This window comes from Tachysurus fulvidraco, chromosome 7 (assembly GCF_022655615.1).
Source record: "Tachysurus fulvidraco isolate hzauxx_2018 chromosome 7, HZAU_PFXX_2.0, whole genome shotgun sequence".
Classification (NCBI taxonomy): Eukaryota; Metazoa; Chordata; class Actinopteri; order Siluriformes; family Bagridae; genus Tachysurus; species Tachysurus fulvidraco.
In genome coordinates this window covers 22,289,555-22,392,054 of record NC_062524.1, presented here as the reverse complement: position 1 = coordinate 22,392,054, position 102,500 = coordinate 22,289,555, and the positions used below count along the sequence as shown (strand labels likewise).

General features: G+C 36.5%; 5 protein-coding genes and 1 long non-coding RNA gene across 8 annotated transcripts in view; 2 read left to right on the top strand and 4 right to left on the bottom strand.

The window, feature by feature from the left end:
• LOC125145205 overlaps positions 1-6,110 on the bottom strand; it is a 28,718-nt gene extending 22,608 nt beyond the window's left edge. The window contains exon 1 of the long non-coding RNA XR_007143531.1: positions 4,637-6,110. This is a non-coding gene — a long non-coding RNA (uncharacterized LOC125145205). The remainder of the gene's footprint in view (positions 1-4,636) is intronic.
• Positions 6,111-19,422: 13,312 nt separating this feature from the next.
• On the top strand, positions 19,423-49,406 carry casq1b (calsequestrin 1b). Of its 2 annotated transcripts, XM_047816343.1 has the most exons (12): positions 19,427-19,824; positions 33,594-33,626; positions 35,121-35,214; positions 37,675-37,775; positions 39,288-39,399; positions 39,533-39,606; positions 40,999-41,129; positions 41,761-41,806; positions 41,983-42,037; positions 44,898-44,998; positions 47,579-47,653; positions 48,239-49,406. In XM_047816343.1, the coding sequence occupies exons 1-12, from the start codon at positions 19,588-19,590 to the stop codon at positions 48,716-48,718; spliced, it is 1,539 nt and encodes a 512-aa protein (XP_047672299.1). In that variant the 5' UTR covers positions 19,427-19,587; the 3' UTR covers positions 48,719-49,406. The 2 variants fall into 2 exon arrangements, with proteins under 2 accessions (XP_047672300.1, XP_047672299.1); XM_047816344.1 differs by lacking the exon at positions 33,594-33,626 and having other exon boundaries at positions 19,423-19,824.
• A 1,191-nt stretch (positions 49,407-50,597) lies between these two features.
• LOC113635445 (trichohyalin-like) lies at positions 50,598-55,087 on the top strand. Its single transcript, XM_027134880.2, has 5 exons — positions 50,598-50,705; positions 51,826-51,864; positions 53,452-53,694; positions 54,050-54,301; positions 54,428-55,087. Exons 2-5 carry the CDS (start codon positions 51,831-51,833, stop codon positions 54,796-54,798), a joined length of 900 nt encoding a protein of 299 aa, XP_026990681.2. The 5' UTR covers positions 50,598-50,705; positions 51,826-51,830; the 3' UTR covers positions 54,799-55,087.
• Positions 55,088-56,153: 1,066 nt separating this feature from the next.
• Positions 56,154-57,818, bottom strand: wu:fd46g04 (endonuclease domain-containing 1 protein). Its single transcript, XM_027134856.2, has 2 exons — positions 57,473-57,818; positions 56,154-57,360 (listed from the first exon to the last, which is right to left on the bottom strand). The coding sequence occupies exons 1-2, from the start codon at positions 57,773-57,775 to the stop codon at positions 56,857-56,859; spliced, it is 807 nt and encodes a 268-aa protein (XP_026990657.1). The 5' UTR covers positions 57,776-57,818; the 3' UTR covers positions 56,154-56,856.
• A 4,724-nt stretch (positions 57,819-62,542) lies between these two features.
• Positions 62,543-69,353, bottom strand: LOC113635432 (E3 ubiquitin-protein ligase TRIM39-like). Of its 2 annotated transcripts, XM_027134841.2 has the most exons (7): positions 69,258-69,353; positions 67,934-68,636; positions 67,387-67,482; positions 66,229-66,462; positions 65,574-65,721; positions 65,333-65,359; positions 62,543-64,438 (listed from the first exon to the last, which is right to left on the bottom strand). In XM_027134841.2, the coding sequence occupies exons 2-7, from the start codon at positions 68,522-68,524 to the stop codon at positions 63,891-63,893; spliced, it is 1,644 nt and encodes a 547-aa protein (XP_026990642.2). In that variant the 5' UTR covers positions 68,525-68,636; positions 69,258-69,353; the 3' UTR covers positions 62,543-63,890. The 2 variants fall into 2 exon arrangements, with proteins under 2 accessions (XP_026990642.2, XP_026990643.2); XM_027134842.2 differs by lacking the exon at positions 66,229-66,462.
• Positions 69,354-70,762: 1,409 nt separating this feature from the next.
• On the bottom strand, positions 70,763-85,176 carry LOC113635460. Its single transcript, XM_027134905.2, has 13 exons — positions 84,829-85,176; positions 83,320-83,948; positions 83,019-83,114; positions 79,617-79,850; positions 78,608-78,755; positions 78,474-78,500; positions 77,312-77,851; positions 73,464-74,116; positions 72,630-72,725; positions 72,259-72,492; positions 71,914-72,061; positions 71,660-71,686; positions 70,763-71,578 (listed from the first exon to the last, which is right to left on the bottom strand). Exons 1-13 carry the CDS (start codon positions 84,833-84,835, stop codon positions 71,025-71,027), a joined length of 3,393 nt encoding a protein of 1,130 aa, XP_026990706.2. The 5' UTR covers positions 84,836-85,176; the 3' UTR covers positions 70,763-71,024.
• Between the last annotated feature and the right edge of the window lie 17,324 nt (positions 85,177-102,500).

The window sequence follows — 102,500 nt, the reverse complement described above, 5'->3', positions numbered from 1 at the left end:
AAAATGTGACACCTTGCATTTCAGGTGCTAACAAGATCCTGAGAGAAAGGAAGTCTCACGTTGCTCTGCTTTTCATAGCTTTCATTTCCTATTCCCTCATTTTTCTCATCCTCCACTCTCTTTCACTTCAGTTCTGCGGTATCTAACTGAATGTTTAGTCAAACTACTCTAACACACTGAAACATCGACACAAACTTGTGTGTGTGTGTGTATATGGAGTGTGAGGGGAAGAGAGAAAGAGAGATAGACAGAGAGAGAGTGAGGAAGGAGGAACTGGGAACAGGATGACTTAACCTCAGTGTTCAGCTAGGGTCACAGCTGCAGTCTGGACACACACAAAACAAACACAGTGATCTAAATTCTGATCACTCTCTCTCTTTTACTCTCTTACTCTCTCAAAGATACACACAAAGACTCAGTGACAGTGGTATTGTGTAAAAGTTTCGCCATCTGCCACCTTTTTTTTCTTTTGAAATAATCAATATCTCTGCGGTACAAAATAATTATTGGCCAATTTTCAGGAGCATCAGTACAATAAATGCATTCACCCATTTTACCCAGTCTGCCTCTGCACCAAAAAAACAACAAACAGGATAATGGTGCTGAGTCATGCCTGAAATCAGTGATTTGATTCTTTTGATCTACTTTAATTAAATCTACTTTTGTGTCGTATTTATATATGATTCATTCCCCACTCTACTCGTTCTGTCCTCCACACTACACAATTTCTTTGTCGACATGACACACGGTCTCATAAAAGGCCGTGTGTCATGTCTAAAAAAACAAAAACTTACATCATTCATTGCACTTCACAGTCCAGTTTAATTACTAATTACATGCGTTAGTAAATATAAGTGAACACAAGTGGCACCATCATGATTAATCATATGATGTCATATAAGATTTTACATTTGATGCCTGAATGGTTACAGAATCCTCAATGTGAGCTAGCCTCATGAGTCAGAAAGACTGGTGCTGGTTCAAGTGCCGTCTAATCTGAAATCTGTCCGGATTTCTGCTACAACAAAAACTGGTTCACATGATATTTTAATGACAAACTATGAAAATAAAAACTAACCAACAAACAAACAAACAAACAAACAAACAACAACAACAACAATAATAATAATACAAGACTGAATCTCAGCAAGTGAAAATCTACTTATCTTACTTCCTATTCCTAAAATTACAATTATCCAAATAATAAAGTGTTAAACCAATTTCTAGACAATTTTCCTAATTCCAAATGCTACATTTTAGCTTCTGTTGTCATTATTTTGCATCTTTTTAGAAATAAATTATACAAATTATCAGAATTTGTCAACCTGCCAACAGAACAGGTCGACTTGTCAAGCTTGTAGTTGGAATTACAAGAAATGTCTAATATTGCATTAATTATCTTATTTTTAGTTCAAGATAATTCAAGATATTTTCACTTGCATAAATGCCATTTTTTTTTGCAGGGAAGGAATTATTGGTTAAGACATCAAAAGAACTTTATACTTACTACAAACCGGGAAGCTGAGGAAGGAATAACCATGTTTTATGAGTTAATAAGCAATAAAAATATCGGTATCTGTTTAGTAGTCCAAATATTCATATCTACAGTTTTTGATTCAGATTTATACCTGAAGTGGGTGTGGTTTATCAGGTGTCTTATTGTTTATTTGTCTTATTGTATAAGCATTCCACCACCTGTACATACTGTATAGTTTGAACTAACAATATTAGATGTAAATTTGAACAAATATGACACATTTTATGCCAAGTTTTCCGCACTGAGTTTACAACCGCAAGGTAAATAAATAAAATAAATGTTGAGTAGAGAAACTTAATAAAAAAACAGCTATCAGCATAACGATAAAAAAAAAAAAAAAATCACATTTCCAAATAGACTATAGCAGAGATGACAGATACACAAACTAAAAGATCCGTTTTAAAGTTCACTGCTTTCACTCCCACTTTAAACAGATGCTTATGGATAAACTTATATAACAGCATACTGTTATATATGTAAAGAATAAAGCACAGTTTGTACTCTTATTTATATGGAGATAACCAGTGACCACCCTGGAGGGTTGTATTCTTCTTATATTACAGTTTGCAACTGACTGACTATTATGCAGTTATACAACAGAGTAGTGTAACAGCTGTTCCCTCTCTCTCTCTCTCTCTCTCTCTCTCTCTCTCTCTCTCTCTCTCTCTCTCTCTCTCTCTCTCTCTAGGGTGTGTTTTCTTGTCACTGTCTCCTCTGGCTTGCTTATCAGGTATAGATTTAAAGATAAAATGCATGATTTATATCTTGAATTGATATATTCCTGTAAATTTATATACTCCTGTGACTATTTGCACTGTTAAAAGTGCAATACAAATACAATTAAAATTGAATTGAAATGGAATTGAATAGTTCTGACATCGGTGACTCCTTGCTAAAATGCTAATAAAGATCTCTTTATAGAAAACATCATCATATTAAAATTTCTACTTGTATACTAAGTTTTGGTCTAAGTCATGGGCAGAATATAAACCCTTGCAGCTGGATCTACTCTGCAGCTGCTGATATAGGATCTGAATCAAGCAGAATCAAACATTCATCAGCACTCTGCTATAAATATTATTCATACCGTGTTTGAAGTATATCTACACACATTATAATGTCATGAACAGGAACGTCTGCTAAAAGCTTTCTGGGCTTTTGACTGCTCCTAATTGCTCTGCATGAATTCTGATGCTTTAAATTGTTTCTAACAGGCTTTGGACACTAGGCAGATCCCCAGAGAGGGCACACCTGTTTGTCCGAATGGCGTTGCCACCAGTCAGGGGGGTCGTGGGTAATGGAGTTTGTGTGGTGGAGTCTAGATAAATCAGATGGTCTGTGGGTTGATGGCTTCACACTGGTTATATTATGACTATGATTATGAGCAAATATCAAGATGTTATGTTCTCTATGTCCTCATTCATCTGTGTTTATATTCCCGCTCAAGTTTATGTGCACGTGCATGACTCACACAACGACTAGTTAAACTGTCATTATTATATTCTTACAGTCAGCTCAGAAAAGTGTAGCTTTATTCACAGCTCTCATTTGATCCAGAGTTCTAACAGGCCTTATTGACTTGGGCCTATTAGAAATTATGTAGAATTTATTTAAATCTACAGAACTTATCCTGTTACATCCCCATGCCTGGGACATATGCTAAAAAACTCTGTAGTGGTGCAAAACAAATATGTTCGCCCTATAATCCTGATTGTAAATTTGAATCCTTATGATGCCACAGCTTAAATTTAAGAGCAAAATTGTTTTTGGTCTCAGGAAGGAAAGGGTCTCAGCAACACTAACCATGATGGTGAATAAGCAGCAGTTTAAAAAGATACGAATGGTTGGTTTATATGCATGTGTTGCTAGCTGGAAGATCTGCCTGATGTGTGGGAAGTGTTTATAACTAAGTGAGGAAGAGTGAGCAAGAAAGTCACCCCAGTCAGAGTGTTTTGGGTAAAAAGAAGGACTAATGTGAGCAGATATCAAAATCTGATTGATACTTTGCTAGATCTGACATCTCCAATCCCGACAGTTTCAGCCAGCACAAATCTGGCAAACAAAAGTTAGCTATCTTTCAACTGAAAAACACATCACTGTTTTGTTTATTGCTTTGAAATAAAATTCATCACAGCACAACTGGCTAAATAAATTCACTGATACAATTGGTATATTATTTGATACAAATTTCTACCATGTGATTTGCACAACAACGTTGATCCGAATGTGCTCTTGTCAAGTATCTTTGTCCATAGAGCGCCACACAAAAACTGATTAGCAAAAAGCTAACCTAAAACTAAACAAAAGAATGGCAGCACACGTTGGCCTCAAACTGATTGAAAGTATGACGTACAACAAGCTAGACAATCAGCTGAGGAAAAAAAAACAGACGGGAATTTAACACGTCCACTTTCATTTCCATTGCATTTTTATTTTTAATTGCTATTTTGTAATAACCGGCATTTTAATAAACTGGCAACCAACATTACTACCATTTACAAATGTTTCAAAAATTATTATGTTGAAAACTCTGCTACTTGATTTTTTTCTTCATCGTCTGTATGTTTCCACTTCAGTGAACATCCTGAGCTTTCATGTGGAATATTGATGCTGGATAGAAAAGAAAAAAAGAAAAAAAAAAACGCTCTCCTTCAAAGGTTCTCATTTTAAAACCTTTGATGCTGATTTCATGTAGAGTGTGAAAGTCAATGAAAATCAATACTGATTCTTAAAATGGCAGCACGATCACTGAGCGGGACAAGCAAGGACACAAACCGTTGAGGGTTTATAAGCTAAAAAACTCTCAATTCTCAAACATACACCTTTAACTTTCATAACGTTAACATGATAACACCACTTATAATATCAATGTCCAAATATACATTTACCTAATGTTATGAGTCTCACAGAAAGTGGAAAACTTTGTTTCCCACAGCAGAGGACTGTTTGATATGTGATCTCATTTTGGACACCAACTTTTCCAAAATCTGTGGCCTCATGAGACCTGCAATTTGGCACCAATATTTTAATAGAACAAGTCTAGAAAGGAAGTCCAGACTACACACACACACACATACACACACACACACACACACACACCACACACACACACACACACACACACACACACACACACCACACACACACACACACAGCCAAAATCCAGGACAAAAGCACTGCCCCAAAAGAATTCTTACGTAACATCTTGAAAGCATAGCATGTTTTTAGATTATATTTCCTTACCTATTATATCAAATGCTATCGTTCCACGTTGTCACAGCACACACACAAACAGAAGACATCTGTTGCTGTTGCACTGAGAAATTCTGCTGCTATTTGATACATAATGAAGGATTCACAATGTGAATGACAGACCAGCGGAAATTACATTGTGCAGGAGGGGGAAGCTCACTGAGCAGCAACAAAGAGCAGGGTTAGGACAGGCAGGCAGGGTTTAAAGATCTGACAAAGTAGAAAATGCAATGAAAATATATGACAAGCAACAGAAGAAGAACAACAACATCATCAGGATCTAAGAGTTGGAAAATGCAGATTTTCCACTTTGACAAGCTGTTGTCAAAATAAAAAAAAAAGAGCTGTGGAAAGACTTTTTTGGTTTTGAGCAACTGCTTGAATCATTGCCTGAAACCACACACACACTCTCACACACACACACAAACACAAACTGAGCCAGGAAGTGGATGAAGAGAAGCAAATTGTGCTCTTCTGCCTTTTGTTCTATAGAAGCAAAACAAAATCACTGGAATAAACAAAAGCTCTTGAAACACACACTTATATACCTTCCATTTCGATCAAGTCTTAATTCTGGCTGTTTTTTATATTCCATACTAGCCTAACTTATGGCCAGCATTTTGGGAAGCTTGAGTCAGAATGCTTTTTGCAGAACCTTGTTTCTTGTCACTCTCTTAGTCAGCTCAGCTGATATGGAAAAATCTGGACAGGGCAATTATACACATGACTGTGCTTTACTTTAGATACAATTCCTTCTTGATTCTATATTCTGGTACTTACCTGCTTCTACTGGGGTTCATCGTATAAATATTATCAAGTGTGTGTTTTCACCTGGCATTCGTCTTAAGTGTCGGATGAACGGAACAGAAACTAGTACAGTGTTACAGTACATTTGGATAGACGTGGACAGTGTAAGTGGCAATGCAACACGGTTGATGTTAATTCAACTCCATGGATATTAATGTAATATCTCACGTGTCAAGTCCGAGCTATTTCATGACATATAACAACAAGATCCATATGACTATTAACCTTTCCACCCGACCAATGGCGCTTCCCAGATGGTGACACTAAAATATCATGATAATTCTATGCAAACTGAAAACGCCTTCACGTCAGGTTTAATCGAGAAATAAAATCATCTGAATCGAGCGCCTCTAATCATGACTGTTTGGTTTTGTCATATATTAATGCTTACCTTTGTTCCTAATGGTAATAAATCTATACATATTTTATTGATGGTGTTCACACTGAATACGTCTTTATCAGAAATGTTTTAAGAAAACAGAACTTTCATTGTTACTGAGACCCTGGTGGCATTAATTCATCTCTCTAGATATCAATTCATAAAGCCAGGTGTCAAGTTCAAGCTACTTTGATTATATATATATATATATATACCAGCACACCCTGCTCGTGACACAAGTTATGTTTAATTCTAAAGTGTAATCAAACACTGAAATGAAATGAAAGACATCAGGCATCCTGTACTTACTCAGGGTGTAGCAGTGAGTCACTGAGAGAGACTGGATGAGGATGATCGCTCTCCTCTCACTTATTTACTGCTGTAACAGAAGGTAAAGCTTTGAATTATTGGCAACTGCCAAAGTCCAAATAATTACAATAACCCTCCGGAGCAAAGCATGAAAAAAAGATCGATTAAAGCGGCTAACAGCGAAAATATAGGCGCGTTTTTTTCAGGGCCGGCGAAGTTACTGCGTCCGCGTGCGTGCGTGTATCCGCTGTCTCGCCGGTTTGAGAATGGAATCCGCCTCTCTCTCTCTCTCTCTCTCTCTCTCTCTCTCTCTCTCTCTCTCACATACACTCTCTCTCTCTCTCTCTCTCTCTCTCTCTCTCTCTCTCTCTCTCTCTCACATACACACACTCTCTCTCTCTCTCTCTCTCTCTCTCTCTCTCTCTCTCTCTCACATACACTCTCTCTCTCTCTCTCTCTCTCTCTCTCATACACACATTTTTTCGGGTCTGATGTCACCGCGCTATCCGGTCTCGTAATTCCTCCTTCTTTCTTTTCTGTCCTCGCCATTTCCGGCATGCCGTATCCGCACCGTTGTGCGTGCAAAAATACATAATAGACGTGCTTATCAATAATAAAGGAAATTATTTTCAGAAGGTATTAGTGAACCATGCATTTTTAGAATACAGTTAAATATATCCTTTGAAGATTAGGATGGAGTGAAGCGGATGTTGGGAGGAGAATGGAATGTTCTCTGTGGGAACTCTGGAGTGTTGCAGTACCGCCTTTGGACACAGGGGGCAGTACAATAGAGTGTGGGGTGTAGCAATTTTTAATGTGTATATTTGTTCAAAGTATGGTTCCATCTATCCATAATGTGAAAGGTTTTGTTGATTACACCCGTATGTGTTGACCATCTGTTCCCAATTTAGTCAATGTTTTTTGTTATAACTTCAGCTAATTGTTTGGATTTTGGAACATGGCTGTCAGGATTTACAAAATGAACCTTGCTTTGTGTACAATGACCATAAGGCATGCCTCATCAAGAAAAAATGTACCATGACATTCATTCATTTTTTGCACTCACTGATAGAGATAATAAAAATATTTCTCAAAAGCTTGACACTGACAAACAAGGTTTAATCTCTGGAATAAAAATGTATTTGCAAGCCACAATTTGTGCAGTTTGTGGAGCAACATTAAAAGATAAACAGCTCTATTCATTATTGGTAATGTTTCTAGTGAATTTGTAATGGTCTACTGGGTTTGTGCCATGTTTCCAAAAGAATACCATCAAAAGTAAACACTTTGTCATTTGACTCTTTTGTGTAAATTGTACTTTGATTGGATAATGTGTTCATATATTTCATATTATTACTCTCTACTCCTAAAGCATCTTGGGGAAAACAGAATGATAAGAGAATATAATCCAATTCATTTTTGTTCATTACACCTAACTTTAATTTACATGCACCTTCTCAATCGCTGCTGCTGATGTGTTACGGGTGTGTCAGTGACTTGTGTTAAAAATATGCCAAAAATGAAACCTTAGATGGATGTATTTTTGTTGTTGAAAGCTTATTTATACAAGCTGTCTGTCTGCAGTGCTATAGAAATATACGACATGTTTGAGTAGAAGAATCACAGAGGTCCTCTTATCAAATAAATGATGGTTTGACAACCTGTCCATCCTCACAACTGGTGCTCCCTGGTCCAACACCATTCTGATCAAGATAAAACAGTTACTAATGAAAAATAAACGAATGAATGAATGAATGAATGAATGGATGACACAACTAAGACTCTTTGTCTGGAGGACCTCCAGTGAAAAAATATGTAATTAGACTTGCTGTAGATGTTTTGAAAATTGTATCTTAACCTTCTGGATGCTGACATTCTGACATACAGTACTATATCCTGCATTAGTATCCTATTAGTATGTAGCCGTAGGCATTGTGGCTTGCAAATGTAGTTTGAAATTTCACAAGTATCACATTTCTATTCCAATTTTCAAAATGATCGAACGTGGATATTCAAAATGAACACAGAAATTTAACTCCCAGCTTGCCGACAATCTTGGGATGATATGTTCAGCAATACTACTACAACACCAACATTTATAAAAATACCACATAGAACAGTGTGGCTTGGATCAAAACATTCAATACATCATAAGCGCATGGTTCTGCCATATGCTCCACATGATGTAATGTTTTCAAGCAAGTTCACAGTGCAGCAGTTGTACTCCGAGGATCTGAGTGGCTTGAATTGGACTTTTCATGCACCACTTTTCAATCTCAGATTATTGTATTACAGATGATAATCGAGTATACTTTTACAGTGGTGCCAAAAGTGATGAGGACAATAGTTTATTCAGTGAGCACGTTTCCTTCCGGGTTCCATGCAGATTTCATGGAAAATTTGACACCAACACTCTAATCTGTCTCGCTTAATCCTTAGCATGGTCTCTTATTAGACTGGAGCTACAGTGCTACAGAACCACAGTATTACTAGCTATAATTTCTTTGGTTGTACAAGAGTTCATGCTTTGGGTGAAAGCTATTTCTGAAACAGAATTTATTTGACCATTTTGCTTATATACAGTACATAACATAATATACTTGTTTATTTTAAGGTTAGTATGGATGCTAGGTCCAAAGCTAGACAGGACTGGAGTATTCTGTAGCTTTGAATATTTATTTGCTAAAATAGAAAATCAAGTAAGCTAGCAAAATTTTGACAGGAATTTCTTAATCACATTTCTGTAATGATATTGTATTTAGATCATTTGCTGACAGGCACAATTGAGTTGACTGTGAGGTTTAGTGTTTTAATGTTAGGGAAACCGACCCAGCCACCAAGGGGTTAAGTCTCAGTTCTGGTTCCCAAGGCTGAATGAAATGGGAGGTTTGCTTGTAGAAGGGCATCCGGCATAAAAAATAAAAACAAAACCTGTGCTAAATCAAATATATACGAACCGGATGATCTGCTGTGTTGACTCCAAACAGGGAGCAGCTGAAGGTCAATACCACTAACAACAACACATTTAGTATTGTGCGGTAGTATTGTGTAATGTACTATAGTGTGGGCAAAATGTCTACCTTGTACCTTACACTTACAACTGAATAAATTTAGAGCTCACATATGATTGTAGGCATCATTTAGCTAATTTATATAAGCAAATGGATTTGTATATAAGAGAAAAAAGGTCCTTGTGAGATCAAACAAAATGTAGTTATTTAGTAAAGTGTGTATTTCGACAGCAAAATAACTCCATTATAAAAGGAGCTCATCTCTTTTTTTTGCATAGATAAGACATGCATCTTGAATACAAGCAAGATCCATCATTCTGTTCAGTCCATTTATTTTCCAGCCCTCATCTCATAGCTATGAGAATGTAAGGGGATATTTGTTAACATACACATGCCTCAGGAAATTGAAGCCTTTTTTGAAAGCTCTTCACACTTTATATGATCTGCACAGACAAGGAGAGAAAGCCAGGGAGATTCACAGGAAATGTAGAGACAGGTAGAAAGTGAAATAGGGATAGCTTTGCATTATAATCTTAATATCAGTGATTTGAATACTGTTATGGTAGTTATATGCAAATAATAAAATCAGATTTAAAACAGAACTGCTAACTGTTGTTTCTCTATCTGACCAGAGTGAGCGATGGACTGAGATTTGTCTATGCTTGAGTTTGTGTTTCTCTGTGTTGCATCTAATGAAGTGTAGCTCTCAGGAAAGGTGAAGGGATTTGACTGTTGTAATACTGATTAATTGAAAGCCTGTGAGGCACTCAGCAAATGAGAGCTGCTGCAGCTCTCGTGCAACTATATCAAATACAAAGCCACAGGCTTTGACCGTGTGTCTTGTTAAGTGTGTAGTGCAGGTTTTTCAGCCATTAGTGGTTGGTTATAGAACACGCATACACACACACACACACACACACACACGCACATGCTCAGACATACACATACACACACACATGCACACGCACACACACACATGCTCAGACACACACACACACACACACACACGCTCAGACATACACATACACACACACATGCACACGCACACGCACACACACACACATGCTCAGACATACACACACACACACACACACACACACACACACACACACACACACACACACACACACACACACACACACACACACAGAAAGTTAAATTCTCTGTTTGACTCATTTGAATGTAACTTGCAGAAATTGAACCTATACAGTATATATAGATTTTTATTACATATATTAGTAGATTTTTTTATGCCATGAAGTTAAAAAGGCTGTCAAGAATGCTGTTGTTCTTTTAGAATCAAATGTCATTACTATTACTAATAATATTAATAGTGTTATGTAATGTTCTTATAACATGTAATGTTATAATTAATATTTATATAAAGTGGCTGGTAGTTATGAGCATTTTTTTAAACAATATAGCAGTTGTTATACATGATAATATAATAAATCCCAACAGTTCTAGAGGGTCCTTATCATTAACGCATTCAATAAAACATGTTTAAATCTTTAAGGACATGATATTATGTGATGTGTAAAACCTATAAAATAAATAATACTCTCCCTGCTCTCTGAAACATAGATTAAGCATTACTCATCCATTTATTAATCCCAGATAGGCTGTTTATACAGTCTAAAATCAATAAGCAGATTAAAAATCTGGTATAGACTCATATTATGTGGGAATTCTTGAATATTATGAACAGCATGTTGGGGTTAAATAAAACATAGCTTCTAAGAAAGGTTAGGTAAAACACTGAGTGTAATGTACAATTTTAGAAAATTTGAACTATTAAGTGTCATTATGGCACAATGCTGTTAGAGGCTCACTTCTGATTGGTCAGAAGTGGTGTTATTTATTTTCTATAACAGCAGCTCTGACAGTAGTTCTGCCTAATTCACATGTTCTATATAATAACCAATATTCTTAGAGACTTGTAGGATGATGTTTCACACAAACTGATTAAAAATGTGTTGACCTGGTCTTCTGTGATAGGACATTTTCTGTATGTAGCACTTTTGGAAGGAGCCTTCAGTGTTAGTGATTTGCAGTCGGCAGTTAATCTGTAGCTTTAGGTTTTGCAGCACAGGGAAGTCTTCAGGACAGATTAAATAAAATTAAGTTAGCCTTTTTCTTGGTAACATTAAAAGCTTGAGAGTGCTAGACTAAAAGGGATAATGAATCTTTGAGAATGTTCTACAGCATAAAAACGTTACTATTTGTACGTACAAGACCATAAAAGAGTTAAGGCCAAGAATATGTCCACATCAAATGTTTGCCTACCTCAAAATTAAGAACCCTCCTGCAAGAAAACAAGAGATGAGAATTTCAAAAGAGATCATGAGAGTTTATAATGGGGGAGATCATTTCCTCTCCATCACAAGATCATTTAATTAGCAGAAAGTAGAAGAAAAAAGCTGGACAGGAGATAAACCATGAGAAAGTGCATTCATATTCCTGGTTGAGAAAGAAAGATACATTTTCAAAGGTCAAAGATAAATAGTGATTTGATCTTTTTGTTGGTTTATTCACAATTTATAAGAAAAAGGAAAAAGAAACTGAGATGGGGCAAATGAGAGAGAGAGAGGGAGACAGAGAGAGAGAGTGTGAGCACATGCCTGTGTGTCATCTGATGTGCTGGAATGTTCCTCTGCCTTGCACAAGCTCTGCGATATCTCTTTATCTCTATCTCTGAAAGAAGTGCTTGTTGTTGTGTGCAGTCATGAATCTCTCTCTCTCTCTCTCTCTCTCTCTCTCTCTCTCTCTCTCTCTCTCTCTCTCTCCCTCTCTCTCGTTCGCTCTCTCTCTTTATAAACATGTGTTCATGTTGAAATTTGTTGGACATTGGGACAATTTCAAAACAGCAAGCTGAATGACTGAATATTTCAAGTAGAGATATCTAATATCAAATTTCCCCAATCTATTAAAAAAAAAAATTATCTTTTGGCTACAGAGGTTAAGGTTAGGCACAGTGTTAATTAACTGCCTTTTCACTGCAGCAAACAGTAACAGTTACATATTCACATGTAGAGTTAGACAAGTGTGTGTGTGTGTGTGTGTGTGTGTGTGTGTGTGTGTGTGTGTGAGAGAATGAGCAGTGATTCAACTGAAAAAGCAACAAAGAAAGTGCAGAGTCATTTCAAATCCTCTTTGTTTGCTGCAAGTGCGGCTTTCTCTTCCTGACACCCAAAGGAGTGACGCAAAAAGCAGGCTCACATGATGAATGTGATTTAGCAGCATGTTTGCCTTCACAATTTTAGGTGTTTGCTACAATGCAAATCTTTTTAAATACCGAGAGCTCATAAAAACCTCTACTGATACATTAATTACTATTTTATATGTAAAATACGGAACAATTGTCTCATGGTAACATATAAATGTAATTAGAACTGTTAGGGAGAAACATATGCATGTTGATTGCGTTCAACGGTCACCATTTCCTGAATTCTAGTCATTTCCTGGTTCCTACTTCATTTACAGTTCCCTCTAAAAAATCATTTCATTGTTTTCGCTGTACAGTGATGACATTTTGGTTTAAAATCAAAAGATGAATAATACTTGACAGAGCAGAATTTCATCTTTCGTTCCCTAATATTTGCAAAGAATGTGTCAAACAATTTAGAATGAGGCACATGCCAAGTATCCTTTCTCTAATAAATCTCTGCACATCCTTATGATGCCTGGTTTGTAGCATTCATATCTTCTATATACAAAATGTGTGTATAAATAATTATAAATAAGCTTTTGAGGCATGTACTCCACACCTTGAAGCAAGCAAACAGGTCATCTTGTGCCATCTTGCCTTGCTAATAGACTAATCAGCAGCCTTTACCAACCTCTTGATAATTACAGCTTCTGTGGATTTAAGTCAAACCATAATTAGCAAGCTAGTTTCATTGTAAAGCCATGAAGCTTTTCTCTGGTATGCTGCTCAAAGGCTCACTGAGCTACAGTACATGGACCATGAGCAAAATGGCAGGCATTACAGTGGTTAATCACATTTAATTTTAAAAACAACTGTATTAGGTATACTAACAATTTTTTCAAATCTCACACCATAGTGATAGGGCTATAAGTAAGCCCAAGACTGAAGCTTGCAAAATGGGAAAGACAAAGTAGGACAGACTTCAGGTACTTATTTGAAGTAGCTATACAAATCTATAAAACATAAGCATGTAAAAAATGCTCCACATTGATTCATCTCCCATGGACTGCCATCTATTAGGGCTGCAGTTGCTCGGCAACGGGATTATTCCTGAAATACAGACAAAGAATTATAAGCAGAACCAAGCACTCTTATCTTAGATTAAATATGCATTGCAAAACCTTCTAAAAGCTTTTTCCTTGCTGTTTTTTAGCCCACATCCCTCTTATCCTGGCACCAAAGCTTGTCAACAGCTTGTCTAGGCCCCAAACACTGAGCACCCCAGACATCTCTTAGCGCCTGTTTGGCTCTCATAAGGCCAGTGGGCGGTGGTGTGTGTCTCCACAATGATCCCACAGCCTGGCAGAGGGTGAGCAAGGATGAACGCCAGGTACCATGAGACATATCAGGCATCAACAAGCCCCAACATGTAGCGCTGCCATGTGCAGTTGCTTCTTCCCCCCTGCAGCTTGGTTCAGAGCAGAAGCGTACCAAAGAGTGAAGTAAGAGTAGCAAGTGACATGCATTCATGTTTTTGGCTGGGCATTTATTGGTAGTAATGGCTTTTACTTGAGTAAAACATTGAAGCTACAACTTGGCAGCCTAGCTGAGTGGCTGCAGCTATCATCTTTCCTCCTTAGTAATAAACCTGATAATATGAATAATTTCTATATAAATATAATTGATATACATCTCAATCAGGTTTAGATCTGATGCATCAGACTTGGCAGAAATTAGGAAGAAAAAAATGTATGATTTTGGAGATGTATGATTCAATCAAGCCCACAAAAATGATGCTTTGCAAGTTTGCTGATGATGACGCTAGAAGACTCAGAGAATAAACACCGCAAGAGCTAAATTTAGTATCCTGTGAACCTGAGTGCAAAACATCACACATTAGGTTGTTTAACTCAGAACTTGCTACAGACCCAGAAACAACATTCCCAGGATGAATAACAGAATTGTTTATCTTCAAGTGTTTGTACTAGGGAATAAACTTGCTTTACTGCCCACATCAAGGTCTAAATTAGTCACCAAGTTGCAAGTGCCTTTGATTTTAAACTGAAAGTTGACTATAAAGCACAATAAACAGATAGATGAAGCACACTCCAAATATACAATATACTGTATGGCCAAAAATTTGTGGACACTAATCATGAGCCCTATATGTAAGTCTTTCTCAAACTGTTGCTACAAACTTGCATTCACACTATTGTCTCAAATGTCTAGCTTTGCAATTACCCTTGGAAATAAGGCCAAATCTTTTCCAGCATTGCTGGAAAAGGGTGGTTTGCCCCTTTAGGTTGGCAGAGAGCTCCTGCCTCAAGTGGAGGAGTTTAAGTATCTTGGAGTCTTGTTCACGAGTGAGGGAAGGATGGAGCGGGAGATTGGCGGATCCGTGTATCTTCTGCAGTGATGCGGTCGATATACCGGTCTGTTGTGGTGAAGAAAGAGCTGAGACGCAAGGCGAAGCTCTCTATTTACCAGTCGATCTACAGTATGTTCCTACCCTCACCTATGGTCATGAGCTTTGGGTCATGACCGAAAGGACAAGATCCCGGATACAGGTGGCCAAAATGAGTTTCCTCCGTAGGGTGGCTGGGCGCTTTCTTAGAGATAGGGTGAGGAGATCGGTCACTCCGGAGGAGCTCAGAGTAGAGCCGCTGCTCCTCCACATTGAGAGGGGTCAGCTGAGGTGGCTCGGGCATCTGTTTCGGATGACTCCTGGACGCCTCCCTGGGGAGGTGTTCCGGGCGTGTCCAACCGGGAGGAGGCCCCGGGGAAGACCTAGGACACGCTGGAGGGACTATGTCTCTCGGCTGGCCCGGGAACGCCTCGGTATTCCCCCAGAAGAGCTGGAGGAAATGTCTGGGGAGAGGGAAGTCTGGGCATCCCTGCTTAGTCTGCTGACCCCGTGACCCGGCCCCGGATAAGCGGTAGAAGATGGATGGATGCATGTTCCAGCATAATAATGTCCCATAGTATGATGCACTTCCTTAAAAACATAGTTTGATATAGTTTAAGTGAAATAACTCAATTAGCCCTGATTTCAGCACCACACCTTTGGTGTGAATTGGAAAAAAATTTTTTTTTCCACATTTTAGTGAAAAGCCTTTCCAGGGAGATGTGGTGGTCAGTTATCCACATGCTTTTGACCATGTCATGTAAAGCCCATTAGAGAAGCCATGTAAAGCCCATTAGAGAAGCCTTGTAAAGCCCATTAGAGAAACACTTAGGACAGCTTGGTAAGTATAAAGTAAGTACAGTAAGTCCCCAAATACTCCATACTCCTGTGGAGACTACCACTCACCATCAAACAAAGCTTTCCAGTATTTTTTTCTACCTGATTTCACTATCTACATAGAAGTTCACATTGAAATGCAAAAAATATCTATACTGTATATATATTTTCCATTTTTCTATAATGGAGGTAATTGATTAGTTTCATATATAAAGAGTGGAGCAGCCCTGTGGTAATTGTTTCCAAGGTGATCTGGACTGGAGGACTGGCAGATTTGTAAACCAAATACCAATAGTTAAGGTTTACCACATTTCTGGGAAATTTAAGGGAAATCTCCTGAATAGGTTCCTAATAGGAAAGCTTAAAATAAATGTATAGTAGGTATGTCATTACAATAGTATTTATTATTTATTCCTTGTAAGCATTTTAATGTAGCTATACATTTTATATTTCAGAAAAGCAAAGAGAACATTCTGGTACAAAGAGAAACTTTCTCCCAGCGGCTCAAATGCACTATCATGGTCACGACTATTGATTCTCTTAATAAGCTTCTTGGATTCTAGGTGTGCGATTTATTATCTCTCTCTTACCCTTCCTCTTCCTCTGTTCATCTGCACCTAAAATCATTTCATCTAGAATGATTTTCATTGCTTTGGTGCTATTTGGCTTAGTCCACAGTTTACGATCTAAATGCAGCTTCAGACAAGTGCTGGTTTCAAGCATAAACAGAGACTAAGAGTTGAAAATCCCCCCCGATAAAAAAAAAAACAACACCCACATAACCACCTACTTACAAACATGTGCAAGCGAACGCACACACACAAACAAACACACATATGCACACACACACACACACACACACACACACACACACACACACACACACACACACACACACACACACACACACACACACACACACAATCAGACACACTTTGGATGGTGGTTTGTTTTTGACTCTACCATGTGAGGGCGCTGTAGTGTGGGCCTGCTTTTTTCCAGAGAATTACTGAATTATACTGTAGTTACTTCTGATTTTCTTTCATGTGCAGAATAGAGATGATTTATACCCAAACCTTGCTTTTTTGCTTCCATAACCCCTACATATTTTTTTATTTTAACTTATGTTGACTCAGGGTGCTTATCCTTGCCACCATTGCCTCTAATTTGCTCTTTTGGAATAAATTTAAATGTTATAATTTATAATCTGGCGTTCCCTGATAGTCCAGTGGCTGGATCCTGTGTTCTTACTGCTGTGGCCTGGGATAGATTCCCTGGCAAGGAAACAAACCCAGTGACTGTGGGGTCCAAAGGCTGGATAAAATGGGAGGGTTGTGTCAGGAAGAGCATCCAGCATAAAATCTGCACCATAATCAGATTTGTGGATCAGATGATATGCAGTTGCGATCCTGAATGGGGAGGAGCTGAGTGCAACAATATTATTTATATGTTCTTATAAAGATGCTTTCTAACAATGCTTTAATGTTGTTAAAAGCACTATACAGTACAAACAAAAAACAACAACACCACTTAATTGAATATAATTGTATTTATACAGCTAGAAAACACCCTCATTCTCACTTCTTTATATTATTTGTGTATTTTTTTAAATTAACATTGGTGATGCTTCTGTGCTGGTGTTAGTACTTAGTTTCATAAGAATACAACGTGAACCAGTGACAAAGTCATGGGTTCCCAGTGCTCACTGATGTGCTTGAGGCTAAACGATCTGGTAGCATCAAACAGTGCATCACAGCTTAGTCTCAGAATGCATAGTCTCAGTCTGGTCAGAGTGCCCATGCTCACCGCTGTGTCAAAAACACCTACAACGGACAAGTGAACATTAGAACCGGACCATGTAGCAATGGAAGAAGATGGTTTGGTTTAATGAATAATGTTTTGTTTTAACTTGCTTACCTGAATAAGAGATGACACCTGGACGAAATATTGGAAGAGGGCAAGCTGGAATAGGCTCTGGGCAATGTTCTGCTTGGAAACCTTAGCATTTACAGTATATGGATGAAATTTTACCTACTTAAACATTGTTACAGATCAAGTATTATCCTACATGACAACCTAATGGATGTCTCTTTCAACAGGTAAATGTGCCCTGCTACTCTGCAATAATTGCTGAGAAATGGTTTTGTGGAACATGAAAAAGAGTTCAAGGTGTTGACTCGGCCTTCAAATTCTACCGATTTAATCGGATTGAGCATTTGTTGGATGTGCTGTATCTACATCTCAGATCCATGGAGACTCCACCTTGGTACTTATAGGGCTTAAATAATCTGCTGCTAATATCTTGGTGACTGAAGCTACAGCATACTTTCTTTGGTCTTGTGTAGTCCACGAATGGCCTCAATGATTTAGAGCTGTTTTACATAATATTAGGCAGTTGGCATTAATGTTACAGCTCATCAATATATGTTTGCCACAGCCTTTTTAAAGCTACTGCTATGTCTAGAAATCCATGTGCCTATGAATGCCTTCTAAATGAGGAACTGTTAAGGCCAAAAAGATTCTACAGACCACCTAAGAACACTATATCAATTTTTTTGATTTTATTAAAATTATTCAAAGGTCGATAAAAGAACATTAGATCCAAGTTTGACATTGTTTAAATTTTACATCATTTACATTGTTTATAACTTCAGAAATTATAACACATCAATTCATCACGTTCAATTTCATGACATTTTTAAGATAGTAAATTATGTATTAAAAAATAAATAAAAAATATATTTAGAAAATGCAGCTCCTCTGGCTATGCTTCATGGACCCCAAACTGAGAACCACTTCTCTATTTAACATTTGAAAGAAATACGTCTGCTAAGGAGTCATAGCTTCTCATGCTCTGTTGTTATGGCTTTTTCATATCTTTAATAGAGAATGCGAGTACATGTACACTGAGCTCAGAAATGCATGCAGTACTATTTTTTAGGTCTCGGAATCTTTTTTAAAGTGAATAAGGTAACTTTTTTGGTGACTTTAGTTACCTTTGGCTACACTCTACCTCTTTTCCTGCATGACCTCTCCAAATGCTATGATCTGTTTGAGTCAACAGAATAAAAGAACAGAGGTCATATGTCAAACTTATTTATAACTCTTATCTCCAGTTACACTCTGCAAATTTGACACTGCCTGATCTAACTCTCTGAGTCTGTGTCTACATTTTTGTATGGCTATGGCTCACACACAAATACGCTACATGGGTAAGCTTTGGATTAGTAAACATAATTTAAATTTTGCATACTCAAATTTTTGAACAAGGTCTAATGTTTTTGTAAGGCAAATGAATGGATGATCAGCACAAGAAGGAGAGCCACCAGACTTCCCTGTTTTCACCATCCAAGCAAGCTCTTATTTTTAGTGAGGGTTGAAGCCCTCATCAAAACTTAATATGGAAATGGAATCTTATTGCCTTGCTCTCTGGCTCAACTGTACCTAACTCCCTTTGAGGGACCATATCAGTGTCCATCTCAGTACCCCACCACCCATCTACTGGTTAAAACAGGTGCTCAGATTTGGCTCCACCTGCTTTGACATATCCCACCCCCTCCCTGTTCAAGTTATCCAATCACATCTGGGTCTGATTTTATGCTGCTAATACCTTCTTCCACTTCTACCATGATGTCTCCTATGCAGGTCCAACTTCACTCCAACAAATTTGCCCCAATGCTACCCCCCTCCCCACCATCACCCCTCCCATAGTCATGATTTGTGTGTATGTGTGTCTTTAAAAGGACACTTGAATTATCAGTCCTGCTCTTTTCAGGGCGGCACACACGGACTGGACCTTGTTCCTAACTGTTTATTTGATCTGCCGTTAGGAACAAAGCTAAAATTAAGAAAGAAATAGGGAAACTCTTTTTATTTTTTATTACTGATTGAAGTGTCGGGAACATGAAGTGGGGCGTGTGGCTTGGAGTTGCTCTCCTCACCTGTGGAATTCTCTGTTGGGGAGTAAAGATCCTGGAGATCCCTGAATATGATGGCAAAGATCGAGTCCATGATCTCACCAACAAAAACTACAGGGCTGTGATGAAGAAGTACGACGTCATGGTGATCTACTATCACAAAGCTGTTGGAGAAAACCGCATGGCCAAGAAGCAGTTTGAAGTGGAAGAGCTTGCTTTGGAGGTGCGTTCAATGGCTACAATATATTTGGTAGAAAGAAAGTAAAGGAATCATGTAAAACAAACAGGCAGATTTTTTAAAAGAACATTTAGTCAAAAATAAATTTCTAGGTTTGACTAGATTGACCCTTAAAAGGTAAGAAAGCATCATGTTTCAGCAAAGAGAAGATCAAGATGTTAGTAGTTCATGTTACAGTTGATGACCAATATGGTAGAATAGTGGAATCCATCCAGTGATCCGTTTCACATTTCCATGCCATACCCTGACAAGGCTGAAATAAGATCCAAGTGGTTTTAAGAGGAACTTTTTGTCTATGTATGAAGTATCTTTACCAGATGGCTATCTAGTAGTTTGCGATGGCTTTCATTGCTAGCCTGTCAGCAGAAAGTCCTGCCTAACCTTTAAATTCAACCAGATAGGCTGTCACTCAAATAAGCCTCTTAACTTGCAAGGTAAGTGTTTAGTGATGATAGAGAAGTGAAGACAGATTTTCCAGTGAATGTTTTAATGGATAATAAAGATTTCACTGCAGCCTGTCTTATAGTTTCCTGGTTTGTCCTCAATTTGCTACCTTTGCTAACTTTTACCTAGCCATATATAAGTTCACAGTATAATTTTGATATTCTGGGATTAGATTTTTTTTGTAACCAAGTAGTTGTAATGTCATGTTCAATACACCCACATATGAATAAAAATGCTAGGTAATATCAGCTCAAGTGAATTTTTTTTTCAGGTAATATGACAGGCCAGCTAAGGTAACCTCTGCAGACAATCCCAGACAGTAGTGTAGAAAGAAAACTCTGAGGATAGGAGCTGTAACTCATCTTGCATTTAATGCAGGAATCGATGTCATAAATCACCAGCATTTATGTCTGCCTTTTTGATTTAAATCAATTTTGTTGTTTTTAGACATTATTGATTTAACTCACTTCCAATTTGAGCTCCAGGCTCATAGCAACAGCACTCTTGCCATTTATAAATTGATGGCTTTGCGAAAAGCTAGTATTTCCTTCTCTCACATTAATGGGCTGAAACAAATATTCATAGAAGCTATTTAGCTATGATTTTTGACAAAAGAAATATGTATTCCTCTTGGTAGAGGAATCTAAAGGTCATCAACTGAATGCGGACCCTGCAAGACCAAATATTTGCATAAAATCTTGGTAGCATGTTTGATAAATCTATGAAAACCTGGCTGAAGTTCATGACTCCAGTTTTCTAAATTTGAACCAGCTTTGAGGCTGGAGTAGAACTTCTGTTGAGGTTCATCTAATAGCAAAGGTTTATACAAAATATTTAGCTGAAGTCTGTTCTGCAGACCAGTGACTAGCTAAACATTAGGTCAGAAAGGATATAGACTTTTACAGAGTTCTCACTGTATTTACCTTCTCTGTTCAGCAAGATGGGCTTTTAAAAAAGTCAACAGAAAAATTTCAAAATAGATCTCTTAGCTGTTCAGACTCCATGACCCTTGTAACCTTACTAACTAACCACCTCAACCTTACTAGCACTAATTTCTAACAATTAAGCATTAGAAAGTAAATTGTTGTCACCATTTTTGGCTTTTGTAAGCAAGAAAGTATATTAAGCTGTACTAAATATATATACTAAATATAGACTACATACTGCATCTCAAGGGATTTGCTTATTTAATAAGAAAAAATTAACACAAAGATCACTGTTAGCATAGTTAGATTGGTAACTGGTTACCAAGGATTGGTTTGTGGTGGTCTTACAATTACAATACTGGGGTCACACTATTAATAAAACAGCTAATCTAATGGTCTACTGGATTTTTCTGACATCTGGTAGCCACTCTGACATGACTGGAATTTTGTGGAACATTGTAAGTTATCCATGTATCTACAGTATATACATTATTTTAAACAAGCGTCATTTAGTAGCTTGTCTTGATCTATTGACCAAAGTTGAATAGCTGAAGCATTAACTGTTATTCCATTCAACACAGAAATTGAATGGTTAAAACTTTGCTGAGCAAATCTTTCAGTGTAATTGCATGTGAAAGTGCTCAACAGATGGCTCATACAGTATCTTAGTCTCACAAATCTCTTTAATCATTTGTCTCCTGCCTATTGGCAAGGGCATTATCTTCTGAATACTGAGTGAAATAGTGATACGTGCTGACATCTTCAGAATAACTACACCTCAGCTGAAAGTCAAACATGTGAGAAACTTAGAGCATGCTATGTGCAGTTGCTAATAATAACAATGTTAGACCAAGGTTACAAAACCTCCCTGTTAAGTGTCAGCATCTTGAAGTGCAGTTACACACTATTTGAGAATCAACTCAATGTTATTTGAGGATCAAAATGGCAATTACCTTTTTATTATCAAGGTTATTTATTTCACAAACATTTTCATGTCACATATTCAGTTTATAATGATTTATTCACTTGCTTTATTATTTATTTATTTATTTCTGAATTAATTCCATGCAGAGTTACAGTGAGAATCATAATTCATTGGAAAACCAAAATATAAGAAAAATTATATATATATATATATATATATATATATATATATATATATATATATATATATATATATATATATATATATATATAAGAAATATTAAGATAAATAAAATTTTTGAGCAAGATAAATAAAGGTTTGAGCAAGAATGCCAGGATAGTAAAAATTAAAAATATCAGTAAGATATTTCACCTACCTATAAATTTTGTCATCTCTATAATGTGTTTCCTGCTGTCTTAAGGTATATGATTGGCAGAAAAACTCCAGACATCCTATAGATTTTCCAAGACATCCACACTAATTGAGCCCCCATAGCCATTTTTAGTTTTATCATAGCTATTTGGAAACATAACATAATTTGTTGTTCAAATTGGATACAAAAATACATAATTATTCTAGTTAAACTTAAGATTATAGTTTTCTAAAGAAATCTCAAAATCAGTTTCTCTAAATCGGCTTGTGACTTGCATTCATAATTTCATAACTCTTACTAGACTTTCAATTCAGCTAACAAGAAGCTAGTTAACTCATCTCATGCTATATTGTACCACAGCGCAATGTAATTTAGACCAACTCTCAAAAGACGTTATCTGTGTGCTTGCTGCCTCTCATTGCTGGTATTACAGCAAGGCTTGGGTTGCTAATCTCATCTATTTGATTAGCCTTCTCATTAGTTGTGTTCAAAAGTCCAATAAAGAAAGTCCCTTAAGCTATTGGAAACCTGTCATAGTAACCACAACATGATTATATGGTAGTGCTATGCTAATGTTCTCGCTCTAAAAGGCACCAGAGATATCACTTTCTGACAGACACTTATTAGCTGCCATTAAGCACAAGGGCACAGAGAAATTGCATTAAAGATAACTTTTTTAAATTTGTTTTTATTAAAAAAAAAAAAGGATCAGAAAACCTTATCAGAATATATGGAGTCACCCAAACGGAAATAATGCCCGTTCCAAAAGATGTACTTTTTAATCAAAATGGTTGGCCTAGCATTGCTGCAAAGACAGGAATCCTTTTCAAAGTCCATTGCAGGGATCAGAAAACAGGTAAACAGCAGGAAACTATAATAGTCCATATCCATTATATGGTGGAAACAGGGATATGGTTCAAAACCAGGAAGTACTAGGTTCTGCACAACCTACTACATATGCATAATGTTTCTGTCCATTAATAAAACATTTTGCTAGCAATAACTATGGATTTGTGTAAATTCTTAAGCAAATAAATAATTTGGATGCCAAATTAGCATAAATGAAGCATAAAATCTTAGGCACACAAGAGACAATAAAAGACAAAAGATAATGTATCAGAATAAGAGTATTAAAACTTTAAATTACAAACATACACAAAATTGCATACATATATACAAATTTTGCAGTTTGTGAAAAAATGTCTAAACCTGTACATTTTTATACATAAATATATGCTTGTATACATATATATTTCTGCAAGATTAGGTATAATATCATCAGTTGTACTGTTATGTGTAATTTATAACAGCACTGAAGAAAACATGGAATTCTTTGCAGGTAAGAAACAAACAGAAGAACTAACTAGATGATTTGAGGATGCCACATATATGCAGGTTAATAGCTGCTGCAAAGACGGACCTGTGTGAATATTCACTCTTGAGGCAAATGGAGACTGCTGGTCAATGTACTCTACTGAGCAGACATTTCAGCATGGAATGGCCAATTGGGTTTGGTTCTGATGACTGAGAGTTTGTCTAACATTCCGCTCTGAGCCATCCAAGCTTCAGGACTGAACCCAATAACACTATTGAGTCTGGTGATATCTTTAACATTTAAGCTGCTTCCCCAGCTCGCAGCTGCATATATGATAATGCTTGACAACACTGACTCATAAGAGGTAGTAGACCTCATACAACAAAGGACATCAGACTCAGATATAAGAGTTTGCTCTGCTCTTTTGTTAAAGACTTTGTATGTTTTTCCCAATATGCTCACCAAGCATTTTTGTAGGTCAGAAGCATCTCAATGTCTTTATCCTTACCTGGAGATGATTTCATCCTGCAGAAGTCCACCACAAAATCTTGTTTTCTTCTTGTGTTCTGCTGAATATGATAAAGCTGACATCACTCCACAAGGGTGTTGATCACACTCCAATATCCCTCCTCCTTCCACACTTTAATACATCACTGACATGTCATCTGGAAACTTTTTTCAAATGGCACAGCTCAGAGTTGTACCTAAAATGTTTGGTGTAAAAAGTGAATAGGAAGGGAGCCAAAACAGTCCCCTGAGGAACACCAGTGCTGCTAATAATCTGCTCTGAGAAACAGTCCTGTAGCTATACATATTGAATCCTTGATTCACTGTACCAAAGGACTGTACATTTGGGTATCCCTCTGCTTGTCCTGTAGGAGTGTGGGCTGGATGGTGTTTAACACACTTAAAAAGAGTATGATTCTCACATGTTCTAGAATGAGAAAGCTCTGAGTAGATGAAAAATTCCAGCATTCTCCACCCCATTTAAGGCCAATAGTGAATCCATTGTTGTGGCTGTCTGCCTGCTTTCCTTTTCATGTCTACAATTCTGTAGTCTCTGAATTCATTTTCATAGGCACCAACACAAAGCAGAAAGTAGTCCCTTGGGACCATTTAGAATCTCAGCCTCAAGATGTATATGTTCTGTACCACACTTGAGCACACTTGCAGGTCTTCAGCACTTTACAGCTGACACTTTCAGGCTCTGATGCCTTCTCATTTGGCTCTTCAGCTCTCTCCTGATCTGGTGCATTGACTATACATGGGGAAGGACGAGAGGGAGGAGCAGTGAAGGTATCTTATCGCCATGTGATAGTTATGATGATAATGGACAAAGGAAGTACTGTAGTGGTGAGGTTCTGACCTGGGGAATGGGTAGATATGGAAGCAGCTGTAGGCCAGTTGTTCAGTGCACAGCAGAAGACGATGACGATGGACAAAAGTCAGGTGCAAGGGGCAAATCTAATCTATTAAAGAAATGCTTTAGCTCATTTCCCTTTCTAAGCACATCTCTCTTTTTTAGTCAGACTTCAATTTGAAACCTTATATTTTCCTTGACCATTCCACACAAATTGGCTTCTAATTCTGTTGCTTCTTAACTTTCTCTGATTTTAAGCTTTACCTCTTATTGCTCACACTCTGATTCCTGTGTACTGTAGAATGAGAAAGCTCTGAGTAGATATCTTCTATTTGACTAATATTCTTCTTATTTTCAAATTTGTTGAGCAGGTGATTGGCTCAGTGTAAATCTAGCAAGGGTTTTGGTGCACACTGTATATAGCTAGAGGTTTGTGGAGAAATTCGGCTGTTAAAATCATGCATCTTACAGTATTTATTCCACAAGACATGTTAGCAGCTAATTTTAGCCTCCACAGAACTGTGTTACCATAAAAAGATTTAGAGCTTACCTCTGTATCCATCAGTTCATGTTGTTCCTTCAAGTGATGTTAATCATTGAAAATAAATAATTCAGCATGAATAGAAGGTGCAATTATGGAACCTCTGTGAGAAATGATGATGCACATATATTATGTAACCTCATATAATTTAATACATTAGTACAGTGGTGTCAGACCCCCAGACACGCATACAGCATTGCACAGTTTATCTACCCTATTTAGCACAACCGATTTACTCATTAGCTGATTACCAAGGCTTTTAAAAGAGGGAACACACAGATCTCAGCAGGGTTATGGCTAAACTCCAAGATCTGAGTTTAAAAATCTGACGTTAGTGACCCAGTGGAATCACCTGAAACATCCAGAGACTTCCAGAGAAATCACAAACAACCATTGGATTAAAGTGTCATGATGAATGTGCTTTTCCTCTCATAATCCTGTAGTGCTTATTGGAGACAAACTGTAGCTTGTTGTGTATGTCAGCAGGTTTTAAGAGGTGACAAAATACTTCAACTTACCAGAATAGCTCTTGCTGGACATAGCCTGGTGACTGTCTGTTAGCCGATAATTTTAGCCTCTATTACTACCTCTCCAAAGCCCCTGACATTCCTCCACCTTCTACTGTGAAGAATTATGTCTTTAGTAAAGTCCATAGTCTTTTTTAACCCTTTTCCAGCACATCTTACAGTATATACAAATAGTGGGACTATGCTGGCTTTCTGTTAGCCTGAGTTTGCTATAACTTTACAACCAAGAAGAGTGTATTGTAAGTAAAATATTAATTGGCTGAGCTAGGATTAAACACAAAATGGTATTTGTTAAAAAAATCATTAGTGGGAATCTAGGCGTAAAGATGCAGCACAGAGTGAAGATGAGTTACTGATAACACCACGCAGTTGATTAATTTCTTGTGACAGCAGGTAAAAAGAGATTTATTTGTCTTATGTCACAGCAATTTGCCAGAGGTGATATTTTATGAATCTATTACTGAATAAAGCAATTTGCCATTTTTAGCCATTTAAAGTTACATTTAATATCATGGAATGTCTGTCTGAGAGAAATTACATTTGGTCGCTTCTTTTTCTTTCTCATGAAGTTAAAGTTCATAGAAAATGATTTTTCAAATTCCATGCAAGTAGACTCAGTGCTGTATTTAGCAGTTTTTATTGTCTGTAAGATATTTCCTGATTACCATGACAATAGATTAACTAGTGAAGTCTGAGTGTGTGTGTGTGTGTGTGTGTGTGTGTGTGTGTGTGTGTGTGTGTGTGTGTGTGTGTGTGTGTAGCTATTTAGTATTGCACTAGAATTTTCCCAGGAGAAAACATTTTTCCATTTAATATAGAGGTTGCATTATGTAAACAGGAAAAGATTCCATCAAAATGAGATATTTTTTATATATATAAAACTTGAATTCTAAATATTAATATTGAAATTATTACATCCTAACTTTGTAACATAGTACCACTAAATAACTAATTGTAGTCCTTGCTATTCACCACTAAGTAACCATTTTAAACAGTGCTAATAATTAACATTATAATCACTCTGTTTTATGAAATTAGTGTGATTAACTTTTTTCTTCTGCTGTAAATATGTAAGTCTACATGATTATGCTGTTCATTTTAATGAACATGGCTTATTGCATCTAAAATGTAATTACGCAGTGCTTGACGTAAAGGAAACTGTTGCTGATAATGACTCTTTTAGATATATGTAGCTGTAAATGATGTACAAAGTTTTCTTTACAGTATTTCTGCTCATAGCCAAATGTAAAAACATCACATTTTTCATCAGGGGACATAAGTAGGGACATTTCCCTGTTGGAAGAAAATTGAGTTTCAAAGATGTTTTATTATAAATTGTCTTTAGTTTTATAGAAACACTCCTTTGCTTCTCAGTGCATCAAGCAACATAACTTTAATTGTAAAACCCCGTTTTTTTGAATACTGAAGACATTGGGACTATATATAAAGAACTTTTTTAAAAATATAAACTATACAAAAATCATGTGCAAAACACATCAGGTTATACTTCAGATGAAGTACAATATTTGTTTTAATATTAGACTGTTATGTCATAACCCATAAATTCACTCAAATACCTTGGTTAGGGCTGTAATAGAGATGGTGAAGCCATTTAAAAGACAACAACAAATAAACATAATTGTGAACACTTTATAGTATAATGGAGGTAAGTTTCATCCTATGAAAGGAACCCATTTGACTTGATGCTTGTGGCAGTGACTCCTTAGAAATGTCCCCAGCTACTGACAACAAACAGCGACAATTATTTCGAGTAAACAACAATGTAGGAAAACATTCTCAAAGGCAATTTTGTATTGAGCAGCATTTCTAATGATTTATAGTTGTATGCAAAAGCTTGGGTACCCATGAGCAATTACATATTTAATTGATTTTTCTTAGAGAACACAACTACAGAAAATAGTTTTTTTTTTATAATAAGGTAATAAATACTGTAGTAATTTAACATAAGGTTGACCTTTAAAGATCCTTCAAGTCCACTCTTACGTCTCAGAACTTAAACACTAAATTGGGGTTTAATTAGCTCTTTTGAGCTAATTAAGCTTCTGAGCTTCTGTTAGGCAGGTCAAGGATTGACATTAAGAATATTAATTCTAAACTGATGACTACAACGCAGAAGACATCTATAGGAAGATAACAAAGTAGTTTTTGCTTACTATTACTACTACTGTACAAAATATAATTAAAATGGCAGTTAAAGGCAGCTGTTAATGGAAAAACAGATAGAACTGTAGATATGCTGGCCAGAAATGCAAAACAAAATCTTCAAATGATAGTATGGACCTGCAGGAATTTTAGCTGACACAAGAGTAAAGGTGCCCCATTCTACAGTGAAGCTTTTTTGTAGCACACATTCTACAGTGAAGCTTTTTTGAATCATTTCATGGGAGGAATCTGAAACCCACAAGAGAATGGAGAAACTAGGAATGCTGATTGGAATGCGTAGGCATCTTCCTCTGCCAGACGCGGACCAAGAAACAATGACTTTGTACATACAATCTAGAGTGGGATTGTGCTATTGCAACTAGGGTAAACCAATGATAATCTGATATGTTGTGGAATTATTGAGGACAAATTGTCGGTGGAACCTTCCACTATTTCTGAAACTGGTTAGAAGCCCTCTCCAGTGTGCGTGCATCTATCAAGGTTTTCGGCTCCATCAGTAGCTCTGCCTTTATGAAATTCCCCACTTCATCTATGTTTAGAATGAAATGGTAATAATCACGATCATGGCAGTGAATAGTTACTGGTATATTAGAATTTATTATCTAGAGAGTGAAAATGGGGAAGAGCTTATCACTGTTTTGAACACCTTTGAAAGGGAGCATTTAGGTCATTCCTTACAAAAGGACCAGCCAATAAGTGTAAATGGCTAGTCATTTCTTTCTTATTTATCATTTGTTAAGGAGCAAATGTGGCGAGTAACTACCTTGGAAATCTTTCTTCATGGTCTTAAACTACAGGACACAGAAAGCCAGATAATTCCATTCACGTAAGGTTGCAATGCTGCAGAAAATGTAAGTACGTAAGTAATCAGTGGCTGGATTCGTGCCATGGGAAAATGCAGTAGCTTCTTACTTAAGTCATTCCCTTCTGCTGGATGGTCAAACATGGATCTAAAAGATATCTAGAAGGATTCTTAATTAAAGGAGGTGGAAACAGTTGGATATACAGTAAATGTGAACACTGCAAAAAAATGTAAAAAGGCTTCAGCTATTGAAGGTGAAGTTCTTCAATAGAATTCTAGTGACACATAGTGATGACTTTTTTTTTCATAGCTGAGTTGAACAGGCTTATTGTTATACTGCACTTTAAAGCTTAGAATCTCAACATTTGACGTGCACAATGAAGTTTTAATTTGGCAAGGGAATGTTATTAACAATAGCCGTTACATAAAATTACCTTCAAAAAATAAAGTATTAATTAACTGTATTACTGATGTTTAAGGACCTTGAGCAGAATTCTCAGTGGCTTCTAATACTCTCAATGTACAGTATTTTATCTCTGAAATATTATTTTGAAAGACAGTAATGGGGAAACATCAGGATGAGAACAATGAATTTCAGGGTTACCCTGGTCCTTCTAGTCAGATAGAGATAGCATCAAGCTGTTGCAGTGATGATGCCGGAGAAAGATGATTCATGTGTGTTCCTGGATGGTGGTGGGGTTAATGAAAACATGAAGGAAATGTGTTCCAGTAATGAAAGCTTGATAAACGTCTGTAATCAAAACAAGAAAATATTTACACTTATGTTTTATTCATTGACAGACACTTACAAGCAAGACAGCAGAAAATCTAAGCATTTGGCCAATTCAGAGTGCAATGTGATGCAGTGCAGTGTGTCATTTTACCTATACTACCCAACATCCGATGCACATCACATGACCCCCTTGGTTATAAACATCTCAACACATTCAAGTTTGCACCTAATGAGAACTGTGTTCAAGTCTGTACATTTCTTTGTTCTTTGTTACTTGCTGTCTGTATGTTGCATGCATCGTTTTCCTAGTTTATGTTTCATATCCATGACATGTTTAGACTACTAGTTTTGCAATTCTTCGTGTTTGTGATTCACTTGCACTTGCATCCAACTCTGAATTCCTTGACAGTGCACCAGACCAAACATTGGATGCAGCAAGTATGCTGGAACATGTAAAGGCCATGAACCACTTATTCATGAAAAACAATAGTTCTGGAAAGTGAATTAACTTCACTTTCCGTCTTGGGACCAACTCTGGACCATCTCCTGGACCAACTCCTAGAATGGTTCCCCCAGGATTCTTTTAGGGTGAAGTGGGCTTCCTCCTTTTTACCTCAGAGGTTGTATCTCTCTTTCTCTACCCAGCAGACTGTCAAAGACATTGCTACATCCATGCTGAGAACATTACTTCTCCTCACAACTCTATTGAGGATAGGAATCTTCCATCTCTCCTTCCCCTTGCTTTATGGTGTATATCTATCTACCTTTTTCAGAGAATGTTGATATCCCCCTCTGGCATCACTGAGTGCAGGGATCCTCCCTCTAGCTTTGACCCCTCAAGCAACACTTTCAAAGATAATCACGGCCATTGCACCAGCTGTTAGCTCTGTTGAGGACTTGGCTAAACATCAATATTCATCTGAGGACACCACCTTCTGGTGTGCTCAGTTAGGGGTATCACTCATCTTGTACTTTGTTGGCCACTGAGCCTCCATAAGGGATTGACATTTTCATCTGATGGACCAGGAACATCATGTGACTATAGGTAGGGGAATGGTTTCATCATGGGAGTGTTGAAATTGGCACTGTCATTCCCTGTACATCACCCTGGCACCTGATAGTACCTCTTGAGCACTCTATTTAAGCCATGTATGTGTGCATGTTCCTTTGCCTATCATTTGTTCTGTGTTACCTGCTGTTTGCTTGCCTTGTTTTCATAGTTTATATTTCATATCCATACCTCATGTTTAGACTCCTAGGTTCTGTATTGTTTATGCTTTTCATTTGTAAATTAACCACATGCACATGCATCTGACTCCAAATTCACTGACACAGAGATACAAGTATTACAAGACTAAGCTTCCATCAAGGGACCAGCAATATCTGCACTCACATAGTTGTATGAAGAACAGGGAGAGTCATGACTAAACATGAGGTGCTAGTACTCAAGTGCTAAACAAATGAATCACAGTTCTAAATAAAAAAAGATGTGTAATGTAAAGCAGTGTTGAGAACAGTGGATCTTGTTTGCTCATGTGTGAATCATACATCTACTTAAGCACTAACAGTGGGTTTCAAGGGCTGCCAGCTTCTTATAAACTCTTACAGCTTTTTAAGGACACTGACAGGAAACTATAATGTCAAGGACTACCTGGAGTGCATAAATGTAAGGTGTAAATTGTAAATATGTCAAATATAATTAAGTCATACCCCTTACAATGACAATGACCATGTACGGTGGGTTGACAACATAAAAGCATTGCCCACTTCAAACCATTGAGGTCTAAAACAGCTCTGACCTTTTGGATGCTTTCAAGCACATAATAAATGTCCTTTATTGCAGACCTTTAAGGGTTTTAATTTTTCTTCTCCACTAACCTATTCAATTGGATGTTCTCAATTAAAATGAATTTATTTTTAAAATCTGTCCCTGCCAAAAGGCCTTTTATAGTGAGATCAGGCTAGGGTCATAAGTGATTCATCCTTACACATTCATCCAAAGGCAACGCGACATTCATTTTCTTTTTGACATTCATTTCATTTCCTTTTTTGTGGGAGGCAGTGAACAGAAAAATACCACTATTACTAAACTTTTAGACAGGCAAGTGCTGTTTTCCCATTTTGTGGGCGGTGTCTAAAACAGATGGTCTGTGTTTCTCTGTTGCTTGCTGAATACATGCTGGTGGCTGTTGCTCATGTCTGAGTCATTTCATCTGTCTATTTTTTCTTGTGCCATACTGTACAAAGTGAATCTAACTTCAAACCAACAACCAGTTGATTTGTTCAGAACTGTTTAGAAATAAACTTCAAGATAGACTCTAAAAATCATACAGATAATCATCATTCAAAAACATCTTCATGCACAACATACTGTCTGCTTTATATGGCAGTATAGTTGTACTGTACCTCTGTGATTTATTTTTTTTTACATTCAGCATGAATTGGAATGAATTCAAATGCAGCATTAATTAATAAAGCTGCAGTACTTTGCACAAATCCTTAGACAGAAATGGAAACTTTCCATTTAAAAGTTAAGCTTAAATCAATAACACTGTTTCATCATTAGTCTTTGCCTCAGATGCTCCATAAGTAGAGCTGTAATCATTTCTGGACACAAGCTTTCATTAGCTTTCATTTCTTAAGCTTGTAATGTAATGCCTGTATGGACTTCTGTGTATATGCACCAACAACTAGGTAAACAAACTTTTTAAAACTGTCATCTAATAAGCTTTTTGCAAACAGATGTAATCAATGGGCTGAAAAAAATATATAAAAATGTTAGTAATGAGCAAACAATATACTTGTTTGGATGGATCCAATAAACCATGCTTACAGCACCAAAATTTCCACCTAGTGAGAAATCAGTGCTAGATGCTTTTCTAAACATAAAACTCAGCTTAGGAACCAATGCCTATTTGGGGGAACATTTAAACATGTTCCAAGACATACTTAAATGACAAAACACAAACAAAATATTGCGATATATGATACCAATTTGATTCTTATTAATTATTAAAATTTCCTTTGGGGTTAGAAGACAGGCTCTAGGAATTGAGTACTCAATTACATACATTAAATCTAGAAAGGAGAAACAGAAGAGAAAGAGATTTTTCAGCAGCGAGTTCATTATTTCTGTCTGTGAAATTTTATTACTTAAATTGTTGTTGCACATATACTCAGATTAAGGACAGAGGATGATTGTGCTGTTGATACAATTTGCCCTAAATCTTTCATGTGCTTTCCTTCGGAAAAAAATCTTATATGTTGAATGATTATCTCTTGCTTTGTTAACTGGCCATAGTTTATTTTGTATCCAAACTGTATGACAAGGCTCATGGATGTAGGCTGCATATATTGTACTTGCATAGGTGTTTGTGAAGTATTATTCTCAAATTGCATATCTACAGTAACAGTGTGCGTTTTTGCTTCAACAATCCTGCTTTTTCTTGGCCGCATTGTGAGCCATGTTCGCAGTCTCACTTGGTTATCTTGAGCTGCGGTGTTCTGAATTAAATAATTATGTGTTATGCTGGCTACACCTGTCTGTTCTATGTAGCTGCTGGAGTTGTCTACTTGTCTTGTTGGTTGTCCTACTCTAAAGAGTCCCCTAACTTCTCTCTGCAGTTGCTAACAAGCCCTGCTGCCCTCACCTACCAGGTATGTCCAGGCCTACATCCTGTTCTCCTTTTCCTTGTTCCAAATTTCTGATTTTTTTCAAATTTATTTTTTAAAGCCTGGCCAATTACTAAAGCCTGATCTGAAAGATGATTTAATTAAAGCCTGAGCTAAAAGATAATTTTCTTAAAGCTTGGCCAATTACTAAAGCTTGATCTGAGAAAAAAAATCTAAATGGCATCCTTCCTTTCTGACTAGGAATGCTTTATTTGGACTACTATCATCTTCTCAGGCAATTTCTGATGCATTATGTAGGAAATATGGAAGGAAACGGAGAGCGATGCTATTGTAGATTTTTTGGACATGGCTTCCGGAAAGAAGCGAAAATATGTTTCTGTTAACCAATAAAGCCATCCATCCATCCATCCATCCATCCATCCATCCATCCATCCATCCATCCATCCATTCATCCACCCATTTGTTTATGCCTTTCAACTTCTACTGTCCCAATAACACTAGGATATATTGGTAGCAGTTGCTGTAATTCTGGCTGCAGGACAAATCACATATTTATATTAGTGTGCTACTGTATATCTGATATGATATCATATCTATAGTGACAACTTACACAAGGAATTTTATGTTAGATGCCCCATATAAATAGACTTAAAACATGGAAAATTGTTGATATATTGAGGTTTGATTAACTTTTTTGGAAGGACTTTCCAGTGTCAGTGCAGCATTGACATTTATCTTCAGTGGAATGATTTATGTCCAGAAACAAGACAAAATCACTATTACATGAATACAGTCTTCTGTATTATGAGAAAAAAAAGTTCTTTGCCAGCAGCATGTTCAGTCCATATGATTGATAGGTTTGTTTGTATCTACATACATGCCTATATACCTATTTTGCACAAGATACACATATCCCTTTTCCACCGATCTCTATGCCTCAAGCTTTCAACACTGTCAAACAAGTCTCACTTCCAACCTTGTGAACAGCCCAAGAACCTTTGGCATTGGTCAGATTGGTACTTTCCCTCAGTGATGGTAATTTCACAGTGCAGGCAGGCATTATTTGCCTCATTGTCCTACACTGGAGTAATTATGTAAAACGCATTTTACTGGTATAAGTGTTGAGCTTATTATAGCATGGTGTCACTCTGGCTTTTAGGAAGACAGCATGTCATTACATATAAGAAGTGTTGTGTGCCGTGGTCTGTATGGTGATCACAGGGCATGTGTGATCATCACAGAATGCTACGATCGGGCTGTGTGTATAAGTATTGTGTGAAAATGGCTGTTTGCTCAAAAGGTGCTTGTTATTCTAGAAGGAAAAAAAACATAATTTTCACTTTCTGCAGTGAAATATTTCAGGAGAAACTTTCAAAAACGTACATAACCACAGTCTTGTGTGATTAGTCAATATTAAGATGTCTCTCCTATTAATCAGTTTCTGCATATTAGATAATGGTGGTGTGTTTCTCTTTGTCTGTGTGAGAGTCTACCCATGTGACATTGTTTTTTGTGCAGCTTTCCGCCCAAGTGCTTGATGACTTTGATGATGAGGACATTGGATTTGGGCTGGTGGATGCGAAGAAGGATGCTGCTGTTGCCAGGAAGTTAGGTAATGTTTTCCCAACAGATCCACTAAACCGCAGCACAATTATATCATTACCCATTTGATTTCCTTTTCGTCTCAGAGTGGACATAAAACGATAACAACGATATTAAAAGAATCACTCTTCAACCTTTGAACATTTCCAGACAGTAAAGTGCTGATATACATTGTTAATATTTGCTACCTTGATATTTTTTGCTTTTAATGTAGTGTTACAACTAGAAACTGAGCTATTTGTTATTTGGAATTGTACTACAGTGTCATTTGGGATTGCACTGTTTTCAATCTTAAAATAACATAAAGGAAATTGAATTTTAATATTGAAGCTATTAAGAGATTGTAAAGATGAAGAAGGCATTATTTAAATGTATGCAAATTTGTGCTTCTGACTGTTAACCTCTTTTGAACAATATATATTTTTTTCCTTGAGTCTTTTTTTGCCAAGTGTTAATCCCAGATCACCAGGCCTTACACATACAACTGGAGTCCCTTTTGTGTCAAATAATGACGTTCAAGGGGAATAAATATTTATGCAAGCTACTGTATGTATAGGGCTGTATAATTTGCATATTCAGTGTATACTGCCATCTAGTGGCAGAGTGACTCACTGCATGTCTACAGTTTAACCTGGAGCAGGACAGCACTGTCCTATTAGACAACTATGTGACTAGTTGTCTAATATAGAAGTCAAAAATCATTACATATCATGCATACATTAAAAATATGATGACAGATCTTTGATATGTACTATTATTAGACAGGCATAGAAAAATTATTTGGAAAGACTGTGGGGCCAGATTGAGAACCAGTGCTGTAGAACACAATGTAAAATGTAATCCACTCAGCTATATTGCATTTGACCATGTGCTGCCTCAAGTGAGACAAAACTAAATGTCAAGTACCTTAATGCAGTTTTCCAAATGTCATTATATTCTTATCCTTATCTCCAGGGCAGGACAAGCACATTCAGTCATGTCATTCAAAATAAGACAATCCTCAAAAGAAAAGCTTGTTCTCTATTATACAGTAATTAAACAGCCACATGTTCGAATTGATTTTTCCTACATCGTTCATTAAAGAGAAGTACAATGTATTCAGCTAATATCTGGTGAGATGTATTCAGTTCTGACACAATTTCCTTGTTTCACTCTTTAAAAATAGTTTGATTCATTATTTCCAGCACTGGTGTAATTTTTTTTTTTAAGTAAGGTTGCATGTTAATGTTAGTGTAAGCTAAAATGATGTCAACTGATTTTCTTCATACTCATGTACATATGTTGATGCACAGCTGATTGGTATTTGATGACAACCAAAAAAGCCCTATAAAAGGTAAAGCTGACAGTTCTGAAGTTACAAGTAAATGCCATAAGCAACGTTCTCAGGAGGAAGATGTGGAAAATGTATAGTTCTGATGCTCACATGTGCATTGTATACTCATTTGGCAGTAGACAGGGTTCAGCATGTGGTCTCTGACTGGTCTGTGACAACACAGCACTTCTGACACCTTTCTATCATAGCCAGCATTACTTTTTGCATCAATTTGTTACAGTAGCTCTTCTGTAGGATCACACCAGACAAGCTAACCTTCACTCTCCAAACGTATCACTTTCTGCCATGATCTTTCATTAGGTGAGCTTAAAGATGCCTAACATATGGAGACTGAGCTCTTGTTATGTATTCTCAGTTGGCTTGAGGTCTGATTTTGATATCGTGTAATGTTTTTACATTTATGGCAGACACCCTTATCTAGCGACTTACATATATCTCATTTGTACAGTTCAGGGTTAAAGGGCAGCATCTTGGTGGTCCTGGGATTCGACATTCTCAAGACCTTCTGATCTAACCAGTTCAATACCTTAATTTAGACCACTTCCATATACAACATACAGTGTTATTATACAACTCTTAGGTACTTGGTTTTGATCCTCTTGAGTTTAGCGTTGGAACTTTGTTCTAAAAAGAGTATTTTATCATATTTTACAACCAAACCTAGACTTATACATTCAAAGAACTGTACTGGACATAATTGTTTTATTCTGGGCTTTGATTATGATTTGGCATGAGCTTGGATGCACCATATTTCACATTTTTCATTGTAATTATTGTATTTACTGTAAATGTGGGACATGTCCTTCAATGTGAAAAAGGGGAAAAAAGTGCAGTGCTTAGTCCTGGAATAAATGTAACTTTTATGTAAATGTATAACTTTTTTAACAATTTTTTTTTACATTTACATTCATAGCATTTTGTAGATTATTTAGGTCCTTACCCTAAAACCTAATTACAAAAGTGCACTGAAAACTCTATTAAAGAATCGAACATGATGACTGGCTCAAAAGATCACAGACTAAAGATACCATAAGTAACATTTCAAAACAAGCACAAAGACAAGACGTTTTTTGTTTGTTTGTATGTTTTTGACTGTATTAAATCATACATACTAAGTATGCCCCTGATTTTGAACAGGTTTGGATGAAGTCGACAGCATTTATATTTTTGCTGATGACGAGATCATTGAGTACGATGGAGAGATGGCTGCAGAAACGCTGGTGGAATTCCTCTATGATGTGAGTCATTCTGATCATAGATTGTACCAAAATACTTATATTGTATGGCCAAAACAATACATGTGCTTTTAAACCATAGCATAGTTCTTGATTCTAATTAGTAAGGAAAATTTTCAGGACATTGCACTTTGCAGTTTCATCAAAAACTGTCTTATCAACTTAAAAAAAATGAGAGATTGAGGCCATCCTTAAAAATATTCTTGTTTGCCGTAACCCAACCGACCCTGTCAATTTAGGACCGACTCAAATTTTGTATTTTTTTTTTGCTTTAAGTCCGACCGACTTGCCGGTTGTAAATTTGCGTTAAGACCAACCAATTTTTTTACTTTTCAAACAACTAATACAAAAGCAATAAAATAATAATAATTATATTTTAGTAAGTATTAAATATATAAATTGCCGAGGCCTACATACAAACAAAGGCTACGTTCTTTCTTTTAAGTAAAAACCCGTGACGTCATCTATGTTTTCATTATTGGTTAACGGATGTCACACTATGGCCTGTGCGTTCGCTTCATCTCATTCTCTCATGGTAATGATGGCTGCGGCTGCAGTAAACAAAATGTTTGCGGTCACCGTTCAAAGTCATACGAGTTTGGGCACCATAATACATCTAAAATAAATAATTAAAACAGCTAGACAGGGTATTAACTTGGCACGAAGTTCTGGGAAAACTGTGCCCAGCATCAAAATGAGGGTTGAAGACCCAGTCAGTGACGTCACGATATGCTAATTTACTTAAAGTCTTACCTACGTAATCACCATCACCAAAATTGTACCTTTTTAACATTGAAACTTGAAAAAATATATAGAACTACCTACCGACCTTTTTTTTTCTACTCTTACTGCAAACCAAAATATTTTTAAGGATGGCCTGATGGAGAATTTTTTTTTTTTTTTTTACAACTGCTGTTTTCTAGAAACTATAAAAGGACATATGTATGATGTGGATTTGGTGCTCAAACACACCACAGAGTACATTCCATTCATTCCACTTTATTCCCGTATTCTTTAATACCCATTATTCACAATTGTGTCTAAAAGGTGCTCTAAAATCATAATACATAACGCAACATCTACACTGTATGTATGTCACGTTTTCCCATTGAACTTCACAGACCAGTCCCAAATGCAGGGCATTCTTAACACTTTTTATTCACTTAAGCATAATAAAACAAAACCATTTCGCTAGCTAGCTAGAAAAATAGGTATTAAGGATTTGCTGTTATTAAGCAGACATTATACTTATATGGCAAAAAAACTGAAACTCATATATCATAACCCCATATAAACAAAAGGTTTGTACATTTCAACTGAACAATGCACTTCTTGATAAACCCCATTTCACATCCAAGTTACAATAAGTAATTTCATGCTTAAAGAGTGTACATTAATACCTGCCACAAAGCAATGTTAAGACCATTAGATAAAACCATTAACAAGCTAGACAGAAGTAAATTTCTTTACATCCCTGATTACTGATAAATCTGATATTGTTTTCCATCCTCTTAGGTTATCGAGGATCCTGTGGAGATCATTGACAACGAAGGGGAACTAAGAGGCTTTTTTAACCTTGATGAGGATATCAAGTTGGTGGGATATTTTAAGAATGAGAAGTCCCGACGTAAGTATTGCAAAGTAGCCTGTTTATACTTTGTAGGTCTATTTTGCTTAGTCTTCTGTCTGCTGGTTGATTAGATAAGTAATTGAGACAGTATGTAGTCATCCATATAACTCAAATATTATTCATGTTGCAGACTTTATTGAATATGATGATGCCGCTGAAGAGTTCCATCCGTTCATCAAGTTCTTTGCCACTTTCAGTTCAAAAGTAAGCGAAACCCAGACATTACATTGTATTCCTATTTTTGTCTTTTTTATTTTAGCTAATACTGAACCTTTACAGATGAATTGCATATAATGTATTGTAAGATAAACATTTTATAACTTCTACAGTATAAATTTCTATACTAATATATCTGTATACACAATAGATACCTGGCATTATTTAGATGGTGGATCAATTTTGATCACAGCATCTTTAGTGATATGAGACAAGTCAAGAAGCTTTTATTTATAATGTACATTGCTTTTGCAGTACATGGTAAAATAAAATATGGTGAAATAAAATCATGTTCCTCTGTGACCCTGCTGCTACATAACAATACAGAGCTACAGAGAGAAAGAAGTAGTGCAACCTTGTGTGAATAGTGCAGGACAAGAGACAGTGCAAACAGACAATACAATACAATACAATACAGTACAATACAATACAATACAGTACAATACAATACAATACAATACAATACAATACAATACAAGAGAGATACAAACAAATAGCACCAACCAATGTACAGCCTGTATGAATAAGGATTGTATTGTAAACATATGTAGAAGTGTGACAGCAGCGGTTTATATCAGCGGCAGTTTATAGGAGTTTATAGCAGCAGTAGTGCTGTTGAGGTTTTTAAATCCCTAAATCATTGCTGAGGTATTTTACTCAATATACCCAATTTTTGAAAGGACATCCTTACCTCAGTAAAGATGTGTTTAGTGCCTGATTTCTGCTACCGTACCTTACTCTGGAGGAATGCTGGTTAAATACTGATAAACATATTCTAAAAATATAAATATTTTACTTTAGATTTATTTAAGTGTATGCGTAATCTTTAGGTCAGTAACATTACATAGCATCATTCTACTTCCTTTTGAAAGAAGTGCACAATAACCTTCCTGATGGTACTACCATGTCAATGTCACTTCAGCTGTCATGGCGGTATGCTATTTTGTTCATTATCCACTGGGAGGCAGTAGAGTTGCAGACAAATTTTGTAGAGTGGCAGACAGGCAATATCCTGGAAAGTTCCTCTTCCTATCTTTCAATGATGATCATTGTTGCTAATTAAATCACTGCCTAAAAACCTTTCCTGCTGGATCCAACACAAGAGTCCAGAATTGTGTCCAGATTTTGCCCAAATAAGACAAATCTTTTTTGTTTGTGATTGTAACACTTACAACAGGAAAATGACATTGAAATTGGTAAACAACACAAAATTCATACATGTTGTTCTATGGACCACAGTATCAACAAAGCCAGAGAAACATGCCAAGTCAAGAAAGTCAGGTTCTAAATAGTCAGGTTCTACTGGATCTGGACTGTCTGTAGTACCTCAATCTGAATTCTGAGTGTTTCCTTACTGTCCTGACTATTGCATCTGTGCAGATTGCCCATAAACTAAAACTGGAAATGAATGAGGTGGATTTTTATGAACCCTTCATGAAAGATCCTATCCCAATCCCAAGCAAACCTTACAGTGAGGATGAGATAGTTGACTTCATCGAGGAGCATGAAAGGTAAGTCATAAAAATTGGAAAGTAGATTTATATAACAGAACCATATAACAATATTATTATTATTGTAAGAACTAGTTACTTATTTTGGGGTAACTACAGACCTGGAGACCTTTTTTATTAGGAGCAGTTTTCAAGCAATATGACTGTACAGATTAATGTTTATCTTATTTTAATGACTAGTCAAGTCATGAAACTATACCATCAAGTTGACTGGCTCCCTAGATGCCGGTGCTGCCGTCTATCCGCTGTGCTTCCCTGTTTACATAACTCTTTGATATCTCGGCTAAACTCCCGCCTTGTCCTCAGCATGCAACTAGAGTCCACCTCTCCAGCACTACTTGTGTATCTCCTGCCTTACCTTGCAGCAGCAGCTTGTTCATAATATCTCAATTATTTTGCAGGTTCAATAGCAAGTTTCCATACTAAGACCAAACCTACAAACAGTCCATTCCCATCCACAGAAGCTTAATACATTAATTCCAACAGTTGCCATGACTAAAATATGATTTATTCAGCTGAGAACGACATAAGAATGTTTTTTATTTTGATCCATTAACGTTAATTAATTTGTCTCTTTTTAATTTACTATTTAAACTGCCTGTAAATGGAAAACTGCTTCTCTTTCCTTCAGACCAACTCTAAGAAAACTTGAACCCCACAACATGTATGAGACCTGGGTAAGCCTTCTTAGGCAGAAAAAATGCACATATATTACTTTATTAAGTCTCAAGAATTTTAGATTAATTTACATCTTTTAGATTAATACGAGCTATTCAGATTACCAAAATAAATAAATTCTGGACTATTTATTTATTCATTTGTTTGTTTGTTTGTTTGTTTGTTTGTTTGTCAGGAGGATGACATTAACGGGCAACACATCGTAGCTTTTGCTGAAGAATCCGACCCTGGTAAGTTGAATGCATTAAAGAAGATAAGATACAAAGACATTTCTTTTTCCACTGTAAAACATGATCGCCCCATTAAGTTATGCAAAATAATTTCTTCTCTTTAACTTCAGATGTCATATTTTGAATGATGAACTCAAATTCAATTTGAGGGAACTTGACACTGCATCACGGCTGACGCTATGGGAAACGCTTCTTTGAGGAAGTGTCTGAAGCTCTGTGTGCACACACGCCAATTTAATGACTCATAAAGGACATGTGACGAAATGATTACATGCCAGCAAGTCCATATAATAGAAATACTCCAGCGTCTTTGTCTTCAGGAAGCACTCTGTGTAAATTTGTGTTGATTGTCTGTCCCTCCTCTGATCTGCCACCGCAATCAGTGGCGATTGAGGAGCTCCTCAAGTGGGTGACACGCGTCTAAATTTAATTTAGATTTGCCTGAAGACTAAGTTAGTGCTGTCCATTCTAAGCTAGATGACCACTTTCTGACTTCAGGCCACAGACCACCTCTGCGCAGGCCGCTGCAGTTTTTCCCAGACCTCCATGCCGAGGTGTCAAGATCTTGGGGGAATCCATTTTCAGTGCATCTTTTAACCCCGGCCATGGACGACTTTTCAGCCATTATAAGGCTTGAAATTCATGGGTATGGGGTGATGCCTGAGATTGAAGATACGCTTGCAAGCTATCTCTGTAATACATTGCCAGCTATATCAAAGCCTTGTAGAGCTACTTCAGCCTTTGTTGGGTAACGCCAAGCTGGTGCGGCCCTGCACACCAGTTTTGCAGGCCTATCATTCTGACCTGCAGAAAGAGCTCAATGGTGGTTGAGGGATTGGAACCTCTGGCGGTAACTGAGCTCTGCTGAGCCACGGATGTCAGCTTCATGCCACGAAGTAGATGGCCAACTCCATAGGCGTACAATGGCTGCCACAGTGAGGCTCTGTGTGGCTCAATTTAACAATATAATAATTTAATAATAGATTAAAGACAAGGATAAGTCCTTTCTCCTGGACACCCTGATTTCACCTCAGGGCTTGTTAGGTGACACAATGAGTACTGTCATTCAGGGAGTTTATACCTTGCTGCTGCAAGTAGCCTGGGCTATCTTCCAGCCACACCCAACCCCCTCCTAGCTCACTCAGAGTGGTGGCCTGTGCCCCCCGTCTAAGACTAGGTAGGCCGGTCAGCGTGCCCAAGTCCAGTAACATCAGGCAAGAGTGGACATTAGGTCTGTTTATTGGAGCATCCTTTTCAGGAACGCTTCCCCAACTTCTTGCCCCGCTGCTTCCGGCACTTTGGGGAACAGTGGTCTTTGTGCCCGCTACTCCTCTTTGCACAGATCTGCACAGATCTATACTCTGGGTACCTGCCAGTGAGGTGTTTTAGGGCTCCCAGGAGATCTGTGCGGGGTTAACACCACTCTTTCTCCTTCTCAGAGAACCACCTTTCTGGGGGTAGTTTGGCACTCCACCACAATGCGGGCACGTTTGTCCCCCGCACGTGTGGCTTCCATCTTGTCATCAGTGAAAGCTATTTGGCTAGGCTGAAGGGTGCTTGGCCTCATTTCAGCAGCAGCCAACGTTGTGCTTTTGGGTCTTTTGGAGATGAGGGCCGTGCTTCTAGCTTTGAAACACTTTCTCCTACACCTTAGGGACTATCATGTCTTAGTGTGCACAGACAGCACTGCAGTGGTGTCCTATATCAATCATCAGGATGGTCTGCATTCGCGCCCCCTGTTCAGGTTGGTGACGCAGATTCTGCACTGGGCAGAGACCAGGCATCTTTTGCTGAGAGGGATTTTCATCCCTCTGATTTACATCCCAGGGCATGTAAATCAGGAGCCATACTTCCTGTTGAGACATGTGCTGAGGCCTGGTAGGTGGCGTCTCCACCCCCACGTGGTTTAGTGAATTTGGCAGATTTTCGTCCGGGCGGAAGTGGATCCGTTTGCCTCCAAGGAGTTGACTCACTGCTTGCTGTGGTTTTCCTTTTCTCAACCGGGCTCTCATCTGAGGTGACAGAGACTCTATTGAGCGCTAGAGCTCCCTCCTAGGAAGCTGTATGCTCTGGTGCTATGAACACTGCCCGGTCGGTACAGTGCTGGAGTTCCTGCAGTCTTGCTTTTCTTGGGGCCTGTCCCTGTCTACTATAAAAGTGTATGTGGCTGCCATCGCTTGTGACCAACAAAAATGTCCTCTGGTCCTTTTTGGGTAGGCACCCTCTGGTCCCTTGCTTTCTGCACGGTGTCAGGTGGCTGAGACCTTCCTGTGCATTCCTTTCTGGGACCGCTCTGTGGTCCTGGAGGGGCTGGTGGATGCCCCTTTAAGCCCATGAATTATTCAGCCTCTGAGAAGTTTTGGACCCTAAAGATGGCATCCGTCTGCCTAGAATTTTAAATAAACTCCTGTAAAAACGAAACTTAAACAGAAATTGAAACTCAATGTGTTGACACTTCAAAAATGTACAATTTGGTCTGTTCATGAGTTGTTTGTGCATGAAAATCTTTTCACAGACTCCAGTTACGTTTATTATCTGAGCTTTGGGTGTACTAAATTGTGTATGCAGTAGCTATTCTCAAAGTGACATTCAGGCTTAAAAAATAACATCAGCCATAATTATGTTGATAAAAAAAATAAAAAAAAACCTGTGTTCCATAGACCTGGATATTAAATCAGCTTACATGCTTTACTTGTGGGTGTTAGCATGGTTCACATGTGTTTTTCCACACAAAAATGTTAAGTTAATAAGTATACTTTAACAATTTATAACAATTTTTAGATGTTAAAAGCAAGGGAGCAAGCATATATTTTCATTTTTTTATATATTGTCTTGTGATTAATATTTAACTTCTAATTAGATGGTTTTGAATTCCTGGAGATTCTGAAGGAAGTAGCCCGTGAAAACACGGAAAACCCTAATCTGAGCATCATTTGGATCGACCCAGATGACTTCCCCCTGGTGAGTGTTTTCATAACACTAACACTGACCCGAATCCCTGATCTCTTATCCTTGACACTGACCATAAACTAAATTACAGTTCTCTGAAGTTCAAGAGTTAGCTTCTTGCATCTACTTCTTAGCTTATAACTATTATAATAAAATAAATAAAATAATTTATGGGGTGCTGTCAAAATGACAAGTGATCACTATATGAATAGAGGCTGCTTGTATAAGGATTATAAATCTTCAAATTTTTTAGAAAAGATGGTGAGGAAAAACTCCCTTAAATGGAAGAGGATTAAACATTGAAAGGAACCAGACTCAAAGGGGAACCTTATCCTGATTTGGGTGACACTGAAGGGTGTGATTATAAATTATTATAAACACAGGCAGGGTCGTAGCTAGAGCATTCGGGGCCCCCTGAAAAAATATTGATGTGGGCCCCCACACCCCTCCACTAATATAATTTATTGTACAATATATGAGAATGGAGGCCCACATGTAATCTAATAAGGGTTTCTTAAAATATAACGTAAATAAAGGTTTTTACTGAACATCAGTTAAAGCAAAATATTCAAATATAACATTATAGATAAAAACAAATGGAGAGCAAACAATAAACAAATTTCAATCAGTAATAAACTTTGAAACAACTATAATATTATATGAATGATTATTATATGTATATCGGTTTGATCATTAACCCTTCATGACCTTTTACGTCACTTCACCTAAGATGAACCAAAATCCCATTGTCTGACCTTTTTGTTGGCAAAGTCACTTATGATGTCTTTGAAGTCCAGCTGTCTGCTTAGTTGGCTTTGAATTGAAAGTCGGGCAAGGCTATTAAACCTTTTTTGTGTTTGCATAGACCTGAGATAGGTTTTGACAAGCTTCAACTTGCTGAAAGCTCTTTCTGCATCAGAAACAGAGACAGGTAGAGTACAGAAGATGCGCACTGCAACATACACCTCTCCAAAAATGCTCTGGAGCTGCATCCTGTAGATTGAATTCAGCAGGTCAAGAGGAGACTGACTGAATTAATTAAATAAAACCACTATAATTACTCATTGTCATAATTTTTAATAAAGGTAATTTGGTACTGCATAATATATTTTAAATATATCCATCCTAGAGCAGTGTCGGATGTGTGTTTTCTCTAATATGATTAAATGCAGACAGTTGTGTGACATAATGTTTCTTTTATATGTATAAGAGCTTTATACAATATAATGCTTGCGACATGCGTCATGTGACTCTTATCCAGTTTTTCTTTTGTGCACCGGTAATAAAAAAAACCCAAAAAACTGACAGTACCCGCCTGGCAGCAGTTTTCCCACAATGACAACCCTAACCTGTCGTAAAGAATGTCTTGATCGACTAGGATACAGCAGCTCTTTTGGCCTCCCTCTCCTTCTTTTCATGGCGCTTCTGGTACCCTGATTTATGTTTTCGTATCATTTTCAAATGGTCAGTCAGTCTCCGTCTCTTCCACCAAGTTCATCTCTAACTTCAGCTGCCGCGTCAACACTGGTTCGTCCTTTTCACAAGCTAGGATGGGACTTATGATTTATTGGGTCCCTCAGATGTTTGTCATTGACTGAATAATTAACAAATACCTTGTATCGGACTAAACCATTTTTAGGGAGGGGAGACAAGCAGATATTTGGAAGACTTATTATATTTTCATTAAGATCTGTGGCATACGACTATTATTACTATTAGAATTATTCACAGAACAGGTGTCTAAATAGTATAGCTGCTGGATTTTGTTGGGCCCCCTGGCAGTGGGGCCCCTGTAATCGTCACGACCTTTAACCCCACTAGCGAAGGCCCTGAACACAGGAATGTGGTATCCTGAATATTTTGATGAGATATATAACTAGGTATTGTCAGCATAAAAATTAATCCCATGCCTTCTAATGATGTTTCCTGAGGGGAAACATGTATAATGAGAAAAGCTGAGGTCCTAAAACTGATCCTTGAGGGACCCATAGTTAACTGACATTAAAGTGCATAGTTCTCCATTTGAATACCTGTGTGATTTTGAAAACAAACTAGGAGAATGTCATGGTATATAGTGTCAAATGCAGCACTAAGATCAAGTAGAACTAATAGTGAGATGCAGTTCGTTCGAAACCAAGAACAAGTTGTTTGTGATTTAACAAGTGCACTTTCTGTGCTACAACTGGAACAACTGAAGGATAGGATGAATAGCATTTCCAAGATTCCACAGGGAAAGTGAAGGGAAGAGGAGGATGTGAGAGAGGATGCGAGGCATATGATTTAAGGAAAGGCTATTTCCAGACATATCTACTGAGGCAAAATTTTACTGGTGGTTGTGCCCCAGTAAAAAGGTTCTAGCAATTTATCAATACAAATTTCTACATATATAACTACATGTTCCTATTCCTATATAGTTACAAAGTATTTCATATTAGTTATAGAAAAATAGTCTTGAATATACATAACTGCATATATCAACCTATCCAATATTCTTCAATACTTCTGTTCTCTGAACATTTTATAGCCTGAATATATATAAGTCTCACAAATGCCTAAAGATCCTAACATTTTTTCTGTGTCTGTTTCATTCAGTTGGTGCCCTACTGGGAAAACACCTTTGGCATTGACCTTTCCTCTCCACAAATTGGTGTGGTGGATGTGAAGGATGTAAGAACATTGCCTATGTTAACAAGCCTGTCTGTTGCCTGAAGGGCTGTGATAAGATGCCTGTCCAATGCCTGAAATGCTCAGCTGTGTTCTGTAAGAGTTTGTGAGTGCTGTCTCAAAATTGATTACCTGAGTCTTAAACACTGAGTTTATCTCCTAGCCTGCTTGCCTGCTTGTCTGAATTTCTCTCTCTCTGGCTTTCCATTTTTCTGTCATTCTATTTTAGCTTTTACCTTTACATTTTTTTTCTAAAAAAAAATCATCTAACTTTCTATACACATTTCTATTAACCATTTTTGCTTGGGTTTTAATGCTTCTAAAGATGATATTATCTGAAATCTCAGCATGCCATTTCTAAAAAGGTGTTCTTATCTCCAGTCCTCAGAACCCCTGCCCTGCACAGTGTGAAGTTTTCTCAATCTCTAATACCTTCTAACATACCTTCTCAATAAACTGTACAGGTCAGGGAGTCTCAAGGACTGGAGTTGAGACTTGAGTAGTATGTGCTTCATACTAAACAGGACCAGTTTTTCTCCCCATTTTGAATTTCTTTCCTAAAAATGATTTTTTTTGTGTATTGTACAGGCTGACAGTGTATGGATGGATATAGATGATGAGGAGGACATGCCCACTTCATATGAGCTGGACACTTGGATTGAGGACGTGCTGGCGGGCAAAATGGACCTTGATGACGATGATGATGATGACGACGACGACGATGATGATGATGATGACGATGATGACGACGACGATGATGACGACGACGATGATGACGACGACGATGACGACGACGACGATGACGACGATGACGACGACGACGATGACGACGACGACGATGACGACGATGATGATGACGACGATGATGATGATGATGACGATGATGATGACGACGATGATGATGACGACGATGATGATGATGATGATGACGATGATGACGATGATGACGACGATGACGACGACGATGACGATGACGACGACGACGACGACGACGATGATGACGATGATGATGACGACGACGATGATGATGATGATGATGATGACGACGACGATGACGATGATGAATAAATTCCTTTTATCAACTCAGGATTTTCACCATGTTGACTGGCACTAGCCCATATACTTTAATGACCATGAATGTGAAGTTCAAAGTTCATCCATCTTCATTGTCCACACATCACGGTCATCACTTCCTGGTTCTGGAAGCTTTTTGCCTTTCTAAGGCAGGAATCCATCTGAATCCCTTGACACTTCAGGGGCACATCAGCATTATTTGACTGGTCTTTTTATAATGCCCTTTTAGTGTTCTCTAACTTTGTAAATGTTTTTCTTGTCCAACTTCAAATTCTTAATGTTGCTTGTTAATGCTTATTTAAGAGCATTCTCTGAAATTAAAAGGGGGACAAGGCTGGGGATATTCAGCCATCTTTCAGCTAAGTTTTACAAAGTATTAATAATATTATGTGTATATGAATTGTCTTTTTATATGTGTTCCCTTATGAGAGGAATATTTCTTTGCCATTGTGGGATTTCATACCATGCCATTTTTAATAAGTAACTATTTTGATTAGGTGAAATTTACAACTTTCAACAAAAAGCACATTATTTTTGTTATATGTTCAGGATACTGTATTCACAAAAATGTCTTAATTTGACCATTACTTGTGGAAAAAAAATGTACAACCGGAGTAAAAAAGAGCAGATTTTGTCCAATGTTGGACACGTGAAGACAAGAAGAACAAGAAACAAAAACTGTTTTCTGTGGTCTTTATTTCAATGTATGAGCATGTTCAAGAAATGTAACCACACATAAGTGAGGCTTATGAATTTAAAATAAGTAAATAATATTCAAACTTCACTTAAAGTATATATAATAATATAATAATATAAGTAAATATATTTACAGCAAATGTTAATACAAAGTTAGTTTTTATTTGATTAAAGTAAAAAAAAAAGATAATTAATTTTAAATTAAAAGATAGGTTTGGACAACATTCCACTTATAATGGCTTAAATTATAATTAACTTTTTAGGCCATATTTTCCAGTGAATAATACATTCTCTGACACTCAACAGCACTCAATAACAACTCCTCTACACAGCTGACTGAGAAGCTAAAAGTAAAACTAATTAGTCTACAAAGTCTAAATTAAGAACTTCCACCAAGAGGTTTTCCACTGTCTGAATTATCATTAAAATAGCAGTTAGGAAAAAAATAGACAACCAAGGAAACTTGCATTCCATTCAACATATAAATAAGCCCGATGCATTTCGGAAATGCTGTGGAATAATTAACTACATGGATTAACATCATTCCGAAGGTATGTATGAGAAAAAAGGAGCAGCATTTGATGAAAAGAACAGCTTGGCAATTGTTATGCATGGGACAGATGTTTTATTCCTTATGGTTGTGTTGCAGCCGGTGGCACAGGTAGATGGCAGATGGTAGCTGGCCTTCAGTAAATATCAGCAATTTCTGAAAACCACTGTGACACAAATTGAAGGTGAAAAGAGTCTGGATTCTACTACGATCTGTGTCAAGAATGGCCTGACTTCATTGAAAATCTGTGACGAACTAGGTCCATCTCTCAGGAAGATTCTGCAAGGATAGTGACTGAACCTAGTGAATAAACTAGAAGCTAGAAACAAAGTCTTACATTTTTTTATTTTTTAGAAAGTCTCCAGCTGGCAATCACAATTATAAGATGTGATATCTGCTGAAGAAAAATAACATTTTCAAATATAAAAGTTGTTTTTGACTTTTTTTTTTTTAATCTTAGTGAATCATGCCAAAACAAGTGCAACTAATGCACCTGAACATAAGTAATGTGAAACAGGAAGATCAAGTCTTGCCACAGTCAGTACATGATGTCACGGAGGTGATGAGGTGTGGGAAAATTCAGACTAAATGAGTCTATGCTAAAATATGCAGATTGTCTGAGTATAAAAGACGACACACTGCAGATAAAACATTAGCAGACATACAGACACACAGCAAGAGCTTACAGTGCCACAACCTATTCAAGCATAACGGATAAAGAGAAAAAGCTTACAGGTATGAAATTTTCTATGAATTCTCCATTTTAATCTTCTTCAAAAAGCTTATAAGCTTATTTGATAACTGTACATAAAATCTGTTTTTAATAAAGTTAGATATTAATTTGTATTGTATGTCATTTTTAGGTTTAATTTAATTTTATGCAGGAGTGTTGTAAATGTTGATATTAGAAATGTGGGCTTCATAAGAATAATGAATTCAAAGAAAATCATTTAATGAAGCAATTAACTAACTAAAGAATTTTAATAATTAATACATTTATTTAATGAACGGTTTAGTTCCGTTCATGTACTTATTCATACATTTTATAATGAATAAATACATTATTTAATTCATTAAGCTCTTGATTAATTAAAAATATAAGTTTGATTCATTTACCACACATTATTCACTCATTAGTTAACCCAGTTTCTCATGTACTATAAGTTGAAAATAAGCTGTACATTTACATTATTTTGTTTTATTGTGCTCCGAGTGAAGAGGCAGAACATGAAATCCATAGTGGGATATCAAATATTTTTGTCATGGGTGGGAATTATATATATTCTCCTTAAATTGACCTTTAACTTTCTTTGCTGGGCAATAAATGCTGTTTTATTAATTCAATATCAGTTGTGGTTCAGTGATTACGGTTGCGAGTTAGAGATCACTTGCAAATCACCTTCACTGCATTTTAACTGTTTAAACTTGTGTTTTTCATCAGCCACATGAGAAAATGTACCATTCTGTGCTTTACTTACTTTATAAAAATGTATAATAAATGACTGGAAACATATAGCAATATACTCAAAAAAGTATAGAGATATAGACTGTAGAGATATTAACAGCACTTTACTGAAAATGTTTTACAGTTATTTACTGTAAATACAAGATATATTTCTGGCAACTTGACTAGAAATTAGTAAAAAAGTTATATAATAATAAATAAGTTCTATATTTTTTTTACTTCATAATTTCTGGTAATTGAAAGTCAAAATGACAGTGTATGATTTGTGTGTCTGTAAGAAGGGGGGTGGGTGGGGCAGAGTTGTTTTACTATGTCACATACTGTAATTACTGTCTGTTTTGCATATAAGAGCATACAAAGAGTATACAAAGTCTTCTTTGTGTCCAACAGACATCATGTATCCAGAAATGAACATGGCAAGAGATCACGGTAAGATGATCAGAATAGCACAATAATTTTATGCTCATTAAACAATAATATTTATCTAGGATGTTTAGTTAGCCAAAAAAATTGACTATCTATTCATTGTATATTTTGTGTTGTGTGATATGTGATGATATGTGAATGTTGATTTCGGGGAAATTTTCTACAAAATTCCAGGTGATTTTTATTTTTTTTTAGAATTTTAAATTTAATTTTTTTTACTTATTTGATTTAATAAAAATATCTTCATTATATATATTTTTTAAACTTATGTAAACATACCATGACACTGTGCCCCAAAATGGAAATCTGCTCTAGGTTCATTAGATAAAGATTTCTTAATACAAATCCATTCCTACATATTCTTATATATTCTTACTCTAATGAGCAAAGCTGAATATGAAATAAAAAAACACCCTAGGTCATGTAACAGTATGTACAAAATGTACAACAGTGTTCTGGAATGACATGGACGCACAAACATGATTGACAGTATACAGTACTTGCCTAACAACACAAAAGAGGCATTCATGCAAAATACACACAACTTCAGTCAACCAGCACGTTTTCTTTAGACGATCATTCCACAGAAAAATACAGTACATTTTGAACTGAACATTCTGCACATACTTCACATATTATTACTTGCTATACTGGAATATTATTTGATCACAGAGATTACACACAGTTATTTCAATTTGTAATAGTTCATGAAGTACATGTGAACTTCTGTGATTCTGTTATTCGATTAATGATTTATGTGGTTTTATGACTTAAGAATAACTGTAGCTCATGAATGTGGAGATTTAAGTACAGTTTTATTTGGAACTAAACCAAACCTATGGTGTTCAATTGTCAGAAAGTCAGAAAAATCTTCATAACACGACCCAGTTTTTACATATACTTTACAACAAAAGGCAATAGACACACTTCCATATAACACTTTATACACGTTTATGCAAATTTGTGTCAATTATGGTTAGGTTTAATCTACCCTGAGGAAAACACTGCCCTACTGTAAAATAATAGCAGGGTGTGAACGGTAATGAAGAAGTATGTCAAGCTTATATAAAACAGCAGGTAAATCGATAGCTGACAAACACAAACAAAAGATAAATGACAAAAGATATACTCTATTTTATATTCTTTCTTACCCAAAAGTAGGATGGACTGCAGATGAATTTTCCAGTACCAGTTACTGACAGCTCTGTTCTAGCAAATTCCCATTGCTTATTGACAAACCTAGAACCTAGGAGATCTAGAAATCCTATAAGTACTCATTACTTCTTGGCTGTGGAAGCAATCGATAACCATTTATTATTAAGTGCTCCTGTGTTACAATCATTTAAAAATACTCAAAGCATAAATGCCTAAAATTTCTTGAAATGCTGTAACATTAAAAAAATCCTTTCAATAGAAAACAAATTTGAAATTCTGCTCAACTTTCTCATGTTCATCTCTGAAAATGAAACCCCGAAAAAAAAACAAATGAGATCTGAAACTGAATCCTTTCTTGAGAAATTCAAGATTAAGTTATACTGTTTGTGTACATTACTCCGCTCATAAGGTGTTATCTTATCTTTGTGTGTGCAGATTTGTTATTGAGCTGTATGGACGAGCTGGTTGAGCGAGTGAATGAAACCCGGCGGATATGTAAAGCTTTGCTTAACCGGGGTCTGCTGAATGAGGACAAATACAGGACCATTGTAGCATTTCCAAGGCCTCAGGATAGAATGAAACAGATCTTGAATGCTCTGTCTAGCAAAGGACAACAGGGAAGAGAAGCCCTTTACAGATTACTACAAGAACATGAGCCCGAGCTTACTCTGCAAATGGGTGTGTTGCATTCGAAGCATTTTGTATTTGTTTGTTGTTTTTTTTTATTCTGCCTTCATTCTTTCATACACACTCACACACACACCTAAAAATCCAATTTGGGAATTATAACAGCATTATTTAAATGGTATTTTTGTATTTGATAAAACTTTCTGTCATCACTTACATACATTTACATTTTGCAGATGCCTTTTCCCAAAGCGAGTTTTTAATACAACTTAGCACTTAAGGGTTGTAGTGCCTGGCAGGGGACACTTGGTGGACCTGGGAGATATATTTATATATATATATGTCCACTCAGTTTTAACTGAAAATCACTAACACACTTTTTCTTCACACTATTTCTTCCTTTCAGAGCATGCTGTTTATGTGCATACGGTTAGGCACAGGCTCATTCAGTCAGTGAAGCAGGTGGAGCCAGTGGGCAACCGAATGCTTAATCACGGCCTGATCACAGAAGAAGAGTACTTCCAGGTGTGTGAAGAGGAAGGAAGTGAGGCAAGGATGAACGCCATGTTCAGAGTTTTGGAGCAGCATGGGATGAAACAGAGCGATGGTTTCTACAATGCACTGTTCTACTGTGAGCCTTTACTCTACCGCGAGCTAGGTCAGTCAATCCTCTAACCACTAGCCTTTGTTGAACTTGCTCATTCATGTATATCAGCAAATAATTGTTAAATATTTGTTACATGAAGAAACTAATTAGGCTCTCTCTCATATGTTTCTTTATTAGAAAAAAACAGAGTGCTTCAGAGCTGTAAACTAGACAACGGAAGCAACCAATCAATGCACCTTGTTTATGAGGACAAGCTAGAAGAGCGGCTGAGAGAGGTGGAACGCAAAGAAAAGCAAGTGGAAAACGAGAAGCAGGAGCTGAGGAGAAAGTGGGACCTGTTAGAACAACGGCAAGCAGAGATGGATGAGGAGAGGAAACGGGTCTTTGAAATGAAACAGGAACTTGAACAACTCCAGAGAAAGTGGGATGAGACAAAGGAGAATATGAACTCTTCCTTTCTCACTGAAAGAGAAGAGCAGAGAATCACAGGACAACGGGAACAAATGAATATCAATGGGTTCACCATGCCAGTAAACGCAAACAACTAATTGTCAAATTAATCAACACAAAATCATGTCAATTACATATCTATATGATATCATAAGCCCATTCAGACTGTTAATATAAAATTATACTGTGATTATATATTTGTAAGTATGAAAATGCTTTTTCATGCTTCTGTTATATAAACACTGTTCTGTTTATATTTATTGAAGAGATTGCAGCTTAAAAAGCTATTATTTTCAATAATTTGTCTCTTCACATAGAAAATACCTCATGCAAATATGATGAAACATTTTATTGTAAATTTCACCTGAAAAATCTTACTGAATTAAGATTATTAATTGTAGTCAGTTGTAAAATATTATGTAAAAACTTCTTTATATTATAACATCAATCATTGGAAACAGTGATTCTTAGTCTGTACTATGTACAGTTTTTGATTAGATGTTATTACTGTAATAATCATTCTAATTATATTTGTAAAACTAAGCCTTTCTTCATTAGATTTCTTTGAAGTAGTTTCTAATAAAATACATTTTCTGATTTCTGCTTTTTTTATGCCTTTTTTTTTATATACAAAGCTGCACTATAGATAAAAAAAATGAGTATTAACTGTAAAGTACTATAATATATTAATAGAACCCATAACCCATAATAGGTATATAAGTATTTGGCTGATGCTTTTTAAGATGAGATCACAACCAGAGCAGCTTAGGGTTGCCAGAATATGACCACACGATCCTCTGCTCTGTAAGTCAAAACTTACAGAAAAAAAGTCAAAAAAATCTCACATACAATCATTTAACCACTCACTAAAAAGCTGTGTATTAAAAAAATGACTAAGAACTTATTTTACAGAAGACTAAACAAATTACAGTGCCTTGTTGTCATTCCTTTGCCAGTAAATTACTGCAAATTACAGCCCATCATTCTTTACAGTGTGGGCTAAAACATAATGCAGACAAGATAACTGCAACCAATTAATAGGCAGTTGAAGGTTAAGCCATACAACCTACAGTATATCAGTTTTTTAGATTTAGACTTAACTTTCTTCAAGGTTACTGTCACGTCTTCCTGATGAACTTCACAGAACAGACATAATTGCAGGACATTTATTTTCCCCCATACTTTTTATTCACATACTCATAAAAAATTAAACCATAAATGTTACATAACATAATCCGAGACAAATAACACACAGAAACAATGCGTGACATGCAACAATGATGAATAAGGACTAATACAACAGGGCAGGTATAAATAGTGATAACAAATCACAGGTGGGAAAACACATGACCTGAGTGATAATACACCCAGTCTATAATATACTATTAGTCCCAAAAGGTCCTAACAGTAAAAAAGCTTTTTAGAGCTTTTACTTTGTGTGGTAGCTTATATCGTGTGTGTGTGTGTGTGTGTGTGTGTGTGTGTGTGTGTGTGTGTGTGTGTGTGTGTGTGTGTGTGTGTGTGTGATTTAGCCCAGTTAGCATGTAACTGTATAATGTGGGTGTGGGTTGCGATCTGTGGTTACCAGATCCGGTGCTGACATGACAATAGGCTGATGCAAACAAATGGAATGTTCTCTTTTATACACAGTTTATTATTGTCAACATTGTTTACAGTGTAGAATTACAGAACACCAAGTCTTTGCCAAGACTATGTGACAAAGAAACAAGAAAGCTGGGAACAATTAAAAGGTCAGTACAAATGTGTCATCATGTGTGAATAACATGTGCATAGCAGGTTAATCGTTTTTTTTTTCTGTAGTGATGACAAGAAACATATTCACTTTACACTTATAAACTTGCTGAAATTAATTTGATAGTGTAATGAAATGAATATCCATTTTGATCAGCAATGTGTCCGATTCCAATCAGGAATGTGCAATGTGTCTGATTCCAATCTGTTATGATTCCTGTCATTCAATGAATTGTTCTGTTTTTTGCTAACTAATTGCCACAGTTGAGCCCATAGGATCCTACTCCAATAGCAAAACCCACAAAGTATTTAATAGCTTTAAACATATCAGTTGCATGATAGGTCTCAAAATCAAAATCATTTTAATTAATATTTTTAAGCTATACTTGTGGTTTGAATTATTATTAGCATAAGCCCTGGAAGACACGGAAGACCTGTCTATAATTTGTTTTCAGGTCTTTTTCCAGGTCATTCACAGTGTACTTCTGTACATTGCCATTGTTATCAGGGCCCATGTAGCCTGCTGAGCTTATACCATTCAACTCAAAGCAGCAGTAAGCATTCCAGTAATACTTAGCCACTCTTACATTTTTCCCAATGGCTTGATTGCCAGGAATTACCCCGGTGACAATGTAAGCCTTTTTGCATTTCTTCATTAGTATTGTGGCCAGGTCATTCTCATGTTTTTTCCACTGACCACGGTTGAAGCTAGGATCTTGTGGAGCTGCGTTTGTCAACGTGGAAGTGGCCAGCATGGTCTCTTCATTGTGTGTGTGATAAACTGGGAATAGGTGGCCCTTGTCATAGCCTGAGCCTTCGTAATCACTGTTAAGAGCTTGTCGCCACCCCTGATTGGCCGAAGGGATGTTGCTCTGAGTTGCCATACAGATAATGTTTCCTTCATCCAGCTTCAAAAATAAAGAGAAATAGTAGTGTAGATTTATAAGTTGTAGTAGGTAAAAAAAATAAAATAATTGTACCACCCAGGACTTCTGGAGAAGATAAAATCAAAGTTCTTACCTGTGGCTCCACATACCAGCGATCTATCCTGTTAACAGTTGCATGGTTGAATTCATAGGCAGAATAAACTGGAATTTTGTTTTTCGTGTCATAAAGAGTGGCGTAGAAATATTTCGGTCCATTTTGATCCAGAAGACACTGACATATCTGTTCGTAACGATACATGTCAGACGGGTCATGCAATATTGTGGGAATACTTGGAATTCCTCCAACAAAGAACTGTGAACAATGTGAAAAAGTGGTCACTTCAGACAGAGATAAAGCAGGCAGGAGGAAAAGGAGATAAAATGTGCTGGTAGTCATTGTTTTTATAAAAGTGACAGAGGGACAGGAGAAATGAGCAGCACAAGAACACAGCTTTTTAAATACACACAGGTACACACGCACACACGCACACACACACACACACACACACACACACACACACACACACACACACACACACACACACACACACACACACACACACACACACACACACACACAGGTACACACACACACACCAACCTACCCACTGCCATGTGTTACTTATTGACCACTCTGGCAACATGGCTATGGGTTTGTATGGGAAAAACACAGCTTGTAAATAAAGATATTTTTCAAGTTCATGGAATTAAATCAGATTTTCTGATACTCTTTGGAAAATGTTTATGAACTCGAGAAAGAGGAAAGAGGTCTCGACTAAACAAATTGGTGTCTGAAGCATGTCTATTGAAACACATAGAAGAATAATTCTGTAAAACGATTTATACAGCCAGGTTTGTGCCTTACAAAAAATCTAAATGTTTATAAAGACTACAAACAGTGAGTTACTTATGCACATTTTTTTAATGCACTTAATTCAGTTGCCTGCAGTCTTTATGATAATAGAGGAAAATTTATGCATAATTTAAAGACGTAAAAAAGAAACCTGTGAGCTGTTTGTGGAGGGAGGACAGCTGTGTGATTGTGATGTGCCCACACTTTGGCATTGAAGGTATAGCAAGCAGGTGTTTTTCTTCTTTTTTTTTGCTTAAAAAGGTTAGAAGGTTCTGATTAGAAACCTCGCTTTGCCAATGAAAAACAGCATATGCTGACTTATTTATAGACATGAATAATTTGGCAAAAATTTAAGGCAAAATTCCACTTTTATCACTTTTCTTAATTACCAATGATTATTCAAATAATCCAGGTCATCTCTTCTATATGTATTTATAGAAACAGACAAACAAAATGCTTTTACGGACTAACCTTGCAATTGCAACTAGCAATGTTTTCAAAATATAATTTTACCTTACCAGTTAAGATCTCTAAAAACAATATAAAGTAGAAACACCCATGCACACATTTTTCTAGCAGACACAGCTGGAAAAAAATCACAAAGTAATAATAATGTGCTAACTAAGAAAGAGAAACTGAAGCATATGCAGTTAGGGGAAATGAAAACTGAGACACTTTTGTTTTTGTTATTTCATATACTTCCATTGCATACACTTTATCCGGGCTATTTAACTGGAGGCAAGCTAATTTGTTTTGGCCCTTCAAGTAGCCTAGTGTGAAAACGACATCTGTAGAATAAATTTAGTTCAGTTGGAATTCAGAACGAGCCACAGAGCGGAAGTCACATGATAGGTTATAGGTGGGTGTGAGCAGCCTCTCCTGTCAGATACGATGACTGACAGGACGATGGCAGATGAGAACTTTTGCTTGTCATTATCACACATGAATGCCACTGTATGTGTATTGCACTGACAACATATATTAACTCGAATTCACTGCTCTTGTGAAATCTAAAAATGTCATTTATCTCATTAGAAAGCAGCCTAAATGTTTGCCAATTATTGAGATGTATTTATTTGGACCATAAAACAATGTTAATTTTCATATTGTGAACTTTTTTTATGTGTATTTAAATCTCAGTTAAATTCTAGATGACGTGGGTGTGTTATGATGCAAAATACAACATATGGGTTCATTTATTGTTGTTGTGTCATCACTACATATCTCTCCGGCCTCTCATTTGTGATGCCCCCATAACAAACTAATTGAACAACCTGCACTATATGGTCAAAAAGATGTGGATAGACACCCCCTGATAACAACTATTTGAATGTCAAAGTCATCACATACAGCCAGAATAACTCAAGAAGACCTTGTAGCTTCCAACTTGTGTGATAGGTGTTAGGTCTCACCAGAAGTCACCAGAACAGGTTCATAACAACATTCTTCCAAAAGATGTTCCTCATTTAGTGTGTGGTGGTACTGTTGTGATAAACAGTGCTGTCACAACACTCACTCATTTTCTACCACTTATCCGAACTACCTCAGGTCACGGGGAGCCTGTGCCTATCCCAGGCGTCATCGGGCATCAAGGTAGGATACACCCTGGACGGAGTGCAAACCCATCGCAGGGCACACACACTATGGATAATTTTTCCGTAGTGTGTAAATCAACCTACCATGCATGCCCCCGCTATCACAACAAAATCTTGCATAGAGTAGGTGTTGGAGTGAATGTTATTAGTAATCGTATAGCATTATTAGGCATGAGTGAATGAGTGTGTGTGCCCTGCGATGGGTTGGCACTCCGTCCAGGATGTATCCTGCCTTGATGCCCGATGACACCTGAGATAGGCAGAGGCTCCCCGTGACCCGAGGTAGTTCGGATAAAGCGGTAGAATATGAGTGAGTGAGTGAGATAGCATTATTAGACTTATGAGCCATTCAGTGAGACCAGAGGACAGAAATCATCCTGGAACAGACCACCAGACTTAACCAGAGAAAGAGGTTTTTATCATAAGTTCATTTTAATGTTCTCAATGTTTCCTCTGAGAGTAAAAGTGGAGCCCTTTATGCATGGCAACAAAAATAACATTACAAAGCCATAACAGATAATATTGCCCCTATATTGCTCTCAATTAGACACTTTTTTAATTTGATGAATCTCTGGAACCTTCTACTGTCTTTTACTGTACACGGACCATATTATAGTTTCACACATTCACAAAAACACTATAAACCACAAAGGGAATTTCAAACATCTTGCAGGTGCTTTTTTGAAGACCTGATTCCAAACACATCTTCAAAAGGTGTGGTGCCACGTGTGATCCAGTAAATACAGAAAGGTGATTCATATTGGCTTAGACATGATTACTGAAAGCCTTGGCAAAAGTTTTGCACTTAGAAGTAACACCTTTTACTGGCACGTTTTACTATTTATAGGTTGGGTTGAATAAGTCTTCTGTGGGCAGGGCAAATAGAATGAAATATTGTTTTCCATGTGGAAATAGAGTTTTACAAGTGGTTGTGATACATACAAAAAGGAAAACAATTTTTACATTTAGTGTTCAGAACTCTATATAGTAAAAATGGTCAGAATTTCGCCATGTGAAGGGTAACATATTAGGGCAGGATTTTTCTCCTCACCCGCCACCACTGTAAGAGAAATGGTACACCATGAAGAAAACACTGTGCCATTTTTTCACATTCAAATCAAAATCCTTATTTATTGAATTAAAATAATTGAATTCAATCCAATTCAATTTATATGTATAGCACTTTTAACAATTCTTTTTGTCTCAAAGCTGCTTTGCATAAGTATAGAAACAGAACAAACAAGTTTAAAGATTAAAATAAAGTCTATTTATATTTATATAAGTCTATATAGATGATATGAGGAAAAAACCTTGAGGGGAACCGGGGTCAGAAGGGAACCCATCCTCATTTGGGTGATAAATAATGTTCCTGAGGAACTAACAGGTCAGTGCAATTTCCGAGATCACCACAGACCCAGCACTAATGTTTTCCTGCCGAAGTCTTTAAATGATTGCTGATGTAGACTCGACCACAAAGCGACTGAAGTAACTGTTGTAACCAGACGGCCCCGTCCACAGCAATCCCATGAGTCACAGGCTGTCAATTATTCATGTGCAATCTGACAGATCTTTAACATTGCCCATTAAGCCACAGTCACAATGGATTTTCAGTAGTGGAAAAAAGTAGGTGAATATGGTAGATTCATGTGGTTTCTTACGAGAAGGTTCATTTAATTCAGTTCAATTCAGATTTATTTGTATTGTGCTCTTAACAGTGAACATTGTCACAAAGCAGCTTTACAGAAATATATACTATAAATTCAGGACATAAATTATAAATACTGTAGATACCGATTGAGCAAACCAGAGTTTACACTGACAGGGAAAAAGTGACTCAAAAGGGAACTATGTTAGAAGATACAGTATGTGCTAACTGCGTATGAACAATATTGTAGTCATTTACAAATATTCCTTCAATAAAGGATGTTATCAGGAATAATAGCTCGTCCCACCTGTTCTAATTTCTAGGATGATTATGTAAGACTTTCTGGAGCATGATTCATGAAGCAGGTTTAAGAAATTGTTCTCTGATAAATTCCTTCGGTAAACTTAATTGTAAGGATAAAGTGAACTTCCGCAACCACGGAAGTCAGTACTCCGGTAAGAACATCATCACAAGACATTATTATTCCTTGTGCATGTATGCAAATCAGTGTGAGGTGTTGGCCTGCTTAGCCAATAATGTGAAGTGTATTTGCCCACCCAATGTGTTCCAAAGTGCAACTAACTTTTGCTACCTAAAAATTAAAGGATGGTTCTGTTATATCGTGTGTGGCATATTGTTGTTATGTATTATGTTTGCTTAGAAGGAAACATTATTCTACGAGGATGAAAACTCCTCTATCCAGCAGGATATGCTTGAGAATGACACAGCTGATTGTCAGACACAAACATAACTTTCCATGAGCTGCCTTGATTGTAGAACAGTTGCTCTCAGTATGGCTAAAGATAAGCCATGTAACATGTTTGTGGTTGTGATCATGGGGATTTATATTTCTGGCTTTAGGAGTGACAAATGATCCAGTGACTAAGGATCTTACACTTTCACCCCTTAAAAAAGAGACAGTTAAAAAAGACATGCAGATCGGATGGTCCACTGTGATGATCCAGAACAGAGACAAATTTAAATTCATGACTTTATGACTGTGATAACTCAAATCCACTTTAACAGATTCCTTATGAATGAATTCAGAAGACACTTCAGTTTTGACTGTGATAAGTTTTTTTTAAGACAATTTATTATACAGAGATATTTTGTGGTCATGAAACTAACTTAGAAAAGAGGACATTCTGAAGTTCAGGAGAAAAATAAACAAAACAAGATAGATAGATGCCAAGAAGGCCTTGTTTTTGGCTCCTTCATGAAGAATCATCTGTAGCGTTGAAGGAAAAAACAGTGAAATAACTTACAAGTCCTTTATATAGCTAGAGTGCCCTCTAGTGGTATTCATTAAAAAAACATTCAATAAACAACGCCAAGATTCTGAAATTCTGATTTGATGTTTTAGTTTCTATTTTGTTCATCTACATACTGTATTCACTTTGGTTTCCTACATTACCCACAATGCAATTTGTGGATGTACATTGGATGTACATTGTTTCATTATTATTAAATTTTTTAAATCTTATTTTATTTCTAAATTCTATTTTAAAACATAAAACTTTAAAACTTGTTCATCTTTATCCTAATTTCTTTTTATTCACAGACAGTTGTGAAAAGCTATTCGTACTGCATTTAGTTCTGTGTATGATTGTGTACGTTACAAATAAAGTAAGAATCTGAAATTAAATTTTGGTTGTTTGCTGCAAAATATTCAGCGGTTATCAGAAAGCCGAATGTGTGTTTGAATGTTTTGGTAAGAAAAACATCCCATTTGTTTGTTTAACCTTATTACATCCTGACCATGCTGTTCAAATAGATAAGGTTTCAAATCTGTAGCTTTCATGCTAATTGTCTGTCTACTACATCATTAACTCTTTGAGGCTTTGTACTACTACAATTATAATGTACACTGCAGTATGTTGGATCCCTTATTAACATGAACCTGATTATCCCTTAATTATTGAGTGAGAAAATAATCTCATGCTGCTTTGTTACTAACAAAAGCCAACCACAAGCCAATCACCATCCAAGGATGAACACAGATTGAATGGGTCATAGACGGCCTTGATCAGTCAATATCAACATTCCATTAACAGAATGACAAAAAAAGAAGCCTAAATAAAATTTTTTTTATATAGAAATATATTTCCTAGAAAAAACATTCTGTTTAGTAGCAACTTGCACTCTTTTGGATTTATACAAATAAATGTGCTTTAAATTTATGTTTAATTTTTTTTTTTTTTTTTTTTTACAATTGCTTAACAAATCAGCAAAAATTCAGATCCACTGTTGCATATTTGCAAATTTACAATAAAAAATCCTAAAAAAAAAACCTAAAATCTAAAAACTCCAGATGGATTGCATTTAAATTTAAATAATGGCAGGACAATCACAATATTACATGAAATTAAAGTTCATTCTGTAAAGTTCATTCATAGTTGCTTAAAAATCCCCTTCCCCATTAAATCGGGATATTATTTTTGGTATTTACAGGACAAATAACCAATGGCTCCTCCTGTTTAATGTGAGGGCTAAAGTAGGGTCTAATTACTTCTCCGAACGCACAGTCAGTAAATGAGTAAATATGAGTTTCTGCTTCCATATTATAAAAGGAGACCAACTTCTCGCTATAATCAACGAACACTCCTACTTTACAGGGTATATTTGAAAGAGATAAAACAATGGGAGTGTCTTCCAGAGCTATGTAACTGTTGCCGTCATAATGCACAATGACCCAGTATCCTTTGCTTGGTTTGATGGAGAGCAACCCTTTTCTGTTGGCCTCCTCTCTTGCCACACCAATATCCCAACCTTGTTTGTTTCCAACCTTTACTACCCAGAATGCCCTGCAGTCAGTCAGCCGGTTCTGTCCCAAAACGCTTCCGAACGTATTGAACCTCTCAGGGCAATCAGGTGCATCCCTTTCCTCCTCAGAGCTTCGCACCTGCCTCATGTCATAAGAAATTTGGAGCTGTTTGTTAGCTGTGTCTGTATCCAGAGTCACATTCACTGAAAGATAAGAGATGTAAATTAGATAGACAGACATACAGACAGACGGACAGACAGACAGACAGACAGATAGATAGATAGATAGATAGATAGATAGATAGATAGATAGATAGATAGATAGATAGATACTGTATTGATTCTGGAGGAAATTCAAGACTATTTATGAAATTTTCAATAATAATTTAAGATTTATTATTTTATTTTCATAATTAAAGAAAGATTAATTATGAAACAAAAGAATCTTTGAACCTAATTGTTCCAGATTATAGCTATCAACTGCTTATTTATTTATTTATTTATTTATTTATTTATTTATTTATTTATTTATTTATTTATTTGTGTGTTTGTTTGTTTGTTTGTTTGTTTGTTTGTTTGTTTGTTTGTTTGTTTGCTATGGAATCAGCCAACACAAAGTTAAAGATGTGCTTAACGGCAGCTCTAAAACAACTCATGGCGGATTACAATTGTTAAATTAAACAGCAACAATGTACAGAGCATACAAAACTCTCACAAATTATTTGTCTTCTGTTCCACAAACTGTGGCAATGTACGCCCTCTAGTGACTCCGACTATCATTTATCTACAAGTTATCTGACCTCTTATATCTAATTCTATTCCAATCCTTAACAGAAATGTTAACAATTACAGATTAATTGAGATAAAAATAAACTGAGTTAGATATTTCAAGCCTTGTCATATCTTGTCATATAGCACAGGACATATATCTGAATCTATCATGACAGACTCATTTTATTTCATCAATCATCATAAAAATGCAATAATTTTTGAAAAACAAAAAACAAAACCCTTTTAATACTTTTAATAAGGCTTTTTTAATCTTTCTAATATGCCAGTTTTGGGTATTTTATTGATAATATAATATCTTATTCTTACCTCCAAATTTCTTAATCCTCGAAATTTCTACAAAATGAAAATATGAGAAAAAAATAAAATAAATGCTAAAATAGTGTGCTAACACACACACACACACACACACACACACACACACACACACACACACACACACACACACACACACACACACACACACACACACAAGCACAAACACACACACATAAAGTGACGAAACATGCAAAAGAAGATGACTGACAACAAGGAAAAAGATTTCCCTCACCAATTCTGGAGAGTTTTTCAAACTCGTCCTTAATATCGTCCATCATGGTCACCATTGAGCTCCTTATTGTGCCAAAACTCAAATCAGTATCCAAGGAATCAGAAGTCCAGTTACTGCCATCATCTACTGCGGTAGTTGAGGGATAACTCTACAAAAATAAAAAAGATATGAAAAAAGTATGTTAAATTGTATGTAAGTCCTGTCAGATAGTGTTTCTCCAGGACCAACAACACAGAGCTAAAGGACTATAATGTAAGTTGTCTTAGCCATATAAAGTGTGCAAGACAAGAGACAGCTCAGGCAGACAAGACGCTACAGGACATAAAATAGTCCCGACCATTATGCAGTCTGTACCTGACCGTTGTGTTAATAAGGAGATGTACACAATAAAAGAATTCTTATAAACATATGTACACATACAATAGCACCAGTTAATGGCAGCAATTAAAGGTTAATTAAACCAATGTCATTTCTGACATGAGGATTTCTCATCCTAAGTAATGTTAAATTTTTCACTGTTAATCTAAACAATAAAAGATTTGTAGTATTTCCTGATGGTGTAGTAAATCCTGACTTTAGGATTTAAGTCTAGCCTACTCAGCTATCTGCATCCGATGAAGAAAGCTTTATTAAGTGATTGTGATTATTTTCTGACCTGTAGAAAGAAAACAGGGTCTTCTTCGTTTCTCAGTGTTTGTAGGTCTGAGATGGTTTTACTCAAAGCGTTGATATTTTCAGTCAAATAACATTGCAGGTCATTTGCACTCTCCTCCACTTGCTTCCTTCTGTCTTTTAAAGGCATTAGTGCCTTATCCTCTGCCTTCTGTATTACCTTCTTTATGGCATTGAAAACTTTTTTAATTTCCTTTGTTTCCTGGTCAATCAGGTTCTGTAAGGATTTAAGCAGTGAAGGGCATCATAAATGTTTGTTAAAAAATGCATGCAAACTGTAGCTTTATTTCACGTTTCATTCACTGTTGATTATTCTCTGTTTCACTAATCACTGGTGTGATTAGTCTGATTAGTCAAAGGTTGATTTGTTTGTTTACAGAAAAATGTTTCTATCTTCAGAATAAATGATGCTATCAAATGATGAACTCCTCTCTATGAGATGCCCCAAAATATTGTTAAAAAAAATCTGAAGGCGTTATCTTCATCCACTAAAATTCTATGCACGTTTATACAAACAGAGGATTAGACAACATCTCACACAGAAAGCTTGTGAAGTGTCCAAAGTGTCCTGGCTAATTTTATAGCAGAAATTCTATAGAAAAAATAACTAATTTGTTTATACTGATATAATGAAAAAGTTCTTCAGTGGAATTGACCACTAGTCATGTTAAAGTCATGTTACTACAAATGTTAAAAAAGGTTAATACACTGATCGCTAGTATTTTACATAATCCACATAATCTAAGACTAATAATAAATGAGGTGTTATATATAGAGCTTATACAGTATGTTTGTGTTTAACCTCTTTAGGTTTACAGCATTTGGCAGACTCCTTTATCTAAGGCAACTTACTTTTTTTTTTTACACAACTGAGCAATGTTGTTGAATGTTAAGGGCTTTGCTCAGGGACCCAGCAATGGCAGCTTGGAGGACCTGGGATTCAAACTCATGTCCTTCTGATCAGTTGTCCAACACCTTAACCACTAGGCTACCACATGCTTAATGGTATTTCTCCTTTAAGTAATAAACTTAAAAACTGTTTATATTAATACCAAATTGTAATTTGTTAATTCATTTAAAAGTTTATGAGTAATATGAGTTCACATAAGCTGTTTTGTCGAGTTGTTAGCCAGAGACCCACTAAGCAGTTTGATGCAGAATTGTCCAACTTCTTCGCATTCTCCATTCTCTGCTGTCTTCCCTGTTCAATCCTGTTGATAAGAGTCTCCAGCTCTGCCTGTGAGGAAAACATAGCTGTACACGTCAACATTCTTTTAGAGTTCATGCTGCTGATACAAACAACAATGCATAATTACTTTAAGAAACATTCATATAAACCTTATAGAAAATTACTACAATCCTGCCAACCAATCAGAATGAAATAACCGTCAGTGCTATGATATACAGTAAACACATGTAATGTTGTGATGCTTGTAAAAGGTAATGCACTTAGTGTCATCTTAATTTTATATTAATTTGAATTAATATTAATATTGCATTTATACTACACTAAAGCTACATTTCTCAACATTAGCTCCAATTGTGCTTTATTACATTATATTATTCTAATACTTATTAAATGTTTACATTTATTAAACAAAGGTAAACACCAAAACAAAAGTCAAAGACCTAACCATATTTTACTATGAAATTTATAGTGAGAATTCTAGGCTTTTATTTTCTTTTACCTTCTTTCTGTCGCTTTCTTCTTCCACATACACCACATTTGTTCCTCCTTGCACACAGCGACTGCAGATTAACTTCCCCTCACTGACTAAATAGAGCTCTAGAGGCATGCAGTGGACCAAGCATGCCCATTGGTTCAGGTCATTCATTGGTGCTACTAGCTTATGCCCTTTGGCATGCAATTTGGTATGCCCCTTAAGATGTATTTTACAAAATGACAGCAAACATAACAAACAGGATTTTACTGCCTTATGCTTGAGATCCTCATTGCAGACGTCGCAGGGCACCTCCCCCGGTTGTCCAGTAAACTCATCTGGACTTCGTGCCATGGGTTTTTGGATCTCCTTTAGGATTTCTTTTAAGACAATATTCACCTTTAATTCAGGCAGCTGACTCTTACATAATGGGCAGACTCGGTTATTAGTGCTCATGTGGCGATTGAGGCAGGGCTTGCAGAAGGTGTGACCACAGTTGGTAGTGACAGGCTCCTTCAGGACATCCATACAAATGGAACATTTGAGGTACTGCATGATGGATTCAGGAGCATTCTGTTTAGAAGTGCAGGGCGGTGAGCGGGAAGTGAAGTCAGTCATGGTATGACGGTGCTGAGTGACGCTCTTGACTGATGACTGGCGTAATCTGTGGTGGTGACTGACGTAATCTCGGCTGGTGGCTGTTGTAATCTTGAGTGGTGCCTGACGTAATCTGTTGGCACAGACTAATAATTTAGTTTTGTTTTTGAAAAACAAAACTTTGCATTTTTTAAAACAACTGAAAATATTGGGCAACAAATAACTACTGTTAGTACAAAGTCATCAAAATGAGTGATAATAAGAAATAGTCAGTTAAATTCACTATGAAACACAAGCAGCCTGTACTGTAGCTGTGACGAAACTTGTAATCACGGTGCTGCACTGTCACAAGGTGCATTTTAAAGAAATTTGCTTGCAAGTGAGAAAAAAAACTGCAGAAGAGGAAACGGGCGTAATTGGGAACACATTTTGTATTTATAACATTTTAGTTCCTACTATTATGATTTAATTTCAAACTTAGATGTGAGCTTTCCCACTACTTGGTTTGTTGTTTGGTTTTTAGTTTTAACCGTTTAGGGACATTCTTAAACTCTAGCCAGCACGTTCTCTAAGATTGTTTTATTTTGTTTGTTTGTTTGCAGTTAATATATCATATGGATGATTGTTTGATTTTTTCTTTTATTGTTCTATCAGTTTTAACATGAATACACAAACATTTAAACTATAACACCTTTTTTATTGAGTTTTATTGAGAGTCATATTGAACATTAAAAAAAAACAGAAAGAGATTTACCTTGGTGAAGTTCTGATCCCTTACACTTCTCTGACTGGCTGTCTATGGTGTTATTCTGACCATCATATGTGTTACAGTACTAGAGTATCCTAGTTTCATTTTACCTACAATACACGCCCCTTTGTCTGAGGGTTTCCTTAGCCGTGTGTGTGTGTGTGTGTGTGTGTGTGTGTGTGTGTGTGTGTGTGTGTGTGTGTGTGTGTGTGTGTGTGTGTGTGTGTGTGTGTGTGTGTGTTTGTTTGCATGTGTTTACATGAGTTTCTAGTCTAGTTTCGTTTCTGGGTCAAACTCAGTTTTGGTGCAGCTAGATTTACATTGTCAGTGCCAACTTCCTCATGGAAAAGCTGCCATATAGAATCAGTTGTCTTTCAATCTGTCGTATTTTATTGTGTCAGAGTAGGGCAAAATGTCCAGTGTTTTTATACAAAGTAATAACTAGTCTGCACATTTGTTGAATTTGCAATCATCTATGAGCATCACATTCGTATAAACAACATTCCACTGGTTCTACATGGTTTTAAATGGTTTACAAATGTTATCTTTATTGGCTTTAACCACAGCAATGATGTTCCTGGTTTGATATTACAGATGCCACAAAATATTGTTCTGGTGACACTGAGAAACGTTTTAGTGATTGTGTTGGGGAACAGTTTGTGTGTGGGCAGAAAGCACAGTGCCTCCATGCACATCAAAAATATGAGAGTAAATAAGTAGCTAAGGGAATATAAATAAGACAGCAGCAATAATACATGGATTTATATAATCATGAACCTCATAACCCACATATTTACATTTCAGAAAAATGTAAAGATAAATAATTCATAATACACTGATTACATTACATTGTATAGATTTATATTGGTGTATTGTGGAATATTTATATTATTCTTATAATAACCCTTTGTTCTACTTATGTTTATGTTCTGTAAAGCTGCTTTGAGACAAAGTCAATTGTAAAAAGCGCTATACAAATAAACATGAATTGAATTGAACTGAATATTAATAAATGGAATATGGCATGAACACAAACATGATGCAAATGTTGCCATATCACAAATCTAGACAATTGTTCAACCTCATAGCCTTTATGGCTTTCCCCAACTGTGTTTGTTCAGCATTATAAAATTATTTGCATTTATATTTAAACGTGGTGTGTTTTTGTTATGTTGTTTCAAACAGACGGATCATGAAAAAATGCTGTAAACCTTTTCAGTGTGTCAGTTTTCAGTAGTACAACTTATTTTGTAGCCTTGAAGTGGCCACACCTTTTTATGTTTGTTTTTATTTAAACAAATGTCTAGAGTTTAGTTTGATAGTGTAGTCAATCCTTGACCTGTTTGTATTAGCATTAGAACAATTTTTAAATGGACAATCAAAACACTTCAAAACACTTCTTATTGTCACTCTTTATAAAGCACAAATGTTTGATATTGTAATTCAACTATGTAAACAGTTTTGTTAAATATTTTTTTTTCTAACTATTCCAATTTATAACACCAAACCAGTTACACTTTTTTTTATTTAAGACATTTTATTAGTATAATATTTAAAACCTGATACCAACAGCCATGTCAGTTACTCAATGACACTTCGAAGCACAGCAATTCCATCTGCATAAAAGCAGGGTTGATATTGACACTACATTTCAGCCACTAGATGTCACTTTAAAGCACCAAAATATCATGTACACTGTTTCATAACACAAAAAAAGACAATCGTTTAAAAAAATCCAAATTAAACTTCTTCCGATTGTCCTTGACTTAGTTTTCAGCACTGTTTGTTATGTGTTATATCCATCACTGGACAGATGCTCAATATGTCTGAGGCTTTATCACAGCAGTAAAGATAAAAGAACGGGTAAAGTTTCTCCTGGAACGAGTCCACGAAGGTATAGATGTGACTTCTTGATATTGTATCATAAAATGACAGATGTCCTTCTTCAAAGTCCACATACACACCCACTCTCTTCAGCTTGGGGTTGACAGGAAGAATAATAGGTGGTGATGAGGAGACTCTGTACTCTTGCCCTTTCTTCATAGCCAATGCCCAATAGCCATGAGAAGTGCTTATTGCAATGCGCCCTTTCCTGTTGACAGACTCTTTGGCCACACCGAGGTACCAGTCATCCTTTTCACCCACTTGGACCTCCCAGTAATGGCGACCAGAAGTGAAGCCTTCACAACCCAGGGTGATGACCACTGTGTTAAAGCGATCTGGTGTGTCAGGAAGGTCTTGCCATGCCCCAAGGTGGCGCAACTGTCTTCTATCCTCAGACAGTTGCAACCAAGGATTGGCTGTGTCCGGATCAAGGGTCACGTCCACTTTACAAAAGAGAAGAATAAGACATTGTAATATTTTGCTAAAACATTTCATTTGTATGCAAAATCACACACAAACCGTACTTGAGTACTTCTGAGCAGTCTTCAGCTCTGAAAGAAAAAAAATAAATTATACATTATACTATTCCTCATACTTTCAAAAGAGTTTTTTAAAGAGTTTTCAGTGATGTGTGTCCTTCATTCAAAATATTTGTAGCTTGTAGGTTTTTTAATTAGATGAAGTGTGACAGCAAACGAAACCAAATGAAAGAGAATCAATCACCAAAGAAACTAATAGAAAAGAAAGTAGCTGAGGAGTAGAATATTCATTTACTCACCACTCTCTGCAAGTTTTTCTATCTCTTCTGCCAGGCTTTCCTCCAGCTTGGAAACAGCTCTCCTAATTGTACCCAAGCACTGATTTGTGGGCACATGGGCCTCAGACCAGTCTTTAGTTTGTGGATGAGTGATTAGAGATGGAAGTTTCTGCAGATGATTTAGATTAGAGACATTGAGATTAAATGTCAAATGTCAAATGTCTAATCGTTTAAGAGTTAAAGGTCATGGAAACAGACCGAATGACTATGAACATCGAACACAAACTATGACTACAAGAAAAACAATCAAATATCTTCTTTTTTAAATTTCATTGTCTACCATTATTACGCTTTACAAGTCTTTACCTGAAGAAAGTAAATGTGGTCATCGGTGCGAGCAAGATGATCTATCTCACTGTTCCTCTTCTTCAACTGGACAATCTCCCGTTCTAGTTCCTCGATAAGTCCCTGAGCCCATTGTGCTGTTTTCCTCTGTTTCTCTTCTATGGCGATAACCAGCTCCGCTTGGGCTTTTTGAACCTTTCGGACCAAGTTTGAGAACACCTGCACACTGTCCTCAATCTCTCTAAGAGCACTGTGCTGAAGAGAACGAGAGAGGAAGAAAAGAACATGTGTGTTTGCTAGGTTATTAATCAGGTTGTCTAGACTTCTATCCAGCATTAGAGGACGATTATCAATGCTAGCTAATAATACATAATCAGACAATTTAAACTTACTTTATTCAGTTCAATACAGTGTTTGATGTCCTCCACCTTCTGAAGTCGTTCTTGAATCATCTGCTGAACCTCAGCCTCTGTTTTTCTTAGCAGAGCCTGTTAATTATTATGTAACACATGATAATGAACTTTCATCAACTTTCATCAATTTCTAATTTTCCATGTCTTACACTGCACATTTTAGAGCTTTCTTTGCCCAATAGCTAGCTTTACACTATACATGGTTATGGCCCAATTTTGCTCATGCAGACAACAACTGTACATCATAAAAATGTTGGATAAAACTGGTCTCATCATGTGACATGTTCTTTGGTAGCTGAATGAATATCATTGTGATCAAAGGTTCTGGGGCATTCGTGGGACAGCTATAAATACGAAAGTGGAAATGGCAAAATGTAAACAAAAACATACTAATGGACAGAAAAATGTCTTTATTACCTCAAGCTTCCATAAAGAATGTTTATGCAACCCCATTTTCTGCATGAGCTCTAATCACACTGATTATGCAAAATGTAGTCATTTGCTTTAATCAAAGTAAAAGTCTGTCATTTGAGGATCACCACTGTTTAATCTGACATGGAAAACATTATTGTGCAGCCTGTCAAGGAATTTGGACAATGGATTGTGTCTCACTGGGTGACAAGTAATAATCTTAAACTGCTTAGGATGGATCTGGCTTTACACAGCTAATGCATTTTGAAAAGAAGTTGCAAATTAGTTTGTCAGATTGAGTCAGTCTACTTCAACAGGGAAAAAATAAAATATGCAAATAACGTACTGTATACACTCAGACAAGGACTGGCAAATCTTTATTAGTTTTTTTTTTTTTTTTACCTTTTTGTCACTCCATTCTCTTTCGACCGGTACAGTGTAGTGCGCCCGGTGGTCCATCTCTGTACAGAGCACACACACCATGATCTGATCTTTCTTGCAAAACAGCTCCAGCAGCCTCTCATGCTTCTTACACATCCGGTCTTCCAGATTCTGCACCGGCTCGATCAATTTGTGTTTAGTGAATCTTGCCGTGTGAGTCTTTAGATGTTCCTCACAGTATGAAGTGAGGCAAACAAGGCATGATTTCACAGCCTGTTGTTGAGGCCCAGTACAGACATCACAACACACTCTCTCAATTAAAGACCCACTCGGTGGAATCAATTCTGGTATTTCCCAGTCCAGATCTTTCAGGAGTTTCTCTGGCTCATGTTGTTGCTGGGGCTGCTGTTCCTTCAGGACAGGCTTGATTTTCATGTCCTTGAACTGCTCTGCAATCTCACGCAGCACTGTGTTGATGCTAATATCTGGCTTCTTGAAAAAGGTTTTCTTGCACATGGGACACATGAAGAGCGAACTGGTCTTCCAGTAGCCACCAATGCAGGCCATGCAGAAGTTGTGGCCACATGGGATGGACACTGGATTGGTGAACACATCTAAGCAGATGGAACAATGGACCTGCTCCTCTGCTAGCATGTTTGTAGGTGAAGCCATTCCTGGAGAATTGTCAAAAATGTCATCTTTAAGTTCCTGTTTTTGACATTGATTATTGCTTGGTCCTCATTTTATAAGTGCATAATGATAAAGCTTCCTTTGAAATAATTCCAGTAACTGAGTAGCAATTTAAAAATGTTCCATTACAAATGAATTATGTAATGTCCCTACTTTATATTAAATGTATTCAATACCTATGTAATGTCAATGACACTCTATGGTCAAAAGATTGGACACCTGACCATATCATTCATAGACAGCGTTACAGTAAACAGTCAACAGTCGGCATTCCAGTTAATCCCAAAATTTTCAATGGGTTTGAGTTCAGTATTCTGTACAGGCCACTCGAATTCTTCCACTTCAACCTTGGTGTCTACATGGACCTTGCTTAGTGAATGCTGGAACAGGTTTGTGACTCATAGATAAAGTAAAGGAAATCTGTAATAGCATACAAAGACCAACTTTATTGGAAAGATAATATACAGTATAGATGTAATGCCCAGGAGTCCATATACTTTTGACCATATAGTTTAAACAATACAGATAACTTTCTATTTTATCCTGTGTAAACTATTACAGCAGAACATCATATATCAATACAACCTATAAAATTCAAGTAGCTTTCAAATATTAAAGTCTCCTTTTCCCTTATTACACCGTACTTTTGTTATAACATGCAAGAACAGTGGAAACATTTTTTATTTTCTCTTCTCACCTACTACACTACTTCTGTATTGGGTTTCTGTGTAGTCAGTATGCAGGTATGATCATAATTAGAGCTGATTGTAAAATCAGCAGATTACACAAATGTTATTCCCCTCCATCCTGTAACACATGAGGGATACCTGATACTGAGATGTGTACACAGCCAAGACAAAACTGCTGATATATGTGTATTAACAAAAGATGTTCTGCTCTAATTCATCTGTAGCAGTACACATATACATGTGTTGGTAGTGGAGTATGGAGAACAGTGCTTTGCCTTAGTATTAGCCTCCAACATGTGGACATGTAGTAAGAAAATATTTTTAGTTGATTAAAATACTGGCCTGGGTATCCTTGTTGGTTCGATTTTTTTTCTAACCAAACCCTATTTTTTTTATTCAAGACTTTTCCAGAACATGTACCAGTTCTTGCACATCCTTCTCCTTGGTCTTCACATATCTACTGCTATTTGTGTAGATATGTTCGCTAACAAACTCTGTCCTTAACAAACAAGCTATATTTATTGAGAACACGTGACACTAATTCACAGACCATTTTCCTTTCAACCAGTTAAGTGACCTTTGATAGTGACTAGATGGTGACTAATAAATGAATTTTATAGCAAAAGAGTGAATACCTTTCACCACCATATTAATATTATGGGCTAGATTAATCACATCCTGATGAATGGCATGACATATACCAAATTATACCAATTTGTTCGAGGTTATAACACTACAAAAATGGTCGAAGGGGCACCATACTATAATGTAGGACTTGTGCAAGTACTTGTGCATTAGTTGATTAGCGGTCCTGCAGTTGTGACTCTTGGCATATGTTCTTAGCAGCATACCACAGCTTTAGAGGCAGAGCAGAAAGGCAAGGCCTGTCTATTCATAGATTTCCAAGATTAACATTTCCAAATATACTAGTGTAGTCACTGCCCTGCTTTACCTCTCCAATATATAAATGCACATTTCTCATCTATAACTTTGTTCCCAGGCTGAATCATTAATGTAGACTGCAACATATGGGTGAATAAAGTGCTGAATTGAAAAAACAAACAAACTATGAAATCTAACTCCAATAATGAAATCTAAACATTTTTGTAAGTTTTTTTTTTGTTTTGATTTAGCAGTATGTGTAGGTATGTTTTGTTATTGAATGATAATTTGAGACAGAGATTTAGACTCACCAGGGAGATGGAACTGCTGAAAGCACAGTAAAAAGTGATCGTTCTACTATAGACAGCAGTGACATGCGACACAACTGACTCTCAACTCAAAAATATCAGCCCCACCCCTTCCCTTAGCCCAGTTTAGTATTTGTGCTGCAGGGATAAGGGTCCCCTTAGACATAAAGAAAAACAGTTAACTCCTTATATGGTACTTGTTTTAAACCTTAATCCTCCAACTATATATCGATTGGCTGTGAAGTGCTTTGGTCATGTGAAGAAAGAGACAATATTGTCATTCATGCTACTGATTTAGTTTATTCAAAAGACAAAAAATTCAAAAATAATTCATACAAAGTAAATATGGCAGTAAAAGATATGAATGTATTAAGTGTATGTATTATGAACATGATACCACAGTATTGTCCCTGTCCAGTTTCTATTCATTTTAAAGCTTTTTACACAATTCTACTGGATCAATGTAATAATCACAAAAACTGTCATTCATGGGTTTCGCTGAGGTTCTTTTCCAGTTAACATAATCTTTGTTGCATATAATCACCCACTTCTTAAAATGAAGCATGTTTATGTTCAGTCCATGTCAGAAATGAAATTTATATAGTCACTGTGCCTTTATTTGCACAGTGGCCTGAGAAAAACCTTCATGTGTTTCCTACTATATTCTGGATAGGTAAAGTTGTGCTAAAGTAATAGATTTTAATTTTGCATCACGTCAGGAGAAACAAAGTTGCATTTAAACCCTCTAAACATAAAAATAACAGTAAAAGATTTTATTTCAGTTAGAATTAAAACAACACCCTGCTGACCTCTATATTTATAGCTTACATTTACAACTTAGTACATAAAAATACTGAACTGCTACTAAAACTATAATTATGGAATTAGAAGCCTTAAATAGAAGTGATTGAACATATACAGCACAATGGAGAAGATTACAAGCTGAATTGATTCGTTTAATTGATTACTATTGATGTATGGCATGTTGCTGTTCAAACACTTCATGCAACTATAAGAAAATCACACATAACTAGCAAGTTCTTATTTTTTTTCACTGCTGTTTTAGTTAAACTGCTTCATCACACAACTTTGCAAAGAGATGGAAAAATGGGAAAATATTATGGAATAAATTGGGCTTCAAACTCTGTTTTGATTTTTATATTTTCCAGTTTTCCAGTTTTTCCCACTTAATTATATAAATAGAACAATTATTGTTTATATATAATTTACTTTTCCCTTATCCAGCAATGATTAAAGCTACTATTTTTAGTACTATATTTGAGATTCATGCTACTTTAGCTGTGTTTCACAGATGTGATGCACAGTGCTCCTGAATTCGTTCCATCTTGACTGGCACATGGGCTGAAGATGGGGTACACACTCCCATCGAATGTGTCCATAAATGTGTAGAGGTGATTCTGTGCCTTCACATCATAGAAAGATATCTGTCCTCCCTCATAATCCAGGTAGACACCGACCTTCTGTGGCAGTGTGGGCAGCTGGAGGGGAATCCTGCTGGAGGCCAGAGCTTTAACCTCATTGTTTTTTAGCCATAAGCACCAGAAGCCACCTTCAGGACTGAGACGAATGTCTCCTTTGCGACGAACAGATGCCCTCGCTACTCCTAGGGTCCACGCTGTCTTCCGACCCACATCCACTTCCCAGTAGTGCCTGCCAGAGGACAGGCCTTCGTGGGCGAGAACAAACAGAGCCGGGCTGAAGCGTCGTGGGTTGTCTGACTGAGACGAGGCTTTCCGGCCCTCTTCATAATGAACCTGCTGACTATCCTCAGAGACAACCAAGTTTCGCTGTGCTGTGGATGGGTCTATAAGCACCTCGCCTTTATGAGGGCATTATAGAAGCAAAAAAGAAGAAATCATGCTATTGTAAGTCACTTTATAAATTTAGAAATTCAACTGATAATTCCTACATGCAGCTCAAATAATCCATTTTAATTTCTCATTTCTAATTGTGAATCCATTCTAAAAATATAAGCAAATAAAGGATAATAATTCTAGTAAGACTGCCAATTAAGAACTCTTATGTGGTTTACTATAATAAATAATAAATACAATGCTATGGTATTAATTTCATCCTTGTGGGTAAAGGAGAGCTGCTGAACCCAACATGTACTAGTACTACAGTGGGATTTGAAGAGAAATGAATGGAAAATCATGCAAAATGGGTTGAGATGAAAATAATTTTGTTTATTATGCATTCAATAAGAGGATCAGTGTGAATTATAAAAATAATCCAGCACTATTTGATGATATTTGCATAAGCAAAATATTTATATTCTTTCATATAGAATATAGAATTTAAATTAGTTTACACCTACATGTTACTTAATACATTATTAGTGCATGATAATTCATAAACTGTTATTGTAAAGTGTTACCCAGTTCTCACTTATAACAGCGTGTTTTTAAATCTGTGTTTATTAGAGTCACAATAGCACTTACTTGCATAATTCTGCACCTTTCTCAGCTCTGTGAAAAAAAATACTTTCAGTTATTTAGAGTACAGAAATCATTAACCTAAAGCAATAAAACAAATGACGGTGTATGTTTTAATAAGATATGTTTAACTCTGTTACCTTTCCCATAGAGTCGCTTCACTTCTTCTTGAAACCTCTCTACAAGAGCAGACACGGATTTCCTAATAGTGCCGAGGTACAAGTCTGTGTTCACGGACACACCTGTCCAATCAGTAGGTTCAGGTGGAGGAGGAAGATTGGGCAAGAGCTAAATAAATAAATAAATAAATAAATAAATAAATAAATAAATAAATAAATAATTTTAATTATTTTGCATTTTCCCATAATCTATGCATGACCATCTGTATGGTCCATCGGGTATTATATTTAGACACTGATCACTGCTATCATTAATTATAACCTGCAGGATATATTTGTCATGCATCGGTGCAGATGAATTCTTGAATGTGAGAATATTCAATTTTACTATTAACAGTCTCCATTAATTAATATGTTATTTTTATTCACTTATATTATAGCAGCCATAAACAGTCATTCCCTGAGTTTCTCTTCAAATTAATTATATACAGTAGGAAGCATGTTACTGAGAAACTGCTGTAAGCTCCGTGTGCTCCATTTCACAACATGCACCTTTTTGATTTCTACTGTGTGCAGATATCTGGTTTTCTTGTACTTTGAGCTCCATATTTTTTCTAGCACTTATGAAGCATTTGCGTTTCACCTGACCTTTGCCTGTTTTTTTTTGTTTTTTGTTTGTAAGTATTTGCCTTTCACTATTAAACTGCCTTACCAGAATTTACATATTTACTGCATTTCTTTAACTGGCAACTGCAAAATATAAAGTCATTTGTCCTAAAGACTTTCCTTCACATAAACAAAAGATTGGAAGGTTCTATACTAAACATTTCCTCATATCCTCACATATGTTTTTCCTGGTACTTTTAGTCCCTTTATTATTAGCCTTAGCATTCACATATGCCCCTTTGTATAGCTGTTACTATAGAAACAGTGTCAGAATGAGAGCTGTAATACAGCCAACACTTGAGTCAAATCTGCCTTTACCTAAAATGACCCATGAAATTTAGGCATTCAACAAAATCACACATACCTGGAGGAAGAACACTTTGTCCTGGGTGTTTGCGAGGGTGTCCAGGTCACAGCTCCTGTTTTTGAGTATGTTAAGCTCATGCTCCAGACGGTTGGCCAAGTCTCGTGCCTGCTCCTCAGCCAGCTTCTGTCTGAACGTGATGTGCTCCACCAGCTGGGCCTGACTCTTCTCCAGTAGCCTCTGCAGCTCAGCATACACAGCCCAGCTCTCCTCGATCTCCCGCTGACTGCTCGACTACAACATACATGCACACACATCATTATCGACCTTGTGTTCATTCATCTTCCAACAGTAGCTGTCCTTGAAGTCCTGCTGACTGCTGAGCAACAAATGCACAAAGAAATTTTGACATTTTAGCACATTATTTTAACATTACAGTCATCTTTCCTCACATATCCCAGTTTGTAACGTCTTATTTCAACCTATTATATTGTTTTGACCAAATATTTAACCTCACAAACGACTTCCAATTTTTTTTCCACATTTTGTGGTTTAGAGCTTCCATAATCCATAGAAGGTAAAGAGAAGATATCATCACATCTAACAGCTAAATTACTTTACTTTTGTTGATGATGCAAATACAAATGTGCTACAGAACATTAAAAATTTGGTTATGAAGACAATGTGTATTATTTCTACACAGAAATCCATACAGCAGTTTGTTTCCTTTTGTTTATATAAATAACTTAGTATGCTTGCTAGTACATTTTACATTTACAGCATTTGGCAGTTTTAACCAGAGCGACCTACATTTTCATCTCATTTTATACTACTGAGCAATTGGGGGTTGCTCAGGAGCCCAGCGTTGGCAACCTGGTGTGCATGGGATTTGAACTTGCAGTTGGTATGCTATGACATCCCCAGTTTATCCAGGTTTATACCGTACCATGGGACTGGAGCTTTTACTTGCCCAATGGACCGAATTTTTGACTTCTCAAACCCTGCATTTGCTATAGATGACTAATTGGTCTGCTAATCGGCTAGCAGTTTTACTTTTCATGTCTGCATATAGCAGTTTATATTAATTTATCAGATTTTATTTAAAGCACTGTAGGATCCAGCCTTGTAAACACTAATTCACATTCATGCTTACACACAGTCCCTCAGAACATGAGTTTAGCACGTGACTGGTCTGACTGGTTTAACTACACCACATAATAAACACAGCATGACTTCCTTCAGCTATGAACATAATCGTATCTACAGTGTTTTTGCATTCATGTGCACAATCCTTTCCCTGTAATTTGCAATTTTCGGCTCTAAACTCACAGAGCGTGTAGGAGGCGAACATCTCTGTATTAAAAGACTCTGCTGTTTTTTTTTTCCTTTTCTTTTCAGATCGGACCCCCTGCGCAAATTCATTATCTTTGAATTTTTTAACACAGCTCCAGCAGGGCTCTATTAACAGCTTGTAGTTTGGTCACAATGCTGGCTTACAGCTGCCACAATAACCTCAGGTTGTTATTGACACAGTATGTTTGTCTAAATGGAAATATACTTATTATATAGATACAGACATGACTCGAAACAGGTTTGGTTGGAAAGTCTAAATTTCCATACTGTATTCAGTGTCCTTTATGCTTCTCATGCAAAATTGGACGTATCTAACTTCCCATAGTCTTCTGATGGTTGGGTGTGGAAAGTAAATATTTGCAGCAGTCCTACTGGTTAGGCGAGTCTGATTATGAAACCTATGTGTTTGCAGAAGCTTACCCATTTGGTACATGAACCTTCCAGTTCTTCCCGCCACAGTCAGACAGAAATGAGCTTCTTTACAGCAAAGATAAATTTCTGAGAAATTAATTCTATTTGAGTAGAGCTTAACTCTCAGAAAAAAAGCTTCTGTTCCTCAAAGATCTTCTGTTGTTTCAGCTGAAAGTCTGAGCGAGTTAAAGTTTTTACTCTAAAGAATTTAACAGTTGAATGATACAGACTTCAGAAATCCCACTAAACATACCATTAGCCTTTTTTTTTACCAGTATACTGGCATTCCATGCCACAGACGGAATGGAAATAATCAACTAGTACAAACAAATCAATTAATTTATGGTCACAAATCTGATATGAAACTAGCCTGAAAATTACATTAAAATTAAATTATAATGGTTATTTCAGACTTTAATAATAATACATTTCAATTTTAGATATTTATGAACAATAGCATCTCAGAGAGAAGAAATGGGTTTGATATCAATATTGACTTTGAGGATATAAACATATGTGATTTTGCTGTTTTGGAACTTTCTATGAAAACATTGCACCTAGTAGGTTAAATAAGAACAGAAACACTTATACAAAACTATAAATTCTTAAAGCCTTGAGTGTCTACTTTCATTAGCAAATAAACAATACTGTGGAGTGTGACATGATAAAGAAATTCAACGTTGAACATGGGCACAACCAAAACAGGCTTTTTTGCCTTAGGTAAAAAGATAAATCCATTAGAAAATAACATCTACGTTTGTAATGTTTACAATTGTCTCTAGACGTTTAATTTTCAAGTAATATGAAAGATACCTTGGTGATTCATAATATTACCAAGCAAATGGATCTCCCTTATTTTTTCACCTCATTGTGCTGTTTAAATGTTTTAGGGCTGGAAGTTGGCTCCGGCTGGAATAGAGCTGACCTTTTTCCTTACTCTGCCTTCACATTAGCCACCAGAAGTCATTCATTTTTAATGAGAGTTGGCCAGTTATAGTGACAGGTTATAATGGCTAAGTGAAGTTGGCTGGCTGGACATTAGCGAAGGGGGGTTTCATTCAATCTTTTGGAAATAAATCAAACAAATCAAACGTCTGATTTGGCCAATTCAGTTTTTTTCCCCAGGGTCAGATTCAGTTTGTGGCTCATAAATGTGAGGCCCATGTACGTGTGTGTAAACTGCTACAGCTTATAGCTTTTGTATACATTCTGTTTTCAAGAGATTTGCTTAATCATTTCTAATATTTTTTTATTTATTTTATTTATAATATTCTATCAACAATGTCATGAGAAAACCCCTAAGCACATGGAGGGTAGGCTTTTATATGTATGAAGTAAAGGTTCTAAATACTATGCCGCCATGTCCTCCTAAAGGCAAACCAGTTAGCTACTGGAAATTAAACTTTACTAAACATCACTATATGTCAGCACACATGTTGTTACCAGGGTGCTGTTATGTTCCAATTACAAATATATGTGCTATTTTTGTGTGTTTATCAACACATAAATTGATTTGTCATAGATAACCTACTGTACCTAAGGTCTTACCAACAAACGGCTGGATAATGTAAAGTAAACACTCATTGCAAGTTGAAAAGCAACCCACAAGATAAATGGAGTCTTATTCATAGGAGTGTTGAATCACCCCACAGTCAGCAGATGGGTCTAAAAATTTTCTTGGCATTATCTGGGACTCACTTTGATAACTGCAATGGACTGCTTGATCTCATCTAGTTTCTTGACTCTCTCTTTAATCAGATGTTTCAACTCAGATCGTCTTGTCCCCAGTTGACCCTGCAATTAAAAATGTAAACATGATTACAAAATACAATTTGAACTGAACTTTATTTACAAAAGACAAAATGGTTTGTATGACCACTGAGCTGTGAAAAGAATTTAGGAAATAATATTAGGACAGAATAAATTACAGTAGCATTTGTAAAAATCTGCAACTGTTGAATTGAATTGAAAAATATCAGAATAAATTCCACCCACTCACCGATATCTTTTTATATTCACGCTCCACTGGGATTGTATTGTGCGTCTTATGTGAAACCTCGGCGCACTCACGGCACACACACATATGCTCTTTGCGGCAGTAGACATCCAAAAGGCGCTCATGCTTTTTACACACCTTCTCCTGCAAGTGGTGGATGGGTTCCACTAGCTTGTGCTTGGACATGGCCTTGACTTTCCGGTGATGCTGCAAGTGAGCTTTGCAGAAGGACCCTGGGCAACTTAGGCAAGACTTCAGGGCCTTTAACTTTCTCCCAATGCAGGCGTCACAGGGCACGTCACCAGGTTTAGCGAACTCACCAATGTCCTCGTCTCTTTCTTCAAGTCTTGGCGAAACCACACCTTCAGTGCCCCCTCCTTGAGCAACAGAAAGGCCCTGGAATTGCTCGGCGATCTCCGCAAGAACACGGTTCACGCATAGCTCTGGCTTTTTGGAAAAGGTCTTCTTGCACATGGGGCATACAATCTTGTTGCTGTGGGTCCAGTAGCCCTGCAGGCAGGCCTTGCAGAAGCTATGTCCACATGGCGTTGAGACAGGCTCTACAAACACCTCTAGACATATGGAGCATGAGAACTGGTCTTCTGACAATGTGCGGCCTCTGGATGCAGGGCCTGGTGGAGCGAGAGATAGACTATGTTCTTAATTGTCAAAGATTAAGTATACATGCTATAATGTGTGAAATTATGGATACATGCTAAAATGTGTGTGACTTGATTTCCTCACACAGTAAAGGTCAAAGCTTTGGTCAAACACTTAGATAGTGGCATTCCATAGAAAAACAAGCCTAATCAGTAGTGTTTGTATTTAATTTTTTTCCTCTCCTTTTCTGTTTTTAAAAACACTATACACTGCTGCAGCCTACATGGAGAAACAGTAAAGTATAGTAAACTGTGGTCAGGAGGTACACAAACGTAGGATTCAAAAAAATTTCTTCTTTACTACTTCCTGCTTTTGATGTGCTTTCACACAATTATATTATAGACATATCTATAATAATGTGATTTTACACAATTATATTATAGACATATCTATAATGATGTGATTTTACACAATTACATTATAGACATATTTTTATGAAGAACCAAATAAAACAAGCTCGAGTGCTGAAACATCGTAACACTCTCATAAAAACGAAAGGCACATCATGTTAGGAATGCAGCCGCTCAGGAAAGTCGTCAGCGTCCAAATGAAAATAAGTTCCTTTTACACTGCCCTTCAATCATTTTTTTATCCGTGTAATATATTAAATGCGGCAAATAATTAAAAAGAAGACTCATTTAATATAAATAACAGAAACCAAATCTTAATTAAGACTTCACAAATGGAAAGAAAGTTATGTGTATTCCACACAGTGTTGCTTATATAACTCTCTGCTGCTGGTAAATCTACTCTATTCCCTTTAGCCAAGACCACAGTTTACACTTTATATTCATTAAAAATATAAGAACAACTATAAAACAGCCAGAGGTTTTAAAATTTGTCTTGACTTACTCTGCATGGTGATATGATGTCTTGTGTTTTCTTATTTCTTCACTTCTCTTCTAGTGGCTTTTAGTCCCTCTTAGGCATAGACAGGATTTAAACCTGTTTCTCTACTTTGCTCCGACAGGCAAACACATAAATGCAAACTGTTTGAAAAAAGCTGTCCTGCCTTTTTTCTGGGTGTGGCCAAATTATGCATTGGAGAGGCTGGGTTTTTGTGTGACTAAGGTAGGACCATTATATAGTTAAACCCCCATGACCAGGACATTGGAAACAAAACAAAACAACAAAAAAAATAGAAACGTCAGAATGGAGAGCAGATGTGGTTGTTGATACCTGCTGTGAGGATATCAGAAACTATTTATCATCTGGGATTTTCACACAGAACAGTCTCTAGAATTGACCCAGACTAAACTGACAGTTTACTCAAATAATTAAAACAAGCACTCTCTATAACTGTGGTGAGCAGAAAAGCATCTTAGAACCACAGCACATCAAACATAGATGTGGATGAGCTACAAAAGAAGAAGATGACATCAGGTTCATCTCCTTTCAGCCAATAACGTAGATCCGGGGGAATCATGGGCACATAACAACCAAAACTGGATAGTTGGAAACTGCTGTTGACTGTTCTGAAACCATCTGGGATCTGAGACACTGGAGAACAGTGACTAGAATTTACACAGAATGGTGCCATAACAGTTTTGTGGCTTTTCTGTTGAAGAAAATGTCTTGATGAGAAACATCAGAAGACTGATTTGAGCTTGCAAGAAGGCAACACTGATGCAAATAACCTCAGGATGCACATGTCAAACCGTGAGGTGGCTGGGCTACGACAGTAGAAGACCACATCAGGTTCCACTCCTTTCAGCCAATGACAGGAAAATAATCTACAGTGGGCAAAGTTTCACCAAAACTGGACATCTTTAAGCACATTCTATATAAATAGATGCAGAGTTTCCATTACAATTCACTGTACAATGAATGTACTGTCTTAAAGAAAAACAAAAGGAAGAAATATTTAGTTGCATAAGTATTCACCCCTCTCAGTGACAGTTTTAGCTTATTTCTCTATCTTTATTTTTATCAGATGTGCACAGTACAAAATGTGCAAAAGTTCAAGGGTGGTAACTACTTTTGGAAAGTATTGTGTATAGGGGAAATTCATGTATTTTTTTTTTTTTAAAAACAGAGTTGATTTACCCACCTCCTGCCTCTAGAGGGAAGATTTTAGCAAGCAGTGCTGCTGCTTCAGCAGTGCCGCAATCCAGTAAATGATACTGTTTAATGCTCCACCATGACACAGAGGCTTACCCTTTCTGTCAATCGATGGCTTGTGATTTACCAAGAGGATTCAGAATATACGCACAGATCAATCACGCTCCCTTTTCCTTCCATAAATTCTGTGATGACTGAAATAGTTTCCATAAGATGCAACCTCAGCTAAAATGAATTTTGAGACACTGCCAGAATTACAGTGCATGCTATAGGGAGACTTTTGGTCTACCAATGTCTACCAATAAGCATGACATCATCATTAAAAATGAACAGCATAAAAATCCCACTCAACTACAATATTAATATTAAACATTCCTTTTTTATTTATGTTTACGTTTATTTTCTTGTCTTCTTTGGGCAGTTAATGAAAAAACAGAATTAATACTATTTAGTAAGCAAATATATTTTCAATTTTTTTTAATAATCATTTGGGTGTTTCTGTGCTTACAATTTACACTGTATAAATGACAAGCATGTTTTTAATATGCTGTACCATAGAATTAATAATTTTTTTTATTATTTTATTATTTATTTATATATATATTTTTTTGCTATTTGCAAGCCCTACCCCCTTCCAAATCCAGTTGTTCTTCCTGTTCGCTTGCATTTACTGACCCTCTCTCAATGTTCTGTACCTCAATCACTGTGTTCTCTCTCTGGTTTATTATTAGAAACATAACTCTCCTCCCCTTCTCCCTTTCATTCTCTCTCTCTCTCTCTCTCTCACTCACTTCATCTAACACTTTCTTGCTCTTTCTCACTCCACCCCCACATAACTGCTGCTACGGTGGACACACACACACACACACACACACACACACACACACACACACACACACACACACACACACACACACACACACACACACACACACACACACACACAAACACACACACACACACACAAGGTGTTCTCTTTCAGTTGATTGGTTTTGAGCATAGCACTTACATCATGAATAAGGGTTTTTCCTGATTTGTGAAACTCTTTGGGCTGTTGGCCATTAAGTGGTCCAGGGGAAAACCATTACATGATACTTGGTGCAAATTGGCAATACACATAGCTTTAATTACCGCTAGTGGTGTTGCTGTTGAATGAATCATTTGTATAGGATTTTAAACTGTTGCAGCTTGTTTTCTATGCATGATGGTTTTAAGTTTAAAATAAGCATTGTGCATGTCTTTCAGACAAATAATCAGAATCTTTCTTTTGTTGTCTAAAATCCCTTTAAGGGTAAAAAATATCACAGATTCACCCTCGGGTATCGATTTATTTTACATACATAGTCAACCTATTCAAGTATTATGCGCCTTATTTGAATGCGTACAATATTGTTTAGTAATTTTTTTGGCACCAGAGATTTTCTTTTTTATTTCTTATTATTACAGTGTCCATTAGTTTCCGGTAGATATTATTTACAGACAGAATAAAAATAGATTGATAAAAGTGGGTTGTAAGTTTAGTCACTGTAAAAGTATCCTCTGACCTCACTTTTGCCCCTTTTCACCAAAAAGACCCAAGGCCCTAGAGTTACTACTATAAGTACAAGAGTACTCATATGTATGGCATAGATGCTGCTTTTATAATTTTTGAGCTCTTGCTAAATCAATATGGTGGACACTCAAAATCCATAGAAGTTTTGCCAGGTGTTCAACATGATAATTAATAATCATGATAATTATGATCATTCTTGGAGACTGCATTGTGTCCAATGCAGTAAACTGTTACAATTCTTACTAAACAGTTTCCCTCACCTACAGAGGGTTGTTGTGATGGTTGTGACTTTGAATCCCAGGTCCACAAAGCCACCACTGCTGGGCCCCTGAGCAAGGCCCTTAACCAAATGTAAGGGCGTCTGCTAAATGCTGTAAATGTAGAGAAGATTTCTTATAGAGAAGATGTATAGGACTTGTCATTGCTTTTTTTTTCATTTTTAAATAATAAAAATCAGTCGAATAGATAGCATTAGTTATTATAGATAGATAATATAAATATATAAATAAAAATAGATATTACAGTATTCTACTGTAAATACTCATCAATCTCTACAAGGGACACACATCCAGTTAGGCAGCAGTGCAACATACAAAATCATAATGATGCATTCAGTATCAGGTTTCAGTTATTGTTCACATCAAAATGGGGGTGGGGGGGGGGATGCCTGTCATAGATTGTTGGTCAGTTTTGAGAATTCAAAAACATTGAAAATCAGTAACTCAGAAAATGCTGATCTGGGATTTTCACAAACAACAGCAGACTCTAGAAAATGGTCTAGAGTGAAATGGAAATGCATCAGTTCGACAGACAGAGATGTCTTTTTGATGAGAGATGTCAGAAGACAATGGACAGCTGGTTTGAACTTACAAGAAGGCTACAACAACTCAAATAATCACTCTTTACCACTCTTTATGCACATCCCCTAGGCATGTATAGGCTACACAAGCAGAAGACCACATCACAATAAAAATTCCTGTTAGCCAAGAATAAGAATCTGAGCTCACAGTGAGCACTGGCTCATTGAATAGGCACAGTTTCAGTTTTAACTCAGTTTCAGAATGATTATGATAACTAGCTGTTGAACCAGATATGGCAAACAAAGGAAAGCAGTATTTTAAGAGAAAATAAGAGCTTATATGGTTGTTTCCATAATTGGGGTTAAGTTTAATGCTTGTAACTCTACACAATGAGACAAAGTTTTTTAGTCGCTTTTAACTGAATTGAGGAAGCCAGTCTTAGGCATTACTATCTTATTTTAACAAGGCTAGTGACAATGGCTGAATTTTGGTGAATAGTAAAATTCCAATTAACATGACAATTACACTGAAAATAAAGAACACAAATAACAAGAGTTACTTTGCTTCTTTTCCTGATCTTTAGGGAATTGAAATGATACAACCTTTTTTTTTTGAACAAAGGGTGAATGTGTTCAGTTGACAGGGTTGAGTAAATGCTGTGGAGCACAACTAACACATTGTTAACATAACCTATTATTGATGACTCATGGAAAAGAATGTTTCATGATGTTTCAACAATAATCCATTCAAAGTTGGAACTGATGTATTTCTCAAACATTCATCATTTTACACTCAATTTTTTTATTCAACTTCAGTAACTGCTGTATCCTGGACCCTTCACATTGAACTTGAATGGGATCCTAGTTGCATGCACACATTCATACACTTTTTTACAGTTATGGGCAATTTGGAGTCACCATTTCAGCTACTGCCATGTTTTGGGGGGTTTGGTGGAAACTGGTGAACCTGGAGAAAGCCCAACCTACCATAACAGTTAAGTGTTGTTTATTGAACAGCTTTAAAGGAAATTCTTGGAATGCATTTAATTTTCTCAACCATGTAACATCTTAATTTATGTTCTGTTTAACTTATATAACAAATTAATTTTATGTTTTTAATGGTGCTTTCTAGAACAGTGGTTTTCAGTGGATTATTGTGTTCCTGCATAAAGGTCAATACAAGGCAATACAAAATAATGGGCTAGATCAGTAAATATTAAATATGGAAAATCATTAAAGTTTAAAGAGTCTGGTTTAAGCTATGAAACTGTCCTGTCTATGATGTGGACCTGCAAAGTGAGCTCAATAAATACATTGTGTTGACCAAGAGTTTGTAAAAATAGTGTTTGTTTTTTTCTTTTCACATTCTTTACACAGTAAATTTCTACTTCTAGCCTAATCACTGATGATGCAGGAAAGAAACCTAGTTGAACTAGCTGAAGTAGCAGCTTGACCTTGGAGATGTTTCTGTTCTTTCAGTCTCAATCTTGATTTCTCACCTTTTGTTTGAGCTCAATTCTGACTTTTCTTGGACTCAGACTTCACTCAAACTAGTCCTGCTCTTGTACTTGTCTTTAAATAAAAATACCAAACAGACAGTCCTGACTAAAGTCCTGTTCATTCGCACAGCACCGTTGACTGCCTGTCATTTTGGTGTTGAGTATCATGTTTTGCTGGTTTAAATGTTAGTGCACTGTTTTATGTTTATATTTACTGTCCACGGGAGGACTAATAGATCATATTCCCCTGGGTAATTTGGAGTTGCAGCTAACCATCAAGCCACAAGTTTGTGCTACATGTGTGTATTTGTCATGCAAAGAGCAAGAGCAACATGCTCGTTTGATGGGAAGTAACGGAGTAAAAAGTAAATTTTTCTGGTATAAGTACTTTACTCCACTATTTATTTTTCGGACAACTTTTTACTTTTACTCCTTACATTTTTACACAAATATCTGTACTTTTTACTTCTTATATTTTCAAAACGGACTCGTTACTTTTAGTATTATTTCTTCTCGCGCTGTTTCCAGCCTATCATCCTATCATTGTGCGGCTTTTTCCCCATGTGACTGGTGTACTGTATTATTTACTGGCTATCAGACATAGACTAAGGAAAGCGGAGCTAACAATGAGAAGCACGCCTACAAAAGGAATGGCTAATGTTAATTCAGAGGGAGTCACCGATGTTAAAATAACTAACAACGAGGACATTCCTGAACACACATGGCCATATATGTGGGAGATGTTTGAAATAATCGGCGTCAAAAAGGATTCCTGGCGAATGCATTGCGAATTGTGTCAACCAGGGGCGGTTCTAGACCTTTTTTAGGGTGGCCCTCTGTCTGTAATCTCAGCCACCCTAAAACTATAGGGGAGAGTGGGGTAAGATGAGCCAGATTTTACTTATGTGGATCTCCAGGCAAGTGAAATTTAGACAGAAGTAAAACGAAGACATCTACTGTTAATTTGGGATGTTGCCTATCAACTGAAAATATAAGAATGCACTTATGACATAGATCCTTGAAAATATAACCTCAGAAAAAAAAGTGTTCATGTGACTCAACTTACCCCAGGCTAGGGGTACGTTGATCCCAGTCAGTGGGTAAATTGAGCCATTTGGGGGTAAATTGACCATCCTATTTTATGCAAGTATAATACAAAAAAAACTTTTAAAAAAGTTATTTAACAATACACTTACCCTTCCAAACAATGTCATTTATTAAAGCTACCTCAAACAACACAAAACAAACCAGTTAAAGTTGAAGTCCAACCCTTCAAGGTTTAGGAAGCTTCTTCAGCACATCATTCAGTGGGAAAGATCCTACATAGAGGTGGAGGTTGAAGCCATGGGTTGATCTTCTACAGAAGTAGACAGCACATCAGGGTTTGGTCTGTCTGACACCATGGATGGTTCAAACTCTACATCAGAGAAAATATCTCTGTTGTAAGGAAAAATCTTTGTGGACCTGATTCCATAACAGATATTCCATGGTGTCATTGCTGACATGAAAGCCTCGTTCACACATACAGGGATGTGGTACAGTATGTGCTGGCTGTAATTGGTCTTGAATGGACCATAGACACTCTTGTCCAGAAGCTGCAGGCGATGAGATGTGTGGGGTGGAATTGTGAGCATAACAATCCCCTTTCTCTTTGCTTAAATCAAGTAGTAGCGCTATGAGATGGTCAGAGGAGCACTTGGTATGCTGAACCAGATGTTCAAAGAACTCTGCAAAGGTTTCTTCATTGATCCAACCACTGGTTCAATTTACCCCACATCATCTGGCTCACTTTGCCCCATAGTCACCATTTTGGTAAAAATGACCTAGCTTAGCAATTCAGGCTAACTTTTAGCTTGATGATTCACATGGTTTTATATGTTGACAAATCACCAACATGTACCATACACAACTTTAGACCTAGATAAATTTGCTTTGGCACAACAGCGAGTATACCTGAAATGCAGAAAATCAACTTTAACAAGCAAATAAGTGTTTTTGTGAAAAAACCAACTTATCTCTTGTCCCATGTGCTTCTCCTCTTAACAAAAAATTACAAATGATGGAGTCCTTCAGAATGTATGGTCACATTACACCAAATTTGCATAGTTGCCCAGAAACAGGGGGTGGGTCAACTTACCCACTGGGTCATCTTACCCCACTCTCCCCTACATTATATTTCCAAAAGTATTGGGTCACCTGACCTTTCCTGCTATATGTGGTTGTTTTCTGATCTCATCCCTACTGAACACCTTTGGGATGAAAACGCTGACTCCACCCTACCTCACCTACATCAGTGCCTGCCTTTCGTAACACTGTTGTGGCTGATGAACACAAATATCCATCAGCACACTCCAAAATTATATATACATATACATACACACACACACACACACACACACACACACACACACACACACACACACACACACACACACACACATAAATAAATAAAACATGATGTTACCAGTTACCAGCATGACACTAAACAGGTAGTAGTAACGGCAACTTTTTACTTAAGTAAATGTCAGAGCCCATACGTCTTTACTTTAACTTGAGTAAAAGAGTGTAGTCACTACTTCTACTTTTACTGGAGTCTTTTAAAACATGAGTATCTGTACTTCTACTTGAAGTACTTTTGCCACCTCTGCCTTGTATAGTATAATAAATATGATATTGTAGCTCCATCCTTAATCTTCAGAAGGCTATGCATGTTTTTTCCCCAGTTTTGGTTCCAAGGTTTAAGGCAATAAAATGTTCCTTTATTTAAAATGACTGTGTAGTTTTATAGTGTTTGTGTTAGCACAGATACATTATATGGCAAAAGGTTTGTACTTGACCTTAGCAGTCAAATGTGCTTTTTGAAAATCTCATTCCAAATTTAGCCTCCCTTTGCTGTTATAATAACCTTCACTTTCCATTAAGGCAAGGCTTTTCCCTGTATTTAAGAGCATGGCTGTGGGGATTTGTGTTTATTCAGCCATAAGAGCATTAGTGAAGTCAGTCACTGATGTCGGATGAGGAGGTCTGAAGTATTGTTGTTGTTTTACTTCTTCCCAAAGCTGTTCACTGGGGTTGAGGTCAGGGCTCTGTAAAGGACACTCACGTTTGTCATTATAGAGCTCACTTTGTGCACAGGGACGTTGCCATGAGAGTTGGGCCTTTTAGTTCAAGTAAAGAAAAACTATAAAGGGAAACATTTTAGGTGTGAATGTCTGGTGTCCACAAACTTGGCGATACAGTTAAAGAATGATGATGTTGGTGAATGAATTACGATTGTTTAAGGAATAAAATAACAAAACATCTGAATGGGTAAAAGGTCTTGTTTGAAAGCTGATGTAAACAGTAGTAAACTTACTTACAAATAGTAGATAAATGAAAATCTAAAATCTATCTAAAGGACTGGTTTAATAATTAAAACATTAAAAATGTTATTTTTTCAAATATTCTGATAGTTTTGGTTCCCTGTGTTTAGCTACATATCTTTAAAACAGGATGCAATTTAAAAATAAGTCTTTACAACAATTTCTGTCACTCCTACCTCATTACAGAGTATGTAACACATTATCTTTTGTTTTGCAGATGTAGTCATGGACCTTTAAGGATTATTTAAAGCACAGTTGTGTAATGCTTCATTGTCATTGCCTAGGCCTACAGTATGTACTAATTACCTTTTGTATTGTAGTCTACCACTTCACTTGTATTGTTAACCTTTTTTAAACGGTTGTGCATTTTATGGTTTGTCATTTGGGAATCCAAGTAGATAGCAGTAAGTCTATTACCAAAGCAGTAATGTGATGATTGGTTTTCTTTCAATGCTTCCTACATGGCAGTAGAGAAATCATGCGATATATTACATAAAAAGTGATTTATGTCATCTCCTGAATATAATCCCACGATTTCCTTATGAAACCTCAAGTGATCTGTCTATTTCCAAAACTCAACTACTGCTACTTTATTGGCTTTTTGAGCAGAGCCTGCAGTCTATCACTGCTCATCAGCATGAAAGAGCCCCTGATTTTTTCCACTCCTAATGGAAACACAAGGTTCCTGTGTGTACTTTGTTCATCCACTGCTTCCTTTAGGCCCATCTGCTTCGTTGCATCTCCCTGCATCCCTGAGTGATGCTGTGAGTTCTTCCCTCAGCTCTCTATTACCCTACGCATATTAACCATGAGGACTATCTATAGAGAACGCCTGTGGACAGTGAGCCTTTTCCTCTGGAGACTAGCTGTCCTAATGAAGCATCAGTCGTGGCTCATCGCCCCAGCAGTTGAATGGAGTGAGGCTCAGGGGAGGAAAAATACAGAAACTGAAATCCCATGGGAACGTTCTGTTTAGCAGCTGATTCAAGAACAGCTTGTCGGTACTAAGTGCTACACGTTAGAAATGTAACAGGTCTGAAATCAGCAGGAAAATGTCACTTCTCTGTATACCCCTGCGCATGCTGCACTGACGCAGACAATGCAACAAACCACAGAGGAAGTGATGTCAAACAAACAAAAAAAAAAAATAGGTCAGCAGGTTTACATGAAGTCCTATCAATACTATTTAATGCACACTATAGTCTGATTCTTTTTCATGTCATCTATAATGTATAGTTACACACAATCACTGTAAATGGAAAACCCATTAAAAACACAAAGAACACAGGGTGGTTTTCTTAAGCAATCTGCAGCAAATTTTAATTGTGTATAATTCAAAGCAACACATCAGGAATGTTTGAATGCGCTTTCTCCACCGCACAGGATTTACATAAATTATGTCAAAAAGAAATGCCTAAAACAAAACAGGACCTGCGGTGCTAAAACACAGTGTGACATCACAACCATTTTCATAACCAGGGCACTTCTTCAGAATTTAGTGACTTATATCCACATTCCAGCTACACCTCAAAAGGACTGACATGGGTTTATGGTTTTTTTTAGGTATCCAATCCCAGTCAGATCTTTTATAGTGTCCCAGTAGGAGGCAGCTACAGTACAGATTTCATGGGCGCTTCCCAAAACTCTAATTGACTATCTCTTTGATTCATTGATCCTACTTCCTTCAGCTCATGAGCTGGAAGTCAATCAAAGTCTTCTTAAAATGGATTTCACACTGCTTATGTCTGAATCTGATTGCAATTGTTTCCGGTGCCCTAACTAAACTGGTTTGATTCCATATTATTTGTGAGATTCTCTTGAACCCCGTTGCATTTGCGTTCATGTTACATCATCACAAATATTAACACAATCACAATATTACTAGACTTTTTCTTGCTTTTTTTTTCCTGTCTGTCCCACCACATTCCACAGCCACTCATGCTACACTCCCTGAAAAAGTCAGGACCTGAATATGAGCTGTGTTTATTATAATAGGAATCATGACACAGTTCCATTGTAACCAAACTCACACCACCTCCTACAGGTACTCTCAGGTTCTGTACCCCAATATGTTTCCAGGTCCACATTACAGCTTTCACATTACCAATTTTTCCTGCAATCATGCACTGATTCAGACTAAACAGCCAGTGTGAAAGCCTCTTTAAAATGCACTCAGAAAAATCAGAGAGCGAGGATACACAGATGTTTCCAATGAGCGAGAAATTTTTGTTTTAGAGCATGATGGTACAAATGCCCACTTCTTCCAAAAAAAAATAAAATAAAATAATCGAATTAAATAACGATTCACAAATACAAAATTGACAATTATCTTAATTCATAAATAATACCAAAAAAAAAAAAATTTTTAAAAATTGCATAAAGTCACATAATTTCACTTTAAAATGAAGCATCTGGTTAAGTCTAAATGATGTACACATGCCATAATGTTTTTAATTAAGGATAATCTATTGTGTAATCTCTGTACTTTATATACTGTAATATATTGAATACAGCAAGAAAAAAATTATCAATAAATGAATTTGCTATAGTTGCTTTAAAGTAACTATTCTGTGAGCAAGAACATCTCATTTATTCTCGATATCTCCTGTCCTCGTTTCCTTCCTTCATTCCCTCTCTTTCTCAACCTTCTCTTAGGGAGGAGCTACGAAGCGTGGACAGAAAGCATGGAAATAAAGCAAGCAGGCGCAATTAAATAAATCAGAAAGCACCACATCTCTTGATTGGGCTCACATCAATAATCAACAGACAGGAAGTGATATAATTCAGTCCATTTATAAAGGTCACCTGAAGAGGGTTTTGAGGTCAGGTTGTGGCTCTGGCACCTTGCCGTTGCTGTTTGACTTGATTTGTCCTCTTGTCCTTGTTCTCAATATCATGGCTATTGGTAAAGATTTCCTCCACTCCCATTGTTTGGTACTATTTTGAGTCATAAAAGCAACATGGTGGTGGTAATCCTTGCTTTTAAAGATTGCAAAGCCATGTTACTTTAATGCAAAACATTAGAAAAGGCTGGATTAGGGATGAGGAAAGGGAGGTATGAAAGTGCTAGACCAGGCAAAGTTTAAAACCTTATTCCCAAGTATATTAATGTGATAGATTATTGAGAAAGCATATATAGTATCCAAGTTATAGAGTTGATTGGATATACAGTACTTCACACTGGATATACAGTACTTAATAATAATTGTAACTGTAACTGCTAAGATATTAGTACAGATCACAACTTTATTGAGTATCATACATAATTCTATAACCGGTTTTCAAACAGCATAGCTGACATGCCAAGTATGGGAGATCCAAGATTGAGATGCCTTGAGGCAAAGTGAAAGGAGGTCATGCCCAAAATGGGCCATAAATTATAACAGTGGGAGAAATGGGAGAGGCCCACAGGAGGAGCGGGAGTGAATTAAAATAAAATAATATAAAATAAAAATTATTGCAAAGTTAACACTCAACTATTTGAAGGTTAGCACACCCCAAGTGTGTAAACATTCAAATAGTTAACCCTAGTTTCACCCCAAATGGGTCAATCATTATTTATTTGGCAAACTTCACTTCTACAATTAGTCGCCTTTAGTTTCCAGTTTCGTCATGGTTTTAAATCTTGTTACGAGAAATGTGCCTTGCGGTCTGTGTATTAACTATCTGATTCAAGATCCATAAGACTACAGACTCCTTTCATGTAGCGATGCTTTAGGGATATCTCACCATGCGTAATGAGCACGTTTTGAATGTGCTAATTGTGCCTCAGCCCTATAAATAGAAAAAGAGGTTACATTCCAGTAATAGAGTATTAATTAGTTAGCGCTCTTAGTTTCCAGATCAGGTCAGTTTTATGTTTTATATACTTTACAGATTTTTTTTTTTGTGCCAACAAAAAGTATATTTGTGCTTGTCTGTGGTAGATATGACAAGAATATGCTTAAAAGTATTAGAAATAGCTCAATTGGAAATATCGTTTAGCTCCAGTTGGCCTGGTCTCCATTTCCTTTCTGTCCTAATTCTATTCCTTGATCTGTATTTAGTGGCCCTATGTTAGGATATAAACTATTAGGAAGTAAGGTCTAAATTTGGTGCTATTAATTTGTGAACGTGTGTAGAACTTGAACCTCAAATGAAGCATACGGTTCGTTTGTTCCTCATGGAGTTACTAAATGGAGTTATTTAGTCAAGGTCTATTGTATTAAGGTCTCAATACTGATGGGTTTTAATGGGGCTAATTTCATTTGTCGAATTTCCCACCGTGGTTGTCTTACTGCCTATTTCTTTCTCACCTCAACAAGCTTTTTGATCAGTTCGGGCACACGCTGTTGTGCAACCAAAGGTGTATCAATAATTCACGTTGGCATGGAAACAGCATACCATGGGGATGCAGCGAATATCCCTCCAACATACTTGCTTTTCTATGAGTGTGCCTGCATAGTGCAACCTCAGGGATAGCTATATCTTTACCTGGAAGCATGATACACATTCTCTCTCTTCCATAGAACCATATAAATCTGTGACTGTGTCCCAAGTTCACAGGTCATAAATGCCACAGGGTAGAGCAAGAAATAAATAAAAAGGAAGTCTTGAAGTGGGAGCTGGAAAAATGCTAATGTGCTCTTTTGAATGAGACATGTGCTCTTTTGTATCATGTGCTTGCTCTGTGGATGGAGAATATAATTTTGTTTGTCAAATGGCTTCCATTTCAGTGCAGGGATTTTGGTTGGTCTATACACTGAATTTGGACACATTTAAGCACAGTGTTTAAGTTTCAGGCATATAGGGGGGCTTCTGTATTTATTTCATACTGTTATTTCATACTTCTCTATTTGGCTTCAGGGGCATTTAGTGATACAGAATTTTATTTGGTTTTTGATCATTCTCTGCATATGCATTTTGTCGACAAAGTGTGCCATTCACTGTGTAATTGTATTTATGCATTTAAAGTTTTTTAGGGAAAGCAAATAGTTGACTGACTACTTTCATGCTAGATTATAAATTCCTCTTCCTTTTTATATTTTTTTCCCTTTGCCCAATAATCTCTCCTTAACATGCAGAAGAAATCTTGCTGTTTTTCTGCTGACTAGGTACTTGTTTTTAAAAATAAATACATTTCTACCACCACTTCCTTTCTATGTCTTATTCCTGTTAATATTTTCATTTTGTTTCATTTATTACAGTTGTTGGATTAAAGATCTACTTCTTTTTCTTCTGGAAACGCCTGAACTGGTTTTGGATGGCGAGAGCTGCTTTCTCCGTCTCGGGTGCCTCCAGATCAATATCGATCTCCTCCTCCTGCTCCGGCTTCCCTGCTGTGGCAGGTGCCTTTCCTATAATAAAAATAAGTAAATAAGAATGAACGTATACTAAATAAATCACTGAAAAAACAACTAAGGTTTCAATAAACATAGTGGCTTTAAAGTCTTAATCAAATTAAGATTTTGGAGACACGGATTGTCCAGAAAACATTTTTTATTATTATTTTTATTATTTTAAATTTTCACATTTTTTAATCCCACCTCCACCAACCCCAAAAGAAATCTCAGATCCAATTCTTCCCCTTGCTGCAGTTATTTTATATTGTAATTTTTTTTTATTTCCAAATCTTTCAAAATATAGACAAATTAGCAATTTGAACCAAACTCTCCCTTTACCAGAATAAGGCATTTACTGAAGAAGAATGAATAAATGCTGTAAGCACTCTTTAACATGAACAATCCAGAGAGTCCATTATGCTCCCAAACCTGCCTGTTTGTTGTACCATAACATTTCTGATGCTCTCATGCATTCTGGGCTTCATGAAAGTAAAAACTGCCCAGTACCCTGAGTTACTTATTGGTCCTTTAGCAATCTTGATGCACACATCTAATTTAAGGCTACTGATGTCAAGCAATGTACAAGTTTGATTTCTCGATACAACATCCAGACATCTAAAAAAAACTGTTGATCAGCCACGGTCAAAAGCACTAAAAAACAAACAAACAAACAAACAAAAAACAGATGTAGCATAAACAAATAGTATGATTTTAAAAATACACTTCCATTAATATTCTATCATGTAAATTATTTGTATAGCACATATCGACATGTATATATGGTGAAGCCGCAGCAATTGTACTCCAACAATATACTATATGAAGCAGCATATATTCTATGCACCCAAAATATATTTCTAAATAGAATTGAATTGTATATATGTAAAGATTAAATAAATAAGTTAAACATTTTGTAACATAGGACAAGTGTTTTATTTAATTGTTTTCTCCCTCTTTCATCACATTAATTTGTCAGTACTGGCAATGATTTATTATTATTATTATTATTATTATTATTATTATTATTATTATTATTATTATTATTATTATTATTATTAAGGAGTGACATGCCCTAATTTATTTAGCTGTTTAGTTACATTTAAGGTTGTCTCCATCCTCCCTTCTTTTTCCCTCTCTTGAAACATTTTTTGAAAAAAAAAAATGCAGTTTAATATGTTACTGTAAAGTGAATAAAAACTGTGAACAAAATTGTCTTCATCTTTGCTGCTGTTTAAGTCCCGTCACAAAATGTCCTTTCTATTTTTGATGCATTTATATAGAAAATCCTGCAGTCTCTGTATAAGTTAGTATTATTTTAGAAATATAACTCAATTCAATTTATTTGTATAGCACTTTTAATAATTCCCATTGTCTCAAAGCAAAAGTTTACTCTCTTACTCTCTTTTCTGTTTCCATACTACTTTACAGAAGTATGGAAACAGAAGAGAGAGAAAAAACAAATATTATATACCTTATAAAATACCTTATAAATAAAATATAAACCTTACAGCTGTATTTGCAGGTTCAGAAAAATCATCAGTAGCTTTTGTCCAGTCAGAATCGTGCAAGCAACATCACTGTGGTAATAATAGCAGTTAATACACAACATACTGAAGGGTCAAGCAGAGACAGACAAGTAGAGAAGTTAGATACATAGAGACACACTCACCTTTGGCGTCTGAGGCGGGTGTTTGGCTGCTGTCTGTGTTCCCTGTGGGCGTAGGCTGGAAGAGATATAAAGAGAAATCAAAACCAACACACAGCTTCCTCTAGGTCTCACACAGGGGTTTCTAAATGACTATATTCATGTAATGTTCAAAATGAACATGTACATTGAGATTCTTTTGGTAAAACAAGAAAGCGATTGACTTAAGAACACAAGCAGTGGAAAGACAAGATTTTCCTCTTTGTGAAGGAACTTGAGCAAATACACTTCACCTTTTAGATCTTGATCATTTCATCCTTCAGTATAAGTCTGTTTGATAGATGGCATAATAATTTTGTGCCCAGTCCTTTTGGTGCTAGACGCCTCCATAATATCATAAAGCAGATACCATGATATAGATTTTTTTAATCAAACTGGTACCATTCACTGGTACGCTTCTTGAATTTGGTAAGAGTACACTGTGGATGGTCCATGCAGAACCAAACGTCCATAGAGTGGAGCTGGACCTTGTCCAACTCCTCCTTTAATCCTACAACAAATTCTGTACAGCACAGAATAGCAAACACTCATGAAACACGTTTGCCCGAGTTATCTGAATTGTCTGTACCACTCTACCAATATTTTATTTGATTCCACCCATGTAGAAAGAGCTGGACAAATACAAGTTTTGTTTCGTAATTATTCGCACCCCTACAATCAATATTTGGTGACGGATTAAATCTAAACCTATATATACAGTATATCCGATATATTGGACTCCACTTCAGCATGAAGGATCATTCGTATTCCAACTCAGTATCACAGAAGAACGTTTTGCTGTCTACAGCACCTCTTATATGTCGTATATAAACGATCTGTCACAAGCCCATGCTGTACATCATTCGAATACCTTCTATGCCACATAATTTAACTAAGCACAACCTCCAACACTACACTACACTACAGTACCACTGAAAAAGATATATAAACAAGTAAGCCAGTAAGTTTACGTCATGAAAAGCATAAACTTCACACATGAATTGGGAAACACTCTACATGTTTGAAAAGAGTTCAAATTATTTATTACATATCAATCTTAATCAAATAGTGTAGAGGTGTTCTGGTTAAAATACATTGGTGCAGAATGTGGCATACACAGAATTCAAGATCGATGAGTTGAATGTACAGTATAGATGTTTGAGAGAAGACAAGCTGCATGTGAACATATTTTCTCAGAGGTTTAAAGATTCTGTGTTGATTTGATATTTTTTGACCATTCTAATAAAGGATATCATTAATTGTTGGGTTTAATTTATTTTGATGTTAAAAAACAGTCATAATGTTTAAGTCCAACCCCAGTGTCGAACCTCAGCTTCAGTCAGTTGGTATTTCACACAAATTCTGAAAGAATATAGATTTATATATAACTTTAAAGTCTATCTGTATTTATTTTTAAGTATATTGGAAATGTCCAAAAAAAAAATCCCATTGAACTTTCAGTTTGTTCTGTAGGATCTTAATTGATTATTAGAATCTTATTGGAACTCTACTATTTTATTGGACATAATGCCATTAGAAATTCATTGGAAATTATAAAGGGTGTTTCGGGTAAAGTTTTAAAATCCTAGAAGATTTTCTTAAAAATTTGAGCATTTTTAACCTTTTCAAGTGTATCCTTCTACTGTGTTAGGAATCTGAAGCCGGGGTGTTTGGGGCAAGTACAATTTATTTTTATTTTTTTTTATTCTTAGTGCATTCTTAGCGCACATTATACCTTTTATTATATATTAAAATTGCCATTTGGCATGAAGTTAATGTGCAACTTGATATTTTACTGTCACCTGCTGAATTTAGCACAAATTTAGCCAAGGGCAGTGATATTTACCAGAAGGATAATTAACGTGCAGTTTACTGACATTTCTGAATCAGGAGCATGCAGGTGTGTGGAAACACTCACAAAGTTGATAAAAATAAATCCAAGACCGCATTTTTCTTCCTAATCCTGCTTAATGTACTTTAACTAGTTACCATATTGCATTAGCCTAGTCAATTACTGTATATATACAGGCAACTGAACCAAGGGTAGCTTGGTAGCACACTGGAGCTTATTCTTTCCTGGTGGGCTAGCTAATGGATTTATGATTTGTCCACCCTTCACTGATGTTAATGGAAGAGCTGCACTGTCTAAAAACAGCTCACAAAAGCTTCGGGACAATACAGTCCTACAATGTTAAATAATAATCGAATAGAAAAAGGTAATTACATAAACAATGTGAACAACCAGA

Excerpts from the sequence above, each read along its gene's own strand:
- casq1b (XM_047816343.1), top strand. The coding sequence starts at position 19,588 with ATGAAGTGGGGCGTGTGGCTTGGAGTTGCTCTCCTCACCTGTGGAATT. Across the intron at positions 37,776-39,287 it reads TGGTGGAATTCCTCTATGAT|GTTATCGAGGATCCTGTGGA; the intron begins GTGAGTCATTCT and ends CCATCCTCTTAG. Across the intron at positions 42,038-44,897 it reads TGCTGAAGAATCCGACCCTG|ATGGTTTTGAATTCCTGGAG; the intron begins GTAAGTTGAATG and ends ACTTCTAATTAG.
- LOC113635445 (XM_027134880.2), top strand. The coding sequence starts at position 51,831 with ATGTATCCAGAAATGAACATGGCAAGAGATCACG. Across the intron at positions 51,865-53,451 it reads GAACATGGCAAGAGATCACG|ATTTGTTATTGAGCTGTATG; the intron begins GTAAGATGATCA and ends TTGTGTGTGCAG. Across the intron at positions 54,302-54,427 it reads TTTACTCTACCGCGAGCTAG|AAAAAAACAGAGTGCTTCAG; the intron begins GTCAGTCAATCC and ends TTTCTTTATTAG.
- wu:fd46g04 (XM_027134856.2), bottom strand. The coding sequence starts at position 57,775 with ATGACTACCAGCACATTTTATCTCCTTTTCCTCCTGCCTGCTTTATCT. Across the intron at positions 57,361-57,472 it reads GCTGGTATGTGGAGCCACAG|CTGGATGAAGGAAACATTAT; the intron begins GTAAGAACTTTG and ends TTATTTTTGAAG.
- LOC113635432 (XM_027134841.2), bottom strand. The coding sequence starts at position 68,524 with ATGACTGACTTCACTTCCCGCTCACCGCCCTGCACTTCTAAACAGAAT. Across the intron at positions 66,463-67,386 it reads ATTCTGCATCAAACTGCTTA|AACCTGATTGACCAGGAAAC; the intron begins GTGGGTCTCTGG and ends AAATCCTTACAG. Across the intron at positions 64,439-65,332 it reads GAGGATTAAGAAATTTGGAG|TGAATGTGACTCTGGATACA; the intron begins GTAAGAATAAGA and ends CTTATCTTTCAG.
- LOC113635460 (XM_027134905.2), bottom strand. Across the intron at positions 77,852-78,473 it reads AAAGGTGCAGAATTATGCAA|GCGAGGTGCTTATAGACCCA; the intron begins GTAAGTGCTATT and ends GCCCTCATAAAG. Across the intron at positions 72,062-72,258 it reads ACCACATTTACTTTCTTCAG|AAACTTCCATCTCTAATCAC; the intron begins GTAAAGACTTGT and ends AATCATCTGCAG.